General features: G+C 45.6%; 1 protein-coding gene and 1 pseudogene across 2 annotated transcripts; one reads left to right on the top strand and one right to left on the bottom strand.

Annotated features, from left to right (window-relative positions):
* Nucleotides 1-3,820: 3,820 nt before the first annotated feature.
* On the bottom strand, nucleotides 3,821-12,192 carry LOC144820088 (dead end protein homolog 1-like; annotated as a pseudogene).
* Nucleotides 12,193-27,782: 15,590 nt separating this feature from the next.
* LOC144817827 (mitochondrial amidoxime reducing component 2-like) lies at nucleotides 27,783-112,465 on the top strand. 2 transcript variants are annotated; one of them, XM_078674678.1, is made up of 2 exons: nucleotides 27,783-27,801; nucleotides 110,950-112,465. In XM_078674678.1, the coding sequence occupies exon 2, from the start codon at nucleotides 111,179-111,181 to the stop codon at nucleotides 112,184-112,186; it is 1,008 nt and encodes a 335-aa protein (XP_078530804.1). In that variant the 5' UTR covers nucleotides 27,783-27,801; nucleotides 110,950-111,178; the 3' UTR covers nucleotides 112,187-112,465. The 2 variants fall into 2 exon arrangements, with proteins under 2 accessions (XP_078530804.1, XP_078530803.1); XM_078674677.1 differs by lacking the exon at nucleotides 27,783-27,801 and adding an exon at nucleotides 91,447-91,585.
* The last annotated feature ends 31,714 nt before the right edge of the window (nucleotides 112,466-144,179 follow it).

Below are 144,179 nucleotides of genomic sequence, written 5' to 3' on the forward strand. Positions count from 1 at the left end.
AATAAGCACGATCGATATATGTGGTTGCGATGTACGCCTGACTGCATGAATTGTAGAAGTACAGAGGAATAAAAGGACTTACGCTATATCAGCTTGCGTAGCCGTAATATGTCGGTCTTAGTTCTGACTTAAGATTAAAAGAAAATATGCACTGCAAGTAAACTAATATCATCGTCAGAAAATATGCCTGTGCCTATTGGTATAAAGTTTGGAGACGCGTTATTATGTCGTCTCTTACCTTTCCTGCTCCGACGTATTTCCGCGTCTCTCACCGGCTTCCAGTATGGCCGGTGAGTAATATGCCACCGAAAGTAGGTATCCTTAAGAATCCGGCGATGGCGATAAAAGCTACAAAGTCTAGCCAACGGACAATGGCTCTAAATGGCCGCCATCTTGGAGTAGGCAAATCTAATTATGTGTGACAGTGTTCAAATATGAATATGCAGATATTAATGGCCCCAGGAGATAAGTGAGTAATAAAAATGTTAACCAATTCTATGTTGACCAAACTAGGAGTATGTAGAGGGCAAGAATCAGAATATTATAGTTCATGGCGGGAATGTTAGAATTCATGATGAACACGGACGATAATGACCATTATTAAGGGTTAACATCGGGAAAATACAGGAGAAAACTTCAAAACGATCCAGGGAGAAAAGGAGTACCACAATTCATGGCAGGGATGGTAAAATCACCAGAAGGCACGTACGATATTGTCCGTATGTCACAGTTAGTATCGGAAGAATAATGATGCTAAGTATACAGCGAACCAAGGAGAAAAGTGTCTCACACCCAAGTGATAAAAAGGTAAGTGAGTTGGAGCAGAATAGTGTTAAGAATCCCATTATTGATTCGTGTTCAGACTAATTCAGCATGAACAGTCTATGAACAATAAAAGTAGATCCAAATGAATCCCTTATGAACACCACTACCGTAAAACCATAATGTGAGACATTAATTCTACTAAATTAATTCAGCAGTCGCAATCTGAAATACATGTACGTGGAATTGGGATATCAGTAAATCCCACAATACAATAATATTACATCAACATTAGCACTCATAAATATAAAGATTTGAGGATTGGGCTAACAGTTACTTCCACATTGTACAAAAATATTTTGTCATAAAAAGGAATAAAGACATTATGCGTTGCAGCTACATATATCAGACACTTTTTCACATTGTACATATTTTGGTGGTATATGGAGTGGGCAAGTAGGTCTTAAGTTCACAGTGGTATCATTATATGCTGCACCCACCTATTGTGGTGAGATTATATAGGCGAGCAGTACTTGAGTCATGAATCAAAGTACAGAACATCCCTTGCTGTGTGTCAAGACAACGACTTATCAGAGAAAATCACCTAGGAAGTAATGTAGTTCTTGGTCTAAATTTAAACCACAGTCTACAGCTCACATTTTCATGATCCACATGGCTTCCCTACGTCTAAGGTTTAGTTCCTTGTTGCCCCCCTCTAGAGTTTGTTTCAACCCTATCTATTCCACAAAAGGTGAATATTTTATGTACACCTTGTGAAGGGTGTTTATGAGTACCGCTGTGGGATATCTGGTGTCTCTGTATCTAATGGCTCGCCCATGTTCAATGATCCGTTCCTTCAATGGTCTGATTGTACTGCCTATATAGAACTTATTGCATGTGCATTTCAACATATATATATACAACAAATTTACTATTACAGTTGATCATCTGTCTAATTAAGAAGCGTCGACCCATCAAGTTTGTGAAATCTTTTTTCTTATCCATGGCTAAATCCCAGACCCTGCAATTCCCACATTTATGGAACCCCATACATCTTTGGGTCAGCCAATTGTTCACTGGTTTATGTTTAGGGTAACTGGGACTCAATATTGATCTGATAGTATGGCCTCTCCTGTATGTAATAAGAGGGACATCTGAGTTGTGGCCATTTAAATGTTTGTCAGCACTCAATATGTGCCAATGTCTTTTCATGCTGTTTCTTAAGACTGAGGACATTTCGTTATAATCAGTGAGTAGTCTAAGTGCCGAGGGCTCCAAGTTCTTAAACTGTCTCTCTTTAAGAGTGTCCGCCCTGTTCACTGTCAACATTTTATTTTCTGCTTTAGCAAGTGTCTGTATCATAACCTCTGGCTCTAAAGCGTTGGTTCATGGTCCCCATACAGGTTTTGAAATTGGCCTCATCACTGCAATTTCTTCTGGCCCTAATAAATTCACCATATGGGATTGACTTTCTGGTGTCTGGGATGGGCGCATTTAGCATGCAGTATGGCATTGCAAGAAGTAGGCTTTTGGTGTAGTTTGCTGTGGATTTGATTGTTATTAATATACAACACCGTGTCAAGAAATTCTATTTCTTTATGACTACAATTTGAAGTGTATTGGATGTGGCGGGTCTTCTTAAAGGGACCCTGCACTTACTGAAGGAGGCAAGGCTGGAGGGTGTACAGATTGTTCCAATCACTTTATCAAATTGGGCCTGGAGCATAGTTTGCCTTTTGGGAAGTGCCAATGTGGCTATGACTCAAGAATGAAGGAATGATAAATAGATATTTATTTTTATTTATTTATTTGCAGAGTTTGATATAGTGCTGGCTAGACCCCGAGGTATCAGAGTGCTTTACATGAGGATTAGCGAGATACAAAATTACATCAGTTACAGAAGCATAGTTTCACATAGGAAAAAACATGTGTTACACAGTAACAAGAGTTACCATAGCATAGAATACCATATACACACCTCATATAGGGAATAGAAGGTAGAGGGGGGGAAGTCAAAAGGGGTGGGAAGAAGATCAGGGCAGGTAGAACCAGTAAAGAGTAAAGTACTTCAGGGGAACATAAAACTCTGCAAATAAATAAATAAATAAAGTCAAAACAAACCGGCTAAGAGATCAGCAAACATAACATCTGGTGTTGCGGCGACTGAGCAAGATGTGAGGGGTAGATGAGACCCAAGGGAGGGGAGGGGTCGTCTCAGGATAAAGGTCAGTCAGGCGACATAGGGCATAGTCCCAGGGCATGTTGAATCGGATTGAAGTTGCTAAGACGGAGGACCCGGGTCATGGGCACCGATGGCATTAGCACAAAATGGTGGGACATGCAAAAATCCAAACCACAAAACCACAAGGGAGCTGGCTCCACGGAGTAAGGCTGGGTGGGGGCAGCCACTGGAACAAGAAGGGCAGGAAGTTGCCGATCAAACTCAGGTCATTTACATGCACACATTCGAGGCAGAAGACTCATCGATTTGGTATGCCGCAAAGTCAGCTTTGGCGCCCAGGCAGTAGCCCCGGAAAAGGGGGGGGCAGCAGCGGGGCCTAGAGGGCGCTCCTACCCCAACTCGAGAAGTGAAAAACAAGTTTGGGGGCAACTAGATCGCAGTGCTGAGGAACTCTCTCAGCTGCACCCATGCTGGGGGAAACAACACTTGCTTGTCCCAGTCGCCATTCCGGAAGGTGAAGCAGGGGGTCAGGCTACTGCGGTTAAACCGGGGAAAGGCAGGAGACGGCTGGAGAGTTGATCCCCATCCCCTCCATAGCCACTCAGGCATCTCCATTAGGCTTCCGCCACTCTAAATTGCATCCGTTATCGGCAGATCCTCAGTGAGTTGTCGGCAGGCGGGGGCGGAAGCAAACAGAACGGAGAGATGAAGGAAAGTGTGCCCATCCTTTCACAGGGTAGTCAAGTCCATTCCCTTAATGAAAATTCTTTAATGAGGTAATCTCACCTTACTTGCAGGCATACATTAAACATGGCAGATTATCCCATGCACACTCTTACACATTTTGCTGTAACATTCACCCTACTAACAAATTACTTAATTTTTGTACTCACCAAGTGATTTTAGGACTAGTAGAGCAACAATCTCCTTTGCCTGATCATGCTCGTTTCACAAACCCATTTGTCAGGCATGACCAAGGTGTACCCACTGAATGGAATTGGATAGCCTGGAATTACAACCTGATACCATAGGTGCATCAGTCGCTCTGGGCTAACAGCCAAGAGGTTGGTCAAGAATACTGGAGAGCCCAGCTGCATCTTTCTGCAAAATATGCATAGGAAATCCACAATAAAGCCACAGGATTCCAGCTGGTCCAGTTTCTTCTTTTCAGACTGCTGGGCAGGAACAGATGAAACAATTCGAAGTTTTTGATTTAAGTCCGGTTTCAGCCAGTCCACGCTAAGCTTCTGTCCATACAACCTCAAGTTATCTTCCACTAAGACTTTTTTGACCATTGCTGCCACTCGGTGAGAGATGTATGTGACCAAAGCCAGGAGTTTGCGTTTCTTGGTGGGGCTTGGGTATACAGCGATGTCCTCAATTACGGAAGTCAGCTGCTGTAGTGCAATTTTCAGCTTCCCCTGCTCCAGGCGGCAGGGCACGCAGTCGACGCGCAGCTCTCACTTCTCGGTGCTCCGACACACAATGCGGTGGTCTTTCTGCACTTCGTAGCCGTTCAGCGCAGCAATGGCAGACTGGGCGTTTTGCCGGCTGGTGTACCTGGCGTAGGCAAAGCCCCGGTTCAGGCCGCTAAAGGTCATCATGAGGCGGAATTCATACAATTTGCCCACGCTCTGAAAGAGGGGGATCAATTTGTCTTCGTCAGGGGTGTGGAATTTAATAAAATATCTACTTGTCGATGGTGCTGTTTGCTTCATAAATCTACTTGTCCTGTAACAAAACACACTTGTCCCTTTTGTGCCAAGTAATGTGGCGACAAATTATGGCAGCCATCATCATATTATGGGTGCACTTTTGAGACTTTATTTAATAATTGGGTCCCTAATAAGGTCTGGCGTCAACCATGACCCTCTCCCTCTTCCTCTTCTCCCTCTCTCTTACTCTTCTCCCCTATTTCCCGCTCCCTATCTCCACCTCTCTTACTCTTCCCCCTCTATCCTCCCTCTCCCCTCTCCCCCTGCCCTCTCTTCCTACCCTCTTCCCCCTGCCCTCTCCCCCACTCCCCCTCCCCCTTCATCTCTTTCCCCCTCTCTTAGCCTTCCCCCTCTCTTACTCTTCCCCCCTCTCTCCCCTTCCTCTCCTCCTCTCTCTTACTCTTCCCCCCTCTTCCCCCCTTTTCTCCCTCTCTTCTCCCCTCTCTTCCTGCCCTCTCCCTCTGGCCCCTCCCCAACTTTCTCTCCTCCACTCTCTCTCCCCCTCCATCTCTCTACCCCTCTTCCCCCTCTCGCTTATGCTTTCCCCCTTTCCCTCTCCCCCTGCCGTCTCCCCCACGCTCTCTCCCCCTCTCTCTCCCCATCCACCCTCTCCTCTCTCCCTCTTCCCCCCACTATCTCCCCATTCTCTCCACTTCCCCCACTCTCTCCCTCACTCTCTCCCCCACACTCTCTCTCCCCTGCCCTCTCTCCCCCGCCCTCTCTCTTCCCCTGCCCTCTCTCTTCCCCCCTCTCTCTCTTCCCTCTCGCTCTCTCCCCCTCTCTCCCTCCCTATCTCTCTCTCTTTCACTCTCTCTCTCCTCCCCCTCTCTCTCTTCCTTCGAGCTTCACTGTGAGTGACCAGATTCTGTTCTTTCACAAGCAGCATATCAAAAACACATTCGTTTTGTTCAGTGCCAGGAACTACTGTGACACTGTGTGCTTTTTGAGACTAGTACTATTTTTGGTTTTGCCAATGTTTATGGGGAGGGCCCAGCAGCTCCCACACCAGTAAGGTTTACAAAAACCATGCCAAAACTAGTCACGGACTGACAAAACCAAAAGGCTGACCAACTATTTCTGACCTACTGGCTTTACCACTGCTTGTTTATTTGTGTTTCTCATAATCTTATTAAAACTGTTTACACTGATTTTCCATTATGAATATTTTGGGAGAAAACTTGCATACATCAATACATTTTACTAAATGATGTTGAAAAGAAATGGTACCTAAAATTTTACAGTAGTATAGTGAAACGTTTTTGCCTTTTTTTGTGAACATTTTATTTAGAAAGCAAAGGATCCTCAATCTTGCTTTCAAGCTTCTGCAAATATTTGCCTCTAATCGGTGAGCATTCTGGGAGCAGTATACATAGCCACGTATTGCTAAACATTGAAAACGAGTGTGCGCGTTTTTACACTTGAACAACTGTTAGTAGTGCAATCTGAGCTTACATTTACTGAAAGCGCTCACCCTAATAATTAAGGATTTGCATTAATGAACCATAAATACAAGTTTGAACAGCATTATTACATGGACACAAATATTACCTTAACTGCAGTCAATGCCTTGCTGATCTATAATGTGGTGTTGTAAACTGGCAGCCAAAGGGTTTGTGCTGTAGGGGTTGGGCCTACAAAATAGACAAAATACACATGAAACCTTGTTGCCCTTGACCCTAAACAATATGTCCTGGGCGTCGGGCTATAGGAATTCCCCATCCCTGCTTCGTAGATGCTTTGAGGCAGCTTGGCAATGAACATCTTGGAGCCGGAGGGAGGGAGGGCACCTGCCCATTCTGTTGACTATACGCGCATCTCTGCAGTAGGTGCATCAACACTCGCAAACCTTTAGCAGCCTTCCTATAACAGGGCACATAGTTAAAGCAGAATCACGTTCAGTCAGCTAAACAAGAAAGCATGTATACAGTCACCAAAATCGTTAAAGTTTATTTAATGTTCAATTTGTTATCTTTGAATTCGAACATGTGACCTTCACATTTACCCTCGACCAACAGAAAGAGCTATTTGAATATTATTGTTCTGCATTCTGGTGACACACAGGTACATGGTAAGTGAGAACACCTACAGCTGGTGGGTAGCAAGAAAAAGCTCTGGTAGGGGGGAGAAAATCAGGCGATTTAATCGAAGGTGTCAGGAGTGAGAGAATACCTGGGAAGGGTAGCGGGAACACCTGGGGGTGCAGAATACTATATCTTGCAGAGGATACAGAATACAGGGCTACTGAATAAAGATCTAGCAAGTGGGGGGGACAACATATGTTGAGATGCACCTGGCATAAAGCGAAAACATGATAGAACAAGATAGCTTAGACTTGGGGCACCAAGCAACTCAGAGAGACAACGACTGGAAAAAAAAGATAAATCTGGCAGGGAGTGATTCACTGGCAGAGATTGAGTGTTCCTAACAGAAAGGGAGAGAGCTAATTGGAGACCCCTAGCAGGGGAGAGAGAGAGAGCACCTCGATGTGAAGAGAGATGGATATGACAAGGGAGAGATCCCTTGGCATGGACAGGCAGAACCAAGCCGCCATTTGCCATGGCGAGACGACTAGTGACAGGCATACCTAGGTACTTGGTATGAAGAGAGAAACATCCTTCGTAAGGTAGTATGTAGAGAACAGCTGGCGTAGAAAGACAGGACAAAACAATGGACACTTGTATATAAAAGAGGACATCTGGCCGGAGCTACTGAGCACACTTGACTGAGAGAAAAAAGAGAGACCAGTGTCCATTAGCAGAGAACACACAGCGTGTAAAAGAGTGATATGTCTGGCCAGAGAAAGAGAACGTTTGGCAGAGATGACATGGAAAGACAAAACTAAACTTGATGACACATGAGGGGTTGAGGTACTAAGGCTGACAGAAACAGAGAGAGTAATTACAAGAGAGAGAATAACTGTAAGGGTAAGAGAGTAGACCCGGGGCACTTGTCAGGGAGAAAGATCCACTGGAAGAGAGAGAGAGAATATCAGGCATGGGGAGACAAACGGGCAGACCTCGGGCACTTATCTGGGAAAGAGAATGAACACAAAGCTGGGCGCTTGTCAGGATGAGACAGAAGACCTGGCATGGGGAGAAATGGATAGATGAGGGACATATGTATGGGAAAGAGAACACGTAGAAGAGAGAGAATACAAGGCATTGGGAGATGGGTAGACAGACCGAGGGCACTTGACAGGGCGATTGAACACCAGAAGGGAGAGTATAGACTGAAGAGAGAAGGAACACCGGGCATTGAGAGAAAGATAGACAGGTCTTGAGCATGTGTCAGGGAGTGAGAACACCTGGAAGAGAGAAAGAAAAACTAAGCGGGAAGGGAACGTCAGCCATAAGGAATAGGGAGACCATGAACAATTGTCAGAGAGAGAACAGGGGGGAGAGGGTGATCTATATGAGATACCTGTAAGAGAGAGTGAACGCCTAGACTAAAGAGAGAGAGAGCGAGAGCGCAAGGCATGGGGCGATAGACAGACAAACCATGAGCACTTGACAGGGCGAGAGAACACCTGGAGGCAAATGCGCCCAGAAAAGAGAGGGATCGCCAGGCATGCGGAGATTGCAAGACTTTGAACAGAGAGAGAGAGAGAACACAGGCGCGGGGAGAGGGTGGATAGATATGGGACACCTGTATGGGAGCATCAACAACTAGAATAAAGAGAGAAAGCACAGGGAGATGAATAGCCTTTGGGTTCTTGTCAGGGAGAGTGAACACTGTGAAGAGGGAGTCAGGAGTATGTAGACAGAAAGACCTTAGGCCATGGGTACTCACAAACTTTCTCTCGAGGGCCAAATTTACAGTGTGGTTTGTGTCCGAGGACCGCACCGGTGGAGGCGGGGTCAGTGGGGGAGGGGGCGGGGCTAGAGCAACAAACAAAAAAACTGTGACCATGAGGTTGATCACAGGTTCCTGCAGCGGACGCCTTCGTCCACTTAGCCACCAGACCCGGCATACACACATTTCTCTCTCTCTCTCATTCTTTCTCTGTCGCTCTCTCTCTCTCTCTGTCTCCCTCCCTCTCTCTCTCTGTCTCCCTCCCTCTCTCTCTCCCTCCCTCTCTCTCCCTGTCTCTCTGTCTCCCTCTGTCTCACTCACTCTGACTGTCTCACTCCCTCTCTCCCTCTGTCTCACTCACTCTGACTCTCACTCCCTCTCTCCCTGTCTCACTCACTCTGACTGTCTCTCTGTCTCCCTCCCTCTCTCTCTCTGTTTCCCTCTCCCTCTCTCTGTTTCCCTCTACCTTCCTCTATTTCTCTCTCCCTCTCTCTCCTTCCTTCTCCCTCCTTCCCTCTCCCTCCTTCCCGCTCCCTCCTTCCCTTTGTCGCCCTCTCTCTCCTTCCCCCTCTCTCACTCTGAGGTCTCCCTCACTCCCTCTGCGGTCTCCCTCAGTCTCCCTCCCTCGCGCTGTCTCCCTCCCTCGCACTCCCTCTGTCTGCCTGTCTCCCTCCCTCGCTCTCCCTCTGTCTCACTCCCTCGCTCTCCCTCTGTCTGCCCGATTCCCTTCCTCGCTCTCCCTCTGTCTGCCTCTGTCTCCCTCACTCTCCCTCGCTCTGCCTCCCTCTCTCTCCCTCTGTCTGCCTGTCTCCCTCCCTCGCTCTCCCTGTCTCCCTCGCTCTCCCTGTCTCCCTTGCTCTCCCTCTGTCTGCCTCTGTCTCCCTCGCTCTCCCTCTGTCTGTCTGTCTCTGTCTCCTTCGCTTTCCCTCCCTCTTCATCTCACCCTGCCTGTGTGTGCCCGGGCTGAGACAGCTTCTGGGCACACACAGCCAGCCAGTCAGCCCCACCCAAGCACTTCACAGGTCTTTAAAAGACCTTTCGCATACTAATGAGGCTTTGTTCACCTCTTAGGCCTCTGCAGCCCGACTCTGACGTGAATCGCCCGGCCCCCACAGAGCAGCAGAGTCTCTGGGTCGTGCTGCCGCAGGGGTGTTTCATAGCTGCCAAGGTTTTAGAATGCCATGTGTGACATTGTCATAATTTCAGTGTAATTATGAGTGACATTTCAACGACTATGAGTGACACTTTCTCACGAGCAGAATCCAGCAATGAAGATGAGGGAAACCTAAATATCAGAAATTGCACCCCTTTGAGCAACGAGAAACTCTAAGTTAACTGCTGAAAACCGTAAGAAATAATTGTTAAACGGCTTTTATTTAACAGACTCTAGCCAAAATTGCAGAAAATACATAAAACGGTATGGGAGACGTTCATAATTTAATTATAATCAGCAGAGTGACTTGCAACTTTACTGGACGTCCGTGAGCAACGGAAAGCTGAAAGTGGGAGGTACGCATTTAGGTAAAAGCTAGGCAGGCTTAAAGTACATTTTATTTTTGAGTCGGATTATGATTTGAAAAGCCACCTCGAACTGTGTGGTGGTTGCCATAGACCAGCCTATTTGCGTGCAGTCTCCCCGCAGCAGCGCCCGGTCATCATGCGGCTCCTGCGATCATGCTGCCTGCGCTGGCTTAAAGTACATTTTATTTTTGAGTCGGATTATGATTTGAAAAGCCACCTCGAACTGTGTGGTGGTTGCCATAGACCAGCCTATTTGCGTGCAGTCTCCCCGCAGCAGCGCCCGGTCATCATGCGGCTCCTGCGATCATGCTGCCTGCGCTGACTGACCCTGTCTGTGACTATCTCACTGCTGAGGTCGCTGTGCCTACGCGTCCCGTCACGGCCGGTTTTAATGTCAATTATTGCCTCTCCTGCAGTGCACAGGCAGCAGCGCACTCTCTCTTATACAGCCCCGCCGCTTCTGGTCACCTCCGACCTCTCCTGTTCCAGGAGGAAATGAGCTCACAGACCCCCCAACCAACAACCCCCCCCCCCGATTCAGTGTGATTTACAGCCGCGCACCTCAGCTGGCGAGAATATACATTGTAGTAAGCACTGAGGCTGAGAGGCGCAGATCATTAACCATTGAGCTTCAGCTGCCTGCATTGAGTGAAGTTGTCTGCTGCGCCCCGGGGCGCACACACGGGTGTCAGAGGCGCCGGCGCGCCCTAGCACCAAAGTGGCCAGCCATGTGGTCTGTGGCAAAGTGCGTGACGAATGCATTTCAGTGCGGTAATGCGGTAACACCGCACTGACATGCGTTGCCGCGATTCTTTAAAAACAAACAAACACCGGTACGATGTCTGCACGGTCCGCCAGGGAAGGCTTGCGGGCCATACTATGAGTACCCGTGCCTTAGGCAAACCTGGAAGAGAGAAGCTGGGAAAGTGACCAGGGAGAAGGGCGCACGGGGAGGGAGGTGCATAGATATGGAATACAAGTCAAAGGGACAGATCACAAAGGAAGAGATCATCTAGATGAGAAAGGGAACGCTTGGCATGGGCATAACTAACCCCCGGCAATAGTCGGGAACAGAGAGCGCCTGACACTTAAAGACAATCCTGGTGGGCACACCTCGGGCAGAGAGGACGCCTGACAGACAGAAATGAAATGAAATGAAAGCAATCTTATATTGCGCAACTAAGCCAAATGGGCATCAAGGCGCCTAGCAAAGAAAATCATAAGGACCGGGAACTAAATTACGGGTATACCCTGGCAAAGAGCCATGTCTTTAATACCTTCCTAAACTCCTAAACATCAGGACGGAGTGTTGTGTTTTGATTTCAGGGGGAAGGGTGTGTAGTGGGGGCCAATAATAACATCAATAGAAGAGGTTTAACAACTGTATTTATTGGTTATAAAGGCCCACGGGGAGCCAGGGGAAAAACAAACAGCAAGTCGAGATGACAGCTGTCAGAATGGCCAGTGACAGCGGTGACGTCACATATATAGCCCTAAGAGGATTGGCTGGTACACAGTGACGTACTTGCATGGAAATAAACAACAAATTACAATAAGGTAAAAGATACATGTTCAACATCTCCCTTTTCCCCCCAAAATATAACTGCTGAAAAAAATATACATGTTATTCCATAATATAGTCATCGAAGTGTTTAGGCATCTTAACAATTCTTCCACTCTTGGACTGCACACCAGAGGTACTAGGGTACTAGGGTACACGATGTCAGTTCCGTGTCCCTCGGGAGGTACAACTCTGTCCATGACCCTAACTGACACAGATGTATCATTGTCTATAGCCTCACTGTCTGTGTCAGTCATACAACTCCTCAATCTCTCCCCTCTTTCCAAAAGAACATTAGGGCTAACATTCAGGTTGGAGTAGCTTTGGTTTTCAGATACGTTTTCCCATTCCAGAACACTATCATCTAGACTTCTCTCCTCGCTTTCCTTACTACCCATTATTATTTTTTCTTGACCCTTCTTTAAGATTATCACATCGTCTTTGCTCCGCCATCCACCTCCTTCAACAAGAACGGCACCTTTAGATGCTTCGAAAACTTTAACTGGCTTACTGAATTTTGTCTCACCCTTAGGTACCAAACCAGGTTTCTTCAATAAAACCCACTCACCAGGTTGAACATCTTTTACTTTTACTCTGTTAACAATGTCAGAGTACTTCTTTGCCTTCTTCTGCTTTTCTACTATCTTTTCTTTTACCATAAGGTTTCTGTCATCTATTTCTTCAGAGATTACACACAGTCACTGAATTTGGGTGTAATTTGACTGTTACATTTCCTACCTCTCATTAGAAAGAACGGTGTATGCTTCGTAGTTTCTTAGGTGTATTGTTATATGCATTGATTTTCACCCTTATGAATTCTTTCACGTCCATATCAGAAGCCACAGCCAGTTGAATGCCTTCCTTTATGTATATGTTTACCCTCTCTACCTGGCCGTTACTTTTTGGGCTATACAAAGGTGTTTTTACTTGTTCGATTCCAGAATTTTCAAGAAACTCAGTCATTTGTCTAGAAACCAACTGTGAACCGTTGTCAGATACTAACACCTTAGGCTGTCCTTCTTTGTCAAATACTTTCTTCAAAAATCTTATTACTATCTCAGTAGTTACTGCATTTACAAATTTGTAATATACCCACTTTGAGTAGTAATCAGTGAGAACAATCAGATTTCTACAGTCATTTGGTAAAACTTGGAAAGGACCAGCAAAATCAATGGCAACTTTGGCCCAAGGTCCACTTGGAATTTCCACCATTTGCAGTTCGTTCTTTTCCATACGCCAATGTTTATCTGATTTCAAACACTGCTCACATTTGTCAATGAACTCTTTTATTTCCTTATCTACCCCAGGCCACCAATAGTTCATCTTGAGGATATTTCTAGTAGCTGTACTTCCTGGATGACCATAATGAGCAAGAGAAATTATTTTCTTCCTCAAACCATTTGGCGGCACAAAAAGTTCACCTCTTCTTAGAAAACCATTCTCCAATGACAATTCGTCACTCACTTGCTGGTAACTTTTTAATTCACTCTGCAAATTCCTGATATGAGGCCACTTGGTTCTTACTAGGTCCATTACTTTTTTCAGGGTAGCGTCTTTCTCCATGTTTTCTTGCCATTCCTCTTCAGTATTAGAACCCTCACACATAACAGTGGCGTCAATCAATGCCACCACACATTCAATGTCATCAAGTGCCTCTTCTCCTTTTACATCAACTGGTAAGCGAGACAAACAATCTGCTCTGTAATTCTTGCCTCCCTTAATATGTTGTATTTCAAAATTGAATTCTTGGAGCTTAGATAGCAGCCTTATTAGTCTTGAGCTCGCCCTGCCATTGCCACGGCCCTCACCATTCATCAAGTATATCAATGGTTTATGGTCCGTGACAATGGTAAACCTTTTTCCCCATAAATAATCTTTTAATTTATGTACAGCCCATACACAGACCAATGCCTCTCTTTCGATAGTACTATAATTTACTTCTGTTTCGTTCAACTTCCTTGAAATAAAAGCGATGGTGTTTTCTTTTTTTACTTCTAGCTGACAGAACACAGCACCTATTCCTTCTGCACTGGCATCGACTGTTACAACATTCTCAAGTTCTGGATTATAGGGTTTAAGGGCAGGAGCTCCTGCAATTTCCTCCTTCACAATTTTGAAAGCTTGCACTTGCTCATCCAACCAATTGTAGGATACATTTTTTCTTAATAGCTTCCTGAGTGGTTCAACCTTTTCAGCATACCCTTGTATGAATTGTGCGTAATATTCACTTAGGCCTAAAAATGACTTAAGTTTTTCTTTGTTTTCAGGTTCTGGTGCCTCTCTTATTGCCTGTACAAGATCATCTTTAGGAGTGATTCCCTCAGAAGTCAATACATGACCTAAGTATTCCACTTTTTCCGTCATAAACTTGCATATTTCCTTTGATACTGTCATTCCTCTCTTTTTCAGTATGCTCAATACTTTTCTTATCAAATCCAAGTGCTCTTTTTCTGTTTTTGAATGCACCAGGATGTAATCCTGGAATGCCTCTACTCCATTTAAACCATTGAACAAAACATCCATTAATTTCTGAAATACTCCAGATGAGGAGGCTAATCCAAACGGAAGTCGAACATACCTGTATGCCCCAAATGGTGTTACAAAAGTTGTTAGTCTTTTAGACTCATCAGTTAGACATACCTGGTGATATGCTGCTTTCAAGTCAATCAAACTGAAAAATTTCGAGCCTGATACTGATTGTAAAATATCTTGGATTTTTGGAAGAGGGTGACAATTTACAACTATATTCTTGTTCAGGGACCTTAGATCCACACACAGCCTAAGGTCTCCTGTCTTTTTCTTCTTGGACACAACAATAGCAGAAACCCATTCAGATTCATCTGCCTCCTCAATGACTCCCTCTCTAGATAATTTATCCAGAACATCTTTCAACTCCTTCTTTATAGACAGAGGTATGTTCCTTACCTTATGTTTACTGGGAGTGGCTCCATTTTTCAATTTTATGTTATGGGTAAAACCCTTGACACAACCAATCTCATTCTTAAACACTTCCTTAAATTCGTCCAATGTACTTTTAAGATCATTCCTGTTATCATCCAAACTCACACTGTTCAACCAATCTTCTCTTAAAATTATAGGATCTTTTGCACCCGGTATTAAAATTACTCCTAATTTAGCTAAATCTCTCCATCCAATTAAAATTCTCCCCTTTTCAGCAACATACACTTTAGTTTTAATCATCCTACCTCTAAAGGTGACAGTATCATGAAAATATCCTAGCATGTTTATGTCTTTTTCACCAAATGCTTTTTGGTTGACATCTGAATCAATTAACTCTACCTTTGACCATTTATCTTCAAACATTTTATCAGACATAGTGGTTATGGGTGACCCGGAATCTGCAGTAAACTGTAACTCTATATCACCAATTTTCCCTTCACCAATGGGCCCTTTTATCTTACCATCTTCCATTTCTACGTATAAGATAATGTTTGCACACATTTCCTCATCAAAATCCCCCACAGTATTGACATTCACATTACTATAGACTCTTTTTGTTTTGCACAAAGCCGTTAAATGTCCATACTTTTTGCATTTAATACATTTCTTATTAATAGCTGGGCATGTTTTGCTATCCGCAAGATGATCTTTTGATCCACACCTGAAACAGCTTAATTGCTTACCTCCAGTTTTCCTCTCACCCCAACTTTTCTCACCTTTCATGCTGTCCCCTTTCTTTTTTTCCTGCAGGTAAAATACATTTGTATTACCACTAGCATTGGATAACACTTTTGTAGACACTAATGACCTTTCTATCCCTCTAGTAATATCAATAACTTCTTGCAACGTTGGTTTTTTACATGCTAGAAGTCTTTCTTGCACTTTTTTTGAATAGCAATAGAAAACAATTTGGTCTCTAATATAAATGTCAGTCATGTCCTCAAACTCGCATTCCATAGCTAAGATCCTTAAACATGCAATGTACTCATCAATGGTTTCTCCTTCCTGTTGTTTCCTTAAAGCGAATTTATGCCTACCAACCATGACATTGTTTTCCTCATCAAATTGTTTCTCTAGCCTTTTCACAGCTTCTTCATACTCATTTAAAGGAATAAATGTGCCTGGTGGATTCTCATATTCAGGTAGGCTATCGAATACATCCTGACCAGCTTTCCCTAGTAGGCCAAATAAAATAGAAAATTTCCTCTCTGCATCATAAGCCTTGCCATCAATGGATATTATATAGTTCTCAAATGCTCTTATCCATTTCCTCCACCTCATAGTTGGCTTCCCTGGCTCATCAAGGAAATGTGGTGGTGCACATATATTGTTACTTTCAGCCATTTCTCTTTCCTTTATTTTGTGGATATTTACTTCAGTTACGCTAGTTTTATTTATGTAATACTTCACATATGTATGTTGTTCACAGTCTCTATATTTTTTTTCCCCACACTTTTCAATAGTATATTATTCTCACAATATAACTTGTTAATTTGCTCTTCATTTTTCACTACCAAATTTAGATTCACCGCCTCTTTGCCTTGCTTTGTTCCTCGATACCACAGTTATATTCATATGATCGAATACAAAAGCGCCGGTAACTCTGAGATTTTTTTTTCCAAAATGGCCGCTCGATGGGCACATGTTATGACGTTTGGCTGGCTTATCCAATCCTATCCGACAATCATCTGCTTCTCCCAGCATGCCTCACGCGACACGTCTGAGAGGATTTCTTCACACGCCGACTTAACCAGATTCTACGCAGAGGCGACTTACAGATCGGGTTGTTCTTCCCTCTTTACCATTAACTCGAACAGTTTTATAATTGTTTTTTTTTTGTTCGTCAAATAGTCTCTCTTTACTGCAGCGCGATTATGCCCAGACTGAGCGCATTAGACTGAGATTGCACGCATACGCCGTAGGCTTAGTGCGCAAATGCAGAACCTCCTCTTCGTTTTTCTTAAGGCGCTGCGTTAAACCAGTTGGTTATCCGCTTTTATTTTATTAAGCGCACTTACTTCAGTTCATTATTTTTCCTCAATTAGTTTTCCCTCAGCTGCATATATACCGATAAGTCCGCCGCCTTTCTTCATTCAAAGTTGCGGTCCGGTATGCAGATTCAACTTCACCCGTAGGCCTTTGATGGATCCCGTCCTCGTCGCCAATTGTAGTGGGGGCCAATAATAACATCAATAGAAGAGGTTTAACAACTGTATTTATTGGTTATAAAGGCCCACGGGGAGCCAGGGGAAAAACAAACAGCAAGTCGAGATGACAGCTGTCAGAATGGCCAGTGACAGCGGTGACGTCACATATATAGCCCTAAGAGGATTGGCTGGTACACAGTGACGTACTTGCATGGAAATAAACAACAAATTACAATAAGGTAAAAGATACATGTTCAACAGGGTGTTCCACAGTTTAGGGGCCAGAGACGAAAAAGCCCTTCCTCCCCATTTATCTCTTCGAAAACGGGGAACTGACAGCAAGTTCTTACTAGCTGAGCGGAGGTTTCTGCAAGGGGCGTAAGGAACCAGCAGAGCCTTCACCCCCCCCTGCACCGTCGCCGGACAGGGCCCCATAAGTCAGGCAAAGGGTCTTAAAGGAGATCCTGGCCTGAATCTGGAGCCACTGCAGGCAAACAGACCTCAGGTGTGCACATCAAAGAGAGCTGCCTGACAGTAAGACAGACCTCGGGTGCACACCTCAGGCAGAGAGAACGCCTGACAATTGGACAGACAGAGCCAGTCCTGCCAAGCGTCACGCAACAGGTGTGACACTCACGCATTTCAGTGAGGTGATCCGCATCACCGCACTGAATGCATTTGTCACCCATTTTTGCCACCTGTGCCAGCGCACCAGCAGCTCCTGTGCCCAGGCTCTCTCTACTGTTATGAGAGTGCTGCTCTCAGCCTGACTAGTGCCTAAACAGTTAAGACTGCAGCTGAGCTCTCTGAGCTCGTGAGCGGCGCCGCGCTACAATGTATCTCTCTGCTCTGCCAGTCCGGGGAGTCTGTTGCCCTGGAAACTAGAATGCGAAATGGTGAGTCTGCAGGGGGCCGGGCCGGGCAGCCTCAGAGCAGTCAATCACACTGGCGCACAACAGGGGCCAGGATTAATCCGGATGTGCCGGCCTCGGTCGATTAGGGCCCTCACGTCCGGAGGAAGCAGGAAGTGCAGGAGCGGGAGGGATTCGAAAACGGCGCACGAGACTCAGACGCAGTCTGCATCATGGCCTAGTATTTGAAAGCGTCATGAGCATATGTGCCCGAGAGCCTGTCCCAGCTCCGCTCAAGCCCTGTTTCACTTTCCGGTGCCCCGTGTGCCACCACTAACAGTTCGATCCCGGCTGAGACTAGTCCGAGGAAGATGTGTGAAAAATCTTCAATGGCCTCGGGCTCTACAATCAATCATTATCTGATACGTCCACACGGCGTGAGTTAAACCTTACGAGTAGTGCAGCATTGTGTGCTAGCCGCCATAGACAGGGTCAGCGTCATTTTAGAAACCACTGGGGTGTTTTTAATTTTCGTACAAACTAAATCATGCAGGCCCGACCCCAGAGAAAGTAATTTCTGTCACCCGGGCAAGCCTTCCGGAATGAATCCTTAAGCAAACAGCTGCTGCGCTGGGCTAAATGAAACATGATGTCTAACATCATAATGCTGATAGGGACAACAAGGGCCATCGGCGAGGCTCTACTTCCACTTGCTGGATAAAACGCGGGCAAGGTGTCAAAGCAGAGACGGAAAGGTGCAGCCACTTACAGACTACAGGAGCACTGCCAGCAAGCGCTCTAAATTGACCTCGTCACGTGCTGTTGCTGTACCCTGTCCAGGCAGAGCCTAACTTGTGCCCCGGACTCCCCACTAACAGGATGAGTCTCATAGTGGGAGGCGGAGCAGGTGTCACAGGCTGAGGCAGTGCAGCACGGCTTGCTCTGATTGAAGAAGACACACACGCAGGCAATCTCCAGGGTCCTGCAGCAGCACCTCTTGGTGGATCATTCTATCAAGACATTTAGTAAGTCATATTTTAATATAATGTACTCCTGCCATGATTTAAAATATTTATTACGAAAATGGGGAGGGGGCTCCAGCACAGCATAGCGCCATGCAAATGGCACACTAAAGTTGTCTGTGTTGTAAATACAGGGCCATCTAAGGTGGGAGTTTAGTCTAATTAAACTAGCAGATGTTTTGATGCATTATTAGTTCAAAGGGTTTAATATCCTTGCTTGACAGTACAAAGCAGCCTGTTTTATTTTCACAACACTAAGAGACTTGCTAAGTGAAAGTCACAGATAAGTACGGTTTTTAAAGTTCCCGCTGGATAGAGGTCATACTGTTCTCTACTTGCAGTTTTCACTCACCATAGAGTAGTGCAGAGGGTTAATATGCTTGCTATAAAGAAAGTCTACCAGCATAATTTGCAGAACTGCATTGCATGTGGATAGCTCAGTGGGTTGCAGCTTTTGTCACATAGTTCCCTTTGTTACTTGTGGTTCAGCTGGAGCGGAGGTTGGGGTGGAGGGTGCTGATTATTTAGAAATTAAAAAATAGCTTAAAAAGCACCTGCTGCAGCGTATGACTTTCATGTTGTACTAATGAGTGTGTTTTCTGATATTTGTCTGTTTCCATGGACTTCATTGCCTGATTTTGGTTGCAAGAAAGTGTCACTTTAAGTGTCACATTTAGTCACTGAATGTCTCTCATAAATCCACTGAATCTATGAAAATGTCAAACATAAGCAATCTGAAACATTAACAGCTGTGCTTTTAATGTGTGTAATTTCTGATATTTATATGCGTCCCTTGTCTTCATTGCTTGATTTGCTTGCGTGAAAGTGTCACTCATATTTGTGGAAATGTCACTCATAATTACACTGAAATTATGAAAATGTCACACATAGCCATCTGAAACCTTGGCAGCTATGCAGAGCTGCCTGACAGTAGGGTGCACGTACAGAGGGGGGACGCCTGGCAGGTGTCGTTGAGAGCGCCTGGCAGTTAGACAGTCCTCAGGGGCACATAACAGAGAGGACACCTGACAGACCATAAGGGCAGATGTCAGGGGAGACGACTCGACCTGGACACCTATGATGAAGAGAGATCACCTGTAACCGGCACGTACATGACCCTGCAGGGATGGTCAGATTCCACAGATCCCGGAAGCTGAGAGATGTGTACGCACGTGCGCCACAGCTGCGCACGAGAGGCTGCAGGGAATTTGTTTTATAAGGATCGAGACGCATTGTCTCCTTATCACCAACTGAACCGTGCTGCCCATACATCGGAACAATGCAGCGGGCGCGTTATACCCGCACACGGCGACGGATACCGCCACGGCAGCAGCAGACACCGACACTTAACGGACAGCGGACGCCACCGACACTTAACGGACAGCGGACGCCACTTGGTAGCGCCTAGCTCACAGTAGAGGAAATCACCCTAGCAACGGCGCAACGGGACGTAACGCCGCAGCGTCACTCTCCCGCGTGATTTGAACAGTAACGGTGGTGCGAAGATTCGCAGTTGGCTTTTCTACAGTATTTTTTTTATTGAGTAAAAGGTTACCTGGATCATCGTAAATCGACGTCACGCCAACTCCGGGGCCCAGTCCAAGAGAAGAACACAAGACAGCGGAGACTCTACCTCAGGAAAGCCGAGTCCAAGTGTTCAGGCCCGTGGTGTGCTATAGACGGCGGAAGCATACAAAGGACTATTTGCCTGCACCAGTCTGCCCACATTTCACGGCCACTGACTCTGGCAGAGAAAGGCGCAAGTAACGGGCACACATACCACTGGCAACGTTTCATGCCACCCTGCTTTCCTTGGTGCAGAACATAGCTTGCCGAGTCTATACCACCATTTCATAACCCCGGGCAGTAATAGCACAGAGCAGTTGCTGTGTGCCATGGCCATGCAAGATGATGACATTGGTGGAAGCACTAGCATCATAGATTTAGGCCTGTACCACAATCCACCTAAATTTCAAATGTACAATGCACCAACACGCCCTGCCACTCGATGGAAGGGCTGGCTAAGATACCTGGAAAACTTCTTTGAGCTTACAGAAGTCACTGACCCGCGCACTAAGAGGGCAATGCTGCTGTATTTAGCAGGAATCGAGTTACGGGAGCTGTTTGACACTCTGCCGGACACTGGAGATGACAATGATTACGAGAAAGCGACTGCTGCGCTGACAGCCTACTTCAAGGCTCAGATTAACCTGGATATCGAAGAGTTAACGTTCCGCAGAGCACGGCAACAGAAAGGTGAGACGATGCACGAGTTCTACACAAGGCTCATTGGCTTAGCCTCTACCTGTGAGTTTGTCGACACAATGAGAGAAATCCGCATGCAAATCATACTGGGATGTCGATCAGATGAGCTCCGATTTGAAATCCTATGCGAAAAAGATATAACCCTAGAAAGCATCCTAAACGCAGCCAGAGCCAAGGAGCAAGTGGCTGAAATATCGGCTCATTTCCAAAGAAACCTCAGGTTGGAAGAAGCTCAAGAACGACTGTCACCTTCCAGCCGGAAGGAACTTGGTTCAGAACCCTCCTCATCAGATTCAGAGATGGGTCGGCGGTCCCGCACGCAAAGCAAGCACTGCATTAACTGTGGTGGTTCATTCCCACATCGAAATCAATGCCCTGCTAGGGGAACCAGTTGCAAAAACTGTGGTAAAATGAACCACTGGGCCATGGTCTGTCAGTCAAGACGGCAAACACATCACCAGTAAATACAAGGGCTAGCAGGGGACACAAGTGGTGGAGTACTGACAAGCTTACACATGAACACTTGCACTTTGTGCCAGTCTAGGAACAACTTTTCTACCATCAGAAAACTTTTGCAAGACATGCCACACCAGTACTGGGTCAGAGGTTTAGTGGATCCGGAGTACAAATAGCGTTCTAGCAAAAAATAAACTCATTTGCAGTGAAGGTGAGACATGCGTGCATATGTTGACAGGAGTGATACGGCAGATAACAGAATGTGTTCTGATAAGCTTATTGATCTAACTCAAGTCACCGTTCACAAACCTAATACGCACCACCCTACTGAAAACAGGACATCAAGACAGCAATGAGACATGAGAAACGGAGGGTTTAAAAGAATCAGTAACTTCATTTGGTGACACCCTTCTATTTGGCAGGTGTTATACGCACACATGCTAAGTATGCCACACAACTGCCATCTTCCTCCATGTCATGTGGCTAACCTTTAGACAATTATACTTTTAAGCTAAGTCTTTTGGATTCAAGGCATTGTGTTCTGTGTGGTGTCTTGATTTAATCTGAGAACTCTTTCTGCTGGGAATTTCCTGCTGACACCATACAGCAGCTGACGCCAGTAGGAACTCCTGAAGAGAAGAGTCACAATACTTTGACAACAGCTGGGTGGAGCAGTGCATCAAGGTGACCCAGAAGTGAATCTAGGAGTTGCATGGCACACTAGGCGGCTGTCAGTGCTAACAAATAAGAGGTGTAACAAGGGGAGCACATAAACGCTTTGGGATAGCTCCACATGGTTTTCTGTCAGGATGGAGGTGAGAGAAGAATTACAACCAACCAGACAGCCACCATGTATACTGTATACAACTAATGTTCATCAATGTTCAATCAGTACATAAAACTATACTTGTGAGGTTTTTGAAAATGAATACAAATTGACTTGAACACTAATACTTTCTTATCTATGTTAATTGTAGGCCTACAAGTTATTGACTTCAGCCTTGTCCACTAAAGAAATAGAATAGGCTGATGGTTATGATCGTGTAGTAAACATGCCAGTAGACAGTAACCTGCTGTGATACTAAGGAAACTCCTCAAAGAGGAGCAGAGATAGTGGTAAATGCTTAATCACCATTCTAACAAGCATTTACAATGCAACGGTCTTGCCCTTGCAAAAGTTAGAGCTATTGGCATTGTAAATGACAACATTTATATTTATGTGTTGGTTTGTAAAACAGATAAATAAATGGCATTGTCATTTACAATGCCAATAGTTTAATCTCTCGCAAATGCGAGACCTATTGCATTTGCACCCACACACACACAGTGAGCCACACACACACAGTGAGCCACACACACACACAGAGCCACACACATACAGAGCCACACACACACACACACACAGAGCCACACACACACACACACACACTCACACAGCCACACACACACAGAGCCACACATAGGTAAATTGTGCTAATCTTTGTCAATCTATTATCTACAGCTACAACATTATTTTGCAGATAAAACCCGTTGATTGAATAATTGGTAACTTGAGCTAATCTTAAACATAGCAACATCTACAGCTAGTTTGTTCTATTATTAAAAATGAGCATCACAATTATAGATTAGCATATGAAAATATTTGAAAGGGTAGCATGCACCACCGGACTTTTCTATATTTTATTCACATATAATGCACATATAAAGCAAGTGTTGTTGAAGTAACGCCTGCAGGATTATTTTGTTCTTTCAAAACCATATCTTGCAAGTTTGCAGGGCTGTTTACAGCGAAAAAATATTCCAATGCCCTGACTAACATTTCCCACCGCAGCATTCTTGTCTTTGTTAAAAACAACTGTTGTAGAGTGCCGGTGTAAACTGTGCAACTCTTTGCTGAGGTAACAACAGCCAGATACTTCTGTTTTAAATCCCCAGCTCGCAGGTTTACAGTGCTGCATAAATGGGTTGTTTTATTTTGGAAACCACCCTCGACTTTGACCCAGAGCAGCAGAGATTAAAGGAGGAAGAGAGAGAATGAAGGAGGGAGGGAGAGAGAGAATGAAGGAGGGAGAGAAAGAGAGAAAAACAGTGACAAATGCAGAAAGCAAGGGGAGAAGAAAAACCTGCAAGTGTGACATGAGGAAATAGGCAGTGCAGAGTGAGGTGGAAATTAAAGTTACGCAGTCTTGCTAGACCATTGAGCAGCTCCCTAGACAGGTTCCAGAATAAAACTTTAGGCCACCGCACTTTTTTTTAACACAAATTAAGCACTTCAAACTGCCCTGAAAGTTCTGCTATGGGGCCTTTGTTTTGATTCCCTGCTGCCTCTCCTCCATGCTGTCAGTTAGACCCAGAGCTTCCCCTCGCCTTTTACATAAACAGGAAGTTAAACTCATGGGTCACCGAGCGAGTGCACATTTGCTTAAGAATAGGAAACCGTACCGTGCGCCATAGCGGAGTACACGTTAGGCCGGTCTCCGAGGAGCACGAGCTGGCAAATGGACTTCAGATGTTTTAATGGTGTGTTTTTACAGCTCAGCGCTACTCAACTAGCGGAATATTGCCTTCAAATAACAATGCGGGCCTAATTAGTCCCAGGTGCTGTCATTTCATAATTTTGCAAGTCCTGTGCGCAGCAAAAAGTACTAAATATAAACAGTTCATTTTTCAGTGGACTGTAAAAGCGGAAAAGAAGTCCAATGCCAAGCCAATGCAAAGCAGGACACACCGAGCCTCAGTTTTAAACGAGAATGATTGCACACAAGATCGAACAATACAGTCACATTGTTGTCTGGTGCTAGGTTAAAGGTCATGAGCTTACATGCATAAACATAATGTATTCTGGGAGTTGTGGTATCAGTATATTTCAGCAGAGCTAGAGATGTAGACTAGAATGATTTGTTGAAAAAACCCTGGATGTGGAAAGGAGACGTCAACCTGGCCACCATGCAGTAATTTGGTAACTTTCAACTCAAGAATTCAGTTGTCAGAGCCCAGCTCTCGCTTTTCTAGTTTTACTGGATAATGGCATGCAGTTATTGTTACCGATTTGTGACATTTGCAGAGCAGATAATCTGCATTTAGCATCAAAGCACAGGGCTTTTCGGCAGGTCGGGGTGTGACTTTGATCTCGCTTGGGGGATTTTAATGACAGACCACAGTGTGTGCAGAGAATGATGATGTATGTGGTTTGGGGAATGTTCAGAATTAAAGAACAGAGGCCATCATGTATCATGCCATTTAACGGTCGGTAAGGCCCCGATTCGTAAATTCAGAGCCATTCCAACCTCAAAATGGCACGGCACTTCAGATTAATCTACTGGCGATACTGGAAAGGGGCTGCGGGCGGTCTTTGCTGCGTGGGCGCGGCGGCACTCACCAGAGTCTGTTTTGGCCGGGGCCGCTCCGAGTACATGAGGACTCAGGTATCAGGATAGAAGACGGGAGTCGATCCCGTGGACGGGGAGCCGTGTCGCAGGGCCAGATACTGGCAGTAAGTCGGTCATTGAGAACCCCACTAAAAAATCGGCATGAACCGTCCCAATCGCCACCAGAGAGGGACCAGCAGACGGGACACCTTCAGGGCAGAGAGCAGCGCCACCTGCACCCGCCTCTGCCACCATGGGCCTGTGCTAGGCCACGCCGCACTCAACACCTCCGGCGCCGGGTACACAGGGGCCGGCCTTCACTGCAGCCGCCGCAGTCAGCAGAGTTCTCCGCTACCTCGTTCCCTCTCACGGCCACACGGGTCCTGGAGCGGCACCTCCCGCAGGCGTGATGGTGTCAGGGGCAAAGCTCAGTACTCCGCAATCCGATCCCTGATGGCAGGCAAGCTTTCTCAAAGCAAAGAGGGCCCACCAACCCAGCGATGGCGTCCCGTCTCAAAGCTCCCCTGGCACCGCCATTTCCAGTCTGGTGCTCCTCCTGGCAACAGACATGGGTGTGGGAGTAGCGGGTGAGACTTTTCTCTTCCCCCGACTTCCTTCTGCTGTAAAAGGTTTCTAATCTTTATGGGGCAGGCAGCAGAAGGAAGTCAAGGAACCCAGTCTGAAAAGGACGGGGCTTAAAGAGAAAGAAGTACGTCACGGCGACCTCTTTTCCAATGGCTGGCCACCGCATGAACGGTGACGTCAGCCAATGGAAAAGAGGGGCGGGTGAAAATACCTCTATCTCATTAAGTCTCGCCAGCGAGACTGCGCATGTGCGCAGTCTTACGCTAGCTGAGACCTAATGATCACAAGGGTAACATTCAGACAGTTCTCTTAGACACATAAACAAGTGAGGAGACTAGGGATAGACCTAAAAAGAGAGACAGTAAAGAGAAGACGAGACAGAGAAACAGGAAGACGTGTACCAACTGGCACGTGAAGACAAAGAAACTGGTGCTCCAAAACAGCAACCTTCACGGTGGAAAGTTGTAAATAAGAACAGAAACCAGGAGGAGCACTCATTCCTGCACCTGCAAAAAAAGTAGGGCACTCACCCGGGGTGAGCAAAAAACTAACTACAACTATCAGATAAATAAGGAAAGTACAAGGGTTCACTTCTTGTTAAGTTGTGTAGTGATGTTATGTTGAAGCGTATCAATGCAGGCACATACACTGAGATGTCACATGTCCACTAAACTAAGAAGGAGGCATTCACTGGTGTACCTCTATTTAATATTGGACTTGTATCATGCTGTTTGTGGTTAGCGCTTGGCCTGCTGCCTAGTTCTATGCCTAGAAAGGAAGATCTAACATATACAGTGCAAAGTTTGGTATAAGTTACTGTTTACCTACAGTAGAAATAATACATTTGTGTAGACTGATATTTTGCAAGAAGAGTGTCTGTATACACACACACACATACACATATATATTAGTAGCCAATTAGCAGTCCAGATTTAAGCTCCCTTTTCTGATTGTGACCATCCCTAAAGAAAAAGCAGATTATTTATTCTGTGTTGTTCAGGGCAGTAGTTTGTGCTAGACATAATAAGCCATAGGCACGCTGAACGTTAAATCTAGTTACTCATGATATAGTCCTTTCTTTTGCACAATGTGAATGTAGATGTCATGTCCGTTTATACGCACAGCTGTCAGTAACCATAAAGTGTCTCTGACCCAAAGTTGCGGGTCTAGTCTGAATTAAAAAAAAAAAATTATTTGATTAAAGTAGTCTTTTGTGGCACCACAGCAGTAAAGGAGTTTGATGTGTTAAATGTGAAAAGTCAGTTAAGAGCAGAAGGATAAGTGAAAATGTCTTTGAGCATCTTTGCAGGAATTTATTAAAAGTTTAGTTGAGGAGGCGATTGTTACTTTTAATATACAATTTGCTGAGCTAGATCAGCTCTGCATTATGGAACACAACCGTTTCCAGAGCCAATATTAGACCAAAAATTCAAGAAACTGAACTGTATGAACAAATTATTTAAATGCCCTTTTTGGTATTCATTGGTTGGACTGGAGTAAAGCTGATTACAACATGGAGGAATCACCAAAGTATCAACTCCTACCTGAAACATTTTGTACCTCTGTATAAATAATACTTGGATTATTCTGGCTAGGTGTGCTTGCACAGCCATATAACTGGTTGATAAGCTTATTTCGCGGGGGAGTGTATATTAAAACTCCTGAATGTCTAAGTTGCCAAGTTTCTATTTTTTGCTTTTGTTCACTGAACTTGGATGGTGCTTCTGTTTCACCTGTTTATATTACATTAGGTATGCAGTATGCCTGTGGCCTTTTGAATTGTTCACTTGACAATAAAGAACCTTGCATCTATACCAGATTTAGCTGACCATGCTGGGAATGTTTCCCTTTTTACTAAAGTTATCAGGGTTGCTCTGTATGCAAGAACTTCTTACATAATTTGTAAAAAAAAAAAAAAATTGAAAATTTAAAGAAATATGTTGATAATACAACGTTGTAAAATGGTAGTGACTTTACAGAAACAGGAAAACAACATGTTGAGTATTTGTAGCAAACAATGTTCTTACACCCTCATTTGTGTCAACAGGTTTAATTCTTATTTATGTGGCCTCTTGCATCCCCGGCATGTCCTTGGACAAGCCCGGGGCCCATTCAGCCACATAAATAAGGCTGAAACACATTGATTCAAATGAGGGTTTAAGGACATTATATCATACAAACAGCAAACACATCGTTCTTACCTATACCAGGGGCACCCGCGATAAAAGGGATAACTGGGTGCCCTCTAGTTTTTTTTTAACTTAGATGAAGACTTCAGTAGAAAAAATAAGACAAGCGCTCCATGGAATATGGTTGTGCCCATCCTGGTCTTTAGGAACTAGAATGAGACATGGCAAGGAAGTATGCTCCTAATAGAGTGGGTAAGGGTCTTTCAAAACAACTAGGAGAGTTGTATATGTTTTTTTTTCTACTAGTAGTTACAGGTTGTTGGATAAACTATTGTCTGATCGATGATTTTGGGGAGGGAGACCGTATACTACACCCCTACTAATTCTCTCTCCCCTTCTCATTTACTGATACTACAGTGACTTCGTACCTGAGTTTTGGTCATCAGTTCTAGTGATGGATGTGCTCAAAGGTTTTTGGCTACAGGTGTGTATTTCTTTTTGGCCCTATATGATTAACTTTTACATGCGAATAGGTGTGCGTGGCTAACATGCATGCCATATGAGATGCTGGGCAATGTCGTAAGACTAATAGACAGGCATTGCTCTGTATTTCTAAATGTAAACTGTGTAAGGGAAAAGAAAAAGTAACATAGAGAAAAAAGAGGAGTGAATGGTTCAGGATTTACCGAAAGTAAGGAGGAGGTGTTTAGTTACTGCATGAATGGCACCAAAAAAGTCAGTAAAGATATTGAAGACAATAGATTCACTTAAGGGCACATTTATGAGGATTTGGCATAGGGCAGCAAAGCAAGTCACCTTGCTGCGCTGCCCTATGTCAAAGTGAAAGGGCAGGAATGCACTGTATTTATTCAATACTGGCTTGGCTTCTAAGAAAGAGGGACCGCAGGCGAATGGTCTTTTGTTCGAGGACTCCTTCATCAAGGAAATGAGCAAACATGTCTCTACTTTCAACTCTATTGCTAAGTTGCAGTTTTTTCTCCGAATCATTTTTTTGGGCCTCATGTTTGTGGTAGGGCTGGCAAAGGCAGGGGCTGCTTTGCTGGCTTTTACGGTATAAAGATTCTCACAACGAAGACAAGGTTTCAGGAATCGGAGTCATCATCACAGGTAAGCATTTTCACTTGTGGTCTATTTCCAGTAGACGGTCATCTAGCTCATTTCCTTCTTGCTTTCTGGGACATTACAGCAGAACCCTGAGTTTTTTAAAACGGTTCAAGGGTATTCCAGAAGCCCCTGGAAAAAAAACACATTTTCAGTCAATATTGCTCAACCTTTACATTTTACGGAGGCTCAAGGGATGTTCGTATCACAAGAGTTGGAATCGCTCTGGTGAAAACAAGACTACAGAGCAAACCTCTTTCAAGACTTCTGGCTCTTTAGAATAAACAGGACGTACTGAAGAAAAACAAAGTTTTCATCTAGGGATAAACTTAAAACAGTTAAAAAATGTTGTTGTCTACCATCATTTTCATGTGGAGAGCATTTTTCATCTAGGGGATTCTCTTTCAGAGGGTGACTGGACTGGATCTCCACAATGCATATCTTCCCATTTCTGTCCATAACTCTTTCAGGAAATGTTTGCAGTTTCAATGGGAAAGATGTTTTTCCAATTCAGAAGTCTTCCATATTTTTCAGTCTCATGGTGTTTTACAAAGGTCTTGAGGCCTGTGGTTTCTTATTGGAGAGCTCAGGAAATAAGGTTGATTGTTTGTCAAGATGATTTCCTTGTTTTAGCTCAGGACAGAAACGTCCAACATCTAGAGATGTTGATCCGTTTCTTGCAGAATCTAGGGTTCTTGATAAATCAAGAAATATATTCATTAATATCTTCAAAGCAAATATCATTTTTAGGTTTCCTAATAGATTCAAACATGTCAATTTTAAAGCTTCACCAAACCAAGGTTGATTTGATAAAGAGAAAAATATTTCAGCTACTGAACATGTCTTCAATTTCTCTCGGATTGCTTGCACATCTGGTAAGTCAGTTGGTGTTTTCCATACAAGAAGATTTTCCAGGTCTCCTTCTATAGGAGGCTGGCTTAGTATATGGTGCTCACTTATGTAATTGTAGCACCCTGCACTAATCCAGACAACCCTTATGGTGATTTTAGTGGTTTTAGACAAACTTAGAAAGTTCTCTAATTGGTAGCTGTGGAGAGCAACCTTCAGGCTTAGTCAAGAAGGATTGTAAAGCAGCTTGTTTTACCAGTACGTAATCTTATGGTTATGTTAAGTGAAAAATAGTGTGGTTATACAAATACGTATTTATTATAAACACTCACTAATATATTGCAATATCTCCTATCCGCAGATATGACCACAATACTTTGGAAATAGAACACAAAAGTAGCATAAATACACAGTGGTCTCCATGTGGAGACCAAACCATATGCTAAAATAGTGGTAAGAGAACCACGACCTAAGTCAAGAATGGACCCAGAAGACGTAGAAGAGCCAGGGACCCCAAGGTCAGTATATAGGAACCCCAGGGAGGTCGCAGAGTGGGAACACGTCCGTTATACTCAATTCAAGTCAATGGGTAAGTCTCAGTTGCAATTTTAAAGAAGGACCCTTCCCAGCAGACCCTGAAGAAACCCCATGGAAGATGTAAGGTTGGAGAGTCACCCCACCTGTGATACCCCAGAAACCAGGATACCTACACCAGGGAAGCCAGGTCCATATGTGCAAAGTGATGTCAGAAACCGATGTAGACCACAATGGAGGACTTCAAAAAACATGTTGCTGTCGAAGAAGGTGAAAGTGTTGTGTCGAACCCAACGGTGGATTCAAGATGAGAGGTACCTGCAAGCTGAGGGGACAGAGTGAGTAACCAGGAGGCACGGAAGACGAATGCCCACCGATGATGGGGATGCAGGAGAGTTGACTGTGCCCTTGAAGTTGCAGCTGTGCGGACCAGGTGACGCTGACGAAGAACAGGAGCCATTCATGAGCTGTCACACGTCGGATGTCAAGAGCCAAGGGGTCAGCGTCTGGCAGGGGCACAACAAAGCCTTGGCAACGGCAACCAATGTAGTAGTTGAATAAGGAGCAGTGTTGCGACTAGCAAGGTCCTAGTAACTCACCACAAGCAGGTAATTCAGAGAAGGCCCCGAGCAAGCAAGAAAGTTCACTGGAGCTACTTCATGGGTAGTGGTTTCTTGACTGGGTGTCTGAGAGAACATGTGTTGGTACTGCTTGAGGACCTTCCTGCAATCAGCTTGCTTCTGGTCAGCAAGGCTGCCTGCTAAGGCACTCCACCAACTGACCCATCAACAGGGTTCTGTGAGAGAAGATCAGGGAGAGGGTCACTCTCTTCATCCTGTCCCCTACCAGTAGCCATCAGCAAGGTCATTGCAGCCCTGTCTACAAAAGGTTTTAGGCGGTTCACATGAAGTACGCTGTGGGGACTTCTTGGAATGCCTTGGTCCAACAAGTAGGTGATCACCTTTTTTTCAAGGATGGTGTGGGGGTCTACTCCATTTGTCTTGGAGAGCTGATAGAGCCACAGGCTCCAAAACCAGCACTTTCTGTCCTGGCTGGTAAACAGACAGTATAGCATTTTGGTCATGCCAAACGTTCTGAAGCTCCTGGCTAGCCTAAAGGTTTTTAATTACCTTCTTCATATACTCTGCCATATGTGAATGCAGGCCAAGCAAATAGTCCACAATATCCGGTTTGGGAGGGCGCTCGCAGCTCTCATTAACTAAACACGATGGACCCCTAAATGGATGTTCCAACAGAAGTTCAAATGGGCTGTAGCCAATCCCCTTCTGAGGAATCTCCCTTAGGCAAAGAGACGGCAGTGTAGTAAGACATCCCATTTTCTCCTGAGCTTTTCTGGGAATCCCCTGTTCATACCCTTTCAACAAACCCATTGCTTTGTGGATGCTTCAGATGGTCCTTGATGTTTTTTGCCCTTTTGTACGCAAATAGCGGGACATCCATGGATGGATCTACACTTTTGATGATGTGCCAGTATTTGGTAATGAGGCTGCGAATTCTATTGGTGTGTACACCAAATGTGGTGATGCATACAATTTTGTTCACCTGTTTCTTGGGTCTAGTGATTAGCAATTCTTCTCTCGGACAATACCATGCCCGTTTGAGAGATCTTTCAATGATTTTGTTGGGATAACCTCTGGATATTAGTTTGGTTTTGAGTATTTCAGCTTCCTTCATGTAGTCTTCCTTGCGAGGACAATTTCTGCGTACTCTTAAGAATCGACCAAAGGGTAAGCCATCTTTCAATACTCGCGGGTGGTGGCTTTTCTAGGACAGCAATGTGTTTCTCTCGGTGGGCTTCCTGTGAAGTGATGTGTATAGTTTGCCATCTGTGTGTTGGATGTTGAGGTCTAAAAATGCTATAGATGATTTATGTAAAGTGGCAGTGAATGTCAAATGGGTTTGGATCTGATTGAGGTAAGTCACGAATTTGTGGAAAATCTCCTCACTACTACTCAAACAAGAAAAATATCGTCTATGTACCTGTGCCAACATTTAAGATGCAACCAATGGGGGTTGAGGCTACTGAGAGCATAGGTGTTTTCAACATGGTTCATATATATATATTCGCCAGATTGGGAGCGAAAACTGCCCCCATGCTGGTGCCAGAGCATTGCTGGTAATACTGTCCTCCTGACACAAAGTAATTGGTCAGTAAAGCCACACACAATAGTGAGATTATAAATGAAGTGGGGACCCAAAATGGCCTAGGTCTGGTATCCAACCGTTGTTCTATAAGTTGGATGCTCTCATATAAGGGGATATTGGTATATAATGACGATATGTCCAGAGTGGCCAGCCAGTCAGTTGTCATATTGTAAGGAAGCCCATCTCAACCAGGTTTATCATGTGCATGGTGTCACGTACATAGCTGTCTTGACCTGGGACAAAGTCTTTTATAAAAAAATCAATGTATCGGTCAATCTGTTACAGGATAGAGCCGCAGCCCAATAAGATGGGTCTGCCTGGTGGGTTCGTGCGGTTTTTGTGTACCTTAGGCAGAGTGTAAAGGACCGGTGTTCTAGGGTTCTCGGCATTCAGAAATTCAAATTCTTTCCTGGTTAAGAAGCCTTGCTCTAGGCCTTCTGTTGTTATGTGCATTATTTCATTTCGAATTTCAGATAAGGGATTGTCGTTCAGTTTTTTATAGTGCCTTTCTTCAGGATTTTTTTTTGTTATTTCAGCATCATAGTCTGCTCGTTCTTGAATGACAATGCCACCCCCTTTGTCTGCTGGTTTGAGTATTATCGATGTGTCATGTTTGAGCGTGTTGAGGGCTTGTTGTTCTTGTAGTCTAATGTTGTAAGGTGTGAACTGCTTTGTATTCTTAAGGCCATCTGCACTGTTCAGAATCAGTTTCTCAAATGTGAGTGGCTCAGGTGGCATCATCCCATTAGTGGATTAGTGGGATAGAAGGTGAAAGGTGGTCTAAGTCCTGTCACTGACTCATGCATGCCATATTCCCTGTCTTTAAAAAAAAATTAACGCGGATTTTCCTAAAAAATTGGGAAAGTTCAGCCTTGAGATTAAAAAAGTTAGTCTTCTCCGTGATATCGAAGGAGAGACCTTTGCTCAGTAATGATACTTCTGAGGAGGATAGTACATGCCTAGATAAGTTAAAGATAGGGATTGTCTCCATAGTACCAGTTCTAATACGGTAGGGGGCTCCATTGATAGTGTTTGTTCCTGGTTTGTCGTTCGCCCGGGTACTGGTGCCAAATCCGCCTTTTGGATCTTCCTCCCCTGTCTAAAAAAGGTTGGCCCGGATGGTTGTCAGAGCGACTTGGACCGGCTTGGTTTTCTGAATCACTAGAACTCCCTGAAGATTCCGAAATGGTCACAGGCTGGTTTCTCTTGAATCTCCCCCAGGTGTTCTGCCTCTTCTGGTTGGGGAAGTTCGTATAATAATCTTCTTTAAGATAGGGATAGGCCGTTCCTTGTTAAAGTTTTTTATATCTTTAGAGACTTTGTCTACCTTTTTCTTAAGTTCAAAGGAATGTTCGATGGCTAGCTCAATGCCTAGTACCATCCAGTTGCGCGAGCATGTAATTGAAATCCCACATAAACTGCCTTTGAATTTAGGGCCTTCTCTGAAAATCCCTGGTACGTTTCTAACTTGGAGACCTTGTGGTATGATGCCTGCCCTTAGGTAGTCTGTAAGCGTGCATGCATGAAGTTCTGTCTTCACGTGTTTCTTTTTTGCCTTCTCTAGTTTATCAATAAGTTGCTGTCTTGGAATGGACGTGTTACTGGGTAGGTTAGAAAATAATGAGGGTCCACTCGTAATTTTTGAAATATATTCTTCGGTGTAGAGCGGTGCTACTCTCTCTGATATTCTTACCCTCGGAAACAAGGAATAACCCTATTAGTGTATAGGGTAAAGGAAAAATCAGTGTAAAGGATAAATCCCTTGCGTTTTGGCAACCCCGCGAAAAGTCGGAAGGAAAAAACAAGGGGATCCCTACTCACCCAGGAAACGGGGCATATACTTTATAAAGAAAACTGCGGTTCCAGTGGAGTCATACATTTACTTACAATAGTCAACAAAAAGCATAATAGCAATATCAATATGAGGGTTAATGGGGATGCTAGAGAGCAAGAGAAAGCTCATAGCACCAGGCTTGTATGACAAGTAGATTTGTATTATTTTTTCAAAAGTAATAACATATCAAATATACAAAAATTAATTATTAACAGTACGAAGTGTCCCAAGTGTAGCTGAAGAACCAAAGAACAGTTAAGTGACAGCAGGTGAAGATATTTACAAGGTTTCTAAACAATTATATTCTCAAGAAAAGCGACCATTCTCGTGATGTGGACAGTACAATGTTACAGCGACTTTATACAATCATAAGCGCTGTCTGAGTGGTTCGCTTCCATAAATCGTCAACGGCGTTTCGACCCGACTGAAGATAAGGGGTCTCGTCAGGACCAAGAGTGTGGGGGACATCTCAGGGATAAGAACAAGAGGTGTCGTAAGGACTGGACCACGTACTGAAAGAGGGGATAACTATATGGAAGGCTCGAAGGAAGTAAGTACCTAAGTTCCACAAAGCTCAATCACGTATAGTGAGGTGTGCCAACCTTGTGTGTGAAAAACCAGAGAGTAAAAGTGTTTACTCACAGTGAACCCAGCCGGGTTCAATGGCGGTGGTGAGTGAGCAACTAATAGGGAGATCAAGGATTCGCTGGAATGTTGGTCTTGCTGAAGAGCCCACCAGGGGCTGTGAAATGTTCGGGTGGGTAACCGACTGGATAGTCGTTGTTTCGCTCAATCGCTAGGTGAAGTGCGCGGCCCACGATGGGGCAGTAGAAACCAAGGATGATGCCTCGGAAAAAGGAGTTTAAGGTATCAGATCTGGTGTGTGGCATGGAACAGGCGGGGGTGGGATACGCAGCGTTCAATACACTTACCTTGGGCGTCCGCTAGATAGCGTGAGACAGTCTGCCAGGATCCGACTGCTTGAGTATGGATTAGCGCACTCGTTTGGCGTACATGAGGGAAATACCATGTAACCTGTATTACGTGCGCAGGGAAAAAAGAAGAGAGTTGCATGCTCGATCTTCCAGTGGGAAGGGGGGGGGGGGGGGGTTGTGGAGGGTTGATGGCACGGATGTTATGGAAAAGCATGTGGATTTGGAAACCAGGGTGCACACGCGAGGGACGTGAGTTGTGTGTGGCAAAATGTACGGCAATGGTATTACACGAACCACAGTGAGGGGCACTTATGTACATAAAGGCTGACAGATTAAACCATTTACATTTCGTAGTTGCCTAGTCGGGCATGTTGAGTATACAGAGTGCCTGGAGGCGGAATAACGCAATACATACATAGTAATCGACACATGGTTCATTTTTAGTTAGAAAAAACAGTGACAAAAGGAATACCTCATTGAGGGTGCAATGGATATGCAGGAATAATGAAAATGCTAATTGGAACATGCTACACGGAGTAAAAGAATTCATCATTAGACTCACTATGGATATACAGGTAGAATGAGAGAGCCGGTTGGAATATGCTGCACAGAGCACTCTTCTGGGATACAGTTAGCTAAATGGAAGACACATCGTGAGAATTGCGTAAACACACAAGAATGGTACTCTTTACCAGTGATAAATAGGGCAAACGCGATTGTGAGTTGGTGGTGCAACGTGATTAGCCTATAAGAGTTGCCCTGTGTGTAGAGGGGTTGTTACACTGTAGTGCGTCCCTGTTTGTGATCATGTGTGCCTCTAGGGACACAGAGATCCAGCACAAGGTTACAATGGTGAGGCATGATGTTATCGTAAGATGACAACAAAACCTCGCCATTCTTCAGCGGAATTTAGACCGTTATTGATTGAGTCAATTCTATCAATCCAATGACATTCATGATGCTGGAGAATTTGTGTGATGTCACCACCTCTCTCTGGGATTTTCGCAATATCAATGATCTGCCATTTGATCGCATCAGCTGTGTGATTTTTTTAAATGAAATGAGAGACCAGGGGGGCAGTCATTACCAAGCGTCTTATTCGGCTGCGGTGTTGTCCTATTCTGGCTTTGACAGGCTGTTGCATCTGTCCGATATAGGGTAGGCCACAAGGACACCAGATACAGTACTCGACGTTGCTGGTGTTGTAGTTGGAGAGGAAATCTAAAGTGTGGTCGCAATTTCCATGTTTGAAAGTAGAGGTGTTTTCTGTGTGGGGACAATCGACACAATTGCCACATTTGTGATGGCCCAACAAGGGTGGCAGACCCCAAGTGGAATCTAATATGCCTCCTTTCTTTTTGGTAGTTTCTGTAGAAGATCTGACCAGATGTTCCTTGATGTTTTTTGCCCTTTTGTATGCAAATAGCTGTATGAGCTGTTCAAGAGAGGGGAAGGATTGCTGCTCCAAGCTCAAGTCTTCCCTCAAAGTCCCCCCTGTCCCCAAGAACTCTGCCTGGTCAGGACCAAGTTCCTCTGGGACAGTTCCTTCACAGGAACTGAGATTCTCTCCCTCAAGAGACTGTTTCTCACTGGGAGTTTGAGAGAAGGATAGTTCCCTACCCTTCCTGCTCCTTCTCTTAGGAGCAATCTGGTCCATTTGTTCAGTATCCAGTGCTCCCTTAGTGCCCTGTTTACAATACAACCATTGGCAGCGATGCCCATAATCTCTGCATGAGTCCTGAACTCTACTTCAGATCAGGATGACATTTCTAAATCATTGCCCAACAGACAGTCTACAGGCAGGTCTGGAGATACCACAACTCTCTTATGTCCAATTACCCCTCCCCAGCTAAGATTCACAGCTGCCAAGTAATGATTATTCCTGACATTGCTAGCGTTGGTTACTTGGTACATCTGTCCAAGTATGATTTGTTCAGGGGACACACGTTTTTCTGTCACCATTGTGACACTGGCCCCTGTGTCCCTGAAAGCTATTGCTTCCTGGCCATTGATTAAAGGTTGTTGCCTGTACTTGCCCAAGTTAGTGGGACTTACTAGTAAGGTGGCAAGATCAATCAATCACATACTAGAAGTTCTTACTAGGCCATAGCCCACCTCGGAACCCAAGATTAACCCTACTAATCCCTTGGTTGCTGTACTACGACTTGTACTGGTGCTAGGGTGAGCAGTTGCTTTAGGGGCAGTAGTAGTTTGTAGGTTCATTGGCCTTTGGGCAATCACCATCTCTTGTCCAATGTGTCTTTACTTTTTATAAATAACACCAAGGTTTCTTTTTACCCTTCTTGGAGATTGTGGACTCAGCTCCAGATGCAGCCAAGGCTTGTTGACTATCTCTCTGGAGGAGATACTCAACAAGCTTTGGCAATGTCAAGTCGACGCTGTGCACAGGGGTATTGCTCCAGTGGTTCCGACGAGGGATCCTGACTTCAAATTTGCTGTGAAGACAGGGCAGGCCTCAAGGGAGTTGCAGAAGCACAACCTATGTTCCTGAACCTTTTGGAGTCAGTAGGAGCTCAGGAACAGCAGACCGGTCAGCTTACGTTGTGGTGCCTGAAGATGCAGAGGAGTGACTCCTTCACTCCAAGGTAGATTCCTTCAGGTGTCTTGGATGTCCACAGGACTTGTGAAGAAGCTGTATGGAGCTTGCCAGCGCCACTTGAAAGCAGTCTAGTGGCGCTGGCAAGCGCGCCGCACCCTCTCCCAATACACTAAGTCCTGTATGAGAGGTGGTCACACCTCCCTGTGACAGGAAACCTATTGCCCTGACTTCCCCTGCTCGAGCTTAGCTAAGCATCAGGAGGGCAGAATCGTGTCTCTGGTCGGCAGTAGTCAAAGTTTGCTGTACGGGTCTAGAAAACTGGTACCAAGAGCACTGAGGGCCTCACGGAGGAGCTTTAAAGTGCATGGAATCATACCTCCAACACCCCTTTTCCAACACCCCTTTTACGGTTTGGGGTGTGATTCCAACATGTTTGAGACCATACGCGAGAGGGTTCATTTTAGAAAATTTAGAGATAGTCATCATGTAATGATGCATGGCCACTTTATATATCGTAATGGCTGATGCACTTACAACCCAGTAGAATGGACTCCGAGGGTGTAGGGGTGTCCTCCTCACACTTATAATCGAGCACCCTTCCTTCGGGATGGAAAGGCCTGCCTTAGGGGTGATATATATTTTTTAAGTGCAGTGACCTCAGATATAAGGAAACATATCTGTTGTAAGTGGTGCTAGCACCAGCTTGCAATGACAGGCCTGTAGTCACAATTTGAATGGTCTCTCATGGGTGGCATTCTACATGTTGCAGCTCATGGGGGACCCCTGGTGCACCTATGCCATGGGTACCTTAGTACTACAGTAACAACAAAAGAAGAGATGTCCAGTCAAAAGAGAATGTATGTGTGAATCCTGTACTAGAAACTCAAGAAAACTAGAGACTATACAGCAACCAAAAGGATAACACCTGGCTGAGAAGCTCCCATCAGCCCACCCTTTTGGCGGCGCATCATCATGTGGGATTGAATTATGGATCCATGCAACGCCCACTCCATCAGATGATGGTGCGGAGATGGATTCCAAAGATGAACTCTACCTAGGTGTTTCTATAGTGGTGCTGATAGAGTGCAGTGCTGGAGTGAGTGTGACAATTAAAAATGACTACTGGGACAGAAAGAAAGTTTAATCAGAATTTGTCCAAGTGTCAAGGTTAAAATGACACCTAATAGTCTGAAAGTATAACTATACCGTGGCGCTGTGCAGAGAGGTCAACATGTTTCAGCCAAACGGAAAACACTGTCCGGCTTTCTTCAGGACCAAAGGATGTAAAGCTACTGCAAAAAGTGGAAACCCGTGAAGATAGTGTAAATGTGTATTAGTATAATTCAGATCATCCTACCAGGAACTTGGAGCCCCAATGTATACTGGAGGAGAAGAATATGTTATCCTTTCCCAACTTTTTGTGGGGAATAGCCTCACCTCACCCGGCAACCGCTCGGGAATATGAGGCCCCGCTCTATCCGTCGATACCCCTCTCTGGCGTCCAAGTTCCTGGGAGGCTATCTGAATGGTTCATTTCTGAACGGCTGCAAATGCTGAGGAGATGCTACCAAAATGAACTGTGTGTCCATGCATTGGCCTATTTATAACATTACCTTATGCACATAATTATGGTGGTTTGTTCAGTTACTCAATGGAAAGCAGTACCTTAGGCAAAACATTAGTTTAAAGAAAATAAATTTACAGTGGTATTGATATCGGCTCCAAGAAATAGCTCGACGTGGAGGATAAACGACCAAAATCCCAAGTCTTGCCGCAGCGCCATTGGGTGCTCAAAGATCTGTAGCTCTACCAATGACCAGGACCTAGATTTGTTTAGACTTTAAATGCAGGCACTTTAAACACCTCGAAGCACTGATTACACCAAGGCAGGCTCTACGCTTTGAGGGGGTAGACTTAAGATCACTAGTGAGCAAAAGGGTGGGCTGATGGGAGCTTCTCAGCCAGGTGTTATCCTTTTGGTTGCTGTATAGTCTCTAGTTTTCTTGAGTTTCTAGTACAGGATTCACACATACATTCTCTTTTGACTGGACATCTCTTCTTTTGTTGTTACTATAATTAATGAGGGGCTTTGAGATGTCCGGGTTGGTAAACATTTTCCCCTAGACCCCCATTGCACTCTCTTTTTTCAGTACCTTAGTACTACATACCAGGGACTTACAAGGGTACACCAGGAGCCAATCTGGAGTGTACCTAAGTACTCAGCATGTCTAATTTAGGGAAGAAGCACAGAGACTGGGGTCCTGATTAGCAGGATCCCAATCAGACTAGTCAGTAAAACATAATGACACCAGCAAAAAGTGGGAGTGACCATGAAAGCAGATCCTACTTCCCTTTTCCTTTGTATGTACGACTTGATGGCAGTCAGATATATCAATCGTTTAGGGTGAACAAGATCCAGACCCTTGTCAGAGTTGGACAAGAGATTTTAGAAATGTTGTCTTCTAAGGAAACATTTGGTTCAAGCGGAATACCTACCAGGCAGTCTCAATGCGATGGTGTCCAGGGTTCCAGGCATCTCCAGGATTCCAGCAACTGGAGGCTGCATTTGATCACCTTCAGAAATCTTTTTTCCATATAGGGCCCTTTCTCAATAGATGTATTTACTCCTTACACTATGATTGCTCGTCTCTTGGCACAGGTTCTCTGTCAGAAAACCACATCAGTTCTTCTGACCGCCCTTCTGGCAAGCTTAACCATAGTTCCAATCTATCCTGGCACTGTCCATCGCTTAACCTGTAATCTTGTTGTTGCGTCCGAATATTCTGCTTAGCCTGCAGGGCTCATTCAATCCCTAACGTTGTAAGGATGGAATATTTGTTTTCTGTCTGGAGAACCTCAGGTACTTCCGCAGAAGCTTCATATCTCATATTCCAATCCTGGGTTCTAGTTACCACTAAAGCATTTCTTTTAGCATGGTCAGTATGCTATATTTGGTGTCTGTACAGAGGTTTCAATCCCTTTTCAGCTGATGTAGTCCTAATTATTAGATCTCTTTAGCCTCCCAATGAAAAGCGTGTGGAACCATTAATACATATAGATCAGTCATCTCTGCAGAACATATTTGGTAGAATGACGGACTAGTGTGAGACCATCCCCTTGTTTGTTATCTTTTGAAGGGAGTACACTTTTCTAATCATCCAAAACCTAAATTTAATATGATGTGGGATGTTAATTTGGTTTTAAATTAGTTTATTTCTTGGATGGATAATAATTTTATCATTTCATTTTTTGCCTGCAAAGCTTACTGTTTTGCTGTTTGATTTCTTTAAAAGGTCTTTCTGACGTTCGAGCCTTAGAAGTTTCTTCTGTTCAGTAACCCATTGACGTATATTTCAGTGAGCTTAAAAGGACCATACAAACCTGATGTCAGTACAATACTCAAATATTCCTCTCCAACCTAAACTTTGTGTGGGTAACGGTTTGAAGATGGATATTGATATTAGGGATTTGAGACTGTACTTTTTCAGGCAACTTCTGATTTCTCTTATGGAACCACATAAGTCTGTTTCGTCATCTTCTTTGGCTCATTGGGTAAGATGAGTCATGCACCTTTCTGGAATTGATACCAGTTCTTTCGGAACTCACCACTCTAGAGAGCAATGGTCTCTTAAGTTTTTTGGTCTAGGCCTAGAGATAGTCTTGAGGACATTCTCAGATCTGCAGATTGGTCAAATGTCTCCACATTTTGAACCTTTTATTGTAAGCCTGTTCCTTGTGTACAAATTCTGTTGTAGCTATGCTTTAAACTAGCATAATAGGAGCCTCCCGTTTTGTAATAAAATGCAGATTTTCCTAGCTTTAGTGAAGTTGAGTTTATCGTCCATCAGAATGACAAAATTCCTGGCAGAATTAGCATGTGAAGGGCGGGCACCTAAGGTAGTGGGCTACCATGCGGATGAACACTGACCAAAAAGAGAACCTCAGTTTTTCTCAATAAGTTAGAAATACATTCTATTCCTCAGTGCTCTAAACCTTCTATTACAAGCATAGGGGCCATGTATTTGGAGAAATATGCTGTTCCCTTTGCCTAGGATAGCTTTTTGCCTAATTTATTTAATATGTTTGTGTCGATATACCACAATGCCTCTCAGTGCTAGAAGCTGAGAGGCCTTGTGGTATATTGTGTATATTGAGACTTTATTGTGGAAAGTAAAGTGACAGGGAAAAAAGAGAAGAATTTGGAATATGAAGGTTTTTAGGCTTTTTCTTAAGCTCAAGCAGACCAGAGATAGATTGTCTATGGGCAAACAATGCCACAAGACGGCAGCAGACACGGGAAAAAGTGCAGCCTTGTGGACTTGTTTTATTGAATATCAGAACCACCTCCATTAAGACGATGGCAAATATTGTTCAAGGGTTTGAGTGGGAGGAATTAAAACTCGGAGTTTAGAAATGTGTGGTACTGCTTGTGCATTGGTGATGCATAATGCCCTGAAATGTGCTTGCTTCTGAAGTGGCAACCGGTGAAGGTGTTTAGTTTGAATATTAATTTCCGAGGCTATTTGAATGGTTCATTTCTGGACGGGCTGCAAATGCTGAGGAGATGCTACCAAAATGAACTGTGTGTCCATGCATTGGCCTATTTATAGCATTACCTTATACACATAATTATGGTGGTTTGTTCAGTGACTCAATGGAAAGCAGTACCTTAGGCAAAACATTAGTTTGAAGAAAATAAATTTACAGTGGTATTGATATCGGCTCCAAGAAATAGCTCGACGTGGAGGATAAACGACCAATATCCCAAGTCTTGCCGCAGCACCATCGGGTGCTCAAACATCTGTAGCCCCACCAATGACCAGGACCTAGATTTGTTTAGACTTTAAATGCAGGCACTTTAAACACCTCGAAGCACTGATTACACCAAGGCAGGCTCTACGCTTTGAGGGGGTAGACTTAAGATCACTAGTGAGCAGCAGCATTGTCTAGGTATTTTAAGCAATGTCCGATGCACACATCATCTATTAGGAACATGAGCTGGTCTCATGTTCCTAATAGATGCATTCCAATAAAACGACACAAAAATAACACATTTGTTTGACTACATCCTTGTAACTTGCTGGTGATCATTCACATCACACTTACTTGTTGTGTGCATCGGACATTGCTTAAAATTGACTACAGGGAAGGAATTCCTCCACCCCTGTGTTTCAGAGTTTAGGGTTTTTCTCTGATCCATTTGCACCAACCACAAGCAATCATTTCTTTTTGACCCAACCACTACCTGTTGTGCGCCAACATATTTCTGAATACTTACAAACCCCTCGCAGAACTTTGCATTGTCTAGGTATTGTCAGTCTACACAGATAGGAAAGTTGACCAACCCACTGAAAGTGTGTCCTTAGTCACAAACTGAGTGATTGCGCATAAGACAAGAGTGCGACGGAGGGTGTATGGGTGACAGCTGTACAAAGTGATTTCCTCAAATACCAAGAATCTCAGCCAAATTCAGTGCTGTTCTTTGGGCTCCCATTTGGTCCAGGTAGGTCGAATCAATAACACTGTCAACTCAGTACATTGAGATAGACGTCCTCTGCATAGTTATGTAAAGCTGCGTCACCCCCGTCATATTCATCATTTTCTCATGTGCTTTGTCAATATTCCCCAGATGATTGGTCAATGTGCTTCACTGGCTTTGCCACAAAGGAGTCGGCCTCCTGGCCTTTTTTGTTCACTTCATAGCCTTATTTGGGATATGTGCGTGCAGCACAAGATGGTGGGTGCGTTCATGCAGGCTATCCCATTGTCAGTGATGAATGTGACAATTTGTGTGCCCACCCAAGAATTAGAAAACAAAAAAATTTGGTGGAATGCTTGAATTAACCTCAGCCACTGGTAATTACTCTGGACCACATCCCAATCTATTGTTTTTCTGTTGTTTTTGTTACCCGCTCTGCCACTCCAAACTAAAGCATGTCAACTCTGATCTTGCTCCTGTAGGGACGGGCCGACTAAAACTGCCATTGCACTCCCCCTCTGAGCAGCAACATAAGCATTACAGACTGGTTTCAGACTTTTTAGGCCTCATGAGTGAGGTGAAGCTTGAGACCTCTAGGACAGTGAGCATGAGACTTACATCTGGGCATACCCATCGCCCTTCACCACTCGCTCTTAAAGTCCAAAGAGTGATGAATGGAATACTTGGATTAATCTATGCCTCTAGTAATTACTCTGCGTCACTTTCCAGTCCTTGGTCAAGCTCCTGTAGGAACAGTCCAAACCAACCTTCTAGGTCAGGTCTCATCTGGAAGAAAGCAAAAGCAAAATTAGAGGAGGAAGAAGGTTGGTTGATCTTTCCATTTTTTATTGTTTGATTCCCTGTTTAGTGAAACTTGCCCTCTTCTGCTTGCTCATGTGGCTTGTCTCGTAGGAACCGAGGGGCATATTAGCAAGGAACCTCATTAAAATTATCACAGTTTTAGCGGCAAATGGGCTTGATAACATGCGTTATAGAATTCCAATAGAAGCCCAGGTTAGATGTGCAGGACATCTAACCTGGGCTTCTATTGGAATTCAATCATGCATATTAGCAAGCCCATTATCGCCGTTTTAGCAGCAGTTTCCTGCCGCTAAATGGGCGATGATTTTAACGAGGTTCCTTGCTAATATGCCCCCATGTTTCCTCACTGGGTGTACAAGCCTCAGCCCAAAAGAGACCTTCTGCTCTGACCTGTAACTAGCTGCAGCAAGATTCTGCTAAAACGGAGGCAAAAAGAATAGATGTTCCTTAGAAATCCAAGTTGACTGATGAAACTGCATGAAGGGCATCTCAACAAAGTGAGCCACCAAGGAGCAACGACAATCAGGCAGCCTATGAAGACCTAAATCAATGTATTGCATCAGTTATAGGGCTGCAGAGACGCTATCTAGCTTCATGCCTGGTGAGCCATACTTGCTGCAACCTGTGTCAGGTTGTGGCCCCTAACTTCTTCTGGTTGTTGTAGAGCTGTTTGAACCAGCTCCTTAGCTGCTATTGTTGCAGTCTTCAACCATCGTTTGCACCATAACACTAAGGTCCACTTTGTGGTTGGCACTTGGGAAGCAGTATGTTCTTTAGGGGAACCCCCAATAGAAAATTTGACCATTCCATTCTGGGAGAGAGAGGAGCCCCTTAAGTCAGGTCTAGCCAAATAACTTAAGAGTGGTTGCTGACAGAACAACATGTCTTCTCCTTTTAAAATAATGTTGAGAACTTTGACTCAAATGTGTACTTACCTGGGTTTAACCGGGTAACGTATGTGTGGGACACAAAAGACATTCACCGGGTTGGATTCAACTTCTTTGGAATCCCATTTGAAAAGATTTAAGGAAACCAGTTTCCCTAAGTAGTTTGTTTCTATAATCAAATTGAACTCTTGTATGATATGTGTGAGAACATCATCTAGATTTGGACCTCTGAATTTGTGTTATTACCTTATCCTGATTCTTCTAGGTTTCAAACCACAGTTACAATATACATTTCCTGGTCCATCAGGACTGACTCAAAGAGAAGCATAATATCTCAATCCTGCTCATCACTTTAATCCTATTGTTGAGTTTGACCAATAAACCTGTGACATCTACTATTAAGCCACACAAGCTCACTCCTCACCTCAAAAAGGAAAAAGCATGTACACCGTGATGGTGAGACAAGAGTGTCCCACACTATGATCAGAATTATACTATTAAAGATTAGATAAGTGGTACAAAAGGAGTGTGGAGGAGAGTTAAAGTGTGGATTACAATAGGCAACAAAGTGGGGAGTTGGACAAGAACAATAAGAGAGTAGGATAAGACCCTAGAGGGTGTCCCTAACCTTGGTGAAAGATGGGGGTCTTAGGTGAATCAGAGGAAGGACAGGAAGTTGGTGAGGAAATGGGGTGAGGAGAGAGAAAAAAGGGACTTTTAGAGGGGAGTGGAGGAGAAGAGAGGAGGAAGGAAGGGAATAAAGGGAAGTCTGTTGGATGGGAACACAGCCAGGCTCAAAAACATGGAAAGTTTTGGTCGGCAGCTGAGGGTAAAAGTACCCACATCCATTTGCGGAGTCCCACTTATCTATTGGCTTCTGTCACTCGAACCTCTGGGATATAAACCTCCTCGCAAGCGACACGACCTTTACATCGCGGTCATCACACGGTGATGCCATTACAATGCGGTCATTACAACGCAAAGCCATTACTACGCAAGTCATTACATCGACTTGCAGTAGATGGCGCGCTAACATTAGGAATAGTATAGTTTACTATTCCAACACCTTCCCTACTGTTACGTAGGTTGGAGTTGGAATAGTAAATTATACATTTCTAATGTCAATGCGCCATCTACTGCAAGTCGATGTAATGACTTGCGTAGTAATGGTATTGTGTGGTAACAACGCGGTCATTGTAACGACCGAGTTGTAATGCCACACGATGTAATGACTCGCATTGTAACGAGTCATATTCCCTCGCAGACAAATTTAACCAGGCAGTCAGTCACTCTGCCTGGGGCAACTTCCCATACACCTCTGAGTCCCATCTCTAGAATCCTCCACTCTGCTTGGATTCCATCCACTTTTACTGTTACTGAGGTCTCTCTAATGATCTGCCCCTCATTTATCTGATGATAAGGTGCTAAGCGTTGGATCGCAGAGGTCTATTACTTCTGTCAGAAGTCTAATAAAGAACTTTGAGGTTAATGTAGCAGAAACAAACGTGGTTGTGTTCAGATGTGGGAAGTCCAAAAATGGTTTCTTAATGGGAGGACTACTTACTAATGTTACATTTGGTTCAGTGATAGGGGAGGTTGTAAGCAGCATTTACCAGTTACCAAGAGTTAGGCTGCACCCTTAGATCAAAGCAATGTCAAGAGATTTGCAACCTATATTTATTAGATTACCATTTTTGCATCTTCTTTGGCTGTGTTGAGAGGCAAAAGGGATACAACAGTAGGTGGAAGGAAAGACCTTAGGTTATGAGGGTACAAGAGTGAATCTTTAACAAACATGTTGTGTCTTTGTAAATCATTCCGGTAATACTCAGATTTCCTAGCACAAAGTTCTTTAAAATTCAGAATTCTACTTTTCTTTTCAAATATTCCTTGAGAAGAATTCATCCCTTTGGTAAATTGTTCTTTATATCCAATATAAGTTTGGTTACTATCACTGGACAATATTGTGCTCTAAATGCACAATGTGCTATTAAATAGTAAGTGCAATATATGCATGTAATACGTTTGTTAACATATTGATTCGTTTTTCAATTCTTTTTATAGCACATCAGCGGTAATTATATGTTTTGATGCTTTTTAGATATCGCTCACCATTTCGACTCGCACATGAAAGTTTCCCATTGGTCACAAAATATTGGGGGGTATCCCTCGTGTAAGTTCATGAACTTTGTCCGCACCCCTTTCAGATGGCCACAGGCCAAGCAGGAGCTACAAGGCCCAACTATGGGGGTTGAGGCCATTTACTCCTGATGTCCTGAGGCCTGACCTACTATGGAACCTGATTAACTGTGTCACTTGACTCTCCGTGGTAGCATGGGTCAAGCAGTCTAGACCTTCTTGTGGGGGAGGCAGACACAGGGAGGGGGTGAACACAGGCTCACAACTCAAAGTATGTTCAATAGCAGTAATAAATGATGGATCAGTCAAATAATGTCTTTTATGACAAAAGTAGTGTTTACATACGAACACCAAGTTAAATATGGCATACACAAACAATACAATCAGCCCCTCTGAGGTCAGGGCTCTAATGTTTAAGAGGCAGGCTCCTCAGTCCCACTTTCCTATCACCAGCTGTAATAGTTGTTCTCACTGTAGGCGACATTCAGGATAGGCCCCACTAGCAGTCCGAGTCTCAGGAGTCCCACCCTACTCTTTTAGATAAGTCAAAAGGGTTCCAGCCCTGAACCGCTATCTGCCAGACAAGTTCTCCTTGGGCCTTCCGGACCTTCAATCAGTCTTACTCATACCAACAGGGATTGCATGACCACAGACTCTGAGAGCATCTCATTCGCGGGTGAGGAGGATGCAGCAGTTGCCTTTGTGAATAACACTTGTGGAGTGGCTGTCAATGGGTGTCCTCGTCACTCCTCTGATGCAACAGTAAGTTACCTTTGATCATAACCATAGGTGAGGGGATGGGATTAGATGGTTTCTGGTTTTGATCCTCAGTCAGGGCTCATGGCCACAAAGGTTACCACGGCGGCCTCTCCTCTTCCTGATATAATAAGCCAGGCTACAAGCTGTGTCCTTTCCGGTGGTCACTGTTATAATGAGAGCTATCACCTGGCTTGGTGACTGTTGCCATGGTGTCCAGGATTCCGTTACCTCATCGGAAAACCTGTTGCGGGCATACAATACAACTGAAAACGGGCTACAAATGAGACACAGTTAGTGAGGAAGAGTAGCAAGGACAAAGTTGTCGCTTCAGTGGATTAGTGAATATGGAGTGGTGAAAGAAGGGGGACTCAGTTCAAGTGGAAGAAGGATTGAAGAAGAGTGCTATGTGAAAATCAAATTAGGGAGGAGGAGAGATGGCATTAGCAAGTTTTCAGTTCCTAAAGAAGTGCAAAAGCTTTATGAGTGGCATGTTATTCTAAAGGATGGGCAAAGGTGGAATAAAAGGAGGGTGGCCTTGTATTGTAAAAGAAATTATGTTATGCGGAAGTGGGATGGTTGTGAGGAGAGGAAACAGATATACAGTGGTTTTATGTTGATGGATGGTGAGAAGATGGTGAAATCAGGGTGCTGTGGGAATGGGGCGTAAAGGAGAGTGATTGATGGCATGAAGAGAAGTCTGGAATGGGAAAGACATGTGGTTGTCGATTTGCGGAGTGATGGACGCGGGGAACATTGTGTTCCTGTCAGGTTTCAAGATTGTCATGAACTAATGTATTTGTTAATGAACTAATGTATTTTGTTTAATTGTGTGAGAAGGGGATGTTTGCGTTATTTAGAGAACCAAAGGGGTGGTGCTATGGGATATGAATTTTACTTGTATGGGTCATGACTTTTAATTGTCTAGTACAGTAATTAATTTGTGAGTTAGTTTATATTTTGTAGTTCCATTTTAGTTCAATGTGTAAAGAAAGGAGATATGTTATAATGAGAGCTGTCACCCTGCGTGGTGACTGTTGCTATGGTCTCCAGGATTTCTTTACCTCATTGGTGTTCTGAAGGGAGCATGAGATCAACCGTGGTGGCAGTTGCAGGGATCTGACTCTCCGCTGCCCAGGGCAATAGCTCGATCAGTGCAGCTAACTTCACGGCAACTCCATCTGGCATAGAGGGTCACCTACTTTCACACCACACACTAGCGATGTCCCGGTCTGCATGGTTAACTTCATGGCGGCCCCCTTTGGCATATGGAGTTGCTGACTCATAGAGCACTCACGGGCGACAGACCGATTGACAATGTTAACTCCTCACAACGCACTACAGAGATCCACTCACCATAATCCCTGACTGGACCTTGTTTCCTCCAGCAATCTCCTCTTCCTCACATGACACACTGGTCTTGGCAAACAGGCAGGCACTAGTGCTCCAGGGGTTTGTGGTGATCTTGGGTTTTTCCAATGTCTCCTCATGCACCTGGGAGACTGGCAGGCCTTTAGCCCCAGTCCTGGTCACAGGCAGAAGTCTTACAGAGCACCTCCTCTATGCACAACCTGACTGGTCTCTTGACAGTTGTCAGTTTTGGGGGCCTCAAACTCCCCTTCTTATAGTTTATTTCCAGACAACAAATGTGATGTAGGTTATGAGCCTCTGAAGTTTGTGTTATGAATCTGCTTCTTCTTGAAGTGCCTGCTCTTCTTTTCTGTTCTGCTCTGCCCTTCTACTACAAAGCACTCTGTTGGACTTGGCCCTTTTTTGCAGGTTCACCCCTAAACTTTTGCATTTCTCCCAGCATTTTTCTCTGTGTAGTGTTAGTGGTTTTAGGCCTCTGGGCACTTTAGCCCTGTGGTGCAGTGTAAAGTGCATGCGCGCTGTGTTACATTTAGTGAGAGTGGTCTGCCCTCCTTTAGGAATGCATGGGGATTCCCTGCTCAGTGTGTGTCAGTGGTAATTCCTGTTATGAGAGTAGCAGCATGGTCAAGTCTGGTATGTATGAAATTGTGAGAATAAATGCTGTGCAATGGTGTGCACAGAAGTATTATGACTATGTGGGAAATGCCACTTTTAGAAGTTGGCATTTCTGTGTGCTATGGGTCTGCCTGCCTGATGTGAATTGCATGTGAGCCTTTCACTTACCTGCTGACGCTGCCACAGACCGGACCTTTGCATTTGGCTGCAGGGGCACCTGGAGACAAGCCGCCACCGCCGAGAGTCATCTGTTCAACAGCCTGCACGCGTCGCCGCTCCGGGACTTCAATTCCCGGCAGCCTACGCGGCGGCGCGCTGCCCAGTGACGCGAGGGCGCCAGGAGGCGCACAAAAGCGCCGCTGATACCGGCGGAGCTGGGGGAGCCTTTCACTTACCTGCTGACGCTGCCACAGACCGGACCTTTGCATTTGGCTGCAGGGGCACCTGGAGACAAGCCGCCACCGCCGAGAGTCATCTGTTCAACAGCCTGCACGCGTCGCCGCTCCGGGACTTCAATTCCCGGCAGCCTACGCGGCGGCGCGCTGCCCAGTGACGCGAGGGCGCCAGGAGGCGCACAAAAGCGCCGCTGATACCCGCTTCGCGGGACGCCCGGGGCGAAGCCCGGGCAAAGGGCGGGCCGTCTGAGGCCGTCCGAGGTTGGCCAAGGTTGGGTTGGGCCTGGTCTCTTGGTTCGTTGCTTTGGAGTTGACATTTCTGCGCATCGACATCTGCCGTGCACATTGCTACGTAAGTTACATTGACTTTGGTTGAATTTAAAGTATATGATGCCTCCAAAAAAGTTAACCACTTCTAGTAACTCTATTGAGAACTACCTGGTGCAAGTAGTTGAAAAAATTAACATCGATAGAAGAGCCTCTTTGGGAATAGACTCACCTGCTCAATCTCCCTTCATTGATATCGAGGCTGATGATCCCTTTGGCCTTCTAATCAACAATAGTACTAATAGTGCTACACCTGATTTGTTTCCAGACACTATTACTATCCAGCCCAGTGGTACTGTTGCTGTAGCTGAAGACCTTAGTGTCAACGAGGTATTGGCTGATATAACTATTAGTCATGTTCATTCTACCTCCCCTCCAGCACCCGTCCTGGGTAAACGGGAATGTCTCAGGTCAGCTAAAAACAAAGTTGCAAACCTCCCGAGGAAACATTCTGAGGATGAGGAGCTTGACCTGACTAATGAAGCGTACGTTACACTTTCGAATGCCCAATTTAATAAACTACTGGCTCTAATGGACACAAAAATTAAAGGTGTGGTTAAACCCCTGGTTAGCAAAATAGATAAGTTAACTTCTGAGGTTAACCGACTGGAAGGTCTATTACAAAAATCCATGGGTGAGATAGGGAAACTTCCGGAAAATGTCTCTGCAAGGATAGAGGAATTCGTAAACAAATCAGTAACTACAGCTGTTAGTGGTCTCATCCCCGCCCCTGTATTAAATCCCCTAATGGCAAGTGATAATACCCTACCACGTGATTCCTATATTTCCTCGATCCCTGCTCCTGCTGTTGAAGACCCATTTATTGAAAAGGGGACTTTCGAGCTTGTGGTTGAAGCTTCGCCACTGGTACTTGTCCTTGCCAACGTTCCTCCCTTGGCTCAAGGAGAGCGGGAAACTACATCTTCTCTAAGAAATAAATCTTTATCATGGTTAACTACCAACATGGTAATTACTCCTTGGGGAAAGCAGCAACTTTCTGAAGAGCTCGTCAAAGTGAGAAGGGTACAGTGGATCGGGGATAGGGTGAAAAAGTTTAACGGGGAGTGTGTCGTTCTTCACTTCTCCGACCCTGGGGTCTTGCCTAACATCCTACCAAACATCTTACCACCACAAAGGCGAACAACTTCAATTGTTCCATTGACTTTGGACTTCTTTTATCCTAGAAAGGGAAGTGGACCAAACTCAAGTATTTTAAGAACCAAATGGAACATTGTGACTAAGAGGGGGAGGAAGGATGTTGCTTCAGTGGACTGGGGTTTGGGGTTGGAAAATCGTTTTTCTGCATTGTCTAACTTAAGCGATTGCGATTGACAACCATTTACCTGTAATACTGCTGCCGTGCCTCTTTGTGCTAAAAGTACATTTGATTTAGCCTGTAATTTTACAACTACTAGCCCTTTGGGACTTCTGTCTGTTGATTTACCTGGGTTATCCAATGTTACAATCATAGACCAGGCTACTGAGGGTAAGGTGCTAAACATGCATACTACAAACCCCGGTATTCTTATGACATCTATCTCAGGGAATCTTTTGTCATGGAATGTGGCTGGAATATCTTCTAAAATGGACAGCGCTGATTGGATTGAATTTATTAATAAGTATGACCTCTGCATTTTCCAAGAGACTTGGGCCTGTGAGCCTACTTTTGCATTGGGGTATGTAAACTTTTATGTTCCTGCTATTAAGGGCCCTAAAGGGCGGCCGATGGGGGGACTTACTATATGGGTTAGACAGTCTTTAAAAATTGCTGTAAAATGTGTGGAACTTGACCAGAAAGACATCCAGCTTATTAGATTGACCAGTGATTTACCCCTCTCCATGGATATATACAATATCTATGCTAGAGGTGGTAGCAAAGGTAGATCCGAGGTTCTAAAGTGCCTTTTTACACTTCTTGAGACCCAATCTGCAGGAAAAAACATTTTAATTGCAGGTGATTTGAATCGGACATTCGAACCTCTCATCACTGGTGATTCTCCTCTGGGATCGGAGGAAGACAAGCTCTGGGACATTCCCACACTAGAGTCCCCCCCGTTAACTCGGTGGACGGCCGATATCCTAGGTCTAAACGCCATGTGCTTGGAGCATGGGTTACGAGCCCTGAACGGCCGAACCCTATCAGACCGTGTTCCCGCCATGACGTTTAATAACGGGCGAAGCAAAAGTCGTATTGACTATGTCATCTGTAGCACAGCGTTATGGCCATATCTCAGTGACATGGTAGTTACAGCTAGGATAGAAAGTGACCACGACCCGCTATGCGTCTCGCATAATTGGTGGACATCTAATGTAATCACTCCAAACCCTTGTGACTTACTTGTGCCGCCAACGATCGTGCAATCCAATAATATGCGTAGGTTAAGGTGGTCTGGTGTTAAGGCGGACCAACAGGTCCTGGAAAAGATAGGAGCAGCGGCAGACAAGGCCATTCTGGCATTGGAAAATATTACTGCTTTTGAACAAGGACAAGAAGATGTTAATAAAGTTCATACGACTCTCTTTGATGAAGTCAAAAACTTCTTCTTAAAACCCGCACGAAACAGCAGGGCTTGTCCATTTAAACCAGCTAAGTGGTATAACCAAGATTGCAGGGCAGCAAGATTTAAACTAGGAGCTGCTATTAAAAACAATAATCTGAGTGACATTCGGTCTGCCAGGAAGCACTACAAAAACTGTATCGCCAGGGCAAAAAGAGACTGGGATGAAGATCACTGGCAGAAACTGAGATGTGCTAGTGAAAGTAAAAATTCTAGGCAATTTTGGCATATTGTCAAATGGGGCCATGATAGATCTCCAGAGCCTCCCAATAACAATGTCCCTCATGATGCCTGGGTTAAGTTCTTCAGCGAGCAGTATTCTTCCAGAGATCAACCTGGTAGTAATTCCAACCTTATATATCTGTTTGCAGCTGAAGATATTTTTATGCTAAGTGAAATCCTGACTGCCCTGAAATCTGTTCATAGGGGCAGAGCCCCGGGAAATGACGGTGTCCCGGCGGATGTCTTCTTAGATGACACCGACAGGTGGAGTAAATACATCTGCCTTTTATTAAATCATATAGCCAGGGGGGCTGAAATCCCGGTATCCTGGCGGGGTGCAGTCATTATACCGGTATATAAAAAGGGGGATCGTGCACAACCCTGTAATTATCGCCCAATCAGCTTAATAGACACGGTCCAAAAAGTGGTAGGGCGTGTACTCATTAATAATCTGCTTGATTGGGCTGAGGAGCAGAATGTCCTATCCCCTTTTCAGGCTGGTTTTCGCAGAGCACCCGGAACAGAAACACAGACTCGAAAGAGTCACGGCCGAAGCATCCCCGCACTTCGGGGACCTACTGACCTATAAGGCCTCTTGCCTTAAACTCTGAAGACACGGAGGTCCGGTTCAGCCTCAATACGCACACTTCGAGAAACCAGGTCCTCATCCAGGTCTTCCAACTAAGGACTATCACAGCACTGCGCGATAAACATCTCTCCATTTTACGAAATCCGTGTTTTCAACAATACCCGGTCTCGAGCGGAGCCGGGTCGGAATTATCACCGGCACCGCGACCTGCTGTTCTTACACCTCTCTCCTACAGCCCTGAGGAGTCGCAGAAACAGTGTGGTTTCTTGCGACGAAACACGTGTCGGCTGGCTCATGTACGAACAATAAAAGAAGATTCTTTAATTTTGTGGACAACTTCTTCGCCCTTGAACTTTGCATCTTATGTCCATTGAGACATCGCCTTAACTTCATTTTTCCTACAAGTGTGCTGCAGAATTTGTTTTTCGGTTTTCGCAGAGCAACTAGCACAGGTCTTCCGCTTCCAACTGATACTATGGCGGACAGTGGTCCTGGGCGGATGCAGTCTCTATGCAGCTTTCGTTGACCTACGGGCTGCATTCGACCTGGTGCCGAGGGCAAAGTTGTGGGAGGTGTTGGCAGCTCTGGGGGTCCCGATGATTATTTTAACCTTGATCATGAGACTTCATGAGGGCACTTATGCTAAGATCCAATGGGGTGGCTATGGTAACGATACCATTGACTTCCCTGTCGAGCGTGGGGTTCGGCAGGGTTGTTCAATGGCACCAACATTGTTTACTCTTTATATAAATGGAATTGTCTCCCTTATGCAAGCTGAGCCCGTAGATGCTCCCTCACTTGCTGGTGCAAAAGTTCCTCTTTTAATGTTTGCAGACGACACCTTAATTTTATCAAAATCCCCAAGTGGTCTGCAAAAGGCATTGGTAATTTTTGACAAATTTTGTTGTGATCACGGCTTGGAGGTAAACGCAGCAAAAACAAAACTCATGGTTTTTAATCCTTGTAGGAATTTCAAATCCAAAATAACCATGAGTGGGCGCTGCCTTGAAGTTGTGAATTCTTTTACCTATCTAGGGATTCAAATCTCAAATGACAACAGATGGAACCACCACTTGAATCTGGCAGTTTTAAGACACAAACAACTGGCTGGTACCATTATTAAGGAGCACATGAAATCTTTAACTAAGCCAATTAAACCACCACTAATCATATATGAGGCTAAAGCAATAGGGTCTGCACTATATGGGGTAGAGCTGTGGGGGCAAGAAAACCTCCAGGAGCTACAGAGGTCAGAGAATAGCTTCCTCCGAAAACTAACTGGTACCCCACAGAGCAGTCCCCTCTTACCACTCAGATATGATCTTGGCAGGAAGGAAATCTCGGCTATGTGTAAACTTCGACCGATATTATATTGGCGTAGAATTTGGACCACTCCCGAGTTGTCACAATATGCAGAAGGATTTGCTGATGTGATCAAAGCAGATCGATTTCATGAAATTAAATGGTTTAGATCATTGAGAACTGCATTAAGTGAACTAGGGTTAAGTGAATTATGGTCTGATCCAACCGGGTCATCCTTTCCATCGAAGCTGTTTATAAAAAACCTTTATTGGGAACAGGTTGAAAATAAGAGTCTCCTTAACAACAATAATGGGACTATGACGACTGCCTTCCTTGAAGCTAAACTGTTTCCAATGTTTGAAATGTACTGGGACATTATAACTAGACCCATGGACAGGAAGCTGTTTTTTCAAATGAGGGCTGGCTCACTACCTCTTGGTAATTTAACATCTAAATGGAGAAATGTAGGTCCAGCAACTTGTCCAGTTTGTGGGGAAGGCAATGAGACGCTGGGTCATTTTTTGTTTGTTTGCCCTGTATATTCTGTTCCCAGACGTGTGTGGTTGGCCCCCATGTGTAGAAATTTGGGTACTAAAAACAGCATGGTTGCTCTACGTATTGTTAAAACTACCTCCTTAAGTTGGATTATCATAGCGACCGCAAAGTACTTGGGGTGGGCGTGGGTAACTAGACAGAGATTGCTAGTAGGGTGACTACTCTCTGCCTAGTTGATCAGAGACTGCTAGTTTATCTATTCTCTGTTCCCATGCCTGGTGTCTATCTGACAAAAAAATTTTATATCAATTTTTAACTATGTATTTGGATTGTTTTTTAATATGTTTTTATAATATGAACTTTGCACCTTGATGGTAATTAACTGGATGTAATGTTATTTTAAATCTCTTTTTATGTGTATTTGTGCTTAAAGTCATGCTGACTTAGAAATTTAATTGTATTTTATTATGTGTTTGTTTGTCTGCTTTTATGAGTAACTACTCGAATAAAGCACTTTTGAATTGAATTGCATGTCTGGTTTTGGAGGGACAGGGCAGGCTGAGCCAGACATGGTTTGAATAGAGAGATCTGCAGTTGGAGTATGGGGAGGGGTGACCCTTTGATCTGAGCAGGGCTGTGCCTGGCAAGTTGAATGATGGCTCCACCTCCCACTGTGCGGCTGATGGCAGAAACCCTCTTCCTCAAAGGCAGGATGCAGCCTTTTAAACAAAGTACTCCAGGACCACACCGAACTGGTTCTGGCTGGGTTCTGAGATTCGTGACTTTTGAGAACAAAGTCCTTTGGTGGTATAAGTAAAGGGGCTGTTACCCCATGAAATTGTTTAGTTCCATGGTTCTCTTTCGATGATGTGCTGTTCCTGATATTGCTGGGGCATGCTGCTGCTGGGGCCCAGGAGGAACTGCCATGAGGGCTCTCCTCCTTGGGCCCTGCTTTGCCCCCTTGATTGCTGAGGACTTTTTCTTTTGGAGCTATAGCTCCCTGTGCCCTATGAGCACTATATTTTAATTATTTCCTGGAGGAAGAATGTGTTACTTCTGGATGCCAGGACAAACCTCTGTCCATGTAACTAGAGGGAAAGGACTTTGAAACTTTCATCCATCTTGCTGAAGCAACTACCCAAGGGCCTAATTTGAGATTGCCTCCTGCTGAAGTCTCAGAGACATTAGACTTCACCCATCAGCCGTCCGGATTCCTATTTGAGGGCAATTCTCCTCACAGGTGAGGCCTCTGTTGAGAATTCCTGAGCCTCTGGTTCTACTGCGGGGAACGCGGGCTGAAAATCATCGTTATCGCTATTGTGGGCCACCACAGCTGAGGAGCTGTTGCCGCTGAGAGCCCGCATTTACCGTCCTACGAGAATCATCGCTATCGTTATTGTGGGCCGCTGCAGCTGAGGAGCTGTGCTGCTGAGTGCCCGCATTTGCCGTCCTACGAGAATCATCGCTATTGTGGGCCTCTGCAGCTGGGGAGCTGTGGCCGCTGAGTGCCCGCATTTGCCGTCCTACGAGAATCATCGATATCGCTATTGTGGACCGCTGCAGCTGAGGAGCTGTGCCACTGAGTGCCCGCATTTGCCGTCCTACGAGAATCATTGCTACCACTATTGTGGGCCGCTGCAGCTGAGGAGCTGTGCCGCTGAGTGCTCGCATTTGCCGTACTACGAAAATCATCGCTATCGCTGTTGTGGGCTGCTGCAGCTGAGGAGCTGTGCCGCTGAGTGCCCACCTTTAAGCCCCGTACTTTCACAGCTGTGCAGCACTTAGTGCCAGCTGCAACGTTTAGGTCTGCGCAATTGCGCATATAGAATCTGCTGCATTGGCAGCCGCCCTGACACTTTGGACCTAGGGCAATTTGAGCCCCTTTGAGAAGGCCAGTAGGCCAGGGGGACTGTTAGATTTGTAGGGCGCCAGTCACTAATGTGATGGATGTGGTGCTAGGAAATGTGATTAATATAGTATGATTTACGCACCCTGTTTTATGCCTTTAAATGTGGTTAATGATTATGAGGTTTTGCATACTGTATTTATGTTGGAGTTATCCTCTACTGTGGTTTATGCTAGTGAGATTATTTCCTAAAGTGGGTTATGCTTAGGAGGTTATGGCCTAATATGTTTAGGCTTATGAGGTCGGCGCAGGATATATTTCACGCCTAATCTGATTCTGTGCATAATATGATTTATGTTACAGGATGTTCTATGCTTATTATATATTCTCCATTTACTATCTTTACTAAGTGATGGTTCTGACAGTGGTCCAAGTGGACTTCTCATATGTATATAATCCCCTGTAAATATTTCCCAGTGACAGTTGGCACAGTGTATATTGTGTGATTACTATTCTAATGTGTTTTATAATAATACAAAGGCTATTTTTGATATAACCTTGTGTGGAGTTCCTTTTGTGGTGTGCCTAGTATGTTGTTGCTGTGTGGGTTGCGCACATGCTTTACACATGGCCTCCGGGATAAGCCTGACTGCTCGTGCCAAGCTACCAAGGGGGTGAGCAGGGGTTATCTTTGACGTGTAACTCCCTTGCCCTGACTAGAGTGGTTATTTCTGCCGGGCTAAGGCGCAAGCCCTAGCCAACCAGAAATCCCATTTCTAACAAGGAGTGACTTCAAATCTAAAAGCCCCACAACACAGGCAATTGGAATGACTTGAGGTTCACAGTTAGATGTCCGCCACAGTGATATGTGTATCAAAAGGTTAACCAAAGACCTCAGCCCAATTCTTAATTATTCTCTTTTTAGGTTTAAATCTTTTTATTGAAATCAATGCATACAAATGAGACATTTACCACATGTGCTATACAATCAGGTGCTGGCAGGAGGCAACGTAAAGGCAACCAGGCCCATAAAGGGCCTGATGCTACATGCAAAGTCCTACCTGATCAAGGATAAACATTAATATGCAAAATCCTAGTATAACAACCCCCAGAAGAACCCCATCCACCCAACCCCCCATTCATCCATCCCCCCTTCTCCCCCCCACCCGTCCAGTGCTCATGACCACCCCCAACTGACCCGCCTCTCCTGTCTATGAAGTCTCTCCATCTGTGACTGCCTCAAGAGTCTGTGTATTTTGGCTATGTGAGCAGCAGCAGCCGAAGGTACCGTGGACAGGTGATTTCTCTGAATTCCGTGATTAGAAGTGAACGAAATGGTTGCTAGAGCTCCTCATATCGGTCCCCATCCCCCGCCATGGTGAGTGTTAGTTTTTCCATACCCAGCACGTGCCACATCCGGTGCAGCCAGCCCATAGTGGAGGGGTTAGTGGCGGTGTGCCAATGCGCAAGGATGTTTTGCACCGCGGAACCTAGTGCAATGGCTATTTGGCGTCCCCTGCGAGAGCGTAAGGTGTATGTCAATGAGTTAGGGAGCCCTAGTAGGACATATGCGGGAAACGTGGCAATTCTGTTTGGAAGTGTTTGTCCACATCGTCAAGCACCAGCGCCCAGTATGATTGGAGATGGGCACAGTCCCATAACAGGTGTATTAGGTTGCCAACTTGGCCGCAGCCTCTCCAACAGAACTTATCTTTACTACGATCCATCTCATGCAACCGCTCTGGAGTATAGTACCAGTATGCGGTTATCTTCGTGAGTGTCTCTGTGAGCCCAGTGTGGTACGCGGAGTGGCGTTCTCTATAGGATATCTTCTACCAGTCTTTATGACTAAGGGTTCTGCCCAGTTCCCTCTCCCAGCGTTCCCTGCCTGGATTGTGAATGTGTGTTGGTGGTGTCTGTAGCATCTTATAGAGGTCAGAGATAAGTTTGGCGTCAGAGTTGCGGGATAGGAGTCATCGTTCATATGGCAAGAACCGTCTGTCTGCGGTCTCCCTCACCTGTGGTTGGAGTGCCCAATGCCGACTTGAAGGTATCGCATTCATTCCCTCTCGGGGAAGCTATATTCTTGTTTAAAAAGTGGGAAGGGGAGTACCCCCTCTGGACCATAGATGTGGTACAGGAAGCAGCACTACGCCGGTCTCCAATCCGTGAAGGTCCCCCTCTCTGTACCCGGAGTGAAGTCTGGGTTATCCACCAGCGGTGCGAGTGGGGAGGGGAAAGTTGTAAGATCATAGGCAACACTGGTGGCATCCCAAACCTCCAAGGGAACCCGAGTGACGAACGAGGCGTAAAGGTTTGCAGGCCTATGGGTCTTCCGAAGAAAGGGAATTTCCTGCAACGGGCGGCCTGCTACTGCCCAGTCCTGAAAGAGCCAGTGCTTCTCTGATTCCCATTTACTTCATTCCACCAGATAGCGCAACTGCGCCGCCTGGTAGTATTTATGCAGATCGTGAATCCCCAAGCCCCCCGCCTCTGGGGCCAGCATGGCTAATGCCCTCTTCAGTCTGGGTTTCCGGCCCTGACAGATGAATTGGGCAAGGTCAGCTTGTGTTTGCCGGATCCATCCCACGGGTGGCCGCAGCGGCAGTGCCCGGAAGAGATAGAGAACTTGGGGTAAGATGGTCATTTTGACCGCTGCAATCCTGCCCAACCAGGAGAGTGGGAAATGCTTCCAACGACTGATCTCCTCCCGAATCCTCCCTCGGAGTGTCGTATAATTAGCTACAGTCATGGTGGCGAGCATGGGGGCCAGTTGAATCCCCAGGTAGGGAATGGTGTCAGATGCCCACTGAATGGGGAAGAGGCCCTGTAGGTAAGCTCTTGTGGAAGGGGATAGGGACAAGTCTAAGGCGATCGATTTATCAGCATTAATTTTGTACCCGGGCACTTTAGCAAAGGCGTCCAACTCTGCTATACAGGCTGGCAGGGCGGACTTATAACAATTAAAGATAAGGTTACGGAACTTCTCTCCAATCCCCACCTTTGCGTTTACCAGTTCTAAATAGGGCCAGTGAACCCGGTCGAATGCCTTTTTGGCGTCTACTGCTAGCATCATTCTCTCCCCCTGCTTTCGGGAGGCCTTTTCGATCAGGTGGACGACGCGTTTGGTATTATCTACCGTCTGGCGTTCAGGGATGAAGCCCGCCTGGTCCGGGTCTATGAGCAGCCGCGGTGCGTCCATTGGGGCGTAGGGGCGTAAGCCTGGACGCACCGTGACAAGAGCATCCTGACAGCAGCACCTCAATATTTTGTTGCCTGCAATTATAATTCTCAAATAATAAAGCACCGCAGCGCAGCGCTTCAATTCCGGGACACACCCGATGGAATGCGGAGTGCGCAGGGGGTGGGGCTGGCTGTCTGCAGCAGGCTCCAGCAGTACAGTACTGTCTGCGCATGAGGATTTTTGGGCTGTATCTAGCCCGAGCATGCGCGTTAGTGGCTGACAGTGTGAAGTTCCCATTAGAGAGGGACTGAAGGGGCCGGGGGTGCTGCTTTAGCCGGGCCCCGGGGTTTCAAAGGAGGCAGGGCGAGCAGTCAGTGGGCCCCCCTAGCCAATCCTGGTGCTGCATGCATGCAGCGCCAGGATTGGCTAGTCCACCACGCAGAAGGGCATCAATCCATTATTGGATGCCGCGTGTGGGTGGTGGCACACTGCCTCAGCACTGCATATCATGGCCAATCACTGTGTGACTTCAGCAGGTGAAGCCATGCAGTGATTGGCCATTCGGGACGCGCGCCGTGACGTTTTCAGTAGTTAGTTTTCTACTGTACTTAGTGTGTAGGGGCTCTAGTCGTCGCCACGAGCGCGCAGGCAGCACAGACATCCGTTGGCGTCCGACACAGCACTTCAAAGTTCACTCTAGTCGTTTGTCACACAAGTGCTAACTGCTAATTGCAGGTAGGAGGTGACGCCGCTTTTATGTGCTCCTCTGATTATTGGTGGTTTGCAATGAGTTATAAACTTGTAAAATCCCTTTTGCGATTCAGAAACGCTTTTCCAAACTGCAGTTTAGTGTATTTAAAATGAGCTTTTTGGATTTGCATTTGGAAAGCCTATGAGTTTGCAAAGGCTATGGTAAGAGGCTTCATCAAAATTCCGGTACACTACTTTATTGCAGGGCATTGTAGCGGGTGGCAGTTCACACTAAGCCAACAGTTGGCATAGTGTGAACTGCCACCCGCTACAATGCCCTGCAATAAAGTAGTGTACCGGAATTTTGGCCAACAACAAGCCTCCAGGGATGGTGGTTGTTATCCAGCCGGGAAGCTAAAGCAGGCCCTGCACTGTGTGTCCTGTTTTATTTGTGTCAGAGCAGCACACGTGGGCGATAAATCACCAACAATCAGCCGGTAATCCGAGGCAGCAGTGCCAGTTTGGAGAGGCGCTCATGGCCACCCAATCCATTTGAAACGGTCTTGGTGCATTCTCCTCGCTGACAACACACTTCTCCCGTCGCCTTCCCTCAGGCCCTATGTAGCTCGGCTGAGGCCTAGTGCTGGGAGCTCGGTTCGGCCTCACCGAGGAGGCCTGTGTGAAACGCACTCCAGGCCGTGCTGGAAGAGGCCTAGGGCCTTACGTCAGTTTTGTGCTTCCGATGCGTCACTTTTTGTGACGCATCGGCGGCGTAAAACATGCCTCCTGTTGCGCACTATTTACAAAGTGACGCATCTAAGCAGATGCGTCACTTTGTAAACCCCGGGGCTACATTATACCTGCATCAGTTATAATGTATGCAGGGGGGGGCGTTCCCCTGCAAAAAGCCTCGTAGAAGTGACGCAGTGAAATCTATAAAATGTCACTGCGTCACTTCTAGAACGCCGTTGCATCAAAACCTTGCGCCTGCCTCACAGCCGGCGTAAGACTGATGCAGGCCCTTTCACATGGGGCTTGCCCCATGTGAAAGGACGCATTGCTGGAGTTGCGTCACTTTTGTGACACACTCCAGCAATGCGTCACTTTTGCGCTTACAGATACGTCAGAAATACTGACGTATCTGTAACTCCTTGCGACATGATGCGTCATACATTAATTATGACGCATCAGGTATGTCGCAAGGAGTGCGCACTGAGAAGTAACGCATCGCTGCTTTCATGCAGCGATGCGTCATTTCTCATAAATGAGGCCCCTAGTGCTGGGCGCGTGTGCAGTGCAGGCCCAGACTCACCGAGAGGCCTGGGCTGTGAACGCTCTCTCGCCTGGTCCGCCATTGTGGGAGTCACTTTCAGTTCCAAAGGTTAACCTCTGTTTTATTTTCTATCAACATTCTCAGCTCTTAAAATAACCTGTATAGAAAATCATTCCTTTCCTTAAATTTCCTGACATAGGATCAATGGTTTGGCAGGTCTTTTATCATCCCGTAAACAAGGTACATCAGTAAGGCAGTTCAGCTGAAGAGATCTTTATGCAACCCGCAGATTAGCAGTTCAGAACCCAGCAGGGCCTACTTCGCCTGTCATTTCTCCGAGATCGATGAAAGGAGCGCCATTAAATTGTGTGATTATGCAGCGTATCATTCAGGCGCTAATATAAAACACATTTAGTGCGATATTGTAATGGCAAATATTATTATTTTGTTCCAAGCTTGTTATTTTCTTAAACTTAGGGGCCATCAGTAGAACATCAACAGAACTTATCTGATTTACTATGTAACATTAACTATACAGCATACCAAATATTGTTCATTGAAATGTGTATTATTGCATGAATAGTTTTTATCTTGCAGTTGCACTCCTGTTGTAAACAACTTAATTGCCCCAACAGTCACTAAGGGCTAAATCAGAGCCGTCTACTTATTAGGTCTCGGATGGCCGAATCAATGACACATTTTAAGGTTAACCATAGATTACATAATTGAGTTTCCTTTACAATGGTTGTGTGTAAATGTAATTTATGTTGAAATCTGGCATTAATTAAGCCCCCCTGGACCTCGGCTGGATGCTGTGGGCCTTGGTGCCACAGGGTGCATGCATGTCGGCGCTACCGAGAGGACTGGTGCAGAGTAACACCTCCTTGTGCTACATGCACACTACCACGTCTCCGGTGCCTCTGCTGGGCTCCAAACAGTACACTGTTCCTCGGTGTCAGTCCATCCATAGATCACTCCTATGTGGACCTGCTACATGCACTTCTGAAAGATTCTCCCAGGTCACAGATGGGTGCAAAACGACATTTGCTTCTCTCTGGCCCCAACCTCTGTTTTCTAGTTGCATTTTGGGGAAACGAGTTTTCATCTGATTCTGCAGCCTCGTGGCACTATGTTATTCCGCATGGGGACTTATCATTCACATCACAGTCTACGGAGGGACCTCTGTCCATGATAAATAATAAACTGTTCACTATATTTCTTGCTTAATTACTACCTGTCCATGATTTTCTCTTTACTGTAACGACCTACCAATTATATTTCCAGTCTAAACTGTCACAGCTGGTCCTTGATATTTACCGCACCCAGTCAACATCCCTGGTCCACGACCTCGCAGGCTCCACACTCCTTTAGAGCATCCTACACAAATGTCTCATCTGAGCCCTGAAGAAATATGGCTCTGCTTGGCAGCCTTAACCATCTTCAAAACCAGCTCTGTTCTCTACAAGTACATCACCCATGCCTGTTTGGCTCTTTTGGCTGTCAGCGCACCTACTTCCAGGACGCCATCAGATTAGAGATGAAGAAGTGCAAAAAAAGTAAACACAAGGCAATAGGAATTCTCCATTGAGGCACCCATGATCTGCAGTAACAACTTTATATCCATAGGACTGGCCAAACTTGCTCAAGTTTCGGAAAAGAGCTGAAGATAAACATCTATAAAGAACACTACCTCATGACAAAGTAGCAGTAATAACTGCACTTTCACAATTGCTTTATTAACCTGCCTGCTTTCTCAAATTTGCTTAAAAATGCACAATTTTTCTTCTCTTTTTTCAAAATTTTCGCTGGGGTTCGGGCTCGCTCGCTTCGCTCGCTACGGTGCAGTATGCAAATCAGTTTACGCCTCACCACTTTCAAATGTCACCAGCTGCCCCTGTCTTTGAAGCCGGGTAAATGGGGGGCAAGTCGGGCTGCAAGGATTCCTGTGTACAATTTGAGGTCAACATTTAATAATGAGATCGGCCTGTAGGCTCCACATTGAGGGGCATATTACCAAGCAATAGCGATAATTATCGCTATTGCTTGGTTAGAGACAAAAATTTACCTCTGAGCCGCGGCGATTTTTATCGCAGATAAACCTTGGTATTACCAAGGTTTATCGCAAATGCGATAAAAAACGGCCGCAATGCATGAATATCGCTGAAAATTCAGCGATATTCATGCATTACCGAGCTAATGCTCTTAGCCATGTTATCCACCTCCCATTGGATAACATGGCTAAGAACTGCTCAGGGCAGGTGTTAGCTTTTGGAGATATTCGCGCTTAGCGCGAATATCTCCAAAAGTTGGTAATAGGAGATAGCGATGTTAGCGACTGTTTCCAGTCGCTAACATCTTGGCACGCCCACTTTGCATGTCATTAGTGATAAATATCACTGACATGCAAAGTGGGGCCCAAGATGGTTGCTATCTCCTACTAGCTGTCGCTAACTGGTGTTAGGGACAGCTAGGTAATAGGGAGATAATTTTATCTCCGCTTTCTTGGCTTTTAAAGCCAAAAAAGCGGAGATAAACCCCCTTGATAATATGCCCCTCAGTCCTATCTTTCCCCGGCTTGGGGATGACTGTTAGCGAAGCACGGCGAAGATCAGGTGGTATGGCTCCGGGTTCGGCAAAGGTGTTGAAGGGGCGTGTGAGGATTGGGGCTAGTGTGGTGCAAAATGTCTTATAAAAACTGGCTGAGAAGCCATCCGGCCCCGGAGCTTTCCCTAGTTTGAGCTTTGCGATGGCGGCAACTACCTCTTCAATGGGAATGTCTCTCTCAAGATATTCCGTCTGGGATGGAGAAAGGGAAGGGAGTGTGACCGAGTCTAAGAAAGCCACAGCCGCCGGGCCGTTCGGTGGGCTGCCTGTATAAAGGGTAGCATAAAAAGTGCGGAAAGTATCCGCAATCTGGGCATCTTCCGAGACCCTAGTCCCGTCGGGACGGGAAATCTCCTTGACCTTCTGCTGTTGCCGTGCTACACGTAACCTGTTTGCCAGCAGGCGGCCAAATCTGTCACCTCCGGTGTAATAGGCATGCCGTAGCCACAGTGCCGTGAATTCCGCGGGATCCATGTCTAGAGCCGCTAAAAGTTGTCGCGTGACTTTAAACTGTTTCCAAATTCTAGGGGCCCCAGTACGTTGGTGCATTTGCTCCAGTTCATGGACGTGTTACGTGAGCTCGTCACGTTTGCGTTGCCTATCCCTATTTTCGGCGGAGGAGAAAGCTATCAACTCCCCGCGGAGGACCACCTTTAGGGCCGCCCACTGTGTCACGAGGGTGGTGTCGGGATTGGCATTGTGGGACAGATAGTCGTGGATGGCGTTTTGAACATGTTTCACTACATCTTTCCTATGCAATAACGTGTCTCTGAGGCGCCACACTCTAGGGGGGTATGATGCAGGTGGCAGGGTGAGCGTAGTAGTGACTGGTGCGTGATCCAAGAGTGAGATAACCCACATCTCTGTTGCGGTAGAAAGTGTGCACACAGGGCCGGAGGCTAAGAAGTGGTCTAGTCTGGCGTATGTTTGTGTGCGTTGGAATAGTAGGAAAATTCTTTATTGTGTGGGTGACTTCTATGCCAGAGATCGTGAAGGTCTAGGTCCTTCAGCCGGTCTATGCTACTAGGCGAGAGCGCGCCCGCCTGGTGAGTGCGTTGGCCAGACCTATCTAGGACAGTGTCAAAGACCATGTTCAGGTCGCCCCCCAGTGTAATGTGCCTATCTGGCGTGGCCGTAGCTTCTGTGAGAGCTGAGTGTAGGAACTGTTCTTGGCCCTCATTGGGGCCGTAAAGGGACCCAACCGTAAATGTGAGGCCCCCCTGAAGAACCGGGGTTTAACCCAGCGGCGTCAGGGACACGCCTAAGATCTTCGAGTTCACCTGTCTTGGTATTCAAAGACACGGAATACTTCTGGATGGCGTCAGAGACCAAGTTTATTAGCTGCAGCTAGTAACAGTGGTCCTAGAAATACATCACGGTGTAAATTCTCAGGAGACTGCTCATTTTACTAAGGCGAGACGTCTCCTTTAATACCCAATATTTCACATTATAAATGTACACCCACTGCACAAAATTCTAGCCAATAAAATACATTTTCAAACAAATTATCACATAGCAAAAACTCAATTTACAATATCCCAACCCAAAAGTTAATTATTAGGAATGTCCCAAATTCAATTTCCACAAGCCGGACATACCTATAATTGAAAGCATAACCCATGTAATGAAGAAACATAAAAAAGAAACAGTAACAGATGCTGAACAAGATAAAGCATGTGCAAGGAAACTAAAAAGTTAACAATGTCCTGAACATTGATTGGCAATCTCAGACAAAGATCGATCAGGGAAATTGGCTTTGCGAGGTCAGTTTCAGGTGAAGAGGTCAGTTTCTTACAGTTCATTTCAGAGTCAAAAAGAAACCTACTTAATGTATACATGAACTAAGAAAGCCAGGCCTCTTTGTTTGCCAGGCTACCTTTACAGGCCTACGTGAGGGCAACACAAAATGGTGGCACAGAATAAAATGCAGTCAGACTCGAGGATTACCGAACCTCAGACCCTCCTTTTGCCATTACGTAGGCAATAACCTAAGACTCATGTTAATCTGAATCTAGGTCTATATCGATATTCATTAGATCATCAAAGTGTTGCTGTAGCATCATTTTATTATTCTCTACTTCTCTCGGGACAGATCTCCAAACACACATAGTAGCACAAAGACTACAAATGGCGGGACCACACTGGATGCAAAGACAACAAGAGAAAAGGATGGCTAAAACCATACCAAGGAATGTCATAATCTTCCATCCCCATTTGGACAGCAGTCCCGAAAACCATCCCGTCAATGATCAGTCTCCTTCGTCTACATGGATAGACTCAGAGATCTTAAGCAACCTAGAGATGGCTTGGTACACTGTAGGGGCATTATCTGGTATGTAAACACAGCAACTGGATCCAATCAATTTACATACTCCTCCTCGATCTGCAAGTATGATGTTTAATACCATACGATTCTGCAAAGTCATATGGCGGTCCGCTTGAAGCTCAGCTGTAACATTACTAAGAGCACCTGCTGTCTCATTAATAGTAGCTTCAACAACGCGGACAAGCTGTCGAATATACCTACTATTGATCATAGGACCCCAAAAGGGCAAAAAGCCCTTGAAAAAATCTCCTACTTCGTGTGCTGCAGTATCTTTCTTATTGAAGACACCTCTACCATATCTCGTTCTATGATAGCCTGAAGCAGTAGTATATGTAGGGGGAAGCAAAAACGCCACATAACATGTTCCTGAAAAATCAGGTGGCAACCATGTGTAGGCTCTGTCATGACAAACAAAATATGTGCCTTTAGCTGGCACAAACGGTGGAGAAGTCCGGGATGAATAGACATAGGTTTGAGCACACACACTCTTACCTGGCTGAGCTTTCGGATTCCAACCAGTACCTTGCAAACAAAAATGGCCTCGGTGGGGTACAATCCAAATAGGGGGAGACCTTTTTCGTCTCTCCTTCTCTGTCAAGCTGGTACTATATCCAGTCACGTTCCAACCAACATAAGCCTGCACCTCATCCTTTGGGATAGCATTGTATGCATCAATATCTCGGATCATAGCTACTATTCCCCTTATCAAAGCACTATTGCTGGAGTTATCTTTAAGGGAACGTAAGGGGCGTTCCTCATTTGCATAGATAAACATGGTCTGTAAAGCCCACACAGACCCATTAAAAGAAAAAGGCAAAACCAAATATGGCATACCTTTATCTGTCGTATGAGGCATAACACCACAAACCCAACAATTAGTGGTATTTACTACTAACTGATGCTGATGCAACAACTGTATGAACGAGTTGTTGACAAATTCTGATCTCCTTGTTTGTTCATGTTCAGGCAATGTATAAAACTGGTGCAAAGAAACAGTAGTGAAAGAAAGCATAGGTTGGGAGGTGGGTGCAGATGTCTGTTGTGTAACATAGACAATCCAACCCACACAAGCTAATGTGATACTTAAAAACATCAAAAAGCACAATATTATAAAACATTTGCTATATATCAATGTACACAATCTTGTCTTAAGATCTATTCTCTCAACATCTCTTTCAGTTACAACAGACTCTATCCACTAACGTGCTGCTCGCGGCAATTTTCCTTCTTCACTCAAGTGTGCGTCCAGGCGTCCTAGATGTCCCTAGAACTGCAGACCTTTCATCAATACGTGGGCCACCCCTTAAGTCTTATACCGCGACCCTGCAGCTGAACCCGGATGGTGGCTCAAAAAAGAAAAAGAAAAATAGTCTCTTGTCTGAAAGAGTGTAATTCACAAACAAATTCAGGTTTTATTTGTCCTTTTTAGACCTTAAGTTGTAGCGTTCTTTACCAGGCACAGTTTGATCCTGAAAGAGTGTCTCTGGATGCGTAGTATCAAATCTCAAACACGGCGGCACAGCTTCTTGCAAGACTTCATTATCTGCACGTTCTGACTGAGTCCATTCCAGATGTGCATCGCTAAAAGGTACAAATCTTGGAACCCTTTCACTCTCGGAATCGGCAATACCTTCCCGGACCCACTTATCGTACGGTAAGGGCAAAGGTATCTTCTTGCAATGGGTACCATGTACTCAGTTTTTCTTGCCGAACACCTTAATAGCAGTCCGAGTTGATAACAGGACTTGGTATGGACCGTTCCATCTTGGTTCCAAGTTCTTTGACCTCTGAAAATTCCTGGTTAGAATCCAGTCGCCAGGTTGAATCGTGTGGCCTGCGTCTACAGAAACTGAAGGCAAAGTGTCATGGACCTGTTGGTGAAGAACACGCAATTTAGCAGTCAAATCATGTAGGTAGTTAACCAACATAGGGTACTCGATATCACTGTACTTCTTAGGCCTCGGCACACCCAAGACATTCGCCGGGCGTCCAAAAACAATCTCGTATGGGCTAAGTCCCACGCGCGAATGTACTGTCATTCTCGTGGACAAAAGTGCCAATGGTAAGGCATCGGGCCATGTAAGACCAGAGCTCGCTTGCACCTTGGCCAACTTCAGCTTCAGAGTGCCATTATAGCACTCGACCAGGCCTGCTGACTGGGGGTGATTGGCAGCATGAAATTTCTGTTTAATACCCAGACCCGCACATACTTTCTTCATAATCTGACCCACAAATTCACTTCCATTATCACTCCATACCATCCTCGGCAAGCCATATCTGGGAACAAATTCTATGTGCAAAACCTTGGCTGTTGACAAGGCAGTATTATCCTTTAGGGGGTAGGCCTCTATCCATCTGGAAAAGGCACAAACAACCACAAGGACATACTTCAAGTTATTGCATCTTTCCATATGAATGTAGTCTATCTGCAGCACCTCGAACGGATACGTTGGAGGAGCAAAATGACCCGCTGGAGTTGGGGTTCTCTTTCCAGGATTATGCATCAAGCAAATCATGCAGTGTTTAACCAGATTCTCAGCACACTTAGGAATTCCACTATTCTGCCATACCGGAGCCAACAACTTACATATCCCTTTTGAACTAATGTGGGCCAGCCCATGAGCCATAGTAACCACCGGGAGCACATATGCATCCGGCAACAACCATCGCCGGTGCTCTGACAACTCAACCCAACAGCCTGTCGAATCCAACATTCCCGTACTCTCTCTCCACATACTCAATTCTTTCTCAGTAGCTTCTGCCTGAATTATCTTCACACTTTCTGTTGTATCTTCACACATTCCTCCTTCCACAACCCATCTGGCAGGACCTGCAACATACATCCGACTTGTCACATCTTTCGCTGTTTCTCGCGCTACTTCATCTGCAAACGCATTCCCTCGACCCACATCATCCCTAACCTTCTTATGCGCACTACAGTTTACTATCGCAATTTGGGTCGGCATAGTAAGTGATTCAAGAAATTCACTCACTAATTGTCCATGCTGAATTTTCGTACCATGGGAAGTAAGAAATCCTCTCTTTCCACAAACGACCAAAACTATGAGCCACACCAAATGCATATTGGCTATCAGTAAAAACATTCACTCTCTTTCCTTTTGACAACACACACGCTCTAGTCAATGCTATCAACTCCGCTGCCTGTGCTGAATTCTGTGCAATACGTGCTGTTTCAACAATCGTGTGCAAAGTTGTGACAGCATATGCTGCAGTCGTCTCTCCATTCGGAAGCTTAAAGCACGAACCATCTACCCATAGGGTACCATCAGGATTCGAAAGAGGAGTATCTTTCAGATCAACTCTACCCTTCGTTTCCTCCTCTGTCCGGAGAAAACAGTCATGCTGTTCCTGAACATCTGTCTCTACAAAAATTGGCAACAATGTGGCTGGATTAAATGTGTTGCACCGCTTGATGTGCACATGGCTAGCCAAAAGCGTCAACTCATAACCTGACAAACGTGCACTGGTAAGATGTTGAGTCTTTGTTCTATTCAATAGGGTATCCACTGCATGTGGAACCATCACAATCAATGTATTATCCAATACCAAACCAGCAGACTGTCGGATAGAAACAGCCGCTGCTGCTGTAGCTCTTAGACAACTAGGCAACGCCCTAGCTACCGGATCTAAAGTGGCTGAAAAATACGCACATGGGCGCTGCTTGTCTCCAAATTGTTGCGTCAACACTGACAACGCAAAACCTTCTCTCTCGTGTACATAAAGTGTAAAAGGTTTACTATAGTCTGGGGTACCCAACACCGGAGCAGAACACAATGCATCACGCAATTCAGAAAAACTCTTCTGACATTCGTCAGACCAAGGAAGAGGGTGTGGTGTGTCCTTAAGAGTAAGTGCCAACAAAGGTTTCGCTAGCAAAGAAAAATTCGGAATCCATTGTCTACAATACGAGGTGATACCTAAACAGGCACGCACCTCTCTCTGTGTGCATGGTACAGTCATTTGGGCAGTCGCTTGAATACGCTCTGGGGTCAATCGTCTTCCCTCCTTCGACAAGAGATGACCTAAGTAGGTCACTTCTTGTCGGTAATACTGCAACTTCGAAGGTGACACTTTATGATGAAGGTCAGACAGGTGTCGCAACAAAGAAAGAGTAACCTCTTTACAAATCTCTTTATCATCAGCAGCAACCAACAGATCATCAACATACTGGATAAGAGTAGCACCAGAAGGCAATGCAAAAGTATCAAGCTGAGTTTTCAAAGCCTGACTATAAATGGAGGGACTCTCACAATAACCTTGAGGAGCGCGTTTAAACAGAAAACTGCGGCCTCCTAAAGAGAAGCCAAAAATATCCCTACTTTCCTCAGCAATCGGAATACTGAAGAAAGTGTTCTTCAGATCAATAACAGAAAACCAAGCACCTGAGGCAGGGATCATAGTCAATAAAGCAGTAATGTCTGGAACAACAGGAAACTGTGGCACAACAATCTTATTAACCTCTCGAAGGTCGATAACAAACCGATACACAGGTGGCTGAGAAGAGTCAGTACGCTTAAGGACAGGCAGAACAGGACTATTACACACATTACCTCTCGTTTCTTCAACCACACCTTTCTCAACCAAATCATAGATAATCGCTAAAAGAGCTCTTTCGCCATCACTGGAAATTTTGTACTGAGGAATGCGAGGTAATTTAGCATTCGACTTAAGGGTAACAACGTAGGGTGGAATCTGCAAGAGACCAACATCATTAGGACCTGTAGCCCAAAGGGTATCAGGGAGAGAACGCAGTTCCAGTGTAAGGCGATCCTTAGACAGATACATCGGGGAAATCACTTTCTTACCCACTGTAAGATGTACTCCCAAAGGAGAACAATGTAATGTTGCATGCAATCTTTTCAACAAGTCCAAACCCAACAAATTCTCACCACAACCAGTTTTTAGAATAAGGGGAGCCTCCAATTCACAAGGACCAATAGAAAGGGGCAAAGGACAAGAAACCGGGTTACGAACTGGGGCGCCAGAAAATCCTACCGAAACATTAGTCAAGCAAGACAAGGGTGCGCCAGGGAGTTTAGAGTGCATGATAGAACTCTTTGCTGCACCAATATCCAAAAGAAAAGGTTCTGCCACACCTGATGTAATCACTTCAACATAAGGTCCACTCTGGTCTACTGGAACTGACACTACTCCCTCCCTTTGTCCATGGCTGTCCTAACTATCATTAAAACCAACACTCTCACTTCCAACATAATAATCATCAGTGTAGTACTGAGCAGACTGGACGGTCGGAACATTCTGTTGGTCAAAATAATTTATAGAATTCTGAGGGGAAAAGGAACGTTCATTCTCGGGAAACGTACCACGTTCCCTACCCCTAGGTACTTGTTGGTAAACACCACGACCTCTGAGACCAGACATACCATTCGCACGCGGTAGCAAGATCGGGCAACTATTTTTGAAGTGCCCTTCCTCTTTACAATAAGCACACTGATTAGGGCCTAGCGGGAGTCGCGAAGCAAATGACTCAGGCTTCTGCAACAATTTCTGAAACTGTGGGGGTTGCTGAAACTGACGCCGATTAGGGCGAGGCGGATTAGCCTGCTGCAGAAGAACTTCAGTTTCTAATTCTCTAGTCTTCTTCTCTACTTTATCCTTCTCATCTTTATCTCTATTCTCATAGTATTGTGCAGTAGCCAATATCTGGGCCAAAGAAGAAACTGCCCATGAACTCTCAGAGTCCTTTAACTTATTAGAAAGTTCAGGAAGTACATTAAAAATAAACTTATCTACAAACAACCTCTGACCACCTTCTGTACTCATGTCCTGACCACTATGATCAATGAATGTTTCCTCAAACCTAGTGAAGAAATCAGACACACTCTCATCTTTCTTTTGTTTGCATGCTGCTAACTTGTCCCAATTCACCCGCAAAGGAGGCATCATAGTTTTCATTAAATTAATAATCCTACCAGGTAGTTCTGCAACTAAGGGTTCAGGTTTGGCACCTCCTACCTGCTGACCATCTGCAGCCGTGGTATTAACCCACGTATCTCCTAACTCTGGCGCGTGATCCTCGTGACGGATCTTCGCCCACAAGGGTTGTTGAACTACATTACCCATCAACATATCTATGTCAGCTAAATTCATAACACACGCATCAACTGTCTGAGACAACTCCCTGTAATAACCAGCAGGATTTTTACGGGGGTCAGGCAAGGTCTGCTTAAGAGCCAGGACCTCAGCTCTCTTCCAAGGGACATGTACCCACATTCGCTGAAAATGAGCCAGTGCAGCCACAATACCATGAGCAGAATCAGCCACAACTGCCTCTCTCCATACAAGGGGGACCTCTCTCATAGGATACTGCTTCACTTTTCTCCTAACAGAATGGTCAGGTTCGAACAATAACTGAGGTGGAAGTCTAGACCTAAAAGTGAGTAGTGTCTCTACCGCTTCCTCAACATCGGAACCCACTATCGTTCCTTTAGCAAATTCAGACTGAACATTAATCAATTCCAGTGGAATTGAACCCAACTCATTATCTTCCCACTCCTGACGAACGAAGGTACACATGACATCAAAAACATACCTTTGTTTTGGTGCCTCCCACTGTAGGAAAATATCCATAACCACTTGTGGACCGTACTTGGAGGCATTCGAAACCCATCTACGAGCAAGGAGATCTAACACTGCCTGCTCTTCGGGACCAGGAAGCCGACTACGTCTCTGTTTACGTTCAGAAACAGGGGTCATATTCAGTGACCCAAAGAAAGGAGACAAAAGACTAGTGACAGTCTCAGTCATTCGTTGCCGAGCAGAAGGAGAAGAAGTTGACATAAGGACAGGAGACAAAGTGTTTTGAGGCATGAGAGACGTAGGGACAGAAATGAGAGAAGTCGAAGATAAAGGAGTGGAAGGCAAAGGAGTTTGAGGCAAGGCTGGTGACAAAGCTGGCGGCCCTTGAGGGGCTGCGCCGCGGGAGGAAGAACCACCTGTGAAGCAACAGATGGCTGAACAACAGCAGGGGGTTGAACGACAACAAGGGGTGCAACAACTGGAGGTAACGGAGGTGCAGTAGCGCCCTGCACATAAGGGGGTGGTAATCTCAGTAAATGTGACATCAAAGGATCCTTTCAGGGTCTTCAGTCACATTTAAAAGGGGAGGTGGCAAAGCCGGGTAACATTTGTCAATGGCCATGCAATGTTGTCTATCTGACACTTCAATCGCACGATCTTCTTCATCTTCCTTAAACTGCATAGCAGCTTGCATTACCGACATATTCCTATCCTTCCTATCTCTCTTAGCTTGCTTAATTTCTGGCTGTTTGGCTTCGTTACGCCAAAGGCGGAAAGAGTCAAACATCGCCAGCCGGGCTTTCTTCTTAAATAGTGCAAGCTCTAGGTTATCTAAAACATCTGATTCAAAACTACCATGTTGGGGCCATCGTAAAACACCATCTTTCCTTGTATAACGGACCTATACTTCATTAAAGGTAATGGGACCCACACCATGCTTTGAATAGAGCTCATAAGTTGGAGTTCCAACCGGAGGTATCGGACACGAGTCCTCCAATCGGGAATCCTTATTACAACTACAACAAAACCATTTCCTAATTTTGCCAAAACCAGGCATCTTTAGCTCACTAGTCTTGCTTCAAACTTCAAGGGGTTATCAAAAATGATACACTCGTAAATATACGAACCCCTCGGCTTCGACTATTGCAATGGCCGAATCAAAACCAAGAAACAAAACAAAGTCGTGGGAGCGACCCACTTATACTTAACCAAAATGTCTGTCACGCCACCAGAAGACCGTCTAACGTCTCGCCTTACAAATCATCACAAGATGGTCCAAGACAGGGCGACAGTCAGGGCAGCAGTCCTTCGCAGCCGTCGGAAAGGGGAAGCCTCGCAGAAAAAACCTTCGGTCCACGTCGACATGCAGGGGTCAATGAAGTGGCGCCCGTCCTCCAGAATTTCCTCACGGTGCTCCTCACAATCTTCGGGCTTGGACCAGTACCGCTGAAGTCGCCCCACGTTGGGCGCCAGTTGAAGAACCGGGGTTTAACCCAGCGGCGTCAGGGACACGCCTAAGATCTTCGAGTTCACCTGTCTTGGTATTCAAAGACACAGAATACTTCTGGATGGCGTCAGAGACCAAGTTTATTAGCTGCAGCTAGTAACAGTGGTCCTAGAAATACATCACGGTGTAAATTCTCAGGAGACTGCTCATTTTACTAAGGCGAGACGTCTCCTTTTATACCCAATATTTCACATTATAAATGTACACCCACTGCACAAAATTCTAGCCAATAAGATACATTTTCAAACAAAGTATCACATAGCAAAAACTCAATTTACAATATCCCAACCCAAAAGTTAATTATTAGGAATGTCCCAAATTCAATTTCCACAGGCCGGACAAACCTATAATTGAAAGCATGACCCATGTAATGAAGAAACATAAAAAAGAAACAGTAACAGATGCTGAACATGATAAGGCATGTGCAAGGAAACTAAAAAGTTAACGATGTCCTGAACATTGATTGGCAATCTCGGACAAAGATCGATCAGGGAAATTGGCTTTGCGAGGTCAGTTTCAGGTGAAGAGGTCAGTTTCTTACAGTTCATTTCAGAGTCAAAAAGAAACCTAGTTAATGTATACATGAACTAAGAAGGCCAGGCCGCTTTGTTCGCCAGGCTACCTTTACAGGCCTACGTGAGGGCAACACAAAATGGTGGCACAGAATAAAATGGAGTCAGACTCGAGAATTACCGAACCTCACCCCAGGGCAAAGCGATATGCAAGCAGTGTCCCTCTCAGTTCCGCGCTCTTATGGAGGACCTCCCCTTTAAAGTGTCCCACCACCAGAATCGCCACCCCCGCTGTCTTGGTAGGGCTAGAAGAGAAGAACTGCGCAGGGAATTTACGTGAGCGTAGCCGGTGGCAGTCTCGAGCCAACAAGTGAGTCTCTTGTAGTAAACATATGTCCGCTTGCGCATTTTCCAAATGGGATAAGATAGCTCGCCTTTTAACAGGATTATTGAGACCCCTCACGTTAAGGGTCAGGATCTTAAGGGTGGTGGGGGGCATAGCTTGTAACAGGCTTGATCATGCTAGTATCTGGGGCCTGGTGAGGCGTGGCAGATGTGAGGGTGTAGGCACAACAAGGCGGGCCTTGCCCACCTGCTCGAGTGTAGAATCTGGGCCGTAAAAACGAAAATGGAGCACTGGACATCCTTCCCTCCCCCGTACCCCAAGTCCCCAAAAATCTCCCCCCTTCCCCCTGACCCCCAACCTCCTCCCACTTGAATACCCCCAACAATGAAAAAGAGAAAAAAAAACTGACCAAACAATAGTCCATCATCTTCATAGGTGATCGGCAGAAAATTAGCATGGGGTAATGCAAATCAAGCCATCCCTCCCCCCCCGCCGCAAACCCTGCAGGAGTGACTAACAGTCCTCAGTCTCATGGGATGCGGGTGGAGTATTCAACCTGGCTGCGAGGAGGCAAAGTCCGACGCCACAGCTTCATCTCCTACCCGCTGGCCATCTTCGATCTCAGTTTTCGGGGGTTTCTTGACGCGACCCCGTCTGCGTAGTTGACGCAATTGGGATGTCAAACCCCCATGGTCCCCGGAGCGGGATGCCGATTCTTCCTCCTCCGTCGGTGGGTCAATTCCCAACAGTTGACATGCTTCCTTCAGGGAGCGGAGCTGATAGAGCTTATTATCCAATTTGAACACGATACGGAAGGGATGGCCCCAGCTGTAGGGAATGTTATGCCGCTGGAGGTAACTTGTGACAGGCTTGAATCTGTGGTGCTTCTGAAATGTGAGTGCTGACAAGTCCTGAAATAGGGTCGGCGAATGGTTATGAAAAGAGATAGGGCGCAGTTGCCGCGCTTTCTGAAGAATTTCCTCTTTTGTTTGGAAGTCCTGTACACAAACTAAAATGTCCGATGGGGGGGGCTGTCGCGGCTCGCTGGGGTCCTACCCTATGTGCCCAGTCTATCCTCAATTCTGCCTCCAAGGAACGTCCCAGGATATGGTTGAAGAGTTCTCTAGTAAATTTAAACAGGTCTCTGGTGTCCTCCGACAGCGCCTCCCCTTGGATCCTTATGTTGTGCCGCCGAGAGCGGTTTTCGAGGTCCTCAAGGTGAGATTGCAAGTCCACCTGCTGATCATGTATCCTAATGATCTCTTGCTGCATTGCCTCAATCTCGATGTTGCGACCCTCCTGTTTAGTTTCGAGCTCCAGCACCCGTTCTCCAATACCATCCATGTCTCTACGCACTGCCCGGATCTCTTCAGAAAATTCCTTCTTGAGAGTTTGGATTTCATCCCTCAGTGCTGTAAAAAGAGATTCCAAGAAGGCTTTCGTGATGGGTTCTGTGCCAACTGCCGCAGTTTCAGCCTGGCACGCCTCAGTCGTCGATTTATCCTTAGATGTGGGGGACGGTTGGGCTTTAGCAAACATCTCCTTTACTGTTTTGTCCTTGCGGACCCTCGCCCCCGACATAACGCCGGCGTCGCCGACCAGGAGCACCATCGTGGAGGGATTCCCTTAGCTCTGGAGTGTCCCCGGGCCAGTGGGCATCTGGCGATCCCTCTTCAGACATGCAATCCAAGCTACGCGGAAAGCGCGGAGGCTAGCTGGCCTCAGTGTGCAAGGCAGGGGGCGGCGTTTCTATCAGCCACGTTCCACTCCGGCCTGGTAACCTCGGCGTGAGGTCCGCGCCCCTCTACCGCCAATCCTGAAAGGGCAAATCCGGCCCCCTGGTAGTAGGCTGCGGTGGGGTGTCTCCGTCGCCCGGTGCCTGCTCAATGCGGCTCTAGCTGCGGCCGCTCACTGTAAGGGACCCTCAGGTTCCATGCGCTGGGGCCGTAGGGATGTATATAGGCGTCCCGCCGGACTCCAATGGACACCAATCGCACCCCAATGTATCACCTTCAGTGTCCGGGGGCCCCGCGGTGTCTTCTCTCACTGCCAGCCACGGCCATCCCACTTCCACCGTGCCGTGGGCCGCGCCGCCAGTGTCCACTCCCTCAGACCGCTACACCACCTCTCCCCGCCGGCGTGCTATGCGGTGGCCAAGGCATCTAAGGCGTCTTCCTCCCCTCTCTACTGCAACCCGGGGCCGGCCGGTCCACAGTCCTCTCTCTACCCAGGGGCCCGGGGAGGCCTCCCTCAGTCTGCCGCCATGCCCACCTCCTCACCTCCGTGGCCGGCGGCGGGTACTCTTCCTCACAGGCCGCTCGGTGGGGCGGTGGGTCTGCAGCAGCTGCCAGGCAATAGCGAACCTGGCGCCTCGCGCTATGTGCACGCGAGGGCCGGACCCACCGTGGCCGCACCGGGCCTCGCGTAGCATCTCCCCAGGCCGCTGTCTCCGGGCTCGGCCGTTGCCAGGCGGTCCTCCGGCTCCGCCCCCCCCGCGTTGCCAGGCCGCACTGTAGGCCTCGCGGGCGCCGCCGCTGAACCGACTCCTACCGCTCGCTGTCGGCCCCCACCCGTGTCAGGGGCCATGGGGGGTTTCAGTGGAGCTGCTGAGGTGGCTGATGGAGGGCTCCGGATGGCGGGAGCCCGTGCTGCAAAAGGCCGGCGGCGGGAGCTCGGAAGAACACGTCCGCTCACGCCGCCATCTTGGCCACGCCCCATGATTCTCTTTTTAGTCTCATCTCCTTCCTGAAATGTGCTCAGGCCCCTTTCAGTGGCCTCTTCCTGAATTAAAGAGCACCTTTTTTAAGTGTACTGAAGAGCCTGGCCCTTCGTCCTCCAGTGTGTTATCCACTCAGCGCACAGGAATGCAGTAATCCACAAATCTGACTGGGGGATTCTTCTTACCTGTACATGCCACTCCAGTCAGCATTAGGAATCCCAAAATGGAACACAGAATCTTCCATGTATTGTACCATTCACAGGAACACATACACCCTGCACATGCATACAACACACAGGCTCTGCACAGCTCTACATTCTAACTTGTTTAGGCCAAATGTGAGTTAAGTATACAGTAGCGGACCCTTACATGAGTGAGCGATAGGCCTCACACCAGTGACACAGTTAACAAACTTCTGCAACGCAATAGGTCTCGCATTAGTGAAAGTTTGAGCTATTGGCGTTGCAAATGATAATTTTTGTTTGATTTTGTTGTTGTTGTAAAAACGTATCCCAGTAGTAGTATAAGTAATAAAAGAAAATCCATCAAGCAAGAAAAGGGTGCAGGACTACAGTTTTAAAGGAACCTATATTAGCTACATAAGGCACTGCACCTTTAATGCCAATCCAATCCAATCCAAAAATTCTTTATTTCGGCCTCATGGGCCATAAAAGAAGCAATAAAAATACATACAGATAAAAGACAATATATACAATAAAAACCAACTGGACCTGCAGAGTTTAGAGAAGCGTGGTAAAATAGATTAACCAGACATTTTCTTCCTTATTATCCATGCTGCCATTAGGAATTTGGAAACCGCAAACACAATGTGGCCCAGGGTATTAGTTTTCAGCACCCTGTAGGCTTGTAGATAGTTACTGAAGCCCAGATTCCGACACAGAGGGGCTAGCCAGCGCCTCCTCGGGCTCCAGTAGACATGGCAACAGAACATTATGTGCAAGTCATCTTCTTCCTTAACTTTACAGCATGGGCAAAGCTTGTCGCCCCCTAGCGACCACTTATGGGTAAAAACTTTAGTAGGGAGCGTACCAAACCTCCATTGCAGGAACAGTTTCCTCGCCAAAAGAGGGTAGATAAAATCCATAAAAGGTTCAAAAACATAAGAATTTTTGGATACAATAAAACATCCCGTCAGGGTGCCACGGTCATGTGCACTGTCCATATCAGCAAGGGTTTTGTTCTTGTAGAGCTGTGCCAGGGTTTTGCGCGAAATCCTTCTACATCCCTGAGCTGGGTCATCCCATAGGTCAGGCAAATTCAAACTGGAACATTCCGATTTGATAAGTGCCAGCCAAGGGATCTTACCATTGACATCCAGCCTCAAGACATGTATGAGGTCCTGCCTATAGTAATGCAGCTCCTCAGTGGACCATAACCGATGCCAATACTTCACCGGTTTCGACCGCAAGTCCTCTGCGATTGACGGGAGGCCCAGGTCAAGTCTTAGGGGGAGGAGTGGTGTGCCTTGCGGGAGAGCAAGAAGACGTCTGAGGAAACAATTTTCCACCCCTGCCACGACCTTCCCAGCTTTATGGCCCCACAGCTCACTGCCATACAAGGCAGCCGCCTTCGCCTGAGTCCTGTACATTTCTAAGGCCGGGCTAACAGGCTTAAAGGTGGACTTGTTAGATACCCTCAGGAGTGCGCCCGAAAGCTGGGAGAGTTTCAGCCTAGATCTTGCCACCTGGGAATCCCAAGTCAGATTTTCTTGAAGTGAGACCCCCAAGTATGTAAAGGTAGAAACCCTTTCCAGACTGGTTCCCTCGAGTTTTGGGTTGGGTCTGGTCTTGGTCGGAGGGTTGAAGATCATGAACTTAGTTTTTTCCGTGTTCACCTCCAACCCATGTTGTCTACAAAAGTGACCAAAACCATCCACGATCCTCTGAATCCCCATGGGGGATTTGGAAAGAAGGAGGGTGTCATCGGCAAACATAATTGCCGGAACCCTCCTTCCTGCCAAAACCGGGGCGTCATTGTCCCCGACAGCGTCAAGGTGTTGAATGACGCTGTTGATGTACAGACAGAACAGTGTCGGAGCCAGAACACAGCCCTGTCTGACACCTCGGCGGACCGGGAATTTACCCGAGGGCTTGCCATCCCTCCCACACCTTACTACCGCAAAGTTGTTCTCATGCAGTCTAGTGATGATTCTAAGGAGGTGGGGGGGAACTCCTAGCTTCTGCAGAACCTCCCATAACTTCCCCCTCGGGACGAGGTCAAAGGCTGACCTCAGATCCACGAAGACCATGTACAGTCGACCTCCCTCTAGCGTAACCGTCTTCCAGTACAGAAGAAGGAGGCGAAAGATTTGGTCCATGGTCGACGTGTTCTTTCTGAAGCCAGCCTGTAAAGGGCTCAAGATGTCATTGGCCTCGACCCAGTCTAGGAGATGGTCCAAAATGAGGCGCGCGAAGATCTTTTGGGGCACATCTATGAGGCTTATAGGCCTGTAGTTGGAAGGGAGCAGAGTAGAGCCCTTCTTGTGGATGGGCACAATCTCTGCCCCCAACCACGACCCAGGGATCGCCATACCTCCAAGAATGGCATTAAATAGAACAAGAAGGTATGGACCCCAGATATCCGGGTGATGCCTGAATAGATCCCCGGGTAGCCTATCCAGGCCTGGCGCCTTCCCCACTGCTAGACGTTCTAGGGCAAGCTCCACTTCCCCCAGAGATAATTCCATTCCGGACTCCTCAATACCCAAGGGCAGTTGCATCTCCACGGCCGGGCAGGAACTGGTATCTAGGTAGAGAGCCCCAAAATGGGACTCCCATACCGCAGGGGCTATATTAGGCTCAATCGCTTTACTGAGTTTCCCTGACCCATTATTAACAAGGGCCCAAAATTGCCGGGGGTCCCTGGATTTGAGGGCATCGTAGAGGTCCTGCCAATACTTCCAGTCCCACTCGGTCCTTGCAGCCACCAGCACTGATTTATGGTGGTTCCTCAGGTCACGCACTTTGGCCTTATCTGACCCCTCTTTTATGGCTGCAATAAGGTCAGATTTTGCTGCCCTGCAGTCTGGGGTATACCAGGTGGGAAGAGGTGTCCTTTTCTTTCGAATTGGGACCTCCGGATGAAATACCTCGGCCAAGTCCCTCACTAAAACCTGGTGAATGTTTCCCAGTTTCTCACAGTAATCAGCGGTTCTTGGTTCGTTCAGAAGGGTCTCCACCTCCATGAGGCTAGGAAGCGCCAGCTCGTATAGTTTCTTGATTGACTCCTCCGAATTTACAAGCTTCCCCCACTTAACTCGGCGCCTATTTGTGGTCAGGAGCAAATCCCCCATATCAGCCCCTTGGCCAGCTGGGGATGAGTCCGTCAAGGGCGAAGGGCACACAATATTTAAGCAGAGAGCGTTGTGGTCGCTGTCTGTCCTCTTGATAACCCTAAAGTCCCGCACTTTGGGCCAGAGTGAAATATCCACCATAATATAATCTAGCCTCGACTCATGGCCCCTCCTGTTGAATGTGCACACCGAGGGGGTATCGGAAGGAGTGCGACCATTACACGCCCTCAGCGCGCCATTCAAGGTAAGGGACATGAGCTGTAAGGCTAGAGGGGACCAGGCTTTAGGGTGAGGGGAAGAAGAGGGTGGAACCCCCCAATGGTCGTCCTCGGCCGTAAGGGCACCATCGAGTAAACCTTCCAAGGGTTCAAAGTGGCAATTGAAGTCTCCTCCAAGTACCACCTTGTATTCACCCGGAAGTTGACCCAGGAAGGAAGCCAGATCATTGAGAGTAGGTGATTCACTTGGCGAGGCAACCGGGCGCGAGTAGACATTGACAATGGCCCACGGAGTTTTGCCAGGCCAAGTGAGCCGCACACACTGGATGTCCTGCGAACACGTGTGTACCCGCTCCGCCTGACACCCAGTGTGACTCGCAATCCAGATTGCCAAACCACCAGATGGCCTCCCCCTCCCAGCCCATTTGGCAGGGATTTCAAATACTTCAAACCCTCTCCTGGTCTGAGCGGCCCTCGCCCAAGTCTCCTGAAGGATGCAATTGTAAAGAAAAAGATTGTAGCCGAGCATTCTTTTCCCTTTGTTTTTATTGGAAGTGATATTTTTGTTAGCTTGTGTTTTAAAAATGCACCATAGTTGTTTATTTTGCCTTTTTTGCGGTGACTACTTAATATCTGTTTATGAACTGTTTTTTCAGTGGCACTGAAAGAGCGGCGCTGTGTGTTTAAGTTATATTATAAATGTTTCCCAGCTGGCTCTTGCGGGAGAAACCACGAAGGCCGTGTTTAATCTGTACCAACAGCCAATGAAATCCAGGGCTGGCAGCACAGCATTTAGGAACATGTGCATTATTTTAAATGTTAATTAAATGTATTCCCCCTGCACCAGTATTGATGCTTTAATGACGTTCTCTGCAAGAACAACCTGCATTAAAAGCAGTTTGCAGATCAAGAATAAATGCTAATATTTTGGATACATAGTGTTTGGATGCTGCTTTCCGTGTCAGAATGACTTCTTCTAGTAGCATGAGAAAAGAAAATGTATTAAGCAAAGAGCGGGTGCAGTCCCACAGGCTGTTACTAGGTGTCCCTCTGGAGTTCTAAATGGACCTCTATTGGCCATATAAGGTACTGCACCCTTAACGCACTTCTAAAGATGGCAGCTGAGCATAGGTTTCCCTTTGTTTCTATTGGAAGTGAGATTTTTGCTAGCTTGTGTTTTAAAAATGCACCACTGTTTTTTTTTGCCATGCAGCTCTTTTCATTCCAATGCAAAATACATAAATGGTTACTCTGAAAACTCAAGTTGTAGCAGAACAGCTTCCACACAGCACTCATTTTACAGCCATGCGGGTTGAAATAGGAGCATTAGTAGAAGGTTTCTTTTCTCGACCCCTCTTTCTCTTAAGGCACCCTTAACATGAGTGTATGGCTGTTAAAGGAATCTGGAGCTTGCCTGAGGACGAACTACAGAAAGGAATCATGGCTCCTACAGAGATGGGTTTGTTTTCTGTTCCTGGTGTTTGCACGGTGCGATCCTCTGAAGCCCATGTAGGAAACAGAAAACCTCGGCATCAAAGCAGGTGGTGAAAACTGGGGTTTCATTACAAATAGGTGTGGAATTGAACACATTAGACAGGAGGTGGGCAAGAAAAAACAGGTACTTTCGGGCATACGTATCAAGCTATATTGCGATCGCAAACACTGCCAATCGCAAAAAAACAGTGTTTGCGACCGCAAAATAGACTTGTGCCATGTATGACATATGTTCGCATCGCAAAAAAGAAATTTCCAAATTTAGCGAACACCTATTTTGCAAGGACCGAGATCTGTGAATTCTCATTGCGAATTTGCAACCTGCAACACGCACCCTGCGAATATCGTAAATAGAGAAATCGCAAAATGCTAATTCGCAAATCAATGTATGAAAAAATCACAAATTGCGATTCTGTGAAATTCGCAATTTTGCATATTGATTTTGGGGCATAAGTTTGAAAGTCTGTGTTTGCGTTTCTCCAAATGCGATTTTTAGCGAATTGCATTTTGAGAATCGCAAACTGCGATGTAAATAAAAAATCGCTAATAAATAGAAATGCCCAAATATTTGCAGAATTACGACCCCGCAATTAGCGATTCCTTATTTGCAAATTCGCAAATAAAGAATCGCAAAAATAGGGAATCTGCAATTCAGGTGCAGCCTGATGACATCACACCCAGGAAGTGGGACTGCCCATGCTGCACCTGATTGCCTGAGGCTGAGTCAGAGGCTGTGAGGAGAGGCAGAGAACAGAGCACTGCATTTTCAAACATTTCCAATGGATCCCCAGAAGAAAGAGAAGGACAAGGAGGAGGCTGGGAGAAAGAAAAAGCAGAAGTTCAGCGAGGGGGAGCAGGAGGTGCCGATAGAGGAGATGGTACACAGCCATGAGCTATTGTTTGGGAAAAAAACACTCAGTGTCCCAGAGTCCAGAAAGAGGAAAATATGGCTGGACATCCAGGCAAAGGTAAATGCCATTGGTGTGAACCAGCACTCTGTAGAGGACCTGAGAAAGAGATGGTACGACATGCACTCCAGGCCCAAGGAGAAGGTGGGAACCAGGCTGGCAGAGGCTAAAAAGACTGGTGGGGGAATACCAACTGCAACAGAGTCAACACCCCTCAAGGAGTTGGTGGAGTCCACCCTTCAGCCTGAGAGCGTCAGTGGTGTGGCTGACATTGACAGCTCCGACCCTGCAAACACCAGCCAAGGTAAGATACATGCCAAATCCAGCCTCACACATCACCATCCCGTTCACACACTCAGGAATGCACCAACTACAGAGTACATATGCTACTCCAGAACACGTTTTCCAGCACACACAGCAATGCATCATGGGAGATGTAGTCAGATGCATCATACATTGGGGCAATGAGACACAGCAATGTAGAAGCAGTATGAGAAAGTCAGTAAAGGCCAAAAGCACTAGACAGCAGTTAGCTAACGCAAAGTGAGAAAACTTTATTCATTGAGAAATACGGATCATGACACAAAATCAAAATGTGCCTTTTCATTCACAGCACCACCTGAGACAGGATGACAGTGCAGGAGCTGAGGAGGCCGCACATACAGAGGAGCAGGCAGGGCAGGAGGACACAGATGATCCAACACAGTCCACACCTGTCTTACCAAGAAAGTGTACCATTGTGCCCCCACTACCACTCTTAGAGGTAGAAACACAGTCCGCAGGGGAGGATGATGCCCTGGCTGAGCCAGGCCAGCGTGCACCACAGGTCCAGGTACAGCACACTCAGCAACATAGTGAGGAAAGATGCTGCCGCAGATTATGAACATATAGGGCCTTATTTATGAAGGACTTGCGCCGCCGATGCGTCACTTTTAACATGGGAAAAAGTGACGCACCGGTGGCGCAAGTCCTTCATAAATAAGGCCCATGGTTTTTGCTTGTCTGGTAGGCAGCATGATGAGGGTACAGTGCCTGCAAACAAAATCGATGCGGTCAATTCACCGGCAGCTGGTCTCAGTAAACCATAACCTATGTGACATGAAGAAGGGCAAGGGTTAAATCAGAGAACTGTGTGCCACAATGAAGCAAGAGCAGGCAGCCAGACTCAGGGGGAGACAACGGCTATACAACCGTTTGGACACCTACAGCAACGCAGTGAACCACCTGTGTACTGCCACGACCCTGCTGTCACGTTGCTCCGTGAGCATGCAAGTGGAGATGGCCAACTGCAGCCAGGATGTGTCCAAAGGCCTGGTACAGGTCACGACTGCTGTGGAACAGCTGCAAACAGCCACCACAGGTTGCACTGGACTCCTGGGCTCAGGGGATAGCGAGGAGCTGTCAAGCAAGAGCAGCATAACCCCACCAGTTCCTGAGACCAGACGGCGCAGTGGGAGACAGGGCACAACACCTGAGGAGTCAAGGGAGGGCAGTCAGCACCCTGAGCGTGCGCCAGCAGGCCGTTCCCGGAACAGATGAACTGCCATCACTGAGATTAGCAAATGGGTGAAGCAACCCATTACATCTGGACTTGTGACTCGCCTACATCCTGATCTGTGGCTATAACATGTGCCACATCTAGTGACAACCATGATGTGTCTGTCAGGCTGTGTGACTAAAATTATCCTGCTGCTAAAGGATTAATTAAACACAGTCCTGCACCAAAAGATCTTTAGCATTGTGTCATTATTTCTCACCTAGAAATAGTTCTGTGTGATTTTATCACGTCTCTGTCGTCCGGCAGCTGCCCCAACTCCAACGGCTGGTCTGCAAGGCGGACCTGGACCCTCATCCTCAGAAGTATCTGTGTCAGTTAGTTCTACTGGAATGCCTTTTTTCGTAGCTATGTTGTGGAGCATTGAACAGGTAGCCACAATCTTGCAGCAGGTCTCTGGGCTGTATTGTAGTGCTCCTCCGCTTTTATGCAGGCAGCGGAACCGCTCTTCAGTATCCCAAATGGCCGCTCAAATACACAGCGTGTAGATTTGTGTGCGCGATTAAATCTCCTCTCCATTGCCATTGACTGGATTGAGGTATGGTGTCATGATGAAGTCCCGCACTGCATATGCACTGTCACCTACAGGATTGTAAACAAGAGGTAAGTTACTGTCCTTCCACCACACACATTTACTGTATGTTAGAATGTTTGACATGCATTTACCTAGCAGGTTGCCCTCACCAAACTCGCCAGCATTGAGACGTCTGTGTATCCCACTATGTCTAAAGATAATTGAGTTGTGAGTACTGCCTGGGTATTTCGCTACAATATCATTGATGATGTATTTTGCATTGCAGATGACCTGTATGTTTAGTGAATGATAAGCTTTTCGGTCCTGAATACATATTCACTGTTTGATGGGGGTGAGAGGGCCACATGGGTTCCATCTATGCAGCCAATTATGTGGGGGAATTTTGCAGTCTGTTAGAAGTCCTGTTATGTTTGCTGTAATGCCAGTTAGGTGCAGGGGAATTGTATGTGATGTTGTAGCCTCTGTTCCATTGCATCCAGGAATTCATGGAAGAAGTGCGACAGGCAAATCTGGGAGACCCCACCTGCTGCTGCTATCACCCCTTGAATAGTAGGTCCTGTATAACTGTTAGTGTCACAGTGGGTGGTGATGCTGAATGACTTTGGATTGAAGGGTAGGGACTCATAAAAGTAATGGTTTTTTTTCTACCGTTGTACATTCTAACTAGAGGGAGATGGCCTCTCGTTGCAGCTTGTAAAACAAGGTATGCTGCAATTGCTTTAACCCCAGGGTGGTTTCTTTATATGTGTCACATTGTGTGGTGCTAATCCTGCGAGATCTACTAAATGTACTATTTTAGGAACCACATTACTTAAAGTTTCAACATTCCTGCACTCGCACTTTATTAAAATGGGTTCTAGCCTGCTCCTGTAACGTTTGCTCATCAATGTCAGGTTCAAGTTTGGATTTGTGGTGACCGAAGTGCTAGTTAGAAGGTCAAAGCGGTGATCGATCATAAAAATCATAAGTTATTAATAACATTTAGGCTAGATTGCAAAGTACATAAATGCACATTTAGCCTCCTGTCAATAACAGCCTATTGAATAGAAATTAGCATTATGTTTAAAATCATGGATGTCATTTAGGGGTCATAGCTTCGTCCCTGGCTAGCCCAGTGCGACCCCTGGACTCACAGGTGGCAAAATCAGTGCCAAGAGCACACACAGTAGCAGCTCATCCTTATGGTCATCGTTTGGAGCTCCACTCTTACAGGTAGATGCATCAAGCATATTTGCGAGCGCAAACGGTGCGAATCGCAAAATTCGGCCGTTTGACCCGCAAAAATGGCATTTGACATGCATCAAGGGTTCATGCACTCGCAATTTAAGAATTCACAAATAATTGCGAGTTCTCAAATTGCGATTGCATTTAAGGAATCGCAATTTGTGATTCCTGAAATGCAATGCATGAACCATTCCAAGATTGCGAATTCCCAATCTGGGGTCGCTATTTACCGCGAATTCAAACTACGTGGTAAATAGCAAAAACTTAGAAATATGCACTTTAGTGCATTTTTCTAAGTGTATATTACACACATACACATGTCCTTGGGACATGTGTGTGCGCAACACCGGTGAACATTACCATTTCAGGGGTGCAACAGGGGTCCTAGCATGCTTGATTCCGGTCCAGGAAAGACATGGCTTTGCAGTTCGGGCTGGACTGTTCCCATGAGGCACAGGATCATGGCTGATTTGCATATGGCCATGTCTGACCTGGGGTGGTGTGGAGTGCAAAAAAACGATGGATTTAGGCCCAGATCTCTGTACTGGGGTGAATGTATGACATTGTTCTGCATTCTGTCCATCACCTGTTGTTTTTGCATTTGTCACCCTTGAACTTGCGGCACATTTGCGATTCGCTAATCGCAAATAAGGAATGACTCCCCATTCATTCCTATAGGAATGAATGGGAAAGCCATTCCTTATTTGCGATTAGCAATTAGCGAATCGCAAATAAGGAATCAGTGGGAATCGCAAATAACATACCGATTCCTACATGCATCCCGTTTTGCGAGTCTTTAATAGCGAATCCTTAAAATTCGCTATTAAGGACTCGCAAAACATAACTTTGATGCATCTGGGGGTTAGTTTTATCTCTTTTTTTTATTACCCGAATAGTAAATAATGTTTAATTATTCACAATTCGTATAATAAAAATGGAACATAGTTTGAATATGACCTACCTTGGAGTTGAGGTAAATAAAATAAATACTGTAAATGTATGTGGTGTGCTTGCTTGTGGGTGTGTGTGTTCACATGAGAAAGATAATGTGTGTGAATGTGTGTGTATGCAAGCATGTGTGTGAGTGGGGGCGTGTGATGTCACTTTTTGCTACCCCCTGGCATTTTGGTGAATTGACGTCTATGTTTAAAATTTTCTGATATCAGTTCGGCTGAATTTGAACTTGAACTTTGGTGGGGAGGGTGGGGTAGGGGGTGTCTCAAAATATGCCAACGCCGAACGCTTCTCGCAGCAGGGCACGTAGACATTTAACTGCACAGAACCGGAGCCGGAGCCGGGCGGTCGTGATCCGTCTCGGCTCCCGGCTCCAGCGCTGCTCGGGAGCTTGGTTTGGCGGTTCCCCAGTGGCCTGGGGGCTGTTTTCGGCACGCCTCGGAAGCGGAAGGTGCAGGGCACCTGCGGGGCTGCTCCGATCGCCCCTGGTGCCGCTGAAGCGGCTGGATCTGCGAGGAGACGCGAGGAGAGGACGGCCACGGGCAAAATGGCGGCCGGAGCCCTGATGAGAGCGCCGATGACTTCAACCCTCAGTGGGAGGTACGCTTGACGGGCGAAATTTGAGGGACGCAGGGGCTGCCTCTAGTTGAGGATAGTCTCGGGGGGCCTCTGTAGCGGCAAGTCACCGGGGGCGACCCCCGTCACAATCTGCCTGCCTGACCTTAAAATGGCGGCCGGGTGTGACATGCAACTATCGGTCGGCGCCTCTACTTGACCATCTGGCCCCAGCGCTTACTGCCTCTCCCATAGGCGGCCCTGCAAGCTCTCTCTGTGTCTCATACCTGAGGGGGTGAGCCCTCCTCAAGGATCCTTGGCGGTGACCCTCGCCTGCATCTACCTCTGCATCTACGATCTACCGGACATTTGCAGTGCCTTATTGTGTGGTGCCCACCCGACGACAACAACCCGGGAGGTAGGGTCGCTGGCTGCTCGCTGATTCCTAGCGGAGCCTACCGCTAACATATCGCACCAACAGCGTCAACATGGCCTTCACCACCTGGCGCAAGCTCACCCCCACCGAGCTGGCTGACCGCAAGCTCTCCAAGATGGCGACGCGCCTGCGGCTGGCCTCCAGCTTCATCTTCCACCTGGACTCCCACCTTCTCTCCTGGAGTTCTTGACTTCTTGTTCTGTCCTGGCCGACACCTTGCTGCTGTTTTCGGACAGTTTTTTCTGGACTCTAGCCCTCCTTCCATTCCGTCGCCCTTTAACCCCTTATGCCCGTGGATGATCCTCAAATGTTTTCTCCCTTTTCTGCTTTCCCTTCTCTCCTTACCCTTGCATCCCTCCCACCCTCCCTTTGTGTTGTGACTGCATCCACACTTTTGGAACTCTGCTCTGTGATTTATTGAAATAACTCTAATCACTGGTAAATGCAGTAGACTCTTAGAGTATATCCATTCATTTCCCCTCCCTATGTATACAGGGATAACTCCAATCACTAGTATATGCAGTAGACCTTTGTACTCTCTACCATTCCTATGTGACCCTTAGAGTATATCCAGTCATATCCCTCCCTATGTATATAGAGATAACTCTAATGACTAGTCTCCTTTGTGACTTTTAGAGTATATCCATGTGTATCCCCTCCCTATGTATATAGAGATAACTCTAACGACTAGTCGCCTATGTGTCTGTTAGAATATATCCATGTGTATCCCTTCCCTATGTATATAGAGATAGCTCTAATCACTAGAATATGTAGTAGTCCTCGTTGCTCTCTACCCTTCCTATGTGACTTTTAGAATATATCCAGTCTTACCCCTTCCCTATGTATATAGAGATAACTCTAATCACTAGTTTATGCAGGAGTCCGCTGTGCTTTCTACCATTCCTATGTGACTCTTAGAGTATATCCATGTGTATCCCCTCCCTAAGTAGATAGAGATATCACTAGTATATGCCTAGATTTTATTCAGTTGTATCTCCTCCTTGTGTGACTTTATCTCTTGTACATTTGCAATTTTTTCTGTTTGTACCTTTTTATAACGCATGTAATCCTAAATCTTTCTATAACGCCTGTTATCCTCAATCCGTATGTTTTCAACTGGTTCTTATGTAAGCCAACAATTTGCATATTCTTTTTGTACCGTCAGTCCTTCTGTTTGAAACTGGGTCCTATGTAAAGCGCTCTGACACCTTCGGGTAAAGTTCGCGCTATATAAAATCGCATAAATAAATAAATAAAATAAATAAAAAAAACTGCACAGCAGCAGAAATCATGTATAAAGGGGGTCTGCGGTTTATTAAAGGGGGTTCCGGACTCCAGCACCCCTAAACAGGGCTATATCCGGAACAGAATCAGCTCAGCCCGCGCCCCGCTCGCCCTCTCTCTCCCACGCTCTCTGGAGCCCGTTCCTCTTTAAGGCCGGGCTGGCACTGAGAGCTGATCCGAGCAGACCCGCCCTCTCCCGACAGCGCTGGGCTCGCAGGGCTGAGAGGGGCGGTCGGAGGTACCGAGCAGAGGCCGGGGCAGCAGCAGGTAACACGGGGGAGCGCCGAGCACACCACGGCCGGGGAGGAGTGGGATACTGTCCTGGTTAACAAGGTCCCCGAGCTCCCCCAGTGCTTAACAAAGTCCCCGATCTCCCCAAGTGCTTAACAAGGTCCCGATCTCCCCAGTGCTTAACAAGCCCCCCGACAGCTGCAGGCTCGGAGACAGTCCAGAGCTCCCGACAACTGTAGGGACGCACCCCCGCATGACTGACACACACACACACGCCCCTCCCGAATGACCCCCATGAGCCTAAACTGACTATTTAGAGAATCAAGAGCCATGTGTCTGCAGAGGGTAGACGAGGCAGGGAGGGGGCGTTCTCAGGTTGGGGCGGTGGGGGTCTGCAATCGCCCCAAACATTATGAGCCAAGTTAAGTACCAGGTACATTTTACAATTTGAAACCACAGATTTCTAAATACTCATTGATGCAACACAAACTGCAACTAAATCTTGGCAGCAAAGACGTGATTACATAACAGAAGCTCCATTTTAGTTTGAGCTCGGGCTGAAAGACGGACCTCGCTCGGTGTTCAGGGGCCGGGCACGCAGCTCTTTCACTGGCTGCACCCACGGCTCGTGCAGCGGGGGCTTGGAGAGGGGCAGGCCACTGGCATCAGCACGCCCCCCCCCCCCCTCCTTCCTTCCATGCCCCTGTAAAAGCAATCCATTTATTACCATAATTAATTCACACAGAATAACTCGGAGATGCTGAATAACTGGACTCAGAAGAGAAAAAAAAAAAGTTGCTACACCTTGGGTCGACTTAAATGGTCGCAACCTAAAGTCGGGGCCACTGAAACTATGCATCAGTGGAAGGACCAAATTATGTGGCAGGGTTTGCTAAGTTATGTAAGCACACGGAGATGATGGTCGGAGCCACTCTTCCTCAGTCACAGATCTGTGTTGAATCCATCTCTTTAGCTCACTCTGCCACCCCAGTTCAGACATGGCCATATGCAAATCAGTCTGACCCTGTGCCTCATGGGAACAGTCCGGACCAAACTGCCAAGCCAGGTCTTCCCTGGACCAGAAACCAGCAGTCTGGTACTGGTTTTGTGGCAACACCCCTCCTCAGCCAGGCTAGCTTGAATCCAGTGGCAAAGTGAGCAAGGGTCTCACGCCTGGGCATAGCCTGCCAATTTAGGGCGAAGAAAGCAAAAGCAAGGAGATGATGGACGGAGCTCTGAAACTTATCAGACACTCACTCCCAGTCACTGATCTGGGTTGAATCCATCATCAATCTTTTTCTCACTTTGCCAACCCAGTTTAGACCCAGCCATATACAAATCAGTTTTGACCTTGTTTCTCATGCAGTTCGAGAGCCTCCCCCAAGTTGAGGAGCTTTGGAACGCCTGCACCCTAGGAGTGAGATTATACCTGAGAAAATTGGCAGCATGTCCATCAACCCATAAATATTCTCTATTGATGAGGGAGGAATCCTGAAACACTGGTGTCTACAGATACGATTTCGAAAGACGGCATTAGCTGAAAAATAATATGAACTTTGTGTGAAAAACTGAACTACAATTACCAAGATGCTGTGGGGTAATGATGCTGTTACATGCAAGCAGTGCGTTCCTACTCAGTAATATATTAAGCTAACAGGAGTTGGGTGTAATCATCAGTGTGACTGAGTGAGTTAATGCAAGTGTTTAAAGAGGGGTGAAGAAATAGGGTGGAGAGCAAGGAGAGGTTACACAGAACGAGACATCATGATTTCAGGTCAGAAAGGTTTTGGTGTTGCCGGAATGGTTACTCGGAAGAAGGGTTTGAATGGCGGGGTACAGTTAGTTTACTGTAGTAGAGTAAAGAATTCTTCACCAGCATGTAAGAGAGTAGATTCCACTCAGACAATAAGGCAGGCAGAAGAGTGAGTGTGAAGCGAGTATCATTCAGCTAGAAATGAAGGCGAGTGAATACTCTAGCTTTTTTCAAAGTTGAAGAACGTTGCAATCTGATAAAGTAGAAGTTTAATTGCATGTGGGCATTTAATAAGTTGTTCCGTCTTAATTTCTTTGGTTTGGCTATCAGTGGTTTTATATGGTTTGTTCTCTTTACTTAGATATTGAACATTATTGGTGTGGCGCAGCGCCAGAGCAGCTGAATCCGGACCGCGGGACTCACGGTTCGATCATGGGACTCTAGGCAATAGATCACTTAATCACCCTTGCGTCTGGATACCCCTCGGGGTGATAAGTTTGCACTTTACAAATGTGGAATTATTATTATTATTATTATTATTATTATTACTATTACAAATGGTTGACTTTGTACTTTTTTTAATACGAGGAACTTAGTTATATCTTTATAGGTAGGGAATTTCAAAATCTGCTGCTTGCAAAGAGGAAGTGGTGCCAACGTTGGCTTTCTTCCTGTACGCAGGAATTATTAAGCACAGTGCCAGTGTGGAACATAAGTTTCCGGATTGGGAATGTGTTGCAATTTTATCATTATTATTTTTTCTTAAATGAATTTGGGGTCATTTTAAAGCCTTCAAGTTTGGAAAAATGTGGTTTCATATATTTAGAAGTAGCCTTGCTGCTGAGTTTTAGATTATTTGCAGAAGTCCGATAGCTGAGAGTGGACTGCTGTCGTGCAGTCAGTACGCATAGCCATGTTTTGAGAGGATGAGTTATGTTTGTACCTTTCGAGGAAATCAGAGATGTGGAAAAATGTGTGTAGGTGTTTTCATTGTGTAGACGAAGGTTGATAGGGACAGCCTGTCACTGGAGTATTCATGGAAAGTGTAGAGTCAAAGAAAATTCCTAAATCTGTCACTTCTGTGGCTATTTTTGGAGGGGTCCCAGTACATCTGTCCAGACATTTATAGGGTCATATTTTTCCAATCACTGCAGGTCGGTAGTTCTGTTTTTGAAGCATTCCACTTGACATGATTCCATGTCTCCTATTGTTCTATAGCTATGAAGCAAGTGTTAAGTTTTGGTTTACATAGGTCTTTAGAGTTTTCCTGTTTTCAAAATTATCCATTGTCTTCAGGTGAGTTTGAAACTGTTGATGAGACTTAGACGTGCTTCCATGTATATGTTAAAAAGTAGATGTGCGACAATAGATCCTTGTGGAACTTTTTTTAAGCTTTAAGGGTTAGAAGAGAAAGGTGGTGTGTGAATGTGGTGTGATCTGTTGTTTAGGTAAGAAGAAATCCAGTAGAGGGGATGCCATCTGCTCGAACTTCAGTCTAAGAAATAGGGTGTCACAGTGTAAAGTGTAAAAAGCTGCATAAACGACCAACAGTAGTAATGCAGCGTCTCCATTTTGTCGAATGTTTTTGAGGTCTTCCTAAATTGCAATTAGGGGAGATTCGTATTACATAATTATTTGGATATTTTTACACATATTAGCAGTAGGTAAAATGTTCACCTCATTACTACCAGTTTAGCACCAAAATAAAATAATAAGACTCTGAAAGGTGACCAATCAACGTCTGTGAAGGGCCTTCCACTACGCATGATGTTTTTAGTAACTTTTGATCAATTTACCCTAGTTACATTTTTTTGTTGTTAAATTTTGTAAATTATGCAGCGAATGATGGAGTATGTGGCAAATCCATCATTTTGCAGAAAAGCACTGCTGCACAATCGCATAATTCCAGAGGTCCTGCTTGTATTTGAATATTTCCATGTTGTAGCAGGGGCAACCCATCCAGGCCCCTTAAAAATCATAAAAAAATGTTAACGGGCCTGCAGGTCTATAGTGACTTGAATAATCTACTTTGATTTAACGGTCATGTGCTTGCCTTATTCTTCATTATGACATACAGAAGTACCTTCAAGTAAGTAAGCTCAGCATGTCTGCTGTATTTAATAGACTAAACTTTTTCTCCATGTATAATAAAAACCTAGCTCACATATAGGGTACACTCGATGGCTGCCTCGCCCCTTAGTTCACAAATAGCATTGTCGTCAGGGCGGGCAGGAATGGTTATCATTTCATCTTTAAAAACGTACTTTTAATAAATATATTACTATAGCATGATGTTGTAATTAGTCATTTACAGACAGAACATTTTCCATTCTATTTGCCACTAATACTCCCATTTAACATGCAGTTTTACTGATAAAACTTTATAGCGTATAAACAATAATGTGGGGAAATTGGATTTCAGGAAAAATATTTATAAATTGTATCTTTCCAAGTAAAGTGTTCTGAATTGTTTTGTTCCTATTAAAATCTTTGTTTCCATCACACAGAATTACAATGTGCTTTCCTAACTACTGAGGTACTTTGAACTATAAGTAGAGTTCACTTACAAGCTGTTAGAAAAAAACCTGATCTCCTACAGCCTTTCATTTCACACTTGTTGTTGTAAAGCATGATTGTCAGGGAGGTCACTTCACACAATCCTCTAACTCTAAAAGCAAATACCAACCTCCAGGATAAAATAAGCAGCAAATTGAAGGACATATGTTGACATTTGACCTCTGTCTTTGAATGCACAGCAAAAGTGACCAGATAAAAACAGGATTTAAAAGCATCTTTATTGCTCATTCACTTTCTGAGTGAACACAACACCTGTTTGTCAGCTTTTCAGAACAGGACAGTAAGCCATAAAAATAGCCTACCCTGATAAAATCTGAAGCAAAATTTATCGAGGCTTGCCTTCCGGTAAAACATACCCATTTACAAACACCCATCAGGTGTCTGCCACAAGGTGAGCCTGGGAACCTTTAAGTACCCCGTGATTCCATGCTCCACTTTCGACTACGTTGGGAGTCCCCCACACCCAGTTGCGGCCGGCATTGGCTCGCAGGTTGCGGAGTGGGCGCTGGGGAAGTATTGGGGGTCGCGTGGTAGGCGGTAAAAAAAAAAAAACTTTCCTTGAGGCTGGGTCCTGCATCTATAGTCCTGCTCCTGCCTCTGACTCCAGAAACAGGAAGCAGTTAGCCAGACTCCCTCCCCAAAGCCAATCACAACGCTGCAATGCAGTGTTGTGATTGGTCTGAGTGCGCCCTGACACGGCACTCAGCCAGGGGCTGGAGTGGTGGGCATGTTCTCCATGCAGGCTGTAATGCAGCCTGCATGGAGAACGGGGAAAGTGCGCATGAAGGGCCGACCAAACAGTCTTAGCGCACTTAGGAGTGAGCAAACCACTCCTCCCTTACTCCGAGAGCAGAGCAGCCCCACCCGCCCGCAAAGCAGCAGGTCAGGCAGCATAAAAGGAGAACTCTAAGTTATCATTTTATGTTTCTACTTGGCACTGCTTAAAAACAGTGGGGCTACGCTTCTCCCCCACAGCGGAGGAGCGGACACTGCCCACACCCCTCCTCATGCTACCATATAACACATTGCCTGCACCCAGTACCAAAAGGCAACAGTGAAGGGGGAGCCTGTTGTAAATAAAGACAAGCATTAATCATGTAAAAGAAGTCTAGGTTTTATTCATCACCATCAAGAAAACAAGTTGAGAACACTCTGCTCCAAGATTGGACTCTCCAGGGTAAGAGAGAAAGGAAAACAAGGAGCGGAATAGGGAGGGTAGCGGGTGGAAGAAGTGAAGCTAGAACGCATTTCCCCTCCTTGACAATGAAAGAGAGAACATCTCAAACTACTCAAAAATGTACTGAATGAGATCCCTCTCCTTTAAACTAAAAAGGACATAGCTAACAGATATCAATTTGATTAAAGGAAAATGCCCTCCAATGAGGAACAATAAACCAACCTATCCTCTTGTAAACCACCTACTAGAAGATTAAAAATTCCTTGTTACACATCTTCATAACACCAGGACACTTCTCACTCACTCTCACTCTCCAGGCATTGATATCCCCCATTTGATCAGCCACTTACTCTCTCTGTCGCTGTCCTGTGCCACACCCTGTTCTTGCTCCATGTCTGCCCCTTTTCGAGACATACCACATGACATCACATGACATCTCACCCACACGATCGTTTTGGTGTTATCTGCGAGTAGAGCCAGCGGGGCTCAATGTACAGGTCAAAGATGGCGGGGGGGGGGGCGGCAGATGGAACCCTTGGGAACCTTGTGGGTGTTTGGGAACTTCTGGAACCTAGAGATGCAATGTATAAATCTTTCTCTGATATTCTAGAGTATAAGCAACTGCAAAAAGATTACTCTCTTACATTGGATCACAGCATTAGCAGAGTAATCCTTTTACTCAGGTTGGGTGTCCTTCCATTAAATGCATACAAACGTTATTGGTCCAGTTCTACTCACAAGTTTAGTATATGTAACCTGTGCCAAGGAGGGATACAAGACCCGAGGCATGCACTTTATATCTGCCCTGTGCTTACAGCAGCACGTAATCGTTACAGAATTACCCTATAAATTGAATAGAACACAAGCTGATAAATTGATCTATTTAATAAAGTTTCCTATAAATTAATATGTATATTACAACGTTTTTTTTTTTTTTTTTAAATCTTTCTTGAAATTGTTTTAAAATTCTTATCTGCAATGAGAAATGGATTAATTGTTTTAAAATTGTTGGACTCTTTCGAGGTATAGATCAATCAATCTTTGACTTGGAGGTGCATGCATGAACCAACTGGAGTTGTTTGGATATATACGAGGAGAAAAAACGATGGATGTTTCTAGAGATTCTCATTTGAGACTTTAACGTGTCACTGATTGTGGGGTTGTGTGCAGTGTCGAAGATAGCTGAGAGGTCCAGTAATATTGGGAGACTGGGAATATCTTAATTTGTGGTCAGGAGGGTGTTGGCTGTGATTTGTAAGGTAGTTGTGTCTGTACTGCAGCGTGATCTGAATCTAGATTGGTGGTCATTCAGGAGATGGTTGGCACTGATATGATCCTGAAGTTGAGCCCAGCCTGCTTTTTCAATGGATCGTGCCGATGAGGAGTAGATGAATGGTGGGTCCAGTGAAGATTTCTTCAGGAGCTTGAGGATTTGGTCTGACTTGAGAACGTCTGAGAAAATACCTTGAGTGAAGGAGGTGTTGAGAATGGTTAGTAGGGGGCGAGAAACCTTAGCTAGAAAGGGGGTTTATATAAAGGATAAAGGGAAGTGATGCCCTTCAAAGGGGGTGGTTTTGAGAGATGTGGATTTGAGAGATGTGGATTTGTAGGATGGCCTATGTGGGAGGCAGCATGGAGGAGTTGGGCTCAGAGAAGAAGCAGGTTTGATGTTGTTGTTGTTGTGCTGTTGGATATTCTCTTATTTTCTCGGTGAAGAAGAGTTTAGTGGCATTGAACTTGTCTGTGAAGTGTGATCTAGTAGGATCAATCAGTAGTTGTTGAAGAGTTTCCTGCTTTGATTGGGAACTTCACTGATAGTATTTGTGCAATAGTTCACTTTAGCCAAAGTGATAAATTGTTTGTGTGTTCTATGAAGGGACTTCAGTAGCATAGCATGAGATTCTGTGTTTTCTTCCATTTCATTTCCTGCTTTTGGAGCTCTTTTTGATGGAGAGGTCTTTGAAGGGTTCAGCTTATACTTTTTTCAGTTGCAGTCTGGTTACTCACATGGTTTTCCAAAAATGCATTATAGTTGTTCAGAAAGAAATAGGGTGAGAGGTTGGGATAGTGAGGTGGTCGTTCCAGTCCAGAGGTTTGGGAGGCCTGCACAGAACGATTATTGGCGTTGAGAGGTTGAGGTCCAGCATGTGGCCTTTGGAGTTTGTTGATTGGATGACCTGCTGTACCACGTTGACTGTGTCAATGAGGTTGAGGAATGTGGTGTTTCTTTTCTTTTCATGCTTGATTTGTCTTATACGTTGATTTCACCAAGTATGGTGTGTGGGTGTGCTGAATGGATGGGGCAGTGAGGATTTCTTAGAACTTTCCTATAAACTCCTTGTTCTGTCCAGGATACTAAAGACGAGGTAGAAGTGGTGAGCTTCATAGCAGAGAGGGGGAGTGGCATGTGAGGAGTACCAGGGTGCAGTTATGGTTGATGGTGAGCCCCCAGCGAGAAGGATAGCAGCTCCCAATGTATACCGGTTGGTGCCTCCGGGTGGTGGTTGTAAGATCCAGGTGAAAAACATTTCTGCAAGAATCTGACTGTTTAGAGTGCCAGGATCAAAAAGAAACCCACTGACTTGAATTTGTTTTGAACGCTGCAGGATGACGGCCTCTGCTCTCTCTGTGTACAAAGCTTTCCATTGCTGGCAGAGCTATTCAGACTACAAAACTATAATGTCAAATGGCTCAACTTGAAAATGGGCAGCTACTTCAGAAGGGTTGGGGCGATGGAATCCTACATTGTGGCATAGAAGAAGATCTGGCAAAGCTTTGGAACCTTTTGCCCCTGCATATACGCTTAGAGGCTGACCATCTGACCTTTCGAAAGAAAGTAAAAACCCATATTTTCCCTTGATGATCGCCTAATTGATAAGTTGTTGCCGCTAGCGTTGGGATGCCCACGGGTGAGCACGCGCTTTATAAATGCTAATTTCATTTCATTTTATTTCATTTCATTTCATACCACTGTAGGGCCACAAGACCTCGTGCTACCTTCCTGTGAACATTGCAGAGGAATGGTGCACACAGAGAAGGGAGGTGTTTTTATCCACAAGTAGTAGTACAAAGAAATAGGGAAAGCCCTGCTCGGACACTACAGACAACTATTTTCTACTCTCAGGATATAGATTGCTCTCAGGAGAGGTGGATGCTCAGCCCAGCAGCTTGCTCATCAGGCTGCATGACTCCTCATCTGTTATCCTCTGTGCATCCACATGTAATCTGGCTACTGTGTTTTCTTTTCTTGTCAGGATCGAATAACTGCCCAGGGGGACTGAGAAAGCTGGATTGCATTTTCACCAGTTCAAAGATTTGAATACTTTCACTGGGGTCCACTTCTCCAGGATGTTCACCCTACACAGTATTGCACCGTGTTCTTGAAGGACGTGGTGTAGAGGTGACCGATTAACATAGACACCATTTTTAGCCGCTCTCTGAATCAGAAGAAAGAATTTGCTTTTATACTGAGCAATATACATTGTCTTTGATTTGAGTTTTTACATTTCTTCTGGTGCAACATCTAAATAAACTTTCTCCCAAAACAATGGATTTCCTAGATGTAGGTCTAGGGTAATAAAGGACCATGTGCAAACCAGTTGCTCGGTTTTGGATGAATGCTAAGGCCTCTGCTTGCAGGGTGCATACATAAGCCTTTGGATTAAGACTTGTGAGGGGGACTTGAGTCTGAATGGAAAGACCTTGAACCAGAACTGTTTGCATTTGGAGGGAGAGATTTGTAAACAGATGTATCTGAGCTGCAGGTCAGTAGATGCAGGAATATCTCAGGGGTTCTGTGAAGTGTCTACTTATAAAACAATGTTATCCTCACAATTAACCCGCTTCAAATCTTTGATAAAAAGGAAGGCATCATTTGGAAGTGGTACAAACATAAGAACATAAAAGAGCCTGTGAGGTTGCTCCTCTGTTGTTCTAGATGACGTTCATTATATGTGGGAGCATCAGCTAACACTAAGGAGACTGCAGAAGGTACACAATTATGTAGCTAGTGTAGTTTGATGTTGCTAATCCTATGAGCTCTTCCATGTTTAGAGTCTAAACAATCTGCATCAATTTCTGGTTGGAATGACTAATTCAGTAAAGTTGTACGTACCAACCAGACATTTGACAACTGCGGGCACCAACTTGTTGGCTGATATAAGTTCTCTTTTTAATTTGGCAACAATTGGGTGTGAATTCTGTGAACCATGTAATAGTCTGGTTTGAAATACAGGAATGGGCTTCCTCTTGGAACTACATTTGTTTTCCAATCTTGCCCAGTTGACGAACTGTTTGAAGATTCATCTGTTTCCGATTGTATAATTTGGTATAATGAAGCGGCTAGCAATTCCGTATCACAGGGTTTTGGCACTTTAGAAATTATTTCCGGCTTCCAGTGTTTTGTTATTTCGAATTGTGTTCTTTACTGAGTACAAAGCGGTTCTATGAAACAAATACCATCCTGTTCACATGTTATAACTTTTCCTCAGAAGAGGTTTTAATCATTTTTCACATTGTCTCCTCTGGCTAAAACGCATCTGGCTGGGTAGATGACCTAATGAAGTAAACTCTCCTTGTTGACATCTGCTATGACTTGAATATTCGAATCCTGGCAAGGAAACTAGGCCTTTCACCCTAGAAGTTGGTGAATTGAGTAATCCTAATTTGCATAACTTGTAACCCCTTGACAGTGCTTAGAAATGGCACACACTGTGGTGCTAAATGCAGTATAATAATGTTATTGCTGTTATCAATAATAATGGTTTTATTAGCTATCCAGGCGCGTGCCGTTAAGATACTCTTATGGATCTCAGACACTGGGAGCACAAGGGGTGAACTCTTTGGCACCAGGCTTGGGTCCCACTTATCACCTTCTGACTTGGCAGCAGTGTAGTTCACCGGGGTGGGGGAGGGTGTTTGGAGTAGCACCACTCCATCCTTTGACAATCTGCCAGTGTGAGCAATACGCTACATTTATTACAGTGAACCCTGGACCCTGTGTGATCATTAATAGACAGTAAGTGTACAAGCTTCCCTCTCATGTGTGCGCCTTAATGCACCCTTTCCTAGCCACAGTTAACGCCACCTGCTGCAGCAAGAAGACTTCTGCTGAACATTTCTTTTCAGTCTAGCATTGTCCAAACTGAACACTCCCTTTTAAATAGATTGTTCAATATAATGATACAACTTTACTACTACATACCTACCGCAATTATAGTTTCCTTCTATCCATTAGAAACTCAGATCTTCCTACTAGCACTGGTGCTGGAACAATTTTCAGATTGGGGGTGCTACCACTAATGTTACATCACTGATGACATAGCGAGCGTGAACAATCCAAATGTAGTAAATGAGCTACGCCCATTCAGCAGGAGAGTGGTAAGTGTGCGGGGTGTAGCTGGTGGTGCATTTTGGAGCACCCTGTTGCAAATACATCACTAACACATGGTATGGTAGTGCACTGTCCTTTACAGACGGCACCATTTCCATTGAAATGGCCTCTACGTTTGCGCAAACATGAATGCGAGTGGATTTGTGTAGCTACAAAGCAATGGAGTGTTGAACAAGGGTGAGAGCCTAGGGATATAATATACAGAGAGGCAGAGAGGCTTGGGAAAGGTGTGTTCCTTCCTATTTTTGGCTGGTATAGTGTTCTTTGAAGAGACTGAATTGCAGGAGGGTTGGACCAGTTTTGGTGGCAGTGGGGATGCTGTTTCATATCCTGGGACTATAAACACAGTAGAGATGCCATGTGGGTTTTTCTATCTTGCACAATTTTTGTCTCCAGTGTGGCAATATTCTTGCATCTGGTATGGCGCTCGCTGCCCATCTGAGATCAATAGTTTTTTTTGCCAGGTCAGTTGTAGTGCCATTATGATGGGTTTTTAAGTAATCAGGTGATCTGTAGAAGATACAGGCTTGGAGGAGGAGCCAATCAAATTGCTTCTTTTTGAGGTTGTGTGTTTGTACTTGTGGCAGCATGTAAGATGTCTTTGGGCGGCGTCTTCATCCAGGTGAGTGAATCAGAGGTGGTCCTCTTCTGTAACTGGTTTGTAAAAGGAAGAGTTTTACTCTTTATAGGAGGGCGAGCTAATACCAAGCTTAAACTACGCATGTTTCTTTTACTTGACGATGTGGTCTTTGAATCTAACAGCGGTGTTAAGGAGAGCTTGCTATCAGCGGTGGGGTGAAGCTGTCCAGTCCAGATTTTTGTTCAATAGCCAGGCTTGGACATGTGGCTGGAGATGTTGGTGAACATGCAGGACCTCGTCTTTGTTGGTGTAGCTTTAGACGAGAACCGATCGTCCAGTCCTGGAGTTGCTTGAGGCAGGAAATGGGTGGATAAATGTAACTGGAAATTTTAAGGTAGAGTTGAGTGTCATTGGTGTATTGATTGATCTTGATGTTATTTGTATTTAAGGAACACAAGGGGTACCATGTAGAGAGAGGATGGATTTCTGGGGCTCTCCACAGGATGTTACGTTGAGTTAGTATTCCTTATAAGATTCTGTCCTGTGCTGTTCAATATCCTTTCCCTTACGTGTTCTTTTAATAATATTTAAAGGCCTCAATCTGGTTAGGAAGGTGCATCACAACAATGCTGTATTCCTTTGCTTGTTTCCTCACTACTCCACTTGCTGATACTGACTCTTCGATATCGGTATTTTCTGACCTAGATTCCCGACTCCTGGTTATCGCCAACCCTTTGAAGGCTTCATCAGCAAAGAATTTTTGACTTTTGGCTTCTTCCTCCTGAGAAGGTAGACATTTCTCGAGGGCAATTGCCTACCACTTATTCCAGTGTGTGACGACATTGTGGGTTCTAGAAACAGTCACCCTTACCTTGGACAGCGAAAAATCTGGATTATGTGGAAGAATATAGCCATGAACAGCACACCAGCGAACCAACAATAGCTGGGTAACTTGTGGACCTGTCCTTCCCAGATAAACTGGAAGAGACTCTAGTGAGACGGTGAGGGCTGAGAAATCTATGTCTTTAAGATAGTGTTGCTGGACTATCTTTCTGTAATAAAAAGATAATGTCCTCCATCTTTAAATGACTATCTATCAGATAGGCATTGAACCCTGACGTGATTAAAGGGGGCGATTTGTTTTCTTCTGAAAAGTGATGTATTGCACCTGAGTTCTGCAGGATGTAGATCTGCCCTCACATCTGAACTTATTTGATCAAGCTCCATCATCACACTGGTGACTAGTGAAGTTATTCTCCTGTGAAAAGCAGAGTGGAGCTGGAATGTGGAACTGGAATTAAGTTGTGATTGTTTTTGAACCAGCTTTGTCAACACTGCCAAACATGCATCTGTTGGCTCTTTATTAGAGGTGGGCGGAATTTGCGTAATCGCGTTATGCAAATCTCCGTGAAACGGTAAAAAATCTCCACGAACACGCAGAAATTCGGCGAACACGCGGAATTGCTTGTTCGCAATGCTTTTTTCCTGTTTGCAATTGCTGTTTGCGTGCTCGGGGGGTGGGGGGGAAATATCTTGCAAACACGCATTTTGAGAACGCGAACAAGCAAAAAATTACGCAAAGACTCGGAATGCCGAATTTTGGGCAATTTTGCATTCTCCGCGGAACGCGTTATTGCCCAAATTCCACGAACGGAATGGAATTTACCGCCCAGGCCTACTCTTTATGGCTGTCTGTCTGTCATTAGAGGGGCATCTTCCACCAATATTGACAGTGCTGTGGGAATATTTGTCTAATACAACTTTTAACCTTGAATCTGATGCTAGAAGTAACTCAGGCCTATCACCCTCCAAGCAGTACTGTGTTCAGGTGCTGATAGGTGTGGTGGGAGTAGGATTTCCCACAAGGAATTATGACTGTAGGGATGGATGAAGAGAACTCTCATATCCTATGCTTGGGGAAACAAATTAGGATGGGTTCCCACCTGGGGTAAAAAGCATGTTTTTGTGCAAGGGCTCACAGAGCACAAGTGCTAACATATGACCCAATTCCATCTCTTGGAGCAAATCTGTTTGGCCACCAGATGGAGGAAATAGTGAACGGTTCAGTATGAATAATAAAAACTGTTATGATCATCCTTTAGCCTCCCAGGTTTGGCTTTAACCCCTTCCGTGAGCGCAACATTTTCACACTGTGTGGGTGTTTTAATTAGTGGGTGGGATTCAGACGGCCGGGGGCCGTCCTCCACACACGCCCACCGTGACGCGTGACGGCTCCCAAGCATGCAAGGGGTTAAGAGAGCTGTTTGCCCTTCTGCAAGCTCTTTCGGGCTGGGTTTATTGCACGGGAGCTTAGAGAACAATTCCTGGTTCCAGCCTGTTCCACCAGCCAATACACCCATCTCCCAAAAGCTTGACTGACATATTTACAAAGACTTGGGAACAGATGATTCCTGAAGTGTAGGCAGTGGATTTTTACTGAGGGGGTTGCTAATAGATTTATACTGTCCCAGAACAATGTATTTTCTGTCAAACACCATTACTTCGGATTCCACTTCCATAAAAGAGTACTTTTGGAGAGAATTCGGAGGTTGCTGGGCCAAGCAGCTATGAGAACAAGTTACTTACTTTTATTAACGCCTTTTCTGTTAGAAACTCGTATCTAACCATAGACTCCCCACCTTGTGAATTTTCCAAGGCGCCAACCTGGATCTGGAATCTTTTGCTACCTATTTTCTTGCACGTCAGCTGGTGACATCATGCAGCTCCATGTATGATCTGTCCTTTCCCGGATGTGACATTGGGGGCCCCCATATAAGCTCCACCTCCACTCACTTCTGTTGTTTTCTGATCTCTGTCTGCTCCGGTTGATGCAAAGCCTTTGAAATCAGAATATGGCAGTGTGCAGACCTTCAGATTTGGAGTCTTAGTTATGGATTGTATGAGACCATTCCACAGAATGGGGAGGAAGATGAGTCGGTGAGGAATCAGCAGTTAGACTCTACCCAAAAAGGCGTTACTGAAGGCAAGTAACTTGTTCTTCTGATAGACTAGACTGGCTGTCCAGGCAATAGTACTTCATGAAGGTGTGGAGGGATGTCCACGGAGCTGCTTGGCAAATGTCCAGAACTACAAAAACAAAAACATCAGGTGACGTTCCAGAACTGGCACAATGTGCACCAGCGCAGTGAAAGCAGCCTTTCCTCTGGCAGAATGAGCTTCTAAGCATTCTATGGACAGAGAAATTCAATCTCATTCGTTCCCACAGGCTCCAATTCATAGGCTCTTTGTCCTACACATCGTTGGGGAAGATATTTCTTCCAGAACATAGAAAGGTGAAGCTACAGACTCATGCGATGGTGCTTTAGGCCAAGTTGCAAGTCCCAACCAAGAAGTGGTTGGTTGTTCAAGGCAGCATGACTCCAAAGGTAACAATTGTTCCATAGTCACAGCTGCATCTTTATCCGTTGGAAAACCATCTGTAAAGGAATTGGAGTCTAGTTTCACAGGAATACAATTTCACGATACCTGATCAATCTCAGATTTCACAAGACCTCCAGTGGTGGCTTCATCCAGAATCTCTGAACAAAGGTTGTGTTTCTCCTTCCCAGTGCCAATGTAATTATGCCACTGGTATGGGTGTGGCGGGATAACATTCGAAGAGTGCTTTGAAGGGAGATACAGGGCAAATCGGTTTGTCAAGAAATTGACAGTGGTTCAACTGGCTCTTCTTCACTTTGGTCTCCTCCTGAACGATCAGGCAGTGTTGGTAAGAAAAGTCAACCAGGTAGTCAGAGCTTACTTTCATCATCCAGGAAGTACAAGGCCTTTCCATCTAGCTCTGCTGGTGCACGAGATCTGTCTGTTAGTGGTGGACAATCTTCTCCGGGGCAGACAGTGCATCTTTTGGGGAGAGATAATGGGCAAGTGGACCAACTGTGCCTGTCCTTGCCATCTACCTCCTCTATATGTCTCCATTGCATAGTATTCCACCAGATTATTCAGAGGTTCTCAGCCCCTTGTCCGGACCTGTTTGCAACTGTAGAGAAGTTTCGGAAGCGGGCGCATTGACAATTATATGGGCACGGGTCTATTGAATTCATTTCCACCAATCCTACTTATCTCAAATGTTCTGCAAAATATCCAAGGACGTTGAGCAGAGGTACTGCTAGAAGTTTCCTGCCCGCCTCGACATCCCTGGTACCCCCTACATGTTTGTTTATCTGTCAGCCCACAACGGCTACTTTCTCTCAAACACTCCCCTCTCAAGTTCCCAATCTTGAGCACAGCAACTTTGCTTTGTTTCCATTAGAGGTTTTGACCTTGAGAGGATGACATTGCAATCCCTTGTCTGTTCTGCAGAGATGGCTGCAGATATTTAATAGTGCAGACGATCGGTCGCTGTAAAGGTCTATGCCAGACATTGGCAATAAATTCGAACTGGTGGGTTTCTAAGTCTTTCCATCCCAGTACTTGTGAGTCCATGAACATTCTTGATTTTTTTAGAGTTAGGTTTGTGCTGGGTCTGTCTGTGTCTAGTTTCTGCGGTCAGTTGACTGCAATTCGATCTTTTAGACACTTTGGTTATTTTTTAGACACCTTGGTTAGTAGATCATTAAGACAGTTTTTTCTTAAAAGATCACTGCTACTTTCTCCTGTTTGTTCTGGATACTTACCTTTTAGTTTTGAGGTTTCTTAGGACAGCCTTTGGATTCTGCAGTTTTAAAATTTCTGACTTTATAGTTCTTGTTTGGCCGCTATCTGTTCTGGTAGAAGACTAGAAGAACTTGGTGCCTTATTGTGTGCTAAACCTTCTCTTTGGTTCTTTTGCTGATAAGGTAATCCTGAGAGTGCCACCTTTTTTGTCAACGGTTGCTCTCCAGTCTACGTCTCAGTAGATTTGGTGTTTCCAGTAGTTACACATTTCCTTGTATCCTGAGGAGGTGTAGAACACACGCTTGATGTCCAGAGGGCATTAAGGATTTATGTGGACAGGAGCGCTCCGTTTATAAAGATGGTGCCCCTGTGTGTAACTTTTGGCTTTGCATTGCAAGGATTATGCACCTCTTCATCAGCTTTGAGTAGGTGGCTCAAGCAGACAATTCTAATGGCCTTTGAGGGTTTATCTTTTGGTATCAACTGTACAAGTAAGATATACCGGGGTGTAGATGATTCTTGGATAATGTTATAGGGTGCAACCATGAGAGATATCTGATGAGCTGTTACCTGGGCAACCCCATATATGGTCATGGTACATTACAGTCTTCAGATCATTGGTGGTGTTTCGGCAAACTTTCATGAAATAGTTTTGAATTTAGTTTTGGATGATAAATGCTCATTAAGTAATGGGGTGAATGCAGTATATATGTTGTATGTTCTTTTTTTCTGGTTGTGCATCACTGTTTGGATATACTTTCATTCAATATGAACTGGGATAAGTAAAACAGTTGAGAAAGTAATGATTGAGTTACTTACTGATGATCTTTATTACTCTGAGCTCAGGTCTTCCGCTGCACGTACAAAGAATGCACGTACAATAAATAAAGTTTTATTTATTTTTACAGTCAGCAGTCAAGATGAAGATTCATAGACCCGGCCCTGATATTTAAGTGCCGCACCGGCACAAATTAAGCACTGGCCGTCTTCCCCATCTCAATCCAAGATTGCCTCTCTGCCCTTACCCAAGATATGAGACAACAACCAGAAAAAAGCTTATCAGCTTGGTACATAATAGGAATGTTTTATGGTTCCTCCCCCTTTACAGCACACGAAGTAATATAGGCCCTAATTATATTTTTACAGTTATTTGTTGGTATAGCTTAACAGTTTCTGCCAGGAGAAACATTTCCTTATTCGGTAAGGACTGGGATGAGTTATATCTCAGAGTAATGAAGATTACTTTAAGTACCAGGACACTTCTCTCATAGTAAGTGATGTAAGTAACTGCATGATAAGGTTGGTCTCAGTGGTCACTGAATATAAATGAGCACTCTGATCTTAATCCTAAATAAATAGGAGTTCTCATAAATGACTGAAAAATGGGTGCCTAATGCCTTCAGTCTAGAAGGTTGATCCTTCCTTGAATGTGTAATCCACCTTGCACCCACATGATGTAAAATGTTTCCAGAGTTAAAGTGTCACGGAAATATGTGTTCCAAGACTATGATGCGTTTAATAGATATTTTTCAGTATACAGTCCGAGAATTGTCTTGCGAGGCGCCCTGCCACCTAAGGACTTTGTCAATGTGCTAACCTGATGCAGAGAGCCAATTTAATTGCGACTACCCCGCAACCCACTCTGCGCTATTGGAGTGAGATGGGATTTAAATAACGATAAAGTCCTATTGAATATCACAGGCATAATTACTGGAATTGAGATGCCTTTTCATTATGGGAAGGCACACACAAGAACTCTGGGAAACCATGGATATGCTTTAAAGATTTGTTTTTTAAAATCAAAATCCTATACTAGTGTATACAATATGAATAGCAGCTGTTATGAAAATCAACGAGATAGTGGCAGAAAAATTTCCCAAAAGTGTGAATAACAGTTTATATTGATAAAATCATATGGTTTTGTTTGTCGCAATATTTACAATCCCACACTTGTTTCTTTGGATAACTCAACTAATCTTAGCACTAAAGAAGGGGCCTAATTCCAGTCTAAAGGGGTTGACACAACCCCATACCTCGTCTGAACAATAGAACCACTGTTCAGTAAAGTAGCAATGTCTGTTATTCGCCTCCTGATAGCCTTCAGCAAAGGCATATGATAACTGTTCTGTATGGCCTGTATGGCCTGTCTGTAGCCTTTATACAAAGTTCCTCTCTGCCTCGTCACATCCTGTTCTTAGGTTACATAACATGTCTGATCATTCAGAAGAAACAGTTGGCAGAAAAGGCCTTGGCACTCTTTCACTTATTTACATTCTTTAGAACCGTGCTCTCTGTGTAAAAACAGTAAACAAGAGGTGAACTGATCATCCTCCATGGAACCTTGTTCATTATTGAAAACAACCAGAGAACAGAGAATTTTGATTCATACTAAACAACATTAATATATTAAAGCACCCTTGATTATGACATTGCAGTGTATAATGGTGTGAATAAAAGGGCATTCTGTATTTCAGTAATCAACATATATAATTCAAAAAGGGGTATACTTAAGAGGAAAACATGATAATTATAAAAAGGGGTTATTATAATCCTGATTCATGATACTTGTTAATGCTGCTGTGTTTGAGTATGAAGGAAGCCTGCTGATTACCGGCTGAGGAGAAGAGGTGATTGTTTGAAGTAGAGTTACTTTTGAGGGCATACTGAGTCCAGCTCCTGATGCAGATGAGATGTTTGGTCATTGTAAATCATGTTCTTGCATCCAATATGAAGTTCTAATCTGAATCCCATATTTGTTCATAACTTACACAAGATCATTTTACGGTAAAAGGTTTGCTCTGTGTTTTCGAATTGGAGGAGCTGCATATTAAAATGTGAAATCAGTCAGGTACATTTTAAAATAGGTTTGTTGAATGCTGACAAATTAAATATTTTTTTGTTGGAATAAGATAAAATGGAATATTTGCTCACAGTGGAAGCTGAGTAAGGGCTCAGAGTCCCAAACTATTTGTATTTGCAGTAATTTATTGTAACTACTGAGAACCACCATTCATTAGGAGACATGGTCTAGCAGATAAGTTGTAGAGTGTGACACAGGTAGGCAGAAATCCTGGTTTACTCAAATATTTGTGCAATCTTCAGCAACCCACTTTGTCTCTCTATCGCACATTTCCCATAACTGTGAAAAAAGAAACTGCTCAGAAATGGGTAGATGTGTAATGTTTTCAATAAATGTGTTTTCTTAATATATTTAAGCAAACAGCAGTATAGTTAAATTAAATGTCTGTTTTGATAGAGGTATTGCAAAGTGGTATATTGAAATCTCCTTTTTATTAATTGTTAACAGGTCCAGCCCAGCACTCACGACTGAACTATTCATCTGGAATGAGAACAGATGTCTTGTAACTGGGTCTAACCTGCCTGATACTTACTGTAATTCAACCTCCACTGCAGTTCAACAGAGAAGTGGACAAACAAGCAATATTTGATACTACGTTCCAGCTTTAATACTGAGCAGATCCAGGCCTAATACAACTAAGCTTTTTAATTGCAATTTAGGCCCAGGTCTACAAGCCATGGGTATTTCTGCTACTCTTCAGGCTGGCCTTCAGCATCTGTCTCAGCATCGCGTGGCTTGGCTGTGCGCAGCAGGGCTGGGAACTTCCATTGCCGCTGCGTGGCTGTGGAAGAGAGAGAACGGCGCAAGAAGGAGAGGCAAGCTGGAACAGGTTGGTGTAGTCTCGCAGCTTTTGATTTACCCCATCAAGTCCTGCAAAGGAGTTTCTGTCTCCGAAGCAGAGTGCACGCCGCTGGGACTGAAGAATGGAGCACTCCGGGATAGACACTGGCTCGTGGTAAAAGAAGATGGGCACATGGTCACTGCTCGACAGGAGCCTCGCATGGTCTTTATATCGATCTCCGAAGAAAAAGGCCACTTGGTGCTCCATGCCCCTGACAAAGAAGATCTACATGTTCCACTCAAGCTGTCTAAATCGAATCCAGTCAAGGATTGCCGGGTCTTTGGCTTAGACATCCAGGGCAGAGACTGCGGGGATGAAGTTGGTGACTGGATCACCACCTTCCTGAAGAGCAGTGAACCGTATCGTTTGGTCCAGTTTGAGCTCAACATGACACCGAGGTCCTCAAAGGACACTGCTGATGTTTTTCGATCCTCTGATAAGGTGGCATATCCAGACGCCAGCCCAGTCATGCTTCTCTCGGAGACCTCGCTTGAAGATCTGAACACAAAGCTGGATAAAAAAGTGTCCATACACAATTTCAGACCTTGCATTGTAGTTTCGAATTGCAATGCCTTTCAGGAGGATTCATGGGATCAAATCCTCATCGGCAACGTGGAGCTGAAGAGAATAATGGCCTGCTCGAGGTGCATCCTCACCACCGTGGACCCGGACACTGGAATCTTGGATCGTAAAGAGCCCCTGGACACACTGAAGACTTACCGGATGTGTGATCCCTCTGAGAAACCACTATACAAATCTTCTCCACTGTTTGGACAGTATTTTGGTGTTGATAAAACAGGAGTACTTCATGTTGGTGACCCAGTGTTCAAAATGGTCCAATAACAGAAGATCTCCCCAAGCGTAGAGCGTGATTGGATTCTCAGAAGCGCCTTCTAATCTTGACGTAGATCTTTAAGCAGATGCCAATGAATTATCACTGAAATGTGACCGTAACCTTATTTAAAGGAAGCAATCGTCTATGTATAACAACTACTGTCTGGTCCTCAAACGTGGTCTAAAACTTTGTAATGATTTGTAATAATCCACTACTTTTTGCTAAAGTCTTGCTTGAGCAGGACATTGTTTCTTGAATAAATACTTTCATAAACTTTGCTTATCAAAGAGATTGTGGGCCTTTTATTGCAAATTTTAAGTTTGTTTTGCTATACTCTAACCTTCGTGTGTCCGGTTTTATGTTATATATTTCATGACTCAATAATTGCTTTTTTATTAATCTCGGAGGGGGGGTAATAATGGAGTAATTCATTTCAGGATGCTGTATTGTTCATTTGTTTGGAAAACTATAGCCACAAGTATATCGTTTTAATCCGATATTGTCACTTTTTTTGTTGTTGATAATCCACGCATGTCACAACTCCTCACCCGCAGTGCTTGCCTCCAAATCTAAAACAGGCCACCCATAGTAGCTTAAATGCTGTTGATCTCCTAGGATATTACTTAAGATGATGTAATATTAGTTTGCCCCTCAAGCCTCTCACAAGGATTGCAGTTTCCATCTTTTAGCAGCAAAAAAACTCCCTAATTCCCCTAAAACCTGGTATAAAGACACTGATTTCACTTGCCTGGTTTTGATGGATGTAGGTACATTTCTCTACTCACAAGCTTCGAACTTTTTTAAAAAACTTGCTTAAGCCGTGCACTATTTTTTTCAAACCCGCACAGATTCGAAGGAGGTCTTGTAACCTATTTTCCTTTACAAAACCTCCCATACCATTACTTTGAATCCCTTACTTCGAATGGTAACGAGTTAAGACTAATAGGGGTTTGTACGATTATTTTGGATTGCTTTATTTTCGCTGTTCTTGTTAAAATCATTAGAAGTCCTTAACTCTTTTTTTTTTTTTATTTAGCACTTATATATATTTCTTTTTACTGTATTTTCAATGAGGTTCATAGCCCCCTTTAAAAGAAACATAAAACATATGTTTTACCCTATTCTCAAATACACCCCTAACAATCCCTGCACTCTAGCCTATTCCCAACCCCTACGATCCCATACATAATTACACCTACACTTATTCTAGCCCTGAACGCGACAAACACTTACTGCATGTCTGTGTGTGTATATGTGTGTAAACACACACACAATTATAGTTAGCAGTTGAAATGAGATCACAACATTTAAAACCGTTAAGAAACACTGAGTTTCACACGTTTTAGTTGACTGAGCTAACAATAACGTGTGCACCTGCCATTAACTGTGTATGGCCTCACTTATTAGATCACTCATGACATGTTAATTGACATCATTGATGACGTCACTGATAACACCATAGTCGTATCCAGCATGGAGTTACTGTGTACACATGTGGGCACATAGCATGGAAATAGCGTAAGCCCTAGAGGCAAGTGTGGTTGTGCATATTGTAAGTTACATGGTGTACCATTTCCAAATCACTAAAGTTTGGGGTGCGAGCTGTACTCCATTATTAAACAAGCACATGGCTGAGTGCACCTGATATGGGTTGTAGATGCATGTTTCAAAGTAGGTTGTTGCTATAAGATCTGTGAGAAAGCACAAGCCATCTGTCGACAAATTATCCACCAGAGGTTATCTGGGCACATAACCTTGTAATGCAGTACTATAGACAAATTTGATGTAAGAATGCCTTTAATAAGGGCCACACCTTATAAAAGGCATTGTTATATCAAATGTGTCTATAGTTCTGTTTATCTCCAGAACCTCACTAAAGATTGAGGCATTGCATATCTTTGAATTCAGGCTGTGAATAGTGATGTAAGCACCAAGCACTAGCCAGTGCAGCAGGAGTGTTGCACACCTGCCAACTCACACGGTGCCACTGTGACACACGATATCCGCTGTCATCACACAGTCTACCGGTGAGAAGCTGATATCACACGGTGGCAGGGAAAACGAGCTGAAAACTACTTTAAATAGTGGTTTTCCGAGCCTTCGAACTGCGGACGTCCATTAAGGGGCGTGTACACAGCCCAGGACATCAGCAAGCTTTTTTGGGGGTCGGGGGGGCTCAGTGTTCAAAATCCTGCATAGGTACTTGGTACGTGGCCCACCCCCTCTTCACACGGTGAGATTGTTCTTCAAATGGCAGGTAAGGTGTTGGCAGGAGAGCTTGGCCTTCCAGTTTAGGATACAACCTAGCACTGCCCTTCACACACCCGAATGGTAAGTAGTCTTAATTTGGGTGCCTTTAATATTTACCTTTTCACATCAGTTGAAGCTTCTCACTGCTCGGTACCACCCTCGCACTGTATCCCTATACAGTGGCTTCGTCAGTACCTTCATCTTGTCATCAAAATCCCCCACAGATGTAGAATAATAACCACACGGGCCCTGCAATTTTAGGAAATGTTTTTTGTTCAGTGGCTAGGGGTGCCTTTTTTTTTTTTTTTCTTCAAAACAGATTTTTTTTGACAGATCACATAGACAATCGCAGATCTCTGTACCCCAGAGGTATCCGCCAGGTATCAATACACATATAAAATAACGCAATCCATCATTACTTTTGTAGTCAGAACAATGGGATCAATGCAGTTAACTAATCCCCTCTCCCTTCCCCCCTCCCCGCCCCCCCCCAACTGACCCCAATCCCCTCCCACCCGGATCCCTCCCCCCCCTGCACGGCATTCGACAGATCCAGCCACTCGCGCACACACAGCCTACAGCAGAGTTCACTCAAGCTTCCAGTTCCGGATCTTGCTCCGCCGGGGGCTCTAGCCAGAGACCCCTGTAATCAGCCCACCTTTTCCAAATCTTGTAATGTTTACCGGGGCAGCCACGGGCAAGAAAGATAGGCTTCTCCATCCCCATACAGAAATCTAGGCCCCTCTTCCAAGCGATGAGTGACGGGGCTTGCGGGTCCTTCCAGGCCCTAGCTATATCCCGCTTGGCCACCGTAAGTCCCAATAATAACAGATGTCTCTTGTATAGGTTGCCTCCCACTCCCTCCAGCACATGCAACAGGCCCAAGCACAGCGTGCGCGGAAGCACCCAGCCCAGCGCCTCATCCAGACCATTCCAGACACCACTCCAGAACCTATCCAGTTGCCCACAATTCCACACTGTATGGAGGAGAGTACCCTCCTCGCTCCCACACCTAGTGCACTCTGGGGATGCAATGAGTCCCGCCCTCCACAGCCTCTGTCGTGTATAATATACTCTGTGAAAGTATTTGAATTGGATCAGCCGGAGGCGGATCGAGATGGCCGCGCCTCTAGGACTCGCCAGTGCCTCGTTCCAATCTTCCTCCTCCAGCGGCCCAACATCCTCCTCCCATTTCTCCTTAAGTGTGTGTAAATCAGAGGAGCAGTGTATAATCGGGGATTGGTAGATGCGGGAAATCTTCTTAGTATCCAACTCCCCCATAAAAACTCGGGCCGCCAGTGGGCTAAACTCGGGAAGCGACATCAGACCCTCCAAATCTGGAGCCAGGGCATGGCGAAATTGTAAGTAACGGAAGAACTGTGTACGGGGCATGTCATACTCCGCACTCAGCTCTTGAAACGTCTTAAGCGTCGTCCCTGTCATAACATCCCCCAACCTAGAGATGCCAATGGCGTCCCATCCCGCAAATCCCGATAGGGTTGCCAGACCTGGAAGGCGGCCATTGCGCCAGAGGGGAGTTTCTTCGGTCAAGGTTCACCACCATCGCATTCGCCTCAATGCTCGCCGCCAGACGTCGAAAACAACTTGTGTCCTCATCGGCAAGGCCCTGCGTTCCCTTGGTGTATAAAGCAACGTGTGGAGCGTATGTGGCTCCATCAGTAGTCTTTCCAGAGCATAGGCCGGGTCTCCCCTGTCCCCATACCACCATTCATTTAAGACTAGGAGATGGGACGCTTGGTAATAAGAAAGGACGTCCGAGGTCGCCAACCCCCCTCCGTATGTTGAGCGAAAGCACGTGCGCAACGCCACCCTAGTGGAGCCGCCCACCCAGAGGAACTGTCCCAGGATTGTGTTTACTCGCTTAAACCATGAAGGATGGATCAGGTACTGATGGTTCTGCAACTGATATAACAGTCTGGGCAGGGCCACCATTTTAAATATGGCAGATCTACCATAGATGGTCAGTGACATGCGGGACCATATTTTAATATCTGCCTGAGTCCGCTCCCAAACCGGCACCACATTTCGCTCCCATGCAACAGCTGGGATCTCGGTAAGGAACACCCCAAGGTATTTAATTCCTCCAATTGCCTTCTGGAGCTCCGATGCCCAATCCCCGATCGTCGGGCCATTCCCTAGCACCCAGAGAGTAGATTTGCGTGGGTTTATGTATAGGCCCGATGTCTCACCAAAGATCTGTAGGATGCGCATGAGGCGAGGCCCTGACTTATTGAGGTCTGTGAGGAAAAATAGGACGTCGTCCGCGTATAGTGCAATGCGGTCCGATAGATCACCGGTCCACTCGAAGCCCTTCATCTGCGCGTCAATCCGGACCCAGGCGGCTAGGGGTTCCATGGCTAAGGCGAATAAATAAGTCGAGAGGGGACAACCCTGCCTGGTGCCCCTCCGGATGGTAAATCTCGAGGACACCGCCCCGCCACCCTAACGGAGGCTGTGAGGTCAGTATAAAGCAGTTTCACATACAACAGAAATACCGGCCCTAAGTTCAGCCGCGGCAGTAGCGAAAAAGATACGTCCAACTGAGTGAGTCGAACGCCCTGTCCATGTCCGCCAAAAATAGCGCCGCCTGCGCTCCAGAAGACCGAATCGCCGCCACCGCGACATGGGCCTGTCTGATGTGGTGCCGCGTCGCCCGTTTGGGCATAAAGCCGGCCTGGTCTGGATGTATAAGTTCAGTAATATACGGCAGTAATCTATTGGCCAGCGCCTTAGCTAAGACTTTGGCCTCCACATTTAACAGGGAGATCGGGCGGTACGACGCGTACTGCTCAGGGGGCCGGCCAGGCTTGTGAAAAACCACTACTTCAGCGTGTCTCCAGTCCTGGGGCAGACAACCAAGTTCCCGTGCCTCCACTACCACCGCTCTATACTGGGTTCCTAATTGGAGGTGGAATTTCTTAAAGAATTCACTGGGAAAGCCGTTGGGGCCCGGGGCCTTCCCCGTATTCAATTCCCCAAGAGCGACACCCAGCTCATCTTCTGTCAATGGTTTATCCAGAAGTTCGCTGGCTTCATCTGTAATCGTCTGCGGCGGCAGATCTGCTATAAATTTGTCTATCAGACCCGGGTCGATGCATTCATGTGGGGAGTGCAGGTCAGCATAGTAAGTCGCAAAGCCCTCCGCAAGTAACATGGGGTGAGTCAACGGGGTACCGGATTCATCAAGAATTTTCGCAGGGGTCTGAGTATGGAACTGGCCCTGACACAATCTATGCAACATCGTCCCAGATTTATCCCCCCACTGATATACCCTGCTACGGGTCGCCAACCACAGCTGCCGCGCCTCGTCCAGTAACAATGAAGCGTAAGACTGCTGCGCCAGCAGCAGCTGCTCCAACGCCCGGCCCTCTCCCCCTGGGCCACTACGTCGCTCCAAGTCCCGTATGTCTGCCTCTGCTCGATCAAGAGTCTCCCTACGCCGCTTCCTGGCCGCCGCACACCACGCTATGTCTATGCCCCGCAATGTGGGCTTCATGGCCTCCCAGAGCGTCGCCTTAGTCGCCACTGTTCCGGTATTCTCAGCCAAATATTGCGCTATGGCCTTCCTCATATGAGCCTGGTAGTCCCCTAATTGTAAGTGCCAAACCGAGAGGCGCCAGCGAAACGGCTGCTTCCTCCGGTCCAACCCGATAGTGACCGCCACCGGAGAATGGTCCGACAGCCCCCGCGGCAGAATATCTGCCACCTCCCCCCTACCCTGAACCGCCAGGGGAACAAAGATATAGTCCAGTCTAGAGAAGGATTGATGGACCGCCGAAAGGAAGGTGTATTCACGCTGTGTGCCTTGTATGTGTCTCCATGTATCTACCCATCCCAGGTTCCTAATCATGTCATGCAATTTTGTATGTCCGGATGCCACTGGCCCCTCCCCCCCCCGGCCTGTACCTATCGCGCGCCTGATCTATCACATCATTCCAGTCTCCTCCAATGACGGCCAGCACACTTGGGATACCCGCCCATATTGCCAAGATCTTTTCCACCAGAGACCACTGCAAAGGGGGCGGAGCATACACACAGCCAAACACTACTGCTTCGTCCCCCAATGTACCCTGAACAAAAACATATCGACCTAGTGGGTCGATCCAGTGGGTGGAGTGTACATATGGGACCCTGCGGTGCACCAGTATGGCCACGCCTCTGGACCCCCTGGCGAAGCCCGCATGAAAGACCTGACTGTAGCCAAATCGCTGGAGGCATAACGTTTTAGTTCCCAGGAGATGTGTTTCCTGCAGCATCACAACATCTGCCCCCACTCTTTTAGCCTGTTTCAGAACCACCCCCCGCTTGATCTTGTCCAGTACCCCTCGTACGTTCCAACTAAGAACACGAAGCGTGGCCCGGGGCCCAACGGCCCCTTTATCCAGGCTCGACATCAAAGATCCTTCATATCCAATAGCCATGGCGCTCGCCGCCTGTGTGTACCTTCAGCCACCACTGTAATCGCATCAGAGCCGTGCATTCCCCCCCCCAAGTCAACACCCATCAACTCCCCATTCCCCCCCCCCACCCCATACCTCGAGAAACAATGAAGTACCTGTCGCGGTGTAGCATGGCCTCCGCCTCCAACATGAGGCCGACAACCCACCCCACCAATGGATCCCCATAACTTTAGTCAACTCTCCCAACACTTACCCCCACCAACCCTCAACTGGGAGGGACCCCCCCGCCCATAATCCCCCCCCATCCACAGTCAACCCGCATTCACTCACTGGAACCCGCATATAGCGCAGATACAGTCCTCTCCCCGCAGGCACTCGCCCCAGATAAGCAGAGAGTTATAACAATATGTCAGCAATATGTCCCTGAGCGCATTCACGTGCCCTTCTTCTGTTTCTCAGCCACCCCCGTCGCCTTCTCCGAAGCAGTACCCGACATAGACCGCTGTCGAGATCGGGATCTCCAATTGTCCTTGCGCCGAGAGGATCTCTCTGTGCATCTTCATGTGAGGAGTCAGAGTCTCGCCCCTGGGGAGTGTGCACCTTCACCGGCCTAATTTTGTCTGTCCATAGAAACACGTCCTCCGGGGAATCAAAAAAATGTGTACGGGTTTGATAGATGACTCTCAGGCGGGCTGGATAGAGAAGAGCATATTGTATTTTCAGGTCTCGTAGCCGGGCCTTGGCTGCCGTAAAGGATTGGCGCTGCTGTTGTACCAAGCGGGTATAGTCTGGAAAGATTAGGACAATATGGTTTTCATATCGCAAGGGTTCTTTCGCTCTGGCCTGCTTTAGGATCACATCCCTGTCATGGTACTTTAGAAGCTTCGCAATCACCGGCCGCGGTCTCGCTCCCTCCGGCGGTTTTTGCATCAGGGCCCGGTGCGCCCTCTCAATAACAAAGCAACTGGACAGGGCGTCAGGCGATAGCCAGCTTTCAAGCCACTGCGTCAGAAAGCCCTCATGTCCCCCTTCTCACAGCCTTCGGGCAGTCCTACAAAACGGAGGTTGTTGCGCCTGGCGCGCCCCTCCGCATCCTCCACGCGGAGCGCCAGGCCCTTTTGTACAGATTCCAGGGTAGCCACCTTGCGTTTTAAGGTCACCATGTCATCTTCCACCCCCGATATCCGCGTTTCGGCTTCTGTAATGCGGGAGACTGTATTCCGCAAGTCCTGACGCAGCAGCGTAACCTCCGACCCCACCGCTCCAGTTTTTGCTTCCAATGCATCCCGGGACTGGGTGATGGCTGCCCATTAGTGCCGCATTGTCCGGTCCGGTTGCCTGAGATCCACCGGAGGCCCCCCGCATTGCCTCCCGGCCCCGTGAACTTGTCGATGCCCACCACCACCTGCCCCGTGGGTCATAGTTGTCTCGCTGCGCCAATGTCCAAATTCGCCAAACAGGCTCCGTCGGATCACCGCCCACAATGCCACTTAAGAGGGGCCCACCGCGGTCCGAGCCGACCGCCGAATAGTCGGGCCAGGTACCCCACCACGGTCTCCACTGTCCCCGACTGTGCCCCTCAATGTCCAACTCCAGCAGACGTGCATACAACTGGGGCCCCCGAACTCCTCTACCAGATTCCAACCACCACCGACCCCCGTCCGGTGTGGCGCAAGTCCACCGCTGCAGCTAAGGGGGCCCCAGGTCGTTTACCTTGGTGTAGGGGCTGTCGCGTCTCCTGCTCTCCACCCGCTCCGCGGGAGCTCCCAATGTTGGTGACCGGCCGGTCGAGCCCCGTGAAGATATCCAGCCGGCTTCCTCCACTGCTAGGCCCTAGGCCTCTCTGCTGACACCCTGCTGGGCTGCGTGAAAATCGAGGTCCCCGGCTGCCGCCGCTGGCACAGGCCTTTTCCGCTCCCGATGATTCTCCCGGGGTCACCACAACTCCCCCAGCGCACCGCTCATCTCATCCCGGGGAAGGCCAAAGAGGAGGGTCACCTGCGGGGCTGTCCCACTCCGGCAGCGTCTCTCCCGCCCTCCGGCCGGGCCCCTCTGCTCCGCCGCCTCCCGAGGGGCCTCTGCAGCGAGACCAGCACCCCCCAGTCGGGGGCCGGGACGTCGCCGAGGTGTATAGGGCCAGGCGCGACCCTCCGCTGCCACAGGTCCGCCGCCTTCCGGCCGGGCCCCGGCCGCCTCCGTATGCTGTTCCTCGGGGTTGCCAAACTCGAGCTCCCCGGCTTCTGGAGGCAGCCCAGGCCGCACTGCGTCCGTCCTCACTCGGCACCTGCATCGCCAAACCAGCAAGAAGGGCACTGATGAGAGCCCGCCGACCCTCTGCGCTGAACGCTAATCTCGGGGCCGCTGTCCGATGAGGAAGAACAGGATAACTAGGCGGATAAACGGCTGGCGGGGACGGAGCTCAACTAGGCTGCGTCCGCCATGCTTGCCGTCCAAGCCACGCCCCCCTAGGGATGCCTTTTCAACGTTTCAGACTGATTCCATACTCCATAATTTTATGTCCTATGTATTTGACAACAGACAGTTATACTTCACCCTCCAGCAAACTTTGTTTAACATTTCTTCATGTGACCTTTCATCTCTGGTGTACACAAGAACATCATAATGGAAATATTTAACATTATGGCTTGTGTCCTTGAATATGTTGTGCATTACTCTGGAAAACCGAGGAAAAAGATGCCAGATCAACCAGCATTGTAGTAATCCATACTGGTCTGGAAGGGACATGTAAGCAGTCTAGACTTATGAGACAGCTGTACTCCCAACTCCCAGCAGAATGTAACCTTACTAGTGAAAAGGGTGTGCACTCACACAGGCAATCGCGCAAATAAGGACTCTCACACGACTCTGTTTATTAGCATAAAAGGTCACTTTTATTACTAGGACAGCCAAAGACAGACCCCGCAACATTAACTTTTTCCAACAATACCTTGTACTATTTTCCCCAAAACCTTTTTCCCATTGTATACATTTCCTTTCCCCAATGCTTTATTCTTCGCAATAATCCATAACTTGTTTTCCATAACCAGCAGTATTATTTCCATCTTTCCTTTTCTTTCCCACCTACCCTCCCAACCCCTCCCCCTAGAGAAAGGATGAATCCGCTCTAGATTATCCTATCCCTTAAAACACGCCAACAACACAGGACGAAAAGAGTCTGCCTATAGTGCCCTAAAGTGACATCCTTTTTTTAAAAAATTTTTTTTTTTTTTTTTTAGACTTCAAACAGGACCACAATACAGTCAACGTAGAACAAAAACACCTTCCCCAACTTCCTTCAAAGCCAGGGTGGGTGGGTGGGTCAAAAAGACACCACCGCTCCTTCACTCGCACAGAGTGACGTCGCCCTCCCTCTCCCTCCCTGCGCCTGGAACAGCCCCTCCCTCCCACCCTCCCAATCAGGTCGCGTGAGGTCGTCGTTTGCGCGATGGGCCCCCAGGGGGACATTGGCTCGTGCCCAGTCCCCCTGGGGGCCCATCGTGCAAATAAGGACTCTCACACGACTCTGTTTATTAGCATAAAAGGTCACTTTTATTACTAGGACAGCCAAAGACAGACCCTGCAACATTAACTTTTTCCAACAATACCTTGTACTATTTTCCCCAAAACCTTTTTTCCATTGTATACATTTCCTTTCCCCAATGCTTTATTCTTCGCAATAATCCATAACTTGTTTTCCATAACCAGCAGTATTATTTCCATCTTTCCTTTTCTTTCCCACCTACCCTCCCAAGCCCTCCCCCTAGAGAAAGGATGAATCCGCTCTAGATTATCCTATCCCTTAAAACACGCCACCCAGGAAAACCTTCAGAGTTTTCCTGCCCCACCCAAACACTTATCATAAACCAAGTGGCACCAACTGTACTGCCATTGCACCGCATGTGAGCAATCTCTCTGTTTTTTATTTTTTTATTTTATATAGGTCTTTCTGTGATCACCATAAATCCACGCACCACAAGTTAGCCAATGTATCCCGCAGTTCCCTGAGATAGTATGATTGGCCCATCTGTGAGAGGTGTACACCATCATTTCGCAACAATTGAAGCATTTCGCTGTTAAAATGCTCGTGGGCCAGCACCGTGATACCCATATCTGTGCAGAAAGTTTTTAGCGCTCTGTTCACCTTGCGGCGAGCTCTTTCAACCGCCGCATGTACCCAGGCACCTCTCCATTGATTCCTGTACCAAAGATTCCGTCCAAACCACCCGAGTACCCACCCAATTGTCTTTAATTACCGCTAAATCCAGCTTCATTTGCTTAATGAGCATTAATCCAGACAAGTCCACCAGATCGTTCTCACCCAGGTGTATGCTTAACGAATCTGGAATTCCCCAAGCCGCAGCTAGTTTGGATCGCGAAGGAAATATATCCCTCCATTTCATTCCCCCCACACCTTTCCATACCACCTCATGGTCATTGCTGTCCTGCAAGAATTGATGACCATGTAGCCAAGGAATGACCCACAATCCATGACCGCTTTTTTTTTTTTTTTTTTTGCTTTCGGGGGAAAAAACAAAACTAGACCTATGAGGAAAAAACCCATAATTAATTAACCTACGAGAAAAGAACTGTATGTCATAACCGTACATATCAGTAACAACAGTTGGACTTCCACCTCTCCATGCCCTATATCTCCACCCTCCCCCAACCAAACTGGCAGCCTCCGTAGCCGCACCTAACCGAAAATAATGTGTCCCAAAGCATTGCGTATTTTTCCCCACCAATGCACACCCTTTCTGCGGTACCGATAAAAACTGCAAACCAGACAACTGCCCCCCTTGCTCCTGGCAAAATCACCCCAGAACGGAAAACACCCGAATTAAAAAGTAATCCCACTTCCCCAATGGGCCACACCCCACAACCCCACTTGCTTTCAACTGAATCCAAGTTCCAACCTCTGTTTGGTCTGTCTTTGACTGTCTCCACCTGATCCGTAAAACTTCCCCCAGTCCCAACCCGAATGTCCGAATGTCTGAATCCACAGTTAATGTCTTAAACCCAAAAGTTCCGATCCCGGAACGCCCCGAAGAACAACCAGACCATGCACAACTTGCACCTAACTAATTCCCAATCACTATGGCAGCAATTAGACAACACACTTAAAATCCTTCCTAACAACTCAAAAGTAGCATGTTCCCTCAAAAACTTAACAGAAACTTTGCAACGCCCAAACCCCTTCAGCGTCATCCTCAACAAAAACCCAACCCGCCCTACCATACCCAAAAATTAATTGACTATAAAAGGAAATATCCTCCCACTCGCCGGAAATCGTTGTGAGCGACAACCTTATCTAGCTCATGTTCCACTGCTGCTCCATCCTGAGTATATGACGAGCATAATTCAAAATTCAGACCACGGCTGCTGGTAACTCCTGCACGTGGACTTAGCAATAGACTGCTCCACCATTGCCACAATCCTCACTCCCTCAGAACCCAGATGGATGGTGGAATCACCATCTTGCTTCTTGTCGCTGTTGGCGCCAAATGCCGGAACTTCCGCCAATTGCAACGAGACAGAGCATCGGCGATTGAGTTGTTCACCCCGCCCCTCAGATACAGCCCAAAACGTAACATGACAAATTCCTCCTCACCCAACTGCTGCATCACCCTGGCCCTGTGAAGAAGCATATTATAAAATTCGGACCACACCTGGTGGTAACTGCGTCTTGTTGACTGAGCCATAAGGTGTTCCACCCCTTCAGCAATACCCAAAACGCACAACCTGTCTACCAATTACCACGAGACAGAGCATCTGTAATTAAGTGAATTATGCCTGGTGTGTGCTTCACCTTAACACCATGTTCCATTGAATAGTTTGCAACCTAAGAAAACCACATAAATGCATAACACGTACCTCTCTAGCACTCCGCCAGTCGACCCGGTTCATAACAAACATATTGTCACCGTGAAAAAGGACACCGCGAATCCCTGTAAACCTCACCCCACACCTGTAAAGCCACCAGTATAGGAAAAAAAAAAAATTCTATGAAAGCAATGTTACTACCGTGATGGAACCAATGATCCGGCCAGCGCTCAGCACCACGTCCGTCCCAAAAGAGCCCGAAGCCGTGATCCCCAGAGGCATCTTAAATTTTTTTTTTTTTAAACTGCCACACCATATCATCTTCTAAAAATTTTGATGGAGACACCCGTGACATCTTCCAAAAACCGCAGCCAAATTACCGAGTCATCTCCCACCGCTTAAAAGGACCTGCTATACTACCGAAGTGCACTACCTTTCACAATTTCACACGAACCACCCGAGATAACTTTTGCTGATTTCAAGTTGTCCGTCCAACACTGAGCACCAGTGCCCCGGTAACCAATGCGAAAAAACTAATTAACAACTCCAAACAACTCAGAGGCGGCTACCCATCCGGGTACTCAACCAAATCTTGTAACATAGCCTGTATTCTAAATGGGTAGGCCGCCTCTGGGACAACCGATGCACTGGCCCCACTGCTTTTCTGACCTCTGCCATGGACCCTAAATTGCTGATTGGAAAAAACACTGTGAAATTGGGTGTCTTTCCACCCACTGTGGACACTTGTGCTTGAATATGCAAGATTATTGGCTACTGGAACCGCAGTTAAAAATCCCAACAGGCACCTGTTGCCGGCAACTGTGCTCTGCCAACCCCACCAGCCCCCCTTTGGAGCGGGACATTGTATAAAAGGCCGAAAAATGATGGGGAGGACACGTACTGTATGGATAAACGTCGATGTCTGATGAACAGACCACCCATGCATCCAAAGCTCTTGGTCCACTTCCCCCCAATGGCTTGTCATTGTAAATACATACCCTGGCCTTAACTCGGCAGCATAATTGAGCCAGTCCGATCTACCCACCCACAACTGCTCCCTCCGAAGAATGTCAATGTATTTTCCTCGCGCCAAAACCCTCTCCAGATGTCTCTCAAGTACACTAGCGAAAATGAGAAAGGCAGCCGTCCGTTTCCAACGATGCTGGGGACCTTAGGGTGGCGGAACAATCCTAAATTCTTCCCCTCTCGAACCCTCTGTGGCCTGCAGATCTCTGCGCAACAATCTACAAACATCCGCAAACTCGTGGTTCCAAATTTTGTAACCAGTCCTGCCGTAGAGATGTGTACTCCATGACATAGCCAATCCCATATAAGGTATTTTCGCCCGACCAGACCCAAAACCACACTCTTTCGTTTACTGGCCACATTCATAACCGGACTGCAATGAAATAATGGCACCCCAGCGGTTTGTGGCACTGCCTTAACTGTGCAGGGAAATGACGAAAATTCTCTGCTACCAAAGAAACCGAAACCCCCCCCCCGCAATTCCACTCCCACGAACCCAAAATTGCCGCCCAGTAAAGAACAAAACCACACCGCCCACCATTTGTTCCTACCTGAAGTAACTGCGTAGCCCCCTTTTATTTATCTATTTATTATTATTATTATTTTTTTTTAATATCTTTGGGATCATCACGCCCAGTGATGTCCGCCACGACTCCTTGAAAATGTTGAGAACTCCGCTCCAGATCTCTGTAAAAAACGAAAAGACGTGAACTAACCCCAATCCCCCGTTACCCAAATTCTTTAAGAACATCACGCCCATGATGAAAATGTTGAGAAATCCGCTCCAGATCTCTGTCAGAAACTAGCAAACGTGAAATGACCCTTTCCCCAGCTACCCAAAACTCCTGACTAACCAAACAGGAGCCGCTTCTTGGACCAAATTGTCAACATTAATATCCCATTCTCGTTATCAGAACCATGATATGTATTATGCCCCAATCGAAATTGCTCTCATCAACCTTTGTACTCTGCTTTCTCCATCTCCAATACCCCCATCCAAATTTACCCATGAGGTCACATGACTTTTTAAGAGTACCCAGCCGAAGCCGCCAGATCCGCCAAAGATCCGCCACGGGTATAATCTGACTTACCAAAAGCCGCACTTGCTTTGCCTTAGCTGGAAGAAATATCTGAGACCCAGAATTGCTCCCAGGGTCCGCTAACAATTCCTCGCCGCTCCAGCCAGGAACCGCCACCAACTTACCATTTATCTGATCCCTTACGTAGACCAGACGCCTCATTAGTGGACACCTGTGAGCGCTCAACCCACAACCACTGGCCCCGCTGTGGACTTGCTAGAATCTCTGACTCCTGCTGCACCGTCTATAACCAATGGTTCTTCATTCATAGAAAAAGCTGCTAGGGGCTATGTACAACACTGGCGCTGCTTTGCCTTGAGCCCTCCTTCCATCACTGAAAAAACTATTCTCCATGACTATGGAAGGGCCTTCCCAGTGTGTTCCGGTAGTTTGAGTGTTTACCATGTATTGCAGTATTATCCTTGTACCTGTGTATGGTACCCTTTTGTAACTTGCACACATCACTTTTCTCTTGTAACACCTGTTTTGCTACCTCTCATATTTTGTTTGTTGATGATACGTGCCCAAGTGCCACCATTGCCTACGTAACGTGTGTTCTTGTGCCTCTGTCTAGCATACAATGCAGTATTATACCTCTAAGTGTACTTTGTCTTCTGTTGTAACCTGCACACTTGACACTCTTTCCCCCTGTATTGCACTGTTTGCTACCTCATGTATTTTGTTTGCTCACAATTGTCACTTGTACCCCATGTAACTTATCCTGCTGTTGTAATATCGTTCATTTGTAATTTCCAGTTCCTAATGTGAAGCGCTCTGACGCTTTCGGGTCCACAGCAGGTCCAAGACGCTGTAAAAAACCTCTCCCTACCGCCAAAAAGCTTCCACAGCTTCCCTCGCGCTGACGACGTCCGTCATGTTGACACGCTCTTCAGCCCCCCTCACGATAGCAGCTTCCCTCATGTCAACTCGCCTCTCGTCTCCGCCTGAAGAAAGAAAACGGCTCGACGCTTGACATAAAGAGTCTCCTCAGCTGACAGAAAACAGTTCAGCTCCATTAAAACATGCAGTTTGACAGGAAAAAACGGGGGGGGGGGGAGAGCAGCCAAACGACCTGCGCCACTCAAAAAGACACCACCGCTCCTTCACTCGCACAGAGTGACGTCGCCCTCCCTCTCCCTTCCCGCGCCTGGAACAGCCCCTCCCAATCAGGTCGCGTGAGGTCGTCCCTCGCGCAAAATACCCCAGGGGGACATTGGCTCGTGCCCAGTCCCCCTGGGGGCCCAATGCACAACCTTAAATTGCTTCCAGCTTTCTGAACCACAGCAAGAGAGAAAATTAATTTTGATACTACTACTTCCTCTATTATTCCTTGGAAACAAATTTTATCGAAGAACAATTTCCTACAAAAATCTGGAAGTTGTTCATTACTAGGGGTGGGCATATCGCGTGCATTTCTGTGTAGCTTAATCACACGGAATTACCTAAAATTCCAAGTGACTATAGGGAATTACGCAAGAAGAGTAATTCTGCATTTAACGCTTTTGTATTTGCGCAAAAATGCCCCTCTTGTCAGAAATCGACACAAGGGTGTATTTTGCACTACGACATAGTGCTGAATGCAACAGAATATGAAGAGTTGTGCGAGCACCCGATTGCACTTGTTAATTTGCTCTTGGGATAGAATTCCCCCCCCCCCCCCAATTTACTCCTGTTATTTAGCGCTATTTTCTTAGTGCAATGGGCAAAACAACACGAACAGCAGCACGAGCAGATACTTGTGCTAACAATATTAATTGTTTTTGTGCAACCCCCATCCAAATGCTCAATTACATGACGTGAGCATGCATAGATTTCTGTAATTTCATGTCAACACAGAATTACTCAGATTAATCTGGTGTAATTCAAATCACTCCCAGGCCTATTAATGACCTTTTCTGCTTTGTTCAACTTTAATCTGCAGCTTCCTTTCTTGCAGCTGTCCTAAAACTAGGACTTCCTTTTCCAACACTCGTGGTATCCGCCTTCCTCTCTATCTAAAGTGACTTTGGCCTAATGGACCCACACAAGCTAATCTTGGTTCTATAAAAAAACAACACAGATTACAACATCTGGAACTACCAGTGCCTTCACATTGTGTTAATTTTTTAACAAATTGCTTCACTTCCAGACATCGTCCGCCACTACAAACAGTTTTTTCACCAAGAATAATATCACAGCCCTGGGTGGTGAGTTCTAGCCCTCCTCCCTTCCTCTACCAAGACCTGGCGATGAAAAGGCACTTCCGGTTCTTTGCCATCATCCTGCACATCTGCAACCCCAGTTTTGCCTCAGACGGGCGGAATTTTGTTCCCACCGGTGTCATTTCCCGCATTTTGTGTTGTGTTTGTGATGCGAAATGTCTGAGATGCCATTACACAGTGTCATGTAACTGAGGTGTCGTTCGGGTTGGAACTCAGGAGCACGGCAAAATAAATTAATGGAGTTTAGCGGCTGTTGCTTGTGTCACGTGCGAGTTTTAGATTTTTTTGTAGTATGTATAGCCGTCTTGTGTCCAAAATGGATGCTAGGATGTATTTCATGCTAACAAATTGTGCTACCGATTGGATCGTATTATTTTTTGGCCCTTTCGTATAATTTCCACAAAGGATAGTATGCAAATTTCACCCAGCCCTAGTGGTCCCCTTTATATGAATGCAACATGCTCTTAATAGCCACATTCTATGTGTAGTCCTCGCTATACATGTGTACCACCCACACTTGTCATACACATTTAGGATTTTCTATTCTTGGACTATCACTCCCATGTCCTAGGTCTCTTCTAGAGCCATGGCACCCTTTTCCCTTTCACAAACCACTTTCCCCCAGTGGATAGATTGTTTTAATTATTTGTAGTTACGACAGACTCATTCAATACACAGTCCCCCATAGAGCCATACCATGTTTTTTTATTCTTCTGATGTCCATATGAGATATATTCTAAATGTCTCATCTAAAAAACCAAAAGTCAAAAAGGGATCCCTGGGATGTATTTACTGGACCGTAATATCTATACCCATACAGTTAACTATGGTACCCGGGTTACAGGTTATCATAGATCACTGTATGACAGGACGGAATTTATATAGTGATTCTCACAAAGAAAGAATGTTTGTTAACAATCTAAGTTTTTATTAAAATTGAAAGGTCATTCACATTAAAAATGCACACATTTTAAAATTTCCAAAGAACTTTCCCTGAAAAGTAAAAGTTAATCTCTACAGTAACAGTAAACAATACGAAATAATCAGACATGTAAATACATTATATATCACAGACAACAAGATTATGTTACCAAAGACAATACATAACATAAAGTAAAAGGACCCCTATTAAAACGGTGGCACTCAGATATTATTACCACTATAGATTACTCGATCCACTGGCTACAGATGGCATGTACACACATACACACACGTGACAAGAATATATGTACATCCAGTGTGTTTGAGCTTAAAGTGGATTCTCATATGGGAATGCGTCGACGCGTTTCGGTGCGAGACACTCGATAATGTGGCACCTTCTTCAGGACTTCTTAGCAGGGGTTTTCCATACTACAGGGGACTTCACTCTCCCTGTGTGGGGGGTAAAATAAAATCATATCAAAGTCTATTCACCCTAGGTGCGTATTCACATTCATAGTAATCACAATTTCTGTGTTTCAGCAAATATCAGGGTGCACTAGTACGTTTAGATACATGTCAGATGACTGGTGTCTGCAGTTAGTTCATAGTTTGGGACCAACTTATTTAATTACTACAACAAACATATTTGTCTCTATGTTTCAATTGATCACACTCTCACATTCGAGATTTAATATGACCCTATGTTTCCTTCAAACATCTTCCATATGTGGAAATCACTATTGGGGGGATACTACCATGAGGGGTATAGTAAGAATAATATAATAATAACACCACACCCTCACCTAGATTGGGTAGTATATGCCACTTGGAATCTTCCAGGTTAATTCTATACAATCACTGGCTGTTATGGCCTGGAGATAAACAGACACATATATATATGGCAAGTTCTTAAGTAAAGGAGAGTATAGACAGCTATTCTACCTAAAGGTAATATGGTAGTTTTAATACCTCTGTGTCTTATTAAGACTCCTCCAATGGTGTTCTTTTGTCTTCTGATTTCTTTTTCTTAAAAACACGGTATCTAATTAGAAGATATGAAGGGTTTTTTTTAATCCTTTCTGTCATTGGGCATTTGGCACTTTGATGTAATTAATATATTGCCGTTCTTACCTGTAATGTTTTTAAAACTTGCTTCAAACGGGCATATTTTGGGGACCTCGCCGGAACTGGATATGTTCTGGTGGAGTCAGAAAAACATAAGGTTGGTGGAATAATCTCATCTCTACTGTCATATGTCAGACTAAACCGTTCAGGATTTTATGCGATATTTCTATCCTTGGAGTGGTCCTAGCTGTTACCTCTATGAATTTAGGCACAACCCTCGTTCCAAAGCATCCTCGGGTTCTTCCTAATAAACCTGCCCTTTAGACACCAGAGAAAACTGTTATTTTTTAACTCTGGGTTGTGTTTGCCCCGTCGTAGAGTTCTGCCCGCACTTTCTACAACGCTTTCAACTAGACACACCCCTGCGTATAGCTCTTCCCTCTAAATGTACAGCGGGACCCGATAGATTGCAGGCTACAATTAATGTAACGGGTCGCGTTTGCACCTGCAGTGTACTGGGTGCACGCGCTACGGTATCAGCTATTTTAAGAGGGCGGGGGTTGGACCGCCCTACACGGGGGTCCGCGGAGCGAAGGTGCCGCACTAACTCAATAATCCCTCGTTGTTCTAAGAGTAACGGGCTCCCTAGCTCTTACCTCTTTTGCCGTGGTGCCTCGCCTCTGCCTCGTTTGATCCGCTCTCTACCGGGAGTGCTTTAGGCTCAACTCTTTATATTCTCCCCGGGTTCGTAAATTGCTCACAGCTGGGGTAGGGTGATCCTGATCGGCGTGCGGGCTGCGAGAGAGGTGCCGCCATCTTTAAATGGTGTTATACCTCGCTCTGAGCCTAATATGTTGCAGTTTCCGCTATCTTGTTTTTTCTTTTTTTGAAAGTACGCTCATGCGCTTTTGTTTAAACCCTATTTTAATATGTTTCACGGATATTTATGCCTACAAATTAGTAGTTTTATCGGGTCTGACTATAAATGTTGTATAGTATTATTTATGCGTTTAATACTGCCACTTTCTCAAATTAGGGGCATCCTAGATGTTATAGGTTTTTTATAGGTTTTTTACCTTAGCTCTTCATTTGTAAAGGGCGTTAAGCTTTTTATTTATATACTACCGCTCGGCATATTTGGAGTATTACATTAATTATTATGTATCCACTACTGAGTCTTCTATTGTTTGCCACACTTTTGTTCGCAAGGGTACTGCGTTTTCTTACTGCGTTAGATGGTTAGTAACTACCTACTGGGCATTATAGACTGCATTATATGCCCATCATTAGGAATGCGTATTTATATGAATGATGTTATTATGGGACATCATGTAGTAGGTGGTTATAGTATCCCCCAGCGTTCTATTTCAAATGGGTCGCATGTCATGGAATCCAGATAGTCACACCATCCTCTTTCAAATGAGGGCTTCCCACTCTTCCCTCGAATTTAAGCCTTTTTTAATGGTGTTGAACTTAATCATATACCACTGTTCCTGTTGCTTCCTTCTAGTGGTACTATCCCCTAACCTGGTTAGCTCTTTTATCCGTTCTATGATGATCCACCTAAGATCTTTTTCATTGTGGCCTTTTTCTTTCCAATGCGCTACTAAGGGGGCATTTTCCTTATTGTTTTTGATCGCTGATTTGTGTTCAGTGATCCTTACTCTCACCTCACGACCTGTGATCTCTGTGTAGTCACCAAGAAAGTGGCGCACAATGGGGCAACACACGATATCACAACACTGAATAACTGCAGAACGAGAAACGCAATATACATGATCCTGTGCCCGTGTGAACAAGCCTACATTGGAGAAACAGGTCGTGAGGTGAGAGTAAGGATCACTGAACACAAATCAGCGATCAAAAACAATAAGGAAAATGCCCCCTTAGTAGCGCATTGGAAAGAAAAAGGCCACAATGAAAAAGATCTTAGGTGGATCATCATAGAACGGATAAAAGAGCTAACCAGGTTAGGGGATAGTACCACTAGAAGGAAGCAACAGGAACAGTGGTATATGATTAAGTTCAACACCATTAAAAAAGGCTTAAATTCGAGGGAAGAGTGGGAAGCCCTCATTTGAAAGAGGATGGTGTGACTATCTGGATTCCATGACATGCGACCCATTTGAAATAGAACGCTGGGGGATACTATAACCACCTACTACATGATGTCCCATAATAACATCATTCATATAAATACGCATTCCTAATGATGGGCATATAATGCAGTCTATAATGCCCAGTAGGTAGTTACTAACCATCTAACGCAGTAAGAAAACGCAGTACCCTTGCGAACAAAAGTGTGGCAAACAATAGAAGACTCAGTAGTGGATACATAATAATTAATGTAATACTCCAAATATGCCGAGCGGTAGTATATAAATAAAAAGCTTAACGCCCTTTACAAATGAAGAGCTAAGGTAAAAAACCTATAAAAAACCTATAACATCTAGGATGCCCCTAATTTGAGAAAGTGGCAGTATTAAACGCATAAATAATACTATACAACATTTATAGTCAGACCCGATAAAACTACTAATTTGTAGGCATAAATATCCGTGAAACATATTAAAATAGGGTTTAAACAAAAGCGCATGAGCGTACTTTCAAAAAAAGAAAAAACAAGATAGCGGAAACTGCAACATATTAGGCTCAGAGCGAGGTATAACACCATTTAAAGATGGCGGCACCTCTCTCGCAGCCCGCACGCCGATCGGGATCACCCTACCCCAGCTGTGAGCAATTTACGAACCCGGGGAGAATATAAAGAGTTGAGCCTAAAGCACTCCCGGTAGAGAGCGGATCAAACGAGGCAGAGGCGAGGCACCACGGCAAAAGAGGTAAGAGCTAGGGAGCCCGTTACTCTTAGAACAACGAGGGATTATTGAGTTAGTGCGGCACCTTCGCTCCGCGGACCCCCGTGTAGGGCGGTCCAACCCCCGCCCTCTTAAAATAGCTGATACCGTAGCGCGTGCACCCAGTACACTGCAGGTGCAAACGCGACCCGTTACATTAATTGTAGCCTGCAATCTATCGGGTCCCGCTGTACATTTAGAGGGAAGAGCTATACGCAGGGGTGTGTCTAGTTGAAAGCGTTGTAGAAAGTGCGGGCAGAACTCTACGACGGGGCAAACACAACCCAGAGTTAAAAAATAACAGTTTTCTCTGGTGTCTAAAGGGCAGGTTTATTAGGAAGAACCCGAGGATGCTTTGGAACGAGGGTTGTGCCTAAATTCATAGAGGTAACAGCTAGGACCACTCCAAGGATAGAAATATCGCATAAAATCCTGAACGGTTTAGTCTGACATATGACAGTAGAGATGAGATTATTCCACCAACCTTATGTTTTTCTGACTCCACCAGAACATATCCAGTTCCGGCGAGGTCCCCAAAATATGCCCGTTTGAAGCAAGTTTTAAAAACATTACAGGTAAGAACGGCAATATATTAATTACATCAAAGTGCCAAATGCCCAATGACAGAAAGGATTAAAAAAAAACCTTCATATCTTCTAATTAGATACCGTGTTTTTAAGAAAAAGAAATCAGAAGACAAAAGAACACCATTGGAGGAGTCTTAATAAGACACAGAGGTATTAAAACTACCATATTACCTTTAGGTAGAATAGCTGTCTATACTCTCCTTTACTTAAGAACTTGCCATATATATATGTGTCTGTTTATCTCCAGGCCATAACAGCCAGTGATTGTATAGAATTAACCTGGAAGATTCCAAGTGGCATATACTACCCAATCTAGGTGAGGGTGTGGTGTTATTATTATATTATTCTTACTATACCCCTCATGGTAGTATCCCCCCAATAGTGATTTCCACATATGGAAGATGTTTGAAGGAAACATAGGGTCATATTAAATCTCGAATGTGAGAGTGTGATCAATTGAAACATAGAGACAAATATGTTTGTTGTAGTAATTAAATAAGTTGGTCCCAAACTATGAACTAACTGCAGACACCAGTCATCTGACATGTATCTAAACGTACTAGTGCACCCTGATATTTGCTGAAACACAGAAATTGTGATTACTATGAATGTGAATACGCACCTAGGGTGAATAGACTTTGATATGATTTTATTTTACCCCCCACACAGGGAGAGTGAAGTCCCCTGTAGTATGGAAAACCCCTGCTAAGAAGTCCTGAAGAAGGTGCCACATTATCGAGTGTCTCGCACCGAAACGCGTCGACGCATTCCCATATGAGAATCCACTTTAAGCTCAAACACACTGGATGTACATATATTCTTGTCACGTGTGTGTATGTGTGTACATGCCATCTGTAGCCAGTGGATCGAGTAATCTATAGTGGTAATAATATCTGAGTGCCACCGTTTTAATAGGGGTCCTTTTACTTTATGTTATGTATTGTCTTTGGTAACATAATCTTGTTGTCTGTGATATATAATGTATTTACATGTCTGATTATTTCGTATTGTTTACTGTTACTGTAGAGATTAACTTTTACTTTTCAGGGAAAGTTCTTTGGAAATTTTAAAATGTGTGCATTTTTAATGTGAATGACCTTTCAATTTTAATAAAAACTTAGATTGTTAACAAACATTCTTTCTTTGTGAGAATCACTATATAAATTCCGTCCTGTCATACAGTGATCTATGATAACCTGTAACCCGGGTACCATAGTTAACTGTATGGGTATAGATATTACGGTCCAGTAAATACATCCCAGGGATCCCTTTTTGACTTTTGGTCTTTTGTGCCCTGTTCCCTGGTGAAAGTGGGTAACCTCTCTCTTGAAATTCATCTAAAAAACCACCAAGATCAGAGGTAGGGGCTAAAGTGTGTACTGCAACAAGGAAGTTATCCAATATCTCCGCATCTTCCAATTTCCTACGATAAAAGAGAGGTGTATGGGCCTTTCACTTCCTCCACAGAACCAGGGACCGCCTCTGTTCGGAAGAAACACATTAGTAGTATACATGTACTTTATGGTGACAAGTAACAACTGCAGTAATCACCAATGTAAACCAGCAGCAGCACAATATGAACATGCTTCTATTCCTAAAAATGAAACTAAGGTTCTTTATAACTACTTGATATCCTACCCAAAGTGTCCTAAAATGTGTGCATCGCCTTTCACCAATATGAAAACCTAGAACTCAAAAGCAGATGTCTTTTTTGAGGAGTCCAAATACACGCAGGGTCTGTTAAGAGGCAAAGTAAAGGAAGAACATTTAATCGCATCACACCTTCTTCGGGTTCTCACACTGCCATTGTTATACACTTTTTAAAGCTATTATGGAATGTTCACCTGCTCCAGTACATAACACCGCTCTCTTTACATAGATACACGTAGCCCAATCAGCTTTGGTATCTCAGTAATATCACATTGTAATGGTGTGCTGTGTCAGCCTCTTAATCCTCCTCACCTCAGTGTCGCATCTTTGTGGCTTTGTCATTCTGAATTAGCACTGCTCCCATCACAATTGAGACAAAGACCACAGCGACTCGAGATGCTACATGCAAGTAATATGTCTTCGAGAGTGCATTGATGGAGGGAGAGAGTTGTGCGAGGTAGACAGCCTGGAATGGAAGAAGCTCATGAACAGAGGAAAGCCTGTCTATGAACTTGGTGGGACGCAGGCAATAGCTTATAGATGTGCAAGGTACGCTACGCCAAACACAGTAACTGTAAGTAGCATCTCCAAATGAACAGACCCTGACATTTCTCTAGGATCCAGGAACAAAACCCGCTAAGTATAATCACCCTGCATCAAAAACGTGTCCCGTGGTTGCACAAATAGTTTAAAAAGTAACAAAGTGTCTGCAGGGCTCTAAGCCCTTAATTCTGAATCCAACAGAAAAGTCCATTTGAAAATCTGAATACGTTTTTTTGCTACCACAGCAACACATACAGAGAGCACCAGCTCAACCCAGAGTCTCTTGATAACCACTAAACCCCGATCGCCATCTTGTTGTTTAATGTGCAGCTTCCAAGTTCCCAAACCTCAGGATCTAGGTTGGAAATTAAAAATACTTTATGGAAAAGAATATCATTGTATGCCGATGATGTCCTCTTGTATGCAACGAGACCGCGGTTTACAATCAACCGGTTACTCCAGATCTTCAAGCTTTTTGAGGGCTACTCTGGGTAGCAGATCAATTGGAATAAATCTCTATTGTAATGCTGTCGGATGGACCACCACTACAACTGGGTGCTGACTCCAAACTCCAGATTAAAGCCAGTTTTAAATACCTGGGTATACAGATTGAAAATCGGACGCAGCGTTTCTGACGGGGAATCTAAAGCCGCAATTGAATCGCCTGAAGAGTGATGTCGCACATTGGAGGAGTCTGCCAATCTCCCTGATTGAAAGAGCAGTTCTCTTCAAGATGTCTCTACCTCGAATACTGCATGTCGTACAAAATACCCCTTGTCACATACCAGACAAATTCTTCCGGGCCGTAGACAGTTAGTTAAGAACGTTGCTGTGGGACGGGGGGGGGGGGCGCGCACGGATCGCACTAGCCAAATTGCAGAAAGGGGTGTGTGAGGGAGGTTTAGCCATTCCAGACCTTCAAAAGTATTACTGGGCGTCGCATCTTATGGTAATTAACTACAGGGCTTTTGCGGATAGGAATGACCTGGCATATAGGGTTGATCACTGGGCAATGGGGCGGGCGGCTATTTGTAGGCACTATATGGCTGGGAGAAACAGGTCGGAATGCCCCAATATACCCAAATAGTACTGACGGCTTGGGCTGGGCAGGCCGGCTAATGGAACTGACTCCCCTGTGGACCAGTGAAATGCTTTGAGAGGTGGGTCGACTACAGGGCTTCTTGAAATGGAAACTAATCGATATTGTCTGCTTAGGGGATATGAGGCGGCAGCAGGCAATGTTGTTGTTTTCAGAGCTGCAGAACTAATTTCTGTTGTCACCTACGGAGCACTACAAATATCTGCAATTGTAGCATGCACTGGGTAGCCACCTTAAGGATGGGGATCAGATCCCTGAATACAGTCCACTAGAAGACGGGTTATTGTTGGATCGAATGCCGGAAAAGGCATTGTCCTGTACATATAGAAAAATTGTCAAAAACTCATGAGACTTACTAGTCAAGGTGAGAGAGGTGTGGGAATCAGAGTTGGGACTATTGGAGGATAATGATTGGGTAGAGGCAGTGCAGAGTCCCAGAGATGTGGCAATCCGGGCACGATTCAGATTGGTCCAACTGTGAATCTTGCATAGGTCCTACTACACCAGCACACTTATGTTAAAATTAGGGCGCATTTTATCCAAGGAGTGTCAGAGGGGGTGTGCTCAGAAGGGAACATTTTTACATATTGTTATTGTTATCTGAAGTTTGTATAGCGCCAAATCACCGTCAGGTCTCTAGGCGCTCATGACAGAGACAGTAACAACAGCTGAGTAAGTAAAAGAGAGTACAGGGATAGCAGCATTACTTCAGATGGAACAGAAAGCTTCCCTAAAAAGCAATGTTTTCAATGACTTCCTAAAATGGAAAAGATTTGTTTCTTTGCGAAGGGACTCCGGTAATTTGTTCCACATCTGTGGGATTTGGACAGAAAAAGATCTCCCTCCCTTGGTTGCCATTTTGAAACGCGGACAAGACAGCAATTGGGAGTTGGAGGACCTCAATACTCATTTAGGATTATAGACCTCAATCCGTTCTTTTATATAGGCAGGAGCTTGCCCATAGATTGCCTTATGGGCGATGCATAGACTTTTGAAGTCCACCCTTTGCTTTATGGGGAGCCAATGTAGCCTGCATAGTAATGGGGAGGCATGGGTTTGTCTAGGTAATCTGAAGATCAGTCGCGCTGCGTCATTCAAAATAACCTGCAGGCGATTAATTAAGATTTTTGGCAAACCTAGATAGAGCGCATTCCCATAATCAATCCTTGAGATTATTGTCGCCGAGACAATGGTCCGGAGCATATTTAGGGAAAGTAGGGGAACTAACTTGCGTAGCTGCCTGATTAGATTAGAACACATTCCAACAACAGAAGATATCTGGCTAGTCATTGTCAACTCTTGGTCGATCTTGATACCAAGGCTTTTTACATTGGGGCACGGTTTTGGGGTGGGGCCAAGCTCTTGGGGCCAGAACAAGTCATTCCAGGGTGAGGCCGCAGTTGAAACCACTAAAACCTCCGTTTTTTCGGGATTTATTTTTAGCAAATTTGCCGTCATCCAGCTGACCGTATGTCTGAGTATATTCTGGGCCTGGGTCTGTGCAGATGCCGTGTTATCAATACTCAGTAACAACTGAGTATCGTCGGCATAGTTAAAAATTCTGCAGCCCATGCTTGCCAGAGAGTCTATCAGTGGTTGTAAATAAAGATTGAATAAGAGTGGTGACAATGCAGAGCCCTGCGGGACTCCGCATTCAAGAACACCCACTTCAGATATACAATCCCCTAATTGAATCCTCTGGGTCCTCCCCAGCAAGAAGGATTTTAGCCATTGAAATGCTAGATCCTTTATCCCAAAAGCGGCCAGTCTGTCCAGAAGCAGGGCATGGCTGACAGTATCAAACGCCGCTGAAAGATCTAAAAGTATCAGGGCACTTGGTTTCTTACTGTCAGCCATGCCTCTAAGATCATCCAGCACCGAGAGCATTACTAACTCGGTGCTGTGATGTGCGCGGAACCCCGCTTGACGCTCCTGGAGTAGATTGTGTGACTCCAGGAACGAGGACAGGGACTTTAGCACATGTTGTTCCAGGATCTTGGACAAAAAAGGCAGCTGGGATATTGGCCTATAGTTTTTCAGGATAGCCGGGTCCGCCCCTGGCTTTTTTTTATCAGGGGCTTGACACGTGCCTCTTTAAAACTAGCTGGTAGAAGACCAGTGTCCAACGAGTTGTTTAAGAGGGAAATGATATGATCCTCTAAAACAGGAAGCGCCAAACAAAAGATTCCGGGAGGGCATGGGTCTGCGGGGGATCCTGACTTGGTTCTATTTATGAGCTGTCCAAGAGTTGTAGAGTCCATGCCTGGGAACCTAGAAATGATGGATTTCGGGGGGGCTAGAGAGACCTGTGGTGCAAGGGGACCGTTAGAAGTATCCCTCTTAATATCGGACAGGATAGTTGCCACCTTCTCAAGGAAGTAACTTTGAAAGGTGTTACAGTCTATCGATATTTCAGCCCTTTCATCTTTCTTACTCAATTCTTTTAAGATTCTAAATGTTTCTTTCTGCACATTGGCTGCATTGTTTATACGGGTTTCGTAATATTTCCCTTTGGCTGACACAATAAGCTTTTTATATGAATTCAAAGAGATTTTATACCGTTCTCGGTCTGTACAGTCTTTTGTTTTCCTCCAACATCTCTCAAGATGACGAAGCTTTCTTTTGTAATCTCTCAGAGATGGGGTAAACCAAGGAGCCCCTTTTTCGGTAGCCTTTATTTTCTGTACCCTTTCGGGTGCTATCTGGTCCATAGCCTGTCTAAGATTCGCCGCTATAGTATTATAGTCCAGATCTAGATCACCATGGGGGACCATTGGTTGTATATATTTAGGAAGGACGTCAGTTAAGGCTTTTGAATCGACTTTTTTCCATTGATGCACTTTTTTTGTTTTAGGCGGTGGTTTGGCCAAAACACTATCAATAGGAATATCACACAGGAGTAGGTAATGGTCAGACCAAATACAGGGTACAATATCTGTAAGGACCACCTCTGGATCAGAGGTCCAGATTAAATCAAGCGTGTGACCCTTAATATGCGTTGGAGCCTCCACGAGCCTAGCGAGGTCATGGAGGACTCCAGCTGGCGGGTTATCAAGTCTTTACATGCACTGTCCCAGTGGACATTAAAGTCTCCTGTCACCAAGACTTTTTTATATCGAGTACAGATATCTGAAATAATGGGGGCAAATAAATCATTAAACACTGGGGTACATTGTGGTGGACGATAGACAGTTAGGACAACAAAACATATGTTGTTCAAAGTGATCTTTACTCCAAGTATGTCCGCTGAATCTACTGTTTCAGCTAGTAGTTTGACCACTGTTAGATGTTTTTTGAACATAATTGCAAACCCCCCCCCCCTCGAGCATTATCCGGTCGGTTATGCCAAACAATATCGTATCCATTTGGGAGGGCGGCTATGATGTCCGGGGAGGAGTTGCCACCTAACCAAGTTTCAGTAAGAGTTAGTACGTCTATAGCCTCATCCTGAAGAAGAGTAAAAATTTCAAGGTGATGTTTCTGAAGTGACCTTGTATTCAGGCTAGCAAGCTTCAGAGAGGGCGAGTGGATAATAGGCCTGCAGCTAGGGGGTCGTATGATATTAGTCTCCTTTAGTGTGGTCATCGTCGCGGGGTTTAGTAATAGTAGCTCACTCGCAGAGTATGTCAATCGCCCACCATAGGTCCTGATCCCTGTGCCCGGTCGTGTGCGGACGGGCGCAGACGGGCAGGACTCTGTCACGACTCCGGCACAGGTCCGGCGCGTCCGCTGTACGCGTCAGATGCGCGGAGTCGTAGCCATCTCTTTTTAAGCGCTACTAGAGCGCGTCACCCGCCCGGCCCACACCCAATATGGCCGCCAAACCCAGGAACCAGCCCTCGGCGTCGATGCTCGGCCGAGAGCGGTTCAGAGGCAAAGGGAGGGGGGGAAGAGGGACACAAAGCACAAGGGAGCACAGGGAAGTCTCAAGGCTTATTAAATCAAGCCTTAAAACCAACGAAGTTTAAAAATGCACTGATATGCTAAAAAAGCACAAAGTAAAGAGAAGAGACCTCCCGGCTTCCGCCTCAGGAGGGAAAAGTTGCTTCTGTCTGTAATCACTCGTATGGGCTCACTAAGCCCTTTTTAAGCGCTACTAGAGCGCGTCACCCGCCCGGCCCACACCCAATATGGCCGCCAAACCCAGGAACCAGCCCTCGGCGTCGACACTCGGCCGAGAGCGGTCCGGAGGCAAAGCGAGGGGGGAAGAGGGACACAAAGCACAAGGGAGCACAGGGAAGTCTCAAGGCTTATTAAATCAAGCCTTAAAACCAACGAAGTTTAAAAATGCACTGATATGCTAAAAAAGCACAAAGTAAAGAGAAGAGACCTCCCGGCTTCCGCCTCAGGAGGGAAAAGTTGCTTCTGTCTGTAATCACTCGTATGGGCTCACTAAATCCTGTGGGACTGCCCGATCATACAGAATAATTAGAATAAGGTGGTTTAGATCATGTCGGAAGTGTTAGAACAGGAAGTCCCACTAGATGTCCAATGTATTGTGTGTGTCGGGGAGCAGAACTGGCTCAATTATCAGAGAATCTGGTTAAAGGTGGCTGCAATGGTCACTAAGAGGAACATTGCGGGGACATGGGGGGCAACTCAGCCGCCTAAAGTCTCTAAGTGGAAATAGCACATGGATTGGTGCTGTGCCGTGGAAAAGACAATCTATGAAAGCCGGGGATGCCCCAAGAAAGGGAGAAAATTTGCAGTGGTGGGAACACTATAAGGGGTTCGGAGGGGCATTGACTACTGAGGTTGGGTGGGTGCCGGGACAGGGTGAATGGGATGAATGGACTCCGAAGAGACTGTTAGTATTACAATATGTCTTTTTATAATAGAATATGTATGCCATTGAAAACACATGTAATCCAATTTCTGATTATGATCATGTTTAAGAATGCTGACTACTGTTCAATAAAAAGAAGTTTAAAAAAAATACTTTATGTAAAAGAACTAGAAAATGCACACCTCAGTCTAACTCACCCCTTCCACTGGTTTCACTCCTCACACACCAGCATGACCATCATGGATGTAGGCAAGGTTCCAGTTGATTTATCCGTCCATGCCTCTTTGCTGCAAGAGGTCATGCTTGGAGGGCCCAAGCATTGATTCTGGTACTGGTGTCCACTGTGTCAGAACAGAAGCAAGCAGTACAACTCTTTGGAAGCCAAGGCCATTTTGACTCTGTTGATGGAGAAACTGATACTGGTGCTAGAAGAGTAAGGTGTGTATGTTCTGATGTCTCTAGTTTAATATGTTCTGATGATGGCAGTTCCCCTCAAATGCCATGTTTCCCCCTCCTAAATGGACACAATTGCAAAATATTTGTAGTCTTACAACAAAAAGCGGTGCCAGGCCAAGGGTCTTTCAAACGCCGATTCCAGTGCTATCATGGCTCCATCAATGGCTGAATTTAGATTAAAAGATCCAGCCAGTGTAGAGAAAAAGAAACAGTTCTCGTCAACTAGTCCTGCACCTCTAACCATCACTAACAGCAGGAATTCTAGAAAGTTGCTTTGTTTGAGGACGTAACCTGTGGTTTTGAGGTGTATTGTAAAATTCACTTGTTAGCCCGTAAGACCTTGTGACTGCTTAAATTAGACATAGGAATCTGTTATAAGTATCTGTATAAGTCTTTGTAATTGATTACTCATCACTATGACTCCCTCCAATCCATCTGGGTGGGATATCCACCCCCCCCCCTCCCCCCAAGTCATTCAGTCTTTTTATGACTTTCTGGCATAGTGGATCATTAAATGCCTCATATTACATGTGCAATACAAGAAACAATGATCTGTAAGTAATAATATACAACAAAACGAGCAATATCAAAAATATGCAGGTTTAATAAAAAACATTGAGAAAGCATGAGATGGGTAAACAGTGAAGAGGTGCTGAGTGCTCACACTTTGGTTCAATAATATCAGTGCATATCACATTGTGTTTATGACCCTAACATAAGAGTCATAATCTGTGTAGTCATCTACTACATGTCTTGATGGGGAATAATACCCAGTATGTAACACAGCATCCACAAAATATATTGGAGACGTTGATTTCAAAGAAATTGAGTCCGGTCCAAAGAGAGATTAATAATGACACAACGTTTCCAAGCATGGTTGCCGATACAGGCAGGAATTCAATAATATCAAAACCAGATGGTCGGTAGTAGCTTTGCAAAACGAGTGTTCGACTCTAGGGTGTTTCCTTGTTTTTGCTTACTCCTATTACCTTTGATCAATGGATTTGAGGTCCACAGTTTACTGCTTCTATAACTATTGCACTACTGAGTTAAATTTTGGACATGTGGTACACCGATTCATTTTTAGGTCTCATGGCGTTAACCGCGCGAAAGCGCGGTCTCGCCAGAGACCTATTGCTAGCGACTCAGCTTTCCAGGGGACAGGACCTGGCCAGACGCATGGCGATTGGAGCGGGCCACGCGCGCGCGAACGCGCTCGCTGTGGCCATCGCCTGTCTCCTG

The sequence above is a fragment of the Lissotriton helveticus genome, chromosome 2_1, assembly GCF_964261635.1.
Source record: "Lissotriton helveticus chromosome 2_1, aLisHel1.1, whole genome shotgun sequence".
Lineage (NCBI taxonomy): Eukaryota > Metazoa > Chordata > Amphibia > Caudata > Salamandridae > Lissotriton > Lissotriton helveticus.

What these genes read in the sequence shown, in the direction of transcription:
- LOC144817827 (XM_078674678.1), top strand. Translation starts at nt 111,179, where the DNA reads ATGGGTATTTCTGCTACTCTTCAGGCTGGCCTTCAGCATCTGTCTCAG.